The sequence below is a fragment of the Notamacropus eugenii genome, chromosome 4 (genome assembly GCF_028372415.1).
Source record: "Notamacropus eugenii isolate mMacEug1 chromosome 4, mMacEug1.pri_v2, whole genome shotgun sequence".
NCBI lineage: Eukaryota > Metazoa > Chordata > Mammalia > Diprotodontia > Macropodidae > Notamacropus > Notamacropus eugenii.
The window spans coordinates 348679175-348823353 of record NC_092875.1 but is presented as its reverse complement, the minus strand read 5'-3'; the positions used below and the strand labels follow the sequence as shown (position 1 = coordinate 348823353).

Below are 144179 nucleotides of genomic sequence, written 5' to 3'. Positions count from 1 at the left end.
CTTATGCCCTTGAAGCTACAAAGTCCTCCTCCTTCTGGAAGTTTCTCTCTCTATCTCTCATGTTTAATTTCTGTTTACATCTCTTCCCTTCCTTCTCATCCTACCTAATTAAAACTTTAAGGTGAATAGCGATCTCCTAAATGCAATAGTCTTTTCTTAGTTGTAATGCTAACAACTTTCTACAGCTTTGGACACTATGCATCTTTTACCCTTAACCAAGACTCTGTCCTAGGTTCCTCTGCTCATTTCCCCCCCACCTTTCTTTCTTGGTCAGACAGCTAATAAGTACCTAAGGATGGGAGTTCAAGTCTTATGACTCCAAGGCTAGCACTCAATCCAGTGTGGCACCTAGAGGCCTCAGAAAGTTTACATTCTATTGGGGGAATACAACATACACATAAATAAGTTAAAACAAAGTACAGTAGATCTTCGGTTCATGAATTTAATTAGTTCCAAGATTCTGTTCGTCATGTGATTTGTTTGTATTGTAAGGTGAATTTTCCCATAGGAAATAATGTAAAATTGTATGATTAGTACCCAAAAATATTCATATAAAATAATTATTTATAATTTTAAGTAAGTTTTTTGTCCCTAATGCACCTGAAATATAATAGCAATGATTAGTACACAATATAAACTGAAAATACAATAAATTAACATGCACTTTACCTTAGAAAAGAATCATGACTGGTGTAAGGGAAGGAGGAGGGAAGAGGAGGAAGGGTTATTGCTTGGAAGAAGATGCTCCTTCTATGAGAACATTGGGGGATTTCAATGTAGGGAGTGTTCTCTCTCTTGTGCTACTTTCACTAAAATTAAGACTAACACTACTGCCTTCACTTATTTTTTGTTTTTTAGAATCACTTTCATGTTTTAACTCACTGATTTTTTTTCTTTACATTCATTTGTGACTAGGAATCTATTTAACAACACTTATTTTTGACATTTTTTTCAGAAGGTAATGGAAATGTGACATTGCATTATCGTTAAGAGTCATCCCTCCACGAGCCATTCAAATCTAACCATAATGTTCATACTGCAAATTTTTGTTCCTCCTGCAAGACAAATTTTGAGAAAATTTTTTTCTTTGTCCAGTGAAGCATATATAAACCAGATTACTCATAAACTGAGGTTCTACTGTATTTTGCTGAGGGAGAGAGTTCCAATAACTGTGAAGAAACAATAGGGATCCACATAAAAGCTGGCATCTATCTGAGCTTCCACTAAATCAGTAAATCTACTCTGAAGCTGCCTCCTGACTCTAGGCATTGCATCTTCTGACTGTGGCCATTTCCTCCTGACTTCAGAATTTGATCTCTTCTAGAAATCTCAAATGGAAATTATTCAGACTCATAAGTTTGGACTCATTCTTGAGTCACCTTTTGCCCTCTGCTCTGGTTACAAACATTTTGGAAATCTTATTAATTCTACCTCCATTCAGCCTTTAATATTCTTTCCCTTCTTTCCATTGGTATGTCTCTCATTAACTCAAACCCTCTTCACTTCTCATATGGACTATTGTGATCATGTCTTCACTTGACTATCATTACATTTCTTCCAGTCTGCAATGCAACCTCCACAAAAGTGTCTCAATAACCTTCCTAAAGCTTCCTACCTTCTTAAAAATTACCAGACACTCATATTTGTCCCTAGGATGAAGTACAAACTCCTCAGCCTAGCATTTAAATCCCTCATTTAAAACCCAGATTCACTTTCCAGATTTATTCCATGTTATTCCACTTCATGCACCCTCCTTTTGAGCCAACCTGGTCTGTTAGCTATTCCCTAAAAGAATTTCCTTTTCCATTTCCTTTCTCTGTCTTTTTGTACAGGACCCCCTATGCCTAGAATGTGTTCCCTGTACTCCTCTGAATGCTTAGCTTCCTTAAAGATCTACTTCAGATACTGGCTTTTATGTGGATCCTTACTGATTCTCCTTGGTTATTGGAGTTCTCTCCCTCATCAAAATATTGTGTTTTAACATAATTATGTGCATATTGTATCCTCCCAATAGGATATAAATTCCTTGAAGCCCTAGGAGTCATAGTGAATTGAGTGTTTGACTTGGAGTCATCAAGACCTGAATTCAAAATCTGACTTAGATACTTCTTAGCTGTGTGACCCTAGGTAAGTCACTTAATCTCTATCTGCCTCAGTTTTCTTATCTGTAATGTAGGGATAATAAGAGAATCTATCTCACAGGGTTTTTCTGAGGACCAAATAAGACAGCATATGCAAAGTATTTTGTAAACCTTTAAGTTCTATATGTATGGATGCTAGTTATGCTACTTGTTATTGAGGGCAAGACATTATTTTTTGTTTATTTATTTATATCCATAACACCTAGTACAGTGCCTTGCATGTAATAGGTACTTCATAAGTGTTTGTTGAATTAAATTGTGCTAAGCAGATAAGAATACAAAATGATTCCCAAAGTGATCGTTGAGAGGTCTCCAGATATTCTGTGAATGGGTCTCTTTTGGTAGTTACACCTATAATGTGACAATGGTTAACACAATATAACAAAGTTTATATGTTACTCGCATATATTGTGCTTGTATGTATATTATCCAGATAGAAGATCAGCATTGTATCAGAATAACCTGAATTTGTGCCCTGTCTTTGACCCACATTGGCTTTAGGACACTGAGGGAATCACAATCTTTCAGTGTCCCTAGGCAACTGTTTAGGATTACATATTGCAAACAAGTTGCAGATCTACATCGGAAAGATTTTTTTATCCTACAATCTCTCCACAGCAATATAATTCCAGTTCTATACTCAATCAATCAATCAATTAATCATGTATGATATAAATTTTGTTTGCTTTTTTTTTTTAAAGCAAGCCACTTCACTGCTCACTAAAAGCAGTCCCAGTCTTCTCATTAATTCTGGTAAAGTTTCTTTTTGCATTTGTGGAGCGATTCTTGACCATTCTGAAGCATTCTACAGACTGAAAACGTTAAGACAACAAGTTGAAGTAAAACTTGGCTGTTTAACAAAGTTGCTCAGCCATTTCCGTCTTGTCTGACCCTTCAGGATCCTATTTAGGGTTTTCTTGGTAAAGAACCTGGAGTGGTTTGTCTTTTCCTTCTCCAGTTCATTTTGCAGATGAGGCAACTGAGTCAAACAGGGTTGAGTAAGATGCCCAGGGTCATGCAGCTAGTAAGTGTCTGAGGCCAGATTTAAAATCACATAGATGAGTCTTCCTGAGTCCAAGCTCTATCCACTCTAGGATTCCATGCACTGTGCCACCTAACTCTCTTAGAAAAGAGAGCCTCTCCCGTTTCTCTTAGTGAAAACTTGTTATAGTCTTTCTTTTTTAAATTCAGTGACTGTATTCACCTTGGGCATCAGTGGAGTCAGAATCTAAGTAATCAGTACATTTTAGCATTGGGTCATAGTACATCAACATGAAAATGAACATCCTGTTGTTACAAGAAGACTATGAATCCAAGGCATCAATAGCAGCGGTAGTAGCAATGACCAAAGAACCTTTTTGTCCTCTTTATAACACTTCTTAAACTGTGGGCTGCAATCCCATATGGGGTCTGTAACTGAATGTGGGATTCATGAAAAATGTAGGAACAGTAAAAGGTTTCTGAATGTGTAATGACCAAAAATTAATTCAAAATCAAACATGTAATGAATCCAAGGTGTTTCTGGCAGCAACAATGTTGCATTGTGGGATTTCACTGCAGCCTTGGTTCTGAACACACAACATGCTCACTTTACACTGCACATGCCGTCGTGCCACGCAATGCCAATGAACGTTGCCAGAAACACCTTGGCTCAGATTCAAGACTATTGTATGTTATGAATGACAGTGTTTTTACTGTACGTACAAAATTGTTAAATGAATTTTGGCTTGGGATTAGGACAGAATTTCCAACAATTTCTGAACTGGCCTTAAGCATACTTCTGCCATTTTGTACTACGTATCTATGCACAGTAGCATTCTCAGCATTGTAGATTATAAAATCAAAATATCCATAAACTCTGAAAAATGTTGAAGGTGCTCTGTGTCCTGAAGTATCAAATATTCCTCCAAGATTTAATTCTTTGTATAAAAATAAACAAGCACATTCACCTCACTAGCAAATTTGCTTTCATCTTTAATGGTATCTTTAATGTTACATACCTATATACCTGGGGATCACATAAAAATTTCCCAGGCCAAAAGGGGTCATGAGTAGAAAAAGTTTAAAAAGTCTGCTCTATATGTAGTGAGGAGAAATGAGAGCACTGGATTTAAAATCAGTTGATCTGGGTTCAAGTCCTTTTCAATCCCCAGTTTTCTCACTTATAAAATGAGAGGGCTATATTAATGGGTTCCTTCTAGCTCTAATTTCCAATTTCTTAATATCTCAATTTCAGTTCAGTTTCCCAGATGACAATTTTCTTTTCAAAGTCCATATTTATTTTACATTTCTTTCTGTTTGTTTCAGGAAAGTCTACCCATCATTAACTCTCAATAATATAGAAAAATATCTGCTTTACTGGAATTCTCTCAATTCAATTCAACTCCTCAACAAACAAGTATTAAGAAATCTACTATTTCAAAGCACTGGGCAGAATAATAACAATAATAGTACTTATAGTAATAACAAAAGTAATGCTAAATGACATCGTGGCTCATCTTGAGATTACAGACCCTCACCAGGATTTGGTCCAAACTAAATAAATACTTTCCAAATCATGTACTACCTTTCTACTGTAAATGGAAGTGCCACCATTGACACTGGTTTTTCTTTGGGCCCCCCCAAAACGAATTTCTTTATTCATCCCACAGTCTGATATATGCTATTTTTTGACTGTTGCTAAAACTGATCAACTCTTCTCATGACGAATCTGAACCAATTCCAAGGTCACCTTGTCCCAGCAAATAACAGGAGAAAAATGACAATAATCCATTCAGACAAGAAAATAGACTTGACACTAGGATTTACCTGTAGCTGAAAGTGTTTACTAATGAATTATTCTGAATGAATGAACATGAGGAAAGCATCTTCAACTTAACTGACATTTGAATGGTTTCTTTTTTTTATAGTCACTGACAAGTCCTAACTTGCTTAATATAATGCATTTTTATACTATTGCTAGATATGTTATTTGGTGATTAATGAATAACAGTTGTCAGGAGAACTTGAGCCCAAATATATTGTGATTTACAATGAAAAATAAAAAATAGCTGTCTGGATGCTTTATATAAAATCATCTTCAATTACTTTAATAGCATTAATAAACAGAGACAGTATAGCTCAAAGAGCCTACCAAGAAGTCAGAAAGACTTAGCTTTCAGTCTTATCTCTCACATAAACTGTGTGACCAGGGATATCTCATATAACCTCTCAGTGACTAAGGCAACTTTCTATGTCTATAAATCAAAGGTAATACATATACATATATATATATGTACATATATATATATTGACATTGGAAGAAGATATTTCCATACTGTATGTCCGTCATATTAATGAAATCAGAAGCCCAGATCTCTGCCCCTTTTCCCCACTTATCCCAAGGGAGAGAGTTACTAGAAAGAAAAAAAATAGATTTTAATTAAAAATTAAATTGTTTAAAAAATTTCTGCAGTACGTTAAATTTTACAAAATGCCTGGAAACTAACCTATCAATATTATTATGTCCCACTTTCAGATAAAGAAACTGAAGAACATAGAGGTTAAATGACATACCCAGGGTAAAAAAAACTAATAAATGCCAAAACTAGGAGCTCTTTTCACTGACCCATTCTGTCTTAATACTTTGTCTTAAGAAACTAATCATTTTGCATCTGGAAAGTAATATTTATAGCAGCTCTCTTTGTGATGGCAAAAACTGGAAATTGCAGGGTGCCTATCATTTGGGGAATGACTAAACAAATTGTGGCATATGTTCATGATGGAATATTACCCTGCTATAAGAAATGATGAATTTTAGAAAAGCATGGAAAGACCTCCATGAAATAATGAAGAGTGAAATGAGGAAAACCAAGAAAACTGTATACAGTATAGTATTGTTTTAAGAACAACCTTGTGCAACTAAATCATTCTGACTGTTACAAATACTCAGATTAACCTCAAAGATCCTATGAAGGAAGATATTGTTTGAATCCAGAAAGGAATATTGCTGTGGTGTAGAAAATGGTGAGCTGGTTAATTTAGAAAAAAACATAGGAAGACTTGGACTTGTGAAGGAAGATGCTATCTATCTTCAGAGAAACAAATGATAGGAGGAAATAAGCATGGTATAGTCTTACAAACGTGTATGAGGGTATATGTGTACATATGTGTGCGTCTATATATATATATATCTATGTGTGTATATAGATATGTGTGTATGTGTATAAGTATACACATACACACACACAAATATCCACACTTAATTGTAGCCTTCTTTAGAGCATGGGGGGGAGCCGGGGGGGAAATAAAGTAAAAAGTGCACAGAAGAGAGCAAAAGAAAACTAACAAGGAAGCAAAGAAAGCTGGTTGGCTTTGAAAGCAATGTGTAGTATTTATTATCTAGGATTTCTCAAAATGGAAATTTACTGTTTTATACTGAATCCTGTCTTATGGTCTGTTCTGTACATGGCAATGTTTGGGGTTTTTTTCTTTTCTCATTTTGTATATAATAAAATTTTTAAAATTACAAAAAGAAAAAAACAATTGAAAAAGAATGAAATCTTGAAGCTTGCTAGGTTGCTTAATATGTTCGAAACAGCCCAGTTGCATGACTGCATAAAGGCTGTCTCAGCACAGAGCTACTATATTAAATGAAAATCTTGAGTTGAAATTCAAAGAGGTGGTCATTCTGCTCCCAGTACATAAGATTATTCTGATGTAAATCAGAAGTTCCATTGGCCTTTAGACAACAAGAACAAAACTCTTCCAATTACTTTTGATGTGAGTTGAAAGTTTCAATCACAGTGTTGATGGACTGGTAAAATCTCCAATTGACGTCCAAATGGTCCCATATTCAGGCTAAATGGAAACTCTCAGGCCTGATTTGATCTAGGAGTCCCATGTAGGTAAAGCTGTAATCTATCTTCCTGCTTGGTCCACCCTGATTATTTATATCAAGAATCCATTTTTTTTTTTTTTTGTGCAAAGATTTGTAAGAAAAAGAGAATTGATACTCACACAGGCAAATGTCTTCTCGGGTAAAACTGAAAGTGGGAATATGAGGTCAGAGTGTCAGTTTATTTTAAGGAGGACTTAGCAGAAATATATGGTGACTTTTATATCCTAAAAGACAAAGCCTTAGAGATAAAAGATTCTGATGAAATAAAGAACCTTAAGGATCATAAATCTAGAGCTGGATAGGATCTGAGAAATAATCTAGCCCAATTCATTTATACTACAGATGAGGAAACTGAAGTTCCCAGAAATTAGATGACTTGCCCATAGTAGCAAAGTAATGTGATACAGCCCCAACCTGAATGCGCCTTCTGTGACCCTCATTTCAGCACTTGTTCCACTCTGTCATCCTGAAATCATCTAGTCTTCCTATTTTACAGAAGAAATTATTGAAACCAGAAGTCACTTGCAACTGTGATATGGACTCAGGTTTTCTTGGCTCCTAATCTAGTGTTCATTCCATGGTCCCAGAGTGCTCTCCTTGTAACTTAATGATATAACTAAAAAAAAAGATTTTACTTACGTTATGAAAAGTCCATCACTAGGAGGAAATGGGAATACAAGCAGAGGAAAGTCATACTCAATATAACTAAGAGTAGAACAAGTCCAAAAGAAAAGCACTTATTAAATTTACAAATTACACAAAAGCATTCTTCTTGTGTGTGTGTGTGTGTGTGCATGTGCATGTGTGTATGTGTGTGTGTGTGTGTGTGTGTAAAATCTTTTAATCTAGATTTCTGATTTTGAAAGGTATGCAATGAATAAGCTAAGTATTGTTGATTGTTGAAACATTCACGCCCTTTGTGTTTTGTTTTTTAAAAGGGAGCTAGAAGACACACAGACAACAGGAACATGATGTGGTCAATACCAGGCATAGAATCACAGAGTAAGAAGGGATGTTCGCAATCAGCTTTCCAATCACACTATTTCAAAAATAAGGGAATGGAAACCCAGGGAGTTTAAGTATCACTTAAGTTCTTAAGTAGTCACACAAGCCCATAGCTACAGAGGTGTTTTAGAACTAGAATCCAAGTTTCATGCAAACAAGTTCAGGGTTCTTTCTAACATACTTCATTGTCTCACTAGTTTTAACATTTCATAAAGTTAGCACAAAATCTTCCTGAGGCCTCAATAACTCAACACTACACTGTTATCTGTAGAACTGGACAAAAATACAAAAAATAGAATAAGTGGGGAAAGATAGGATGGAGGGAAATATAGTTAGTCTTTCATAACATGACTATTATGGAATTGTTTGCATAACTACACATGTATAACATATATTGAATTGCTTGCCTTCTCAATGAGGATGTGTGAGGAGGGAAGAAGGGAGAGAATTTGGAACTCAAAGTTTTAAAAAAAAATGTTAAAAATTGTTTTTACATGCAACTGGGAAATAAGATATAGAAATCTATATTACCCTACAAGAAAGTAAGGGGGAAGGGGATAAGAGGGAGGGATACAAGGGAAGGAAGGCTGGGGAAAGAGGTAATCAGAATGCATGCCATATTGGGGTGGGGAGAGGGGAGAGATGGGGAAAAAAATCTGGAACTCGAAATCTTGTGGAAATGAATGTTGAAAACTAAAAATAAATAATAAGAAGAAAAAGAACCGTACAAGAGTAGAATGAACTGACTCAGTGTTGAGTGGGTTCCCCTTTACTAAAGATCATCTTGTGAAGGTTGGGTGATTTCTTTTGAGGATGATATACACTGGAGTCCTATAGAGGTATACATTGAATTAGATCATCTTTGATATCAACTTTTTTTTAACTTATGTAATAAAACAAGCATTTCCTTACCACAGCATAATAAAACATGAAATTGCAAAGCTATTATGTACAACTTGCTATTCCTTTTAAATATATAATAAAGTTATCTATCAATTTTTTTCTTCTTCTCCTCCCCTCTGTCCTAAAGATGGCTACCATTAGAATCAAATAGGCATATGTATATATGTAAAATTATTCTATTCATCTATTTATCATTATTTCTCTGGATGCCGATCATGTCTTTCTTCATATTTCCCTTATACTTAATTTGGGTATGTGATACTCAGAATGACTTATTCACTCAAAGTCATTCTTAAAACAATATTGCTGTTACTGTATACAATGTTTGCTTGGTTCTGCTCATTTTATTTTTCACTATTTCACTCAAATCTTTCTATATTTTTCTAAGATCATTGAGCTTATCACTTCTTATAACACAATATTATTCCATCACAATCATATACCACAACTGGTCTGTGATACTATGCCAGTTGTGTTCAATTTAGATTTTCAGGTAACCTAAGGGGCAATCCGACAATTGTGTAGCATCAAATCTCTAATTTTGTTCTAGCTGTATCTTAAACGATCCATCTTCTTCAATGGACTCATCATCAGAACATTTATTGATGTCTACATCACATCATGAACAAGTTGTCCTGCAACTCACCTAAGTCTAATTTCAGTCAGAAGTTTGAATAGGAGAAATGCATTGTCATATCAGCTCTAAATTATGGTGAGAGATGCATGAGTGGTCAGAGGTGAGGATCCCTATATTTTCTTTAGGACTGAACACATATTAGATATAAGACAATTCAGATAGTTCAGAAAGACTCTTCTCCCTTGTATTTCATATAATACAGCATGCTTTTACAATCATATGCTAAAACAACAGGCCCTCTTGGAAGCAAATTCATATTATACCACATGTGCATAAATGAAACAGGTACAGGGGCAAGAGAAGCAAGCCCCCAAATCTTACAAATTTGTTAACACAGCAAAATAGTGCAGATAGGCTAGATAACTGAATACCCAAGTACTGCTAAAGTGGTTACTGAAGGTGTCTCTACATGTATTTTTGTAGAAAGTATTCCTCATAAATTAAAGCTAATACAGCCTTGTAAAATCTAACATGGACAGCTAGGTGGCACAGTGGAATGGAATGTTAGACCTGGAGTCAGGAAGACCTGAGTTCAAATCCAACATCAGACAATAACTAGCTGTGTGACCCTGAGCAAGTCACTCTACCCTGTTTGTCTCAGTTTCCTCATCTGTAAAATGATCTGGAGAAAGAAATGGCAACCCATGCCAGTATCTTTGCCAAAAAAAACCCAAATGGGGTCATGAAGAATTATACATGACTGAAACAACTAACAATAAAAAGAGTTAAATGTAACAATAAAAAACCGAAATTTGTATTTTTTCATTAATTCATGGAATATCAATAATAGCAAAAGGTTTGGATTTTTTGTTTTCTTTTGCTTTTAAGAAAAAGTTTCATTTGAATTTGTTGTTATATTTCTTGGGGGCATTAGAGATTCAGGAGAGAAATAAGATAGGTGCTAGATATATATGAAGACAGACAAAGCACCAGACATATGTAGAGAGAGACGTAGAAGAAGCATTAATTAAGTGCTTACTATGTACTAAGCATTACACTAAATGTTGGGGATGCAAATACAAGCAAACAAGAAAGACCTTATCCCCATGGAGCTTACGTTTTAATGGGAGAAAGAGAGGGACCAGGAAAGAGAGGGCACCCTTCAAGGGCAAGGCTACTGGCCTGTCAAGGATCTGGAAAAGTCCAGAGGGTGAATGAATTAAGTCAGGGGTGAAGTGAGCATAGTTGGAGACCCACATGAAATGGTGGTCAAGGCTTGGGACTCAACAACCTAAAGAGAAGAGCAGATGCCAGGGTGGAAGCATCTTCAGTGTAGGAAGCCTGCTGGAGAAGAGACAGAGAAGTCCAGACTGAGCCAGGCAGTGAAGTAGAAATGAGGCAGATCAGTATATAAAAGACAAATTAATTGCTTGGTAATGGGAGCATAGAAATACTTTTAATACTATATGGAGTTACTACCCGCAGAAAAAGTATATACTCTGATCAGTGAATTTCTTCAGAAAGTAATTTCCTGTCCACACAGTCTGTCTAGTGGGTTTTAAAGACCCCCCCAAAAAAAGACCCCAAATTGATGGACTCTCATTTTTCTGTAGAAGTAGCTACAGTTAAGGAAGGAGAGAAATAATGCTCATTTTATATCTATCTATCTACATACACATATACATGTATACATATATGTATATACACATGCATACATGTATATACATACATATACACATATATACATACGCATATATATGCCTTGCATTCCTAGTTTGCACATTTCTGAAGCCCTTTGAGATCCTCTGAGGGGAAAGGTAGAAGGTAAATTATTACTGCCACTGTTGTGATGCAAGGTTTTAATAAACAGATACAGCACATACCCAGAATTGATAAGTATCTCCGATTAATTCTATTTTTCTCATTGCACAGATACAGTAGAGAAATAAATGTCTGATGATGCATTGAGATAGAATTCTTTCAACAGCTTGTGACTCATCCCTCTTTTGCTATGATCCTTTACATATCATCAGTATTTTGACTGATAGATTTTTTTCATTTTTATTAGTGCTATTATCTAAACGACATTTGTCTTCACTTGTTGGAGGATGACTTATCATAACACACTTATGTGTGTCTGCAAATTGCAAAAACTGAAAGTCTGGAGCAATCAAGTTCTTTCTATCTTCTCTCTGAGCATAGGAGGAGTTCTAAGAAAACTAAGCCTTGGCACAGAGTTTATCAGCGCTCCATCGTCCCCACCCCCTCCAGTTCTTCCCTTGTCCGCAGTTGCGAACACAATGATGAAACATTCATACTTCTTCATAGTCCAGTTAATACCACCTACATATAATTGTACTTACCATGCACAGCACCTGTTACTAAAAAACCTTACCTCATCACCCTTTGGTGCATTTATTGTTTTTACTATTTTACAAATGAGAAAAGGAAGAAAAATGGCTATTATTTGAATTTCCTTGGTCCACCTGTCTCTTCTTTGCTGACACTGTGCAGACAGACAGATCTTAAAGTTTCTTTAGCTTGAAGGCCACAAAAACTCTCCATAGGCAGTGTGGCTCATAGAAAGACACTAACATTCCAGAGTGAGAGCACAGTGGGTACAGTCCCTGCACAGATGCTTACTAGCAATGTGTTCTTAGAAAATCACTTACACTTTTGTTTCCTCAACTGTAAAATGAGGGAGTTGGATTAGAAACCCTCTAAGATCCTTTTCAATTCTATGGTCTTTCAATCAAAATGTTGAAAACATAAGATAATATGCTTGTATTCTTAAGCCTCATTCTCTGATTCTGCCTTGGACATTACTGAAAGATCAAGAGATCTGCCTCTTCACTCTTATCCTTCTACTTGGCTTTGCCCAATTTTCTTGCCTGTAGTGCTTACTTAACCTTTTATGACCTAGATGACTGAGCTCAAGAATATGTAACCCACAGTTAGCATGGGTTACATACGGATGACTGGATGGCTTGGACACATCATTGATCTGTCAATTTCTCTCTCATCTGAAGTAGAACAATCCTGACTCAGATGCTTATTACCTGTGAGACCTTGAGCAAGTCATTTAATTTCCCTAGGCCCTAGTTTCTCAACTATAAAATTGAAAGTGGGGGAAAGCAGGGGAAGATGAATGTGATAGCCTATGAAGTTCTTTCTAGTTTTGAATATTTATTATCCTGTGAACCTACAGAGAAGTATTTACCTATATGTATGGGTCTTTTTTTTTTCCTCTTCACCCCCACTTGGTTGGAGAGATTCTAGCACTGTCACATTATATCACAAAAGAAGAAAAAAAAGTTCATCTCTTGAAGGGTCATGCCTACAAACTCCTAGATAATGCCATCCCATATTGTAGCACTTTCACTGAAACAATGACAATCTTCTAAGAGATAATTGGACTACAATAATGCAGTTTCTTGAATCCTTTGCCGAAGGAAAACCTGCAAAATCATCCCAAATGGAGAGGTCTACCTTTTCACGGTTTGTACTGCATTTGAAAAGATAAAACGACCACAGGGGTCAGTAGCTTTACTAGAGACTTTCATTTGCAGTCAAAATCCAACTCCTATTTCTGCTTTCCTACCTCCCAACCCCTGCTCAAACTTCAAACAGAGTTGTTTTTTCTATTTCTCTATAGCCATCTTAGTATCATTCATGCAAGGCAAGAGAGACAGGTGAGATCTGAACGTCCTGGATTTTCTCCCCCTCTTTGACAGACAGTAATGCTGTTCCGAAGGGCTGCCACTTTTCAGCCACGGAAAAGAATTCTCTCTGACCTGTGTGACTGTCAGAAATGGACACATCTGAATGGGCCTCTTGTAATCCAAGAACCACAATATCAAAGCCCTATTATTTACATACTTTAGATGAAAATCAGTCTTTGGGCTTGGGGAGGAAGCACTGCCAGACACCTCAGTTCACCTGGGACCACACAGTCAGGTAGGCTAATTATGGAATGCTGTTTTGAAAGCTGGGTTTAAATGGCATGTTTAAACTATAGATTTAATCTGACTAGTACTGATGAGAAGCAAGTCATTGTCTTCCACAAAAGCCCAAACAAAGAGACGGGACAACATTATGACTGAGCAGCTCTTCTTTCAGGGCCTCCATTGTGGAAACAGTGACTCTCCAATCCCCCAAGCCACAAACATCAAGATCGACTCACCTTTTCTGTGACTCACAGAAACATGAAAGCTTCATGCAAAGTGTTTTCTATGAAGAAACCTCTCCTTTAGAGTGCTATGTGCTTGCTTTAAACTGTGGCTGGAAGAATGCCCAAAAACTTTGCTCAAAAGGGTTTGTATTCCCAGCCAGTTGTAGAGCATTTCTTTAAGGATTTAGAGGGCTTGATTGAGAGAGTATAACCTCTACAATTGCACTACAAAACACACACACACACACTCAATGCAAGTAATTGCACACAGAAGCAAGTTTTCTTGGTGTCATGGATCTATCCATCATTATATCATGATTTTTCATTATTCATTATGCAGAGAGAAATTTAAGTGAGGGTTAAACATTTCACCTGTAGCTGGGAAGTGGGGGATGGGGAAACAGGTGATATTTTCAAAGTTTTGTGTTGAATATCATTAACTATCAAAGCATTAAGATAGCCTTAAATAGATAGAACTCTTTTAGACAGGCATAGTGAGGATATTATAAGAAAACACACATTGAGCTACTTGAAAACATGGAGTGTAGTCTTATGTAAATGTAATTAATTATTTGTGTGTGTGTGTGTGTGTGTGTGTGTGTGTGTGTTTTCCAGAATAATTAACAACTGTGGTAACTTGTAGAACAGTATCCAGGACCAATGACTTGGGACATAGTAATGACTAGCTTTTATAAGTAAACAGAAAGTATTTTCAATTAAATAAAAATCAGCAGATACTAAAGTCTAATAAATAGTCCATAAACAAAGGAAATATTAGTATTAATGAGTAATGTCAAGTAAATGCCCCCAAATCTCTGGTGCATTTATAAACATCGCTAAAGAAATGCATAGGGCAATAAGAAGACTTTTAATGACGTTCTGTTCTTATTTCTTGGTCCATTCCAGACAAACAAGTCTACATGGTGGTCCACATCTTAAGTGATCCATCTCTGACCTCTGTGCCTGCCTCCTTCTGAAGTCTAAATCATTCTCCCTCCTCCCATGCTTGGAATGCTCTCACTTCTCACCTCTGCCTTTTAAAACCCTTTGCTTCTTTCAAGAGTCAGCTCATGTACACTGTCTTTCCTGATCTCTTTTTAAGTACTCAATCCTGCCTCCACAAATTATCAAACATTCATTTCTCCATTTACACATTTTATCCTCTCCATCTCCAAGTAGGATGCAAGTTTCTTGAAGTCAGGGGTTGTTTTCTTTTTTGTCTTTGTATACACAGTATCTAGCACTGTGCCTGGAACATAATAGATGCTTGATAAATGTTTGTTAGATTAGATTCACTTGGACTGGATTGGCTTGGATTGGACTGGGTTGGATTGTATTACTTTTTTCATTACAATTCAAGATCTACTTTGCTAAGGCAACAGCTTGGAAGAGCTATTCCTGCTTCCACTCCATTTTGAGGATACTCCAGTTGCTGAGAGGGAAATATGTTCTTGATTATGAAGGAAATAAAGAAAAAGGACCTAGGTTTATATATTTTTTTGACATTTAAGAATCAGTGATACACCAAAATGATTTCTAGCTGAGACAAGCTCACTGCTCTTGGCCCAGAAGAAAAGGCAAGACTTCATGCAGTTGTTTGTATTTTTTGTGGACCCTCAAGGTTCCAGTTTAAATTTCAATGCTTGCCATGACCAGAATATTCACATAGAATTCCCTTCCCCCAGATGGGAACCACTGCTAATTGACTCAACATACTAGGGTGCTTTACAACGGCAAGGTGCCCCATTCATCAATAATGTCAGCTCCTTGACAAGCACTGGTCTAGGCTTTGGAGTTTTCTGCTTTGACCTAAGCCAACTCTAGTCTTTTCCATGAGGATCAAAATCCTGCCTGCCAGTGCAGAAAACTAAGTGGGTCTTCCATAAAGTGGCATTTAAATAATACCTTTATTTATCTGTACCTGGTCCATGACATGCTACTCAGATTATCAAACATTGTGTCAGCAGAGAAAGACCAACCAAGAAGCATTTGAATGATTCCTCTCTTCTAGAAAAGTCTCTGCTATTCTCTTAGGAGGACAGTAGCTTGAGATGCATGCTAAAACTACCCTGACTTTGGCATCATTCTCTTAACTCTCCTTCTAGTATGTCAAGGCAACTAGCTGGTTAGAGCATCGTACATGGAGTCAGGAAGATATAAATTGAATCTTGCTTCTAATACTTTCTAGCTATGTGTCCCAGGGAAAAACACTAAACAACAACGATAACAATAAAAGTACTATATGTGCCTCAGTTTCCCCATATGTAAAATAAGTATAACAATAATAAACCTGCCTCCCAGGGTTGTGGTGAGGATCAAATAAAATATTGGTAAAGTGCTTTGCAAACCTCACAGTGCTATACAAATGCTAGCTAGCTAGCCAGTCACCACTGTGTTAAAAATATTTTTGTTCCCACACAACCCCATACACTTGAACTTAGACTTCCTTAAAAAGAGGTAACTGTTGGGCTCACAAAAAATAATCACTATTAAGGAAATTTTCCTTCCCTTAATGAGTAGAAAGCAACAGAGAAATCAGATAAAGGCCTGTTGGAATGATACCAGGTGCCAAATTCAGTTCTCCAAATCCTCCCAGCACACCCTATTCGCCTGTTACATGGTGGATTTTGACATTTGGAAGAACTGACAGATTACTAGCAAGGAAAAACAACAATAATAACAGTCATGAAAAATTCAGGATTTTCAAAAAAAAGTCATAATTTTCTTTTATTAGGAATAAGGGAATCTAACTTTATTTTTTGGCCTTTCCTTCCCTTCTCAAAACCTGCGTTACTTTATCTAGAATGACAATCAGAGAATCATCTATAACATAAGTCAATCAAGAGCTTCCACTCCAAATCAAAGTCCTTAGGGGAAGCAATGGGCAGGAAGGAGGTGGTTCTAATTATTATTTTGTTTTATTTACTGAGAACTGAATTTCAACAACATTATTCTTTAGTCCTTGAGGAAGTAATACACTCTCACCCTTAAAACGCTGTAAGTAGTCGATAATCCATTATTACAGTAAGCCGTACACTCTCACAGTAATTATCTAATAACCCCTTATAAAAGACCGTAGCTTCCTAATCTGTTTATAATTATCATTTCAATGATCCCGTGCATTAATGTCTGACCTTCAGCAACTCTGACCTGATCTTAATTAGCTCTAATATCAAATCATCACTATATAAGAAACTAGCCATGACCAAATGAATGAACCCCAGGTACAGTTAATTTCTGGAGCAATTATCTTTTCATGTAGGGAGATTTAAATGATTATCTGCACAATTTCACACAGTTTTATGTAATTCTGCGACATTATAAATTCTGTTTTAAATCATATTTCAAAGGCATGGCTCCACAGTCTGGTTTCATATAGTATACTACGTACTAGCCTAGTATATCGTACCATTGCAGTCTAATATTAGATGATTTTGTGTCATTATTTTCAATTAAATAGGAATAACAAAAACATATTTTACAAAGTGATAGATTACCTCTTAAACATGTAAATATGTAGCATGGTAATCTGGGATTCCAGTTGGAATCATATAATTTAAAGGAAATACTATATTATTTTGAAATATTGAAAATAATTGATAACACTATATGGGCTAAGAAAAGATAAGAAAATCTGAAGTTAATATGCAGGCAGTATTTACCAAAGGCTGCAAAGTGCAAAGCATTTTTCATGCTAACAAAGCTAGAAGAAAAGTCTGTGTAAAAGGAATATTTGAACCTGATGGTATTGAACTTCATGATTTTGAACGTAGAAAATATATGGTCGTAGTAAAGCATCCCACTTCCTGAGTGACCTTTCTAAAACACACCTTCCCTATCACCCACTTCATTTTCCTCAGTTTTCTTTATGGTTTACTTAACAAAAAACAAAACAAACAAACAAAATATCCTCACATCAACTCTTTCCTTTGGATTTCTTGCAGGTCGCAGAAGAACTTGGGAGAATAGATTTAACTTAAAGTTAACTCTTAGAAAGAGATAGGTTTTAGGCCCAAACATTCATGTTTTGCAACAAAATAAAATGAAATAAATGGTTGGGGTTCAGTAGACATGCTTTGGAAAGAGTTATAGGGAAAACTTGCCCAAAGGAGTCCCTGGTTCCAAAGAGCTGGGGTGGAGTGCACAAATTGCTCAAAGAACTGTATTTCAACAAGAGTATTTACTGTTCTTCCTACCTTGAACACAATTTATCAAAGTTGTCCATTGAACCTTCCCGGTCAGGGCTCTTTCAAATGCTAACATTTCCTACCTATAAGCCAAAACATTTGTCCTACAGCCATCAAGTGCAGATAGCAGCCTGATGGGGGTGATTGATTTGAAAGGTAATTTGAATGGAGGATGCTGTGTACATCCTCTTAGTGATGCCCCTATGACAGCTGCATGGGCTTTCCATGATGTATCACCCACAGGAGCTGAGAGGAGTAAATATAACAGGGAGAACTCTGACTTCTTATCACATTTTTCTTTCTTTCTTGTCTTTTCTCCTTTTTAAATGAATCCCTTTGATAGCCAAGAATCAGATGATTTAGAGCTTTAGAGATAGAAGAAGGCTTAATTATTATTCAGTTTCCTCTTCTTTTGCACGAAAGGAAACTGAGTTTCAGGTAAGAGAAGTTATGCCTCTCCCAAGTCACTCATTTAGTAAGTGTCAGTGCCTGAATTTGGTGCAGATGTACTTCAGCTATTTGTAACAGTCAAAGGTAAACGCCTCTTTCTGTTTTGTTAATAAAGCCTGAGAACACAGGCTACTTTTAACAAATTGTGGTGACACTAGTAAAGATTTAACTTGGTTATACTCCTTAGGATTACTAGTTGAAATTACACATTTGAAAGGTGTTTTCAAAATTCATCAGTATGTGTGTTTTGAAAGATGGGTTTTTTTAACATTTCCTTGGCAGATAAAACCAGGGTTAGAAACTGTATTTGGAATTTAATTAGTAGAACTAACACTTGACTGAGAAAACTTCCTCTACCCCTGAAACTTAGAGTGATCAGAGACTTGCCCACAGAACTGAGAATTGGAGAAACTTATTGGGGGCCTTGTGTTGTGTATGCACCAAAGAACAGGTTCAGAGGCCGATTCTCCATCTACTATGCCATATTGGAAATGATGTCATTTATTAGATAACACTTCTATATGCCATCATGGTTTTCAAAATTCTGTCTTCGCAAAGTTGTTTTTTTACATCACTAGTGCAAGTAGCATCATCTCTATTTTAAATTGAGGCTCAGAAAACTTAACCCCAAATCACAGGGAGTCCTAGAATTGGGTCTGTTTTTAGCTCCCCCCAATCACCTCAGAGTTTTTCTACTACATCGCATTTAAGTCATAATTATACAAGCAAGATACATGCCAGATGGTTGCTGTCTCATTAATTGTGGTTTGCCTACTTGTGGGCAGCTAGGTGGCGCAATAGATAGAGCACTAGGCATGGAATCAGGAAGACCCACCTTCCTGAGTCCAAATCTGGCCTCAGATACTTACTAGGTGTATGACCCTGGGAAAGTCACTTCACCCTGTTGGCCTCAGTTTCCTCATCTGTAAAATGAGCTGGAGAAGGAAATGGCAAACCTCTCCAGTATCTCTGGCAAGAATCCCCAAGTGAATGTCACAAAGAGTTGGACATAACTGAAACAACTCAACTGTAATAACTACATGGACATCATGAATATGAAAATATGGTCTCTGGGGAATTAAATAGTCATCCTATGCCAGATTTGCCCAGTCTATATTAACAAAATCTTTGGCCAATAGTAATACATGATTAAACCACCACAACTTTCACAACCTCAGGCACTGGATACTCCTATCAAAGTTTAAGACATCTATACTATTGTGTATTTTTAATGTAATTCAATAGACAGAGTATTTTAATGGAAAAATAGCCAGTCTTGGAGTCAGCAAGACTTACGTTGAGTCCTGCTTCTGTAATATACTGGCAAGTCTCGGTGCCCCAGGAAATTCTCTAAAGACATAAAGTACAGAGCAGATGCTCTTCTGCAACTGTAGAGGAAATTTCCTCCCTGTGATCCCCCCATGTCAGAGAACTCACAATTCCAGTTACTTTCCTCAAAAAAAAATAAAAAGTAACTCCACTGTTCTAAACAAGTAATATCTCCTAGAGCAATGTTATTTCAAACCTTTAATAGTTTTTCATTGGTACTGGAATAAAAGCTGATTTTTGGAGGAAACAGACCTGAGTTCAAACTCCAGCTCTGTCACCTAATTTCTGTGTGACCTTGGACAAGTCACCTAACCCCTCTGAGCCTCAACCTTTATTTATAAAAGTTCCCTTTCAGCTCTAAGCCTAGAATCCTTCAATGTAGCATCATTGTTTTAAATTCAAACACAGAATGACAATCCTCCACAATCATGGAATCGTAGAATTGGAGAGTTGGAAAGGATGTCAGCAATTATTCGGTCCAAACCATATGCAATCACAATCTGAGACCATGCTGTCTTTCCACTCTTATCTAGCAAATACTCTTTTATGTCCTGCACTTTCCTTCCTAGACCCTGAGCAAGCACTACAGTTCTCCTTTTATTAGTTTTTTTCACACAATCCATTAGGTCTAGAATATCCTTCTTCCCCTCGTCCCCAAATAAAATGCTTCCTCCTACCTAAAAAATTCCTTGCTCTATCTCTTAGTAATGACCTCCCCTTCAGACCTCTCCTATTATTTTTCTCTGCACCTCTCTAACATACTTTTTCATGGAATATTTTGCTCTAGAGTCAACTGTCTCTGTGCTTTAATCCATAGAACACTGTAAGTTCTATGATAGCAGAGACCATGTCTTAGCTATACTTATCTAAATGTATCTATTATATGACACTGCGTAGAGCAGACACTACATAAATGCTTATTGAGTGAGTGAGTGAGTGAATGAATGAATGGTAAGTCTAAAAATAAAAAAAAAAAATCACAAAAATCTCTGATGGGGATAGATTTCTGAAAACTTGGAACATCCTAATCTAAAAGAATTAAACTTTTTGTTTGAAAATTATTAAATGACATAGGCTTCTCCATTTTTTTCTTCCTTTTCAAAACTTCTTTTAGGTCTTTAGGTCTGATACCTTTTTTATTTCCCTTTTTTTTCTTTTGAGTTGAAAGTTAAAAGCATTTAAGATGTGTTAAGCCTAGGTCTTCTCTCCTTCAAAGAAAACCCTTGGGCCTACATTCTTTTTTTTAATCACTGAAGCACCTAGAGGTAACTTTCTTGTCAAAAGCAGGGTTTGACTTTTGGTACTTTAATTTATTAGTTTTAATATATGATTTAATTAAAGACAATCTGACTGTAAAGGAAATCATTTGCTAACACTACATACCATTGTCATAAGTCCAGGAAACATGTATATAGGAAGTTCTTGTCTAGTGTTCTTGAGAGAGTTTAAAATGTGCCCATGTAGGTATACATTGGTGAGGCTGGGAAAAACCAGAAGGATTTGGCATAAACTTTGTACTACAAAATACTACAATTTCAAATTTCATTACTACTGCCGCAACTTTAGGAATGATCAATAAAAACCACCAATGGGTTTTGAAGAGGCCTAGATCTGTAGTTAGAACTAGGATCAAATACTGGCTCTTCCACTAACTAGCTGTATACTTTTTCTGGGCCTCACTTTCTTCATCTGTACAATGAGATGGTTGGAATAGATGCTCTAAGTAACATATAACTTTATGTGAACACAAAGAACTATTCCAATGATTTTATCATTTTATTTTGTGAGTTAAATTCTATTTAATTCAAAAAAATTTATTAAATTCTTATTACATATAAAATACATGCAAAATCTCTGACATAGTGACTGTAGGCCCCCAAGAAAGTCACTTATCCTCTCAGTGCCCCAGAAAAATCCCTCTGTTGGTTGGTATTTGGTTGTGTCTTCATGATCCCATTTGGGATTTTCTTAGCAAAGATGCTGGAGTGGTTTGCCATTTTCTTCCCTAGTTCATATTATAGATAAGGAAACTAAGGCCAACAGAGTTAAGTGTCTTGCCCAGGGTCACACAGTTAGTAAGTGTCTGAGGTCAGATTTAAATTCAGGAAGTTAAAGTCTTCCTGACTCCAGTTCTGGCACTCTATCTGCTATGCCACCTAGACATCCCCACCAAAAAAAAAAAAAAAATTCCTAAGTTTGCAAATTGCAGAGCAGTTATTCATTGTCAGTGAAAGGAATTTCCTCACAATTAGTTCCCTACATGTGTGAAACAAGTCCAAAACAAACAAAACAAAAAAAATCAGAAAACAAACAACTGCCCATAATACCAAACTATTATATTTGACATTGGAGAACATACAAAGGTCAATAGAACATGATCCCTGCCCTCATTGAACTGACAAGCTAATATAGCACCCATGTAAGTGACATTTAGACAGAAGAGAATATGAAAAATACACAAAGAAAGTGCTATGTGAGGTTAGAAAAATTAATATCTCTTCATTTATTTCTGAAAGTATTTTTCCCAACTTCTAGCTTTTTTTAATAGGAGTATTTCTCAGTTGGATAGTACCTTTTAGTTTACAAAATAATTTCATATAAAGTATACCATATCATAGGGCAGCTGGGTAGCACTATAGCACATAGAATGCAGGGTCTAAAGGCAGAAAGACTCATCTTTCTGAGTTCAAATCTGGCCTCAGGCACATATTACTGTGAGACCCTGGGCAAGTCACTTAGCACTGTTTGCCTCAGTTCCTTATTTACAATATGAGCTGCGGAAGGAAACGGCAAATCATTCCAGTATCTCTGCCAAAAAAACCCCAAATGTGGTCACTAAGAGTCTGAAAGGACTGAAATGACCAAACAACAGCAAATGTCATATCATCTTAACAACAGCTTCTACGAGGCAGCCAATGCAGGAATTTATTGATCCCTCTCCCCAACCATGTTACTGTACTGTTGAGTGAAGAGCCCTGGATCAACAGGGTGCAGACCTGAGTGTTAGTCTTCATGTGTCATTTCTCTTAACTCTTTCTGTGATTTTGTCTTTTCATTTCCAAAGTCAGGATCCTAGAATAATTGGTATCCCAGATCCACTAGGGATCCTCTAGATGTTATGATGTTCCAGATTTGACAAACAACATATTTATAAGCAACTTTCCTAAAGTCACAAGGTGATTAAGTGGTGAGGATGGCATTAGAATCCAGATCTTCTGACTACATCCCATGTTGTTGTATACTTTAAAATCATATTGGCTTTTGGATTTTGTACTAGACCTATGATGTCAATACTATATGGAACTCCCAGTTAGAAAACTTCCTCTAGCGGAGCAGATTACTATCAGCTCTGTAATTCAGAGTCAGAGCTGGGATTCCCCAACATTTTCTGCCTCTGCCCCATTAATTTCTAGAAAACCTTCCTAGAAAGGAAATAAATTCTGGAGTTTATCATATATACACCTAAGAAATAAAATAAAATTAAGAGGTTAAATTTTTCATAAAGAAAACTATTCAGCATACAATAACATTTTAGTATCCTATATACTTATTCTCTCTCCAATTCACAAAGATTTTCATTAAATAGGACTAATTTTGCTATATTTCAATGGAATTATATAGATATTTATAAGCATTTCCCATAACCCTTGATAAGTTTCTTGTACCTCCTGCATATCTGAGTAGTCCAGGAAGAGGTTAAAGTTACTTTAAAAAGGACACACACACACACACATACACACACACACACACACACATCAGAGACAGGATTTGAACTCAACTCTATCTGACTCAGAAGCTGGTTCCCTAATTACTACATCAAGTTGTCTGTCAAAAATCTGATGTACTATGAGAAAATCTCTTGTCCTTGTGACAGTCAACACCTCTGCCTTGAAACTGCTGCCCTCTCAATTAGAACAAACAACTCTAGAAGATTGTCAAAGGAGGCAGTGCTAATCTCCTAAAGAAAAAAGACAAGGCAGTTAGTGTAAATGTCATAAGGGTTTCCTAGCTAGAAAAATTGGCTCATGTCTCTAAGATGTCATTTGGTCACAAAAGTGGTAAAGCTTAATTTTCAAGGTCCAATGCTGTCTATTCTCTCTTTTCTCACAGCAAAGCATGGGAAGATCACAGATACTGTTTCTCTGATGCCTATCACCATCCAAAGGCAGCCTCTTACCAATACATGGGCAATTCAATTAACTAATTTTATTTTCCAACATGAAAACTCTTCATCTATCCAGATCACAACATGCATACATTCCCTCTCTTCCCTCTTCATAATTTTCTCTACCTTTCTCAAGTATGCTACCTTATGACTATGAAAGCCTTCTCATTCAGCAAGGCCAAGTTCAGGTCCAATTTCCCCATAAAATTTTTTTTAGCCTCTCTATCCCATTCTGACTTTCTCCTTTTCTTACACTGTACTATTCATTTTGCCATTTAATCACAGATTACCTTGTACCATTATCTGTTTCATGTATGTTTATCTTGTCTCCTCAATGAAATGGAAATTTTGAGAGCAGAAAATGAAGCCCGTGATCTCATTAAAACCATTTTTTTAGTCAACTGAGCCAACATAGTCACTCATATACTACTCTACTCATTAAAAACTGCTTCTTCATTTAACAAAAAAGGAAAGTAAAAACAGAGAAACTACTTATTCCAAGGTTCTACTTAAAACATGTATTTTGTTTATAATATTCCTGACTTGTATTCATTAAACACATGCTTAAAAAGCTTGAATGAAGGAGAACTCACTGCTTTTGGGTACAGACAACTGCAGCTTACAACAGCAATAATTATTAGGAAATGTTTCCTTATGTCAAACTAAAATCTTACTCCTCTCAGTTCCCTCTAGACCTAGCTTTATTCTCCAAAATCAATCAGAACAACTCTATTCCCTGTTAAACATAGTCATAGCACTATCATGAAAATGATGAATAATGGTAAAAATAAATCAGGTCTGAAATTTAATAAATATGAAGATTACATAAAAGGTAGATGCAAGATTTGAGACATATTTTGGACAGAAGGGAAGAAATTCATAATACAAAGGGACAGGGAGGAGCTAACAATGATTTCCAAATTGTGAACTTGGAATAGTCTAAGTGAGTGCTGAGCTTCATCTAGAAATAGTAAAGAATGTTGTATCTAATTCTGTGATAACATGTGTGCATATATGTATATAGACACATATATACATGCATACACATTCACACGCATATATATGTGTAAGTGTGGATATTTCATATATATATATATATAGGTGCAACCTCAATCATTTGCAATTAGCTTATTCTCCTAGTAATGAGTTTGTAGCTACAAAGAAGAGGGTTTGTCATTTTCTATGATGAATGCTCAGCTGTGGAATTAACATCCTTTCTAGGCTTAAAAGAACCCTGCATTGTGAAAATGTAGCATGTACACAACTAAGGGAAGACACCTAATAATGCAATACTTACGTAATAAAGGTGCTTGGTTTTCTGAGGCTTATCTATATTGACTTTATAAACATTTTCAACTACACTAAAAGGAGGCAATCTGTATGAAAACTAATTGACAAAGTTAGAGCCCCCATTAGAAATTAGAATAGCAGCCCTCTGGCCAATATTACTGTCTCCTAGGCATTGGAGGAAAGAAACTCAAACAATGTTCCCTCCCCTGAACTCATTCCTGGAGCATCATCATGAAGTACTAAATATCCTTTTGTCAAGCATCAAGCTTCTTTAACCCCAGAGAGTCTCAGGTAGCTCTGAATTTCATAAGCTGCTGAGGAACCCCAAATTTCTTCATTTTTGTAGAGCCTCGGTTCTTCTGCTCCTCATGTCCACCATAAGATCATGAGCACCATAAGAGCAGTAGGTTTTACCATGTCTACCTTACCATATCTATCTTAAAGCACTTTGCATTTTTTTGGGCCCATACCATGATTTCATTGGTACAGGGAAGTCCCTATGAAGAAACTGCCCTCTGCCAAGGCAACTTGACATCTGTTCTGTAATTTGTGTCCCCCATGCCCGGGGGAGAATAAGAAGTTAAGTGACTGGCCTAGTCATACAGCAAGTGTCCATCAGAGGTAAGCCTCTCACCCAGACATTTCTGAGTCTGAGGGCAGCTTTCTATCCACAACACCATGCTCCTTTGTATATAGAAGTGTTTGTTTCATAAATGTTTGTTTGAATCCATGGTGTGAATTTGGGTAAAGAACCTATTTTAATTCTTATTCTAGTCAATTTTTCATTTTCCTTTGACACAATTGATGACTTTCTTCTCATTCAAATCCTCCCTAAATTTTGTTTTCAAGGTATTGTCATAATATGTAATTATTTCCTTCCATATCAGCTTCTCATTCACTGCCATTTTCACTGGCCTTTTCTCATTTTCTGATTGTGAATATCACCCAATTGCTAATCTTTCTTGATTTCCTTTCCCTTGTTTTTGTGGTGAATTATTTCCCAGTATTGGATGAATTCACTCAGGACTCACTTAAGTTTATGCTTTTATTTGGTAGTGTAGATATAACTTAGGTCAACAGCTCAGTAGCTTTCAGAATATAGTTTAGATGCTACACTTAGCCCTTCTAAATTCCTAGACTGTGTTACCATTCAATCAATGTCCATAAACTTCCTACTTCACAGGAAGGTCATGAGGAAAATGAAAGATAAATATGAGTTGTTGGTATTACAATGATGAGACTTTTGTTTCTGCTTGGATTTAATAAACACCTCTGGCAGTTAAGAGAAACTAGAAACAGTCTTAATAGCAACTCAATGAAAAACAACACCATTCTCATTTATTTTTTAAGTAAATTGTTTCAATTAAAGAAGATTTACTTTTTCTATCTCCCATCTTCTCTCCAACCCAACTGTAAAATATATGTATAGTCAAGGAAAACAAATTCTTGCACTGGCCATGTCAAAAAAAAAAGTCTCTATGAGTATATACCCTCTCTAGAGGGTATCATATTTCATCATGAGTTCTCTGGAATCATGTTTATTTTCATTTAATAGGATACTTTTTTCTTTGTAATAGAAGGCAAAGTTTGATAGAGTAGATGAAGTATCTATAATCATTTTGCAAAAGAATATTTTTCCCTTTATATCACCTAGTTATGGGAATAGTTATTATTGATGGTCCAGGACATGTCACTGTGAAAAGAAATGCCAAGACCAACCTTGCTCCCTGTTAGGAATTCAGCAAACTCTGAGGACTGAAGAGAAGGAGAGAAGGTAAAAAAGGAAACTTGCGTATCTATGACGTGAAGATTAAGGTATATCTATAGACCCATATTTGTTGGAGACACTTAAAATTGTCATGTGATCTTTTTGTATCATTACAATGATCCATAGACTAAAGAAAACTACTGCTTTAAAACTTAATAAGGCACTTAAGAGGAATAGAATTCAAGATTTGAAAGAGAACTCAGTGACCATCTAGTTGAACCCATACCTTACAAAAATTTATACTTTAACCTACCCAGAAAGTAGCTTTCCAGTCTCTTCTTGAAGATTTATAGCGAGAAGGAATACACTCCCTCCTAAAGAAGTCAAATATACTTTTGGATTACTGTAATGGTTAAGAGGGTTTTCCTGACCTATAAAGCCTAAAAAAAAATGTTTTTTTTACTAACTTTCATTTGGTTCAACTACCTATTTTACAGACAAAGAAGCAGAGCCACCACCAGTTATTTCTAATTATTCAGATGAATAACTAATCACCTTAAAGTTCTGTGCAGGCTTCTTTCTGTTCAGTATGCTACCTGCTACTCAGCATTTTTCAATCACTTTACTTTAGCTCCATAACAGATGATACTGTGAACTCAGATACACTTGTTCTGTACCATAAGAGAGATTTTCCCCTTCTTTTTTTATCACATATATATATATATATATATATATATCACCATTGTTTCTTCTCTTATGCTTCTTATATAATACTAGAAATTTAAAACAAGTGAAAACTGAATAGATATTACAAAGGGAAAAGTGAAAATAATATTGAATAACTTTAAAAAGAAATGTTGTAGCTAAAATGAATTTCTAAGAAAAAAGAAAAAACCCTTTAGCTATTGAACTGAGTCAGAAAACCTTTGTTTCACCTCCAAATGGGCCTTATGAAACAGTTCTGTAGACCCTTAGAGATAGGAATACTATACATTTTCCTTGGGACAAGAGAGATGGCACAAAAATGCACGTAGATTGGCAAAGTGGCAAAAAAGAAATGAATATGAGCATAACACTTACCTTTCTGGGTAATGAAAACTAAAGGGTCTCTAGGAGATCATCAGCATAATACAATTAGCACTGCAAATCAGCATATATATGTGTGTGCGTGTGTGTGTGTGTGTGTGTGTGTGCCCTTCAACATTAAGAGCATTTTCTCCCTGAGTAAAAGACAGGCTAAGGGGAAAACCTGCAAATCTGGTGCAGTAACATTTGTGAACCACATCTGCATGCACTTCAGATGATGTCATCAGGAAGGTTAAAAAGAAACAAGTTCATCAGAAAACTAAACAATTAAGGAAAGGCATGTAAGCCAAATACAATGTCATGTTCAAAACATGCCTGCAATAATTATTATATCTTTTAAATGACATGTAAATCAGTAACTTAAGAGCATTCCAATTATTCTCAAAAAGTTAGTGATGTAATGATCAGGATTTGGTGACTTCAATGACCTAAAGACAGTATTCTGGATCACTCTGGATTCTTCAGACAGGATGCAACCACCAGGTCTATCTCTGAAAACTGAAAAAGAAAAACAAAAATGAAAAGAATACCTTCAGTAGGAGATGGCTAGGAAGTCTTATTATGGATAGAAATGAATGAGTAATATCTGGAAGAGAAGAAGACAGAATTCAAGTTGGGCTGATTCTTTTACTTCTCCTCTCTCCTGTACTCCTGGCACTCTCATTGAGTAGGAGATGATAAAATTTAAACCAAATAGCAGAGCATCAATGAACCTCATTTTCCTTAAAACATAGTTTAAATATTAAACAACAGCAACTTTTCCCTTCTGTCTCTAAGGGGTACAAGACACATGAAGGGAAGAAGGTCCTATGGACAAATACAGACAGTGAGGGAAAGTTAAAGAAGAGAGAGAGAGAGAGAGAGAGAGAGACAGAGACAGAGAGAGACAGAGACAGAGACAGAGACAGAGACAGAGAGAGAGACAGAGAGACAGAGAGAGAGAGAGAGACAGACAGACAGACAGACAGACAGACAGGTGGGGAGGGAAAGCAAAGAATGAGAGCAGAAGAAAACTCCTTTCATTTCCCCCTCCCAAAAAAACACATCAACATTGAAAGGACCCTCTTCCATACATTTTTACAAATACAATCACATACCCATTAGTCACAGTAGTACGTTCATTAAGTATCTATGATATAAAAATAATTTAAAATATTTCATCTAGTGTTCTTCTAAAGAGACTAAGCAGGTCATGAAATGACATCTCAATGATCTGATCTTTATACCATCTCTGTATATGGAATACATTTGCTTAGGATACTCATTTTCACATCTGAGTTGAAGAAACGAAGCGATTGAAAGGATGTTCATGCAGATTGCTAAGGTCCATCATGAACCACCTGTAGAAGCAAAAAGAGGCATCCTAACACCTGCCCAGAGAATTCTTCCTAGGTAACCTACATTCAACATGCTATGTAGCCTAAATATTTTCTAAGAAAAAACGAGCAATCTAATTCCTTCATAAATTTGTTTGCATTTAATATCTAATATGGTTGGCCTCTAAAATTTGAGATGATTTTACTGGTACACACTTTGAAGTAGCATTTTCAAAAACTATAAAAGGAAGTAGGTATGAAGATGGTTATAAAAGCTTGAAAAAAATTAAAATATTTCCCAAGGACTGTGATTTGTAGCAAATGAAGCCCACTTCATTCAAGTAAAGCAATGCTCATGGTGAAATAAAAGGGAGAAAAATTTTCTGAATTACAATATAGACATGGAACCTCTAATCATAGACCTTTCATTTACATTGTGATGATCAAAAGAAAAAAAGAGACTTCAAATGGTTCAACCAAAAAACAAATAAAATACTAGAAGTGAGAGGATTACTTACAGAAATGAAAACGTAGTTTCTCTCAAAGCTCTGAGCACTTAAGCACTGAGAGGCTTTGAGTCCTTCACCTTACTTCTGGCTTTCTCCAACTTCAACAATTTCTAAGAAATAAGTATTGTTTCTCCAGCACTCTGAATACACTAAATGACCCAGCCAGGTTGTAAACTGGCAAAAACAACCCCAAAACCCTCCGCAATAGCAACATACAGAAGGCCCCAAGTTTGGCTCTGCTGCTGAAATACTGTACATGGCTTCACCAAAGACTCAAAGAAACTCGTTTTAGCGCCTTGGCTGAGCTGCCTCAGTTTGGATCTTGGGGGCCCTTTTTGATGTTGGGACTGAGCAACCAACATGCCACAAGATTAAATATGCTCTCGTTTCCCAAGGTTTGCTTTAAACTTGAGGGTTTAACTCAATTTTTTAAGGGGGAGGGAATTAAAAATGGATTTAAGAAATCCATATTCATATAGATGTCAATCAGCTACCTTGGGTCTCATACAGAATGCTGCATGCTAGATTTAGGATTCTTCTTCAGGGTACTACTTATAAGAGCTGTGGTACTGCTTCCTGAGTGAGCTCAGAGCAGTTAAGTACTTAGCTCTAGCTCAGCCTCAGTCACAGCCACTTTGCTTTCATCAGAAATGAATACAATCTCTAATTCATGCACTGTCTGTAGTGTTTACTTTTATTTTAAAGTCAGATTGGATGTACTATATTAAAAACACTCTTTAATCATTTAGCTATAAGAATTCACTCAATAGATTTTTCCTCCCTTTTTAGTCTGACTTTCTGGACAGACTTCTTTTGATCTCCTTGACTGCTTCCTATATTGTAAGTCTAATCCTACATTTAAACATTTTCCCACATTTCATCAAACACGCTGATTTAAATTTTCCATAATCTAGATAGTCATATTAATCTACTCCTCCCGCTCTTAGTTGTAAGGCATGTCCTTTCCTTTTAAAAAATAAATAAAAATAAAAATGCCTAATGAAAGTGACTGCTACAATACCCTGGAAAATACTCCTCCATTTAGCATCACAAAAAGTGAACATTTAAGGATTCTGCTTCTAAATGCCATCCTAATTAAAGGAACAGTTCCTTTTAAATGTGCTTTTTTCACATGCAGAAGAGGCCTTATTCAAATGAAGGGGAAGACCTTTCACATACATGAGGCTATAATAGAGAGCTTAGCATAACTTCTCCCTGATTTTCAATGCAAATGGCAGAGGAGAAGTTAGTGTGTTGATGCAGATTAAGGTTTATCCTTCTCACACACCACAGAATTTTTCACGCTCTGGAAATATTTTGCTTATCAGTAAGGAGCAATGATCAACACCTCACACCCCCAATCCCAGAGAGACTCTGAAAGTGAGATCATCAATATTCAGATATAGTCAGATTCTCACGGTTCCAGACTATTAATTTGCTTCTAAACTGGAGGTTTACTGTACAATTCTTAATATAAACATTTTACTGCCACATCTCAAATATCAAATAGAGTGATTAAAAAGCAACTTACCAATGATACACTGACAAGAAACCATAGATATTTGGCTTTGGAATTTAAATGCTTTATAAGTGTCTTTTCTTATTAGCTTCTTTTAAATAATATGAAAGCTCTGTCTCTCATGCTTCAGATGAATTCAGAGGGTGGGGGAAGAAGAAAGTCTGTTCAGGAAAAGTAAACTCTTATACAAGCTTATGAAGAACATGAATTGTTGACTGGGGCTTCTTTTGTTAGTTTGATAGAAATTGCTTGCTCTAAGGCCTCCTAAGGTGTAATACAGCCTTCCCTGATTTTGAAGACTTCCCAATGCCCTCAGGAGCCCAGAAGCATGGGATGTGTTCATTTCCTCTTTTTTTTCCTTTCAAGCAAATACATTGTCTATCTTTATGAGGCTGAGGATTTTATACTCCAGTTGTGCACCAGAGAGCCCTTTTTTATTGGAAACAGGGCCAATACATTTCAAATCATGGAAAACTGGGAGTAACTATTAGGCAATAGTTATTAGCAAGAGATATTTGCAGGAAATGATTTAAACTGTCATGCATCCAAATTCAAATTCAAAAAGATTGGTCTTTTTTTTGGGGGGGGGGGGTGACACTACAGGCATGAAGGTCTGTATCACCATGGAGTTAATTAGCATGAACAAACATACTCAGGATCTCCAAGGGAAGAAATGAAGCAGAATTTAAAATAAAACAAATCCAATAAGTCTTAAGTGTTTTTTTTGCCTATTGTAATCAGAGTAACTCTCTAATCATCTGTTTGATATCTCATTGATATAGATATTCTTTGGTGCAGATCACAAACCACTTATGCCTGCCCAGTCTCTGTGATCCTTTACCATCCATGTCTTCCAATAAGTACCATGAGAGAATCTACACACGGTTCTGTGGGAGCCTTCCTTACTTTCTCTCGATATCACAAGTGTCCCAGAATACCACACTTACTATCCATTGGTTATCCTTTACTCTCACTGGATTAAGATTCAACCTCTGTTACTACCTATGTGACCTTGGGGAAGTGATTTACCTTCTCTGGGCTTCAGTTTCCTTATCAATAAAATGAAGGGCTTGGATTAGATGCAACCTAAAAATCTATGATCCTAAGATTCTGTGCAGAGCAGGAAATATAGCAGAAATTGAAGAGATAGTATCTGCCATTAAGAAGATTTACAATCTAATTGGGAAGACAAAATACATAGACAGTCAATGAAGAACATCTCTTACCGAGCAATGATTCATAGTATTTAGAACTGAGAGGGACTTGAAGATCATTTAGGTCAGTCACCTCATTCAAAACATGAGTAGACTGAGGTCTAGAAGGGTTAAATGACTTGTTTTGGTGACTTGTTAAGTAACAGGAATAGTAAAGGACTCAAACCAAGGTACTCTTCTTAATCTATAGTCAATATTCTTTGACTTATACCTAGTACATAGGTGGTAAGGATCATCTCTACCTGACCCCACCCTCACCCCCATCATGGAGCATGCTCAGACATCATCAGGGCAACTGAGCAAGTATACTGGGTGTTTTTGGGGGGGGGGGGGTGGGAGTAGAGGGACTTCAGGCCATCTGTGACTTATTGCTGAGGGACTTGTAACAATAGATGGTTAAGTATCCCCTTAATAGTTGTAGAGTTGGGAAAGCCTATGAATAAGTAGATGTATTTAGAAAGAAACCATGAGTTGACTCCAATCTGATGAGACCGGCAAACTTCTAAACTCTCAAATCATAGACACATCCAACTCAGGATAAGTTCTAGTTTGCCAAAGATCAGAACAGAAGAAACATGAAAAGGAGGCAGCCCAAGCCTAGGCTCAAGTTTGCATAAGTAGGACATGGGCTTTAGATGCTACATGCTCCCTACCCAATGGGGGTCAGGGAGAACAGGACACTCTTTGGTCTACCCTGCATGTGAAGTGACTCTGTATTCACATTTGGAAGTAATTGAAAGAGTGAGATAGACTGTTTCTCCTTTTTGTTCTTCACATTCATAGAGGCTTTAGCTCTTCTGACTCTGATGCCAATAATGGGACTCTTTATCACCTCACAGTAAAAGCTCTTCAAAATGAGTCATATGTGACTGTAAATAGCACACCTTCCATATCTTTACTTACTGCACACACACGCACACGCACACACACACACACACACACACACACACACACACACATTTGTCCAGATCAATGGTGAATGGGCATCCTTCAAGGATCTATGATTGAAAGGTAGGTGTTCCCTTTGCCAAAGCAGCATCAAAACCTTAGATGCACTTCAGTAAGGTGCCCTAGCTGAATCATTCATTGTTCTGCAGTCCACCTGGTGATGTCACTCTAACTTATCTAGGCTAGTCCTCATATGACCACCTTAAAGACCATGAAGAGTCCCAGGCTTAAAGTCTTTCCAACTTGGAAGGATTTACCAAAGCTTGGCTTTGCTGACCTATCCTTCAACAACTCAAGCAATAAACAGATATTTATTAAGAACTATATACCAGTCATGGGAAATATAAGTACAAAGAACAACTGAGAGTTATCACCCCTCTCTGATCAGGGCGTTAGAGTGTTATAAGTACAGGATATTTACGGGATAAATACAGATGGTATAGAGCCCCATTCTATTTCCCTACTTACTATGCCAGTGGGTATGTCCTCTCTTAGCCTTAATTTCCTTATATGTAAAAAGGAGATAAGAATGCTTTCACTAAGTGCCTCAGGAAGTTGTTAGAAAGAAAGTGCTTTGTATGCTATAAAGTGCTATAGAAAGTGAAGCTGTTGATATATTAATTAGCGGTAACAAGTTCAATCAATAAATCCATCAATCAACAAACATTGGTTAGGGGTATCCCACTTGCAAATACGGTGCTAACTAGTATGTACATAAAGACAAACAAAAAGTCATCCCTGCCCTCAAGTAGTTCCATCTTATCACTGTTTTGGGGAAGATTACAGGGATAGATAGGTAGGTAGATAGATAAACAGACAGACAGACAGACAGATAGATGGTAGTCAAATAAATAAATGTATCTATCTTGTATACACTTAGACATGTACATGTACACACACATTTGTATATGTCTATGCATATGTATCTGCATATATGCACTTATACATATATAAAAGTACATATATGTTATGTATGTAGACTTAAATACACATAAAATAACTAGCATTTATAACACTTTAAGGTTTATAAAGCACTTTAAATAAGTTAATCTCAATTGATCTTTCCAATAACCCTGTGAAGTAGGTATTATTTTATATTACTTTATATTCTACATTATATAAATAAGGGAACTGAGACTGAGAAAGGATTAGTGACTTGCCTAGGGTCATACAGTTAAGTGTATGAACTTAACTTATCCTAACTCCAAGTCTAACCCTCTATCCATAGTGCCATTTATATGGATAAGCATGAGGTAATTTTGTGTGGGAAGGAAGGCACTGCTAGCAGCTAGGAGTCAGGAAAGGCTTCATAGAACAAGTGGTACCTTAGCTGGATCTAAAAATAAGATTTCTAGAAGGCAGAAATGAGAAGAGTGTATTCCAAGCATGGGCCAGTGAAAAGGGATGGAATGTCTTCTATGAGGAGCAGTAAGATGAAGAATTGGGTTGGATTGGAGAGTTCAGGAAGGGGAATAATGTGTAATGAAGCTGGATAAATAGGTTAAAGTCAGATCTTTAAATGCCTTACAAAACAGTTTATATTTGATCCTAAATCATAGGTATGCATAGAGCTTTATTCAACTGTGCCAGCACATAACCCCTGCTCTATACACACCTATGTCCTATAGGTAATAAGGAGTTTCCTGAGTAGAGGAATGAAAAGCTTAATATGCTGTAGGCACTCAGAATACAAAGGCAAATATGGAACAGTCCTTGTTGCTTAAATTATATCAATCAAGAATAACTATATATCTATACAGATATATCTACACACACATACACACACACACATACACACACACACATGCAGAAAATATACAAATATATAAAACTATCTTAAGGTACTTTTGAAGCTCCTGATGAAGCTCATTATAATCAATTGTGGATGACGTTGAGTGACTAGACCCATTAATGAGAGTTCCCATTAATGATTTGAAGTCAACTTTCAAGGTGTCTAGTGGAGTATCCCAGGAATCTTTGTTTTGACCTGTGCTATTCAACATCTTTATTAACATTGTATGTGATTGAAGGAATAATAATAAAGTACTTAAAGAGTTTTTTAAGTTAAAAAAAATCTATAGTGTAGATAGCCAGACATTTACAAAAAAATAATCAGTGACTTGGATAAAGACATCAATAGTATGTTCATCAAATATATAGATGACACAAAGTTAAGAAGGATAACTAGTATATTGAATGACAGGGTCAGAATCCAAAGATGTCTTAACTGGTTGTATGTGCTCATCCTTTGTTACTGAAGAACACCATACCATCAGAGAAATAATGACATAACTTGCAATTGACTTTGTTTTGAGTGAGGGAGGGCTGCGCAAGTCACCAGCCTCCCTTCTCCTCCAGAGCTATCTGAATCCAGTGGTCAGATTTTCATCAGAATGACTGGAGATGACCCAGGATGAGGCAGTTGGGGTTAAATGACTTGCCCAAGGTCACACAGCTAGTGAGTGTCAAGTGTCTGAGATGAGATTTGAACTCAGGTCCTCCTGACTCCTGCATTGGTGCTCTATCCACTGCACCACCTAGCTGCCTCTTAACTGGTTAGAATATGATACTAAATTTAAGATGAAATTTAATAGAGAGGATTGTAAAATTTTAATTCATTTGTTCAAAAAATCACCTTCGTAAGTCCGAAATGGGAGCAGTTTGTCTAAAACAGTAGGTAATCTGAAAAAGAATTGGTGTTTTTAGTGAAAAGGATAGTCTCATTTTATGCTGTTGAATTGGATCACCTCCAAAGTACTATGTTCAGATCCAAGAGACATATTTCAGGGAAGTCAATGATGAACTGGAGAGTGTACAGGAAAAGATGACCAGCACAGTGAAGACCTCATGATCATATAATATGAAGATCATTTGAAAGAAATGGGAATGCTCAGCATGGAGAAGAGAAGAATTTGTGAGAATATGATAGCCATCTTCAAATGTTTAGAGTGCTACTGTAAGAAAAATGGATTAGACTTGCTATGCTTGAAGTGAGAGGCCAGAGTTAGAAACAATGAGAAAGAGCATTTTTGATGTAAGGAAAACATCCTATATTAGCAGAATTGGAGCTATCAGAGAGTGCAATGAGCTAGTTTGGTTTCTTCCTCACTAGAGGTCTTCCAGCAAAGACTGGATGAAAGGTGGATATGTTTTAGAGGGAATTCTTGTTCAAACACTAGTTTACGTACTATATGCTTTTTGATGTCCAAACAGAGAAACTGCAATAAAATGATTCTGTAATATGTCATCACTAGATGAAAAATGGCATTAAAAATGAGGGTTTTTTTATTTAAGAGAGAAGTTTGTGGGTAATGAAAGTGGTACTTATTTTCCTAAATACAGCAATCCTGCTTAGTTTCTCCTACTTAATGCTTGATCTAGATCACTCTCCATCTCTAATATTGGATCAGAATGTGTTGACTAGTGGACAACTTCAATAGCTTGTTAATCTAATTGTATATTCTAGTTGGACAATTTGAATTCTTCATCCATTTGGTTTTTCCTGTGTGAATGGTAAAGTCAAATTCTTCTTAGTAATTTTGAATCTTTTTAGGAGTCCCTGCTATGTTTCCAAATTTGGATACAGTCAACACATCATAATTTGAAAGCAGAGTACCACCATAGGTTTTTACCCTGATTTTAGTCATTGTCGGTATTGTCATTTCATGATGGGAAAGACAAAGAAAAGAGAATGCTTTATTTTTATTTATTTGTTTCAGCAAGACTATTCTAGCATCTGTATATAATGTAAATGAAAAGAGATTAAAGCTAGGCTTGATTTTGCAGTATGATACCCATGATATTTTGTACTAAGGTCAATTGAAAAGGAAAGATAAAACCAGGGAAACATTTCTGATGACTAGAGATTAGAAGAAAAGCTCTACTCTTCTGTCAGGTATTTATTTCTATGTTTTTTTTTTTTTTTATGGTACTATGTATTTGTGATTAAGTATATTTTACTTTGGAGATATGTCAAGATTCCATTAACCTATAGTCAATGTTATATTAACAGCAGAAGGGGTGGTTGATCTGCTAAAAATTTAATAGACTGGTGACAATATTTTAGTTCTTATTATGTATACTGAGCTAGTAAAAGAGCACTGGACAAAGAGTTAAGAGACTAGATTCCAGTATAAATTTTGCTATTATGTTACTTTGTATAGATCACTTCAAATTTGTTCATTTCAATATCTTTTGTCTCAATTTTTACCCAGCCATTAGTTATTGAATGGGCATTGCCTCAGACAAACTAAGGCCTACAAAAGGCCCAGAAAGGCCAAGGTCATCCACTGCATTCCAGGCCATGTCCAGTCATCTTGACTTTTGTCTTGTCACTGGAGGAGAGAGTGAGGTTGATGACTTCGCACAGCTCTGCCTCACTTAAATCAAATTTACATACAAATTAAGAAATCTTCTTTGTGAAGTCTTTGGGCCTCTTTGAGAACAAAAAGATGAAGAATAAGAAATATAAATTGCTTTTTCTTTTTCTCACAATGGTATTAAAAAGATTGAAATAAATGTGAAATTTAATTAATTTTTTTACCGAGTAAAAACACTAAACTTGATATACTGCTATGTATCTAATGTAATACTACATAATTTTATATCCTCATATATTATTGTATTAATTATTATTATTATCATTACATCCTACAGTAAAGTCCTATTTTGCTGCCTAATAGTTAACTGCAAGTGAAGGCTATACCAATGGAATGCTGATTCTAGCAGATCTTATCAAGCTAGAAAGCTCTCAAATATGAGCTCAGTGATGGATTATGTATGTCTGTTGCCTAATGTTCTACACAACTAAATTTGGAAAGGTTTAACACTAGTTTAGTTACAAGGTACTCTCACAGCAACTCTTGAAAACTACTAAGTTACACTTAGTTAATATATAAGTGTAACATGTAAGCTCTCTGAGGACCAAGATTGTTTCATTCTTATGTTTGTATCCCTAGTATCTTGCACAGTGACTCACCATAGTAGGTAATGCTTGTTTATTGATTCTTTGAAAGGAGTGTTCTGGCTAATGATTCTTAAGGTATTGAAATATTTTACATATGTACATATACACACATATATACCCCCATTACTATGCATATATCTACATGTACATATATATAACTACCATATGGTTAATTTTAAAATGTATAATATACATATAGTTAAATTATTTATATGAAATCTCAGAAAGCAGGGACTTTATAAGTTTTTTGGATGCAGGGAACATAATCTCTAGTATCTTTTCTGGCAGTGTATAGCAAATTAATTAGGGATCAAATCAAGATTATAGATTACAATAACTTCATGAATCTGTAATTTGTCAGTGTGGATATATTTCTTACTTTAAGGGGTCACCAGATCTTCAATGGGTTATCCTAAGAGACTAGCCGAATAGTTCCTAACAACTATTAGAAACCACCAATTGAATAGCACTCCCTAGTTTACAGCACTTCCTGGATCTCATTCTAGCGAAATTCCCAGAGTACAAACAGACAACAGCAGCAAAGACTATTTCTTCTCCTGGTTGCTGGCCTGGGGCCATCTCTAGCCAATCCTAAATTGTTGCTGATGCTTTGCTGCTCAGTTTCCATTTATTAAAGAAATAAGATCTCTGGCTAGGAAACTTGCCAAACAATCTTTCTACACTTTACCTTCTATTGTACTAAATTTCTCAATTATGCAATTTGTCTATCCTTTAGCATTTATCTTAAAAAAATGAAAAGAAAGCAGCTTTCACTTTGTTTTTATTCTATTTTGGTTTTCCAACTCTCAGGGATAAGGTAGTAATTTCTGAACTAAAAAATTTGTAGGAAAATAATTAAGCTCTAATGGGAGAATTATTTTTTTCAATATGTTCTAAAAATTATATTATTAAAAATATCCATAAGTATTGTATTATTTTAGCGAAATAATGCTAAAAAAAACATACACACAACACTGGGCAGGTGACTAATGAGAATGAATTATTTTGAACATAAATACTTCATAAATGTTTGATTTTTTTATCATTATTATTATCCGCCTGTGATCCTTGTTGTTAAGCGAGAACTGCCTGTTAGATTTCACATCCCCATTCCTTAATAGGATGCCTTCATTTTAGTTAATAATCTAAGCTGTTTTGAAATAGAGAAGCTGTGAAAACTAATTAAAATAAATTCTAATTAAAAAATATATTATTTCCTTATTCTGTGAGTAAAAGGAACAGTAGGTAGCCTATACATGAGAATATATCATACCAGAGAGTCCATTCCTATAGTTTCTTGGAGGCCTAACATAGAAATTTTTTTAAAATTCAGTATTGGTTTAAACACTTAAATTTTTTAATGATTTTCTTCTAACCCTCAAAGCAAGATAAAATCTATTCTCAATATACATTTTCTATTTAATTAATATTTTGCATTTGTGATGCAAATCAAACTTTCTAAGCTGGTGATTATAATTCAAAAATAGTTATCTACAATGAGCTATGGAAATATAGTAAATACACTATTGTAATATTTTGAAGATATATATTTTTATGCAGCATTTAATTATTAAAGTGTTATTTAATTATGCATATGTACCCATTCTTGGTTTATATTTTAAGTATTAGATTATATGTTAGATTTTTAAGAAGTCCCTTTTTACATATTTCCATTTGACTCACAAACTACACTACGAGTCAGCAGCAATAAGAGAAGTTCACCTCAGAACTGGAATTGCAATTTGTTTCTTAACAAGTACACTGTCTACCTGCTAAATTTCTTGAGATAAGAAAACTCATTCTACCATTCCAAATACACAGCATCCACTTCAAATTAAATAAAAATTGGATCAAATCAATACACATTTATTAATCTCCTACTACATGCCAAGCACTGTGTTATGCCCTAGGGATACAAAACAAAGAGAAAAAAGAAAGTCTCTGCCCTTGGGGAGTTTACAATCCAATGGAAGAGATGACATGCAAATAGATATACAAAGCAAGTTATACACAGGATAAATAAGAAATGATCACCAGACAGAAGACTCAGTAAAAGGGACCTTGTCAGACATGCATACAACTCCCTATAGTATTGTCATTTTTCAACTGCTCCCTGACATTTTCTTTAGCTTTTCCTTTAACAAAATGAGTAAAGCAAAGTAATTGGCTTTTTAAAGTCTTCTGGTGCTTATCCCTTGCTTTCCTCCTCAACTACACCCATTTCACAGATACTTCTTTTTCTTCTCTCAGCCAAGGTGAATGATTAGAGATATTCCATTCCTTTCTAGGTGATGGGGATGCCAAGTGTCTCTTGGGTGGCCTCTCTTTGATAGAAAGTTCTTTTTTAATTGAGGATTTAAACTGGCAATGAGATTTCACAATGACGTAAACAAATCCATTCAGACTCCAGTTTTTCATAGTAGTTACTAGGCAAACCCACAGCATATCTAAAATGTAGTACAATAAACTTAGTTCTGAATACAAAGGTTATGACAGTATGTATTAATGGCTAAACTAAATACATTTTTCCAAACAAGGAGAATTATTTAGCAATATTCAGCATACTTGCAAAGGTCAATACACAATTCATTTAGAAACAGAACTAATATATTATTTGTATGATAAAAGCAGTGCTGCCCAGAACAAAAAAGAACTGTTTAAAAAAAAAAAAACCACACAAACAAAACCAGACAATTTATTTTCTCCATAAATAAAACATCAACTAGTATGAAACAATGTAATAGGAGGAGAACAGAAAGGAATCCCAATCTCTGGATACACAGGCACAGACCAGCAATAGTGAAACAGGTTCCTCAGTATATGGAGACTGGGTACCAACTCTTTAGGTAGTGAAGGAGGGTTGTGACTGTGTTTTACACAGAACGAAACAAAACAATCTTGTCATACTCCAACCAAACTGGATGCACTCACAAGTAAGAAGAAAATGAGATGTGCCTCTAATTTAAATTTGATATCAATGCAATCAGGTACAGAAACTCAACTTCTGCTAAGGTCAAGAATCTCAGCTGGTTGACCTAAAGAGATGATGCACAGAATAACCTTTGTATTGACTCCCAGATTTAATGAATTGGAGCAGAACTAGCCAAGTTAACAAGCATTATCAAGTATTTACAGCGGGCCCTTTATTAAGCACTGGGTATACAAAGTAGGACAAAAAAAAACCCAGTCCCTTGCCCTCAAGGAGCTTACAATCTAATAAAGGAGCCAATATGCAAATAAGAATAAATACAAATTAGATTAACTTGGGAAACATATGTTAAAATTTTAAATTAACTCAGGAAGATTAATTCAGTTCAATTCAATTCGACAAGCATTGATTAAATGTCTGCTGTGTGCGAGGTACAGGAGCTACAAAGGCAAAAATGAAGAAAAAAAAGGAAAGAAAGAAGGCCTTTTCCTCAAATAAAGACCAATTACCAAATCTTAAAATGGTTATAATTTACAATGTGTGGAGAGGGAAATTATAGATATTTCAAAATATTAGTATAAAAGTGTAGGTATAAGATCTAATACTTTTACCCAGAGATAATATGTAAGGGTACTAGGGAATAAGTACTGAATAAAACATATAGATAAACCTTAATATGAACATACAAGTACATTTGCTCCATAGTCATATTAGTTATAATAAATAACATTAAAGAGTGCGTACTATGTTCCTTGCTAAGTGCTTTGCAATTATTATCTCATTTGATCCTCACAACAACTCCAGGAAGTAGGTGCTATTATAATCCACATTTTCCAGATAAGGAAATGAAGGGAAACAGAGGTTAAGTGACCTGGGGGAGTAACTGTCTGGGTATGGATTTGAACTGAGGTCTTACCTGCTTCCAAGCCTACTGTTCTACCTATGGAGACACTTAGCTGCCACTTATCATAAATTGGACTAAACTAGGCCAAGACTCAAAGAAGTTGCAATGCAGAGAAGTGGATGTTTTCATAAGAATCGAGATGGAATCTTTCAAGATTTAGTATTTTTCTAAAGCCACAACAAAAAGTTTGGAAGGGTTTCATAAATTTTTGATAGGCCAATAAAAATGTATACAGGCCCGTGGGTTGTTGCTGTTGCTGTACTTGTATTGTTGTGTTGTACTGGTCCATATCATCAGGTATAACAGCATAACTTATAGAAACCTGGAGTAAAATGTGAGTTAATTGAGAGTAGAGGTTGTATTCTTTTTTTCTTTCTCTTGTCATTCTCAGCACCTAGTTCAGGGCCTTATGAATTTTTTTAACCAAATCTGTTATTTCATTCGTATAAGGAACTTCTGGTGTAGAACCTCCTCTTACCAAGAAAGATCTATAATAGTGTTCCAACTTACCAATTTAGATAGTTGTTGCCTGAGGCCCGGAACGGTTGAGTGACTTATCCTGGATCATCCAGCCAGTATGTGTAGGAGCTGGGAATTAAACCCAGGTGTTTCTGGACTCCTAGACTAATTGACTACCACACACTAACTTGCACATGATAAGTTTTTAATGGGAAAGGGAAGGAAAGTGAAAGTGAAGAAGCATTTAATAGGGCATATTCTGTGCAGGGGCAGTAGGGGGTGCAGTAGATAGAGCTTGGAATCAACACATCTTCCTTTACAAGTTCAAATCAGGTCTCAGATTTTTACTAATTGTGTAAGTCATATAACCCTGTTTGCCTCAGTTTCTCATCTGTAAGATGAGTTGAAAAAGGAAATAGTAAACCTCTCCAGTATCTTTGCAAAAACAAAAACAAAATAACCAAAAACCCAAATGCTCCAGGAGGAGTCAGACACCGCAACAAAATGACCAAGCAGCCGCAAAGCTACGTGCTAAGAGTTTGACAAATATTATCTCATTTAATTATCACAACAATCTTAGAAGGGAGGTCATGCTATTATCTCCATTTTACAGATGAGGAAACTGAAGCAGACAAAGGTTAAATGATTGGCCGAGATTCACGTAACTAGATAAGTGTCTGAGTCCAAATTTGAACTCTCATCTTTTCCGCTCCAGCTTGCTAAATTGACTCTATTAGGAAAGCGTTTTGCTAATGTTAAAGTGCTATATAAACATGAAATAATATCATCTTAATTAGAGACTAGACTCTTATTACATTAATTCAAGTAATGAAGACAACAGGATATAGAGATACTTTTTGTATTTTTTTTTTTAAGTAAAGAAAATCAAGCACTCCCATCACATTTCTATTCCATGTAGAGGTATTTTCTGTCTTCCAACAGAATCCACTGGGTTATGAGCTGGAGAAAAATAAAATATTTTCTAATAGGCCATGCTGTTTGATAGCAAATTTCCTAATTGTAACATAGCCCATTACGTCAACAACTGTCCCAGAAATAAAATATTCTTCACAATAAGCCTAGACTGACCTACATGTAGGCTTAGGAGGTTCCTGCTTCCTAAGAACTGTCCAATTTTATCCATAATAGTTGAGGCTACAGTGACATTTGCTAGGCTGTTTTTTCCCTAGGGACATTCAAAAGGTAAGAGAATCAGGTTCCCTTCATTCTACCCAGGGTTTTGTATTGCATTTAGTAGGAGAAGGTGCACAGAGAATGGGAGATGCAATTTTACCACAAGTATACATGGAATGGTGAGTCAAGTATTAAGCCTTTAGATGGCCTAGAAGAGAAACAATGAGGCTAAACAGATGCAGTTCAGGCACCCCAAATCCTCTTCAAATATTGATGTTGAGAGAAAGGCAAGTCTGGCAGTACAAAAGAGGATGTGAGTCTCAGCACCATGGATTGACATTTAACTAGAGGTAAGGAATAATGGAGAGAGTAGTTGCAAGTCCTTCCTTACACGTACTTCTGCCAGTGTGACCCTGGATAAATCACTTAACCTCTCATTGTCCCCAGACAATTCTTTAAATCTTTATATTGCAGGACATTTGCTCATCTGAATTAATAGAGGGAATTTTCTCACCTGAAATTTCCTACACAAATAGAAACACATATCAGGGTGAAAAAAAATAAATGAAGGGTATTGGGAGTTCTTAATTCATGGTAAAGGGAGTGAAGGGAAATACGGAGGTGGCAGAGAAAGGAAGTATCTTATAGGACAGAGGAAATGTATTCTACCTCAAAAAGCCCCACCAATGGAAAGAGTGCTGGATTTTGAGTCAGATGGCATGGGTTTAAATTGTGAGGTTGGTATGACTTTGGGTGAGTCTCTAGGATGCAGTTTCCTCATCTGTAAAATGAAAGGTCAGATTAGATGACTTCTAAGATCCTTTATAGCTTTAAATATATTATGCTATGAGCCCAAGTTTCTGAAATACCATCTATTTATATGTATACCAACATGTTTCAAGAATTCTAAGAGCCTTAAGACAGCCAGTTCAATATGCCAGTAATATAGGATGGAAGAGATCATTATCTCCAGTGTACAGTTAGAGAAACTTATGTATAAATATCTTTTTTAAGCCCAAGGCAAACCTTTAAGAATCCAGACATCCACTGGAATTCTGATTATGCTCCACACGGAGCAACTGATAAATTCTTGACCTGCTTTGCCAACAATTTAATCTCTCAGAAGGTGAAGGAAGCAATGAGAACTGCTATTTTGGGCTTAATTTTAACCAACAGAGAACTGTCTGATGATGTAGACATGAGTGAGTTCTTGAAAGTTACCGCATTATGTTAGAGTTCGAAATTGTAGAGGAAGAGAATGCATAATCAGATATATACCCATATAAGTTGGAAATCGGATTTCAAAAAAGTCTAGACAACAGATAAGTATGAGCCTGGGCAAGGGAATATGGCTTAAGAGGGATTTTTGTTATCATTTCAGTTGTGTCTGGCTCTTTGTGAGCCCATTTGGCAAAGATACTGAAGTGGTTTCCCATTTCCTTCTTCATTTCATTTTATAGATGAGGAAATTGAGGCAAACAAGGTGAAGTGACTTGCCCAGGGTCACACAGCTAATAGGTATCTGAGGCCAGATTTAACTAAGAGAGATGAGTCTTCCTGACTCAAGAGGCAATCCTAAAATCCATAATAGAATACATTTATACAATTTCTTATTATGACAGAGAACTTCTAGGTATATTATATCTATAACATATATACCACTTCAAGGTTTGCAAAGTATTTTGCATACTCTTGCATTTGATCTTCACAACAGCTCTTAGAGGTAGGCGTTATTACTCCCATTTTATCAATGAAGAAGCAGGACTACACAGCTAGAGTTTAAGACACTTGCCTAGTGCCACACAGCTAGGAAGTATCTGAGGATGAATTTTTTAACTGAGATTTTACTGACTCCATGTGCAGCATTCTATCCATTCTGCCGCTTATCTAATTTCATCCTTACAACAACTCTGTGAGAAGGTAGCCTCCTAATCATTCTCCGCATTCTACAGATCAGGAAACAGAATCTCAAAGAGGTTGAGTGATTTAGTTGAAAAAGATGGAAATTAGAACAGGTAAAAGGAAAGTTTGAACTTAATTTCTTAGTCCAGTGTTCTTTTCACTATACCATAATGTTTTTTGATAAAGCAAGCACAAATGGTCTCAATGAGATTTGTGTTTGTCCTTCATTGCTGAAGAAGACCATTCCATCAGAGAAAGAATGACATGACTTGCACTTGACTTTGTTTTGAGTGAGGGAGGGCTGTGCATGTCACCAGCCTCACTTCTCCTCCACAGCCATCTGAATCCAGTGACCAGATATTCATCAAGATGACTGGAGATGACACAGGATGAGGCAATTGGGGTTAAGTGACTTGCCCAAGGTCACACAGCTAGTGAGTGTCAAGTGTCTGAGGTGAGATTTGAATTCAGGTCCTCCTGACTCCTGCACTGGTGCTCTATCCACTGCACCACCTAGCTGCCCTCTCAATGAGATTTAGAAAACTCAACAACAACCAAAAAAAACAAAACAAAAAAACACTGGGGGAGATATTTAACACATGAAGATGTAAACACTGGGAGTGTTGATATGTCTACACACATAGCATTCTGATGAATTCCAGTTTTGAAAGGACCTGTACAAAATAGAGAAGGGTGAAGGAAGGGTAAATATAACTAAGGATGAATATAAAGGAGTGGCATGAACGTATTAGCTATGCTAAAGCCCATAATGAACTGGAATTTATAGAATATTCTAAGCATAACATAAAATACTGTTAAAAGTCTAGTCAGAGCTGGAGGAAATGAGGATGAGACATCCATTGCTTGACACAGATGGTTTAATGTAAACAGATGACAAGGAGAGAGCAAATCCAATTTTGTTTTCATTTTCTCCATTAAAAAGAGAGATCTTCAGAGTAGAAAGGATAGATCAAACTTTGTTAAGAAAGACTTAAAGGTCAACCTAAGCAGGGACATAAAAGAAGAGCATGTAGCCAGTATAAATGAGCTCAGATCATCAGGCTTTAGGCTACTACACCTGAGGATACTGGAAGAACTTACATATATGAACATACAACCACTGTTGGTCAAATTTATGAAATCATAGAAAGGGGGAGACTGTGGCATACAGAAAAGAGTACCAACTTGGAATCTTGAGGAGCTGGATTCAAATCTTGCCTGCTTACTCTCTTACTACTAGGTAAATGAGAACATGGTTTAAATCTCCCTGAGTAGATTGGGGGGGAGAGGGGGCCTCTGAGGTCTCTTTTAACTCTAGATCTATAATCCTTTGACAAGGCTTAAGTCAATGTCTCAAAAAAAAATGATGGATATCAGTATACATAGGTCAGTGAGTTTGACATTGCCTCCCATCAAAATCCTAGGGCACATTATTAAGCAGGTGATTTGTGAGCACTTTGAAACAGAGGAGATATTCACTAGAAGAGTATGCTCACTAAGAGCAAATTACAGCAAACTAATGTAAGGGTAGGGTTTTATTGAGTCCATCAATTTAAATCACCCCTGCTCATCTTAACACAAGTGAGAATCTAGCTCAACTGAATAAATCATTTAGAGATATATGAACTACATGTGAACAAGGTCTAGACATCAACTAGGTGCTCAGGAAATATGTTTGAAATGGTTGGGAAACTTAGTAATGCTCTGTAGGACTTGTACAAAATCAGGAAGCTGTTTCTAGACGCTAAGTGTTTGGAGATCCCAGCCAAGCCCCTGAGGAGAAATTGGTTAGGAGTGGGGGTCAGATGGTAAAGAGAGTACCTACGCCCTGGCTTCAGTTTCCTCTCCTCTCCCACTGACCATAAAAGGAACCTGTATTCTCAGGAGGATTGAGGTTTTCATCAGTACCCTACAAATGTCCCTGGGACAGCAGGTTGTAACAGTCTCTGGATCAGGAGGCAAGGACAGACTGGATGCAATGGGGAAAGCCACGCTCAATATTTGTACTATTTACCTCAAAACATCATCATGGGGATCAACTTCATTCATTTGTTCACCTTCTGATCTCTCAAATCAGTTATTTTAATGGATTTTCTTGTATATATGAAGCAAATGTTATGTCTGAACCAAATAGGAAACACAGTATCTAGCAGCCACCTTGAGAATTGAGTCCAACTCCCTCACTTTAATGAAAGGAAGACCCAAAGAGGTAAATTTATGATAGATAGATATAGAACCCGGCTCCACAGTACAATGTTCTTTTTAGATAACCTACTCTTACTTTTCTTGATAACATGCACACTATTGTGCTAATACACCAACCTAGCATGCTTCTTTATAGTTCCCAAACTAAGGGATTATTTACTTAATAAGAGTATCTCATTTGATTAGATTTTACTATTATTTATGCTTACATCAGAGAGCCAGGCTTACATTCACTTTCGTGTCTTAGTGTTTGTGATCATGTTAGAAGGAACTAATCGAAAAATTAGTTATGAGAAAGGAAGGCTAAACAGAAACACAATTTTTCTATCTGCTCTTCCTGGGTGTGTGTGTGGTTGTATGTGTGTGTATGTATACATACACTCACATATAGTAATTTATGTGTTTTTTCAATGTGCAATGGTTAATATGTAGAAAATCTCATTTGCATATTATCATTCTTTTTGATAGTTAATTAATATTGTCCAAATACAAAAGAATGTTGAACCCAATTAATGAAACAATGAAATCTAGATGATACTTAAAGAATTTGGCTTTGATGAGTTACAAAGGCAGAGAAAGATAAAATAAGTCATTTTTTTAAGGAAAAAAATGCTATAAATATTTTGAATGGCTATATAGTCAAAGAAAATGTAATTTGTCCAAATGTTGATAGAATGATCTACTAGGGATAGTAAACTGATATCACAACTCAGTTATTGAAATCTGAACTATCACTCCCCTCAAATCTTTTAGTCCAGTAAATATCTAAGCAACTTTCAAATTCAAAGCATCGGTATAAATCTTGGATACTGCTTTTTTGGTTGTCTGCCTTTACTAGGAGTATCTATAATTATTTACTCTTTTCCCCAAATCCACCATCCTTAGGCATTATGTTATGATAACCCTTTCTGCCTCTGGCTAGGAATGCTGCCTCCAGAACATGTCATTCTATTGTGAATGCCAGAGGAAAAGAATAACTAGTGTATACTATATTTAAGGCAGTAAATTCATCTCTAAAGACCAAATGCTGATTAATGCCAAAAGAAGAGGAAATTAATGTTTTCATGAATTATCTTTCTGTTTACATCTCCACCAACAAAGCTCATTAAACTAATAGACTGTATCTTAGTGATAAAATATCAATGGACAATATGATTAAATTTTACATTTCTTAGTTTGTAAGAGGGAATTGAGCTCTATTAATTTCCTAGCATCACATATTATCAAAATATAGATATACTTAAATTAGGAATTAAAGTATAAATAAAGGATACTTAAGAAACTTACTAATTCTTATTCACTGTTGTGTGTTGTTATATACTGGACCTGATTCAGGCCTATCTGTTGCTTCAAATTTAAATTGGAGCAAAATGAGACCATAGCAGTTAACAAAAGATTTATTTAGCTGTAACAGAAAAATATTTTTCCGAAAGGGTACAGAAGTGATTTATTCTATTCCATTAATAAATACGTACATACATACACATAATATGTAGACAGCTGTTTGCTTGCTCTCTGATGATTAGAATGGGAACTTCTAACTCCCATTGGAAAGGAAGCATCAACATAGGCTATTTGTTGTCTTTTTATATTCTTCAGCATTTGGCACAATGCTTGGTACATGATAAGCACTTAATAAATGTTTGTTGAATGACTAAGTCAAGTGTTGCTTTCCTATCGATAGTATTGATCCCTAATAAGAAACTATACTTAGGTCAACAGAAAACTAGGTCATTGACTTAAGCAGTAGTTTCAGTTAAGTCTCAGAGACAGTTTCCATACATTTAAAGAGAAAAAGATCTTAGCCTACATAGCAAATATTGATTTTACCATGTGGCATTAATTAGTATTTGTTCTTTAGGTATAACATGCATTCTTACATGACCGTTTCAAATATCATCCAATAATTTGGTCCATTCCCCCCCCCCCCTCCAATTTTGTATATTTGTCAGGGACCTTGATTCCTGTACCTCTCTCCATCTCCCACTCCCTCTGCCTCTCCCTCTTCTTCCCTCCTCTCTTCCTCTCTCTCTTTCTGTCTCTTTCTCTGTCTCTGTCTCTGTCCCTCTGTCTCTATCTCTGTCTCTCTCCATGTCTCTGTCTCTGTCTCTCTGTCTCTCTGTCTGTCTCTCTCTTTCTCTCTCTCTCTTTCTCTCTCTCGCTCTCTTGTTACACCACATATGAGTCATCTTAAAAAGTCTTATATATCAAAGCAACTGATCTTTCAGCCCAACATGCCATATAGATATAGACTAAATTTCTGTGAAAACACCTGTACATTGCATCCTTAATTACCAGTCTCCTGCCTCTCCTTCTGTTATTGCTGATAGCACAAATATCCTTTCTTTTCCACATCCTGCTTCACATCATTTTAAACACACGTATGTACTTAATAGAATTTATTTATAAGCAAAACAGGAATATACATGGAACAGAGGCTTTCCTGACTTCCTTGATATCACACCACACAAAAATTTAGAAATAATATACCAATATTATTATAATTATGTAATTTAACATTTATAAACAGAAGTTTTAACGTGGTATGCTGATTAGGCTATAAATTTATCCATTTTTGTCTTTGTATCACTAACACCTAATTCAATACCTGATACATAGAAGACACTTAATTGATGTAGCCTTTGTAGCTTACCTTCACATAGGTTACCTAATAATTTAATTGCATTTTAAGTTATTTCTACAACTTCGTATACTGGATATATTCTAGAAAGTACATTGATTTTTTGTAAATACTGTAACAGAAATCATTATTTTTAATAGAAGTTTCAGAATATGACTACTATAGTGAATTGACATGAATTAATAACATATTTAGAGTAGTGAACAGGTTGGCAAAAGAAAGACACTGAGTCCACTGAATAGGGCAGGATGGTAGGAAAAGAGAACATGTGTGTGCATGTGGAAAGGCAGGTCAGTTAAGGCAGAGACGCACATAGTGTGCTGTGGTTTTAGCTAGCAACTAAACGCTAATATCTGCAAGCCTAAAGAACAATGATCTCATTAATTTATTAAGGTGGTTTTTTATGTGTCTATCTTAAAAGTTAAACACTTGAATTAAGGAAAATATTCTGCATAATTCTTTGGTTCTTGTATACTAAAGTATTTCAAAATTGTATGACCCCTTTGAATTTTATAAAAGGAACCTAAATAGTCAATATTTTCTTGTGTTAATATGTATAACACTATGAATATTTTTTTAACTAAGAAATGTTCATCCCTCATTTGGAAGTACAATAAAACTAAATTCAGTAATAATACTTGTCTGTCTGTATCTCACAGGGGGTATTGAGAGGACAGTGTTTTGTAAATCTTAAAGAATCAAATATATATTTGTGTTTAATGACAGTATTATAGTCTTTTTCTTCTATGAAAGCAGAAAGGATTTGGTTGATAATAGCCAGAGTAAAGGCATATATCTGAAAATTAGAAGTATTCATGACTTCAGTACTATGGAAACTCATTCAACTGATATAATGACTTCTCTAGGCTTTAGTTCAGGGGTGGGATACCTGTGGCCTTGAGGCCACATGTGGCTCTCTAGGTCCTCAAGTATGACCTTTTGACTGACTCTAAACTTCACAGAACAAATCCCCTTAATAAAAGAACCGTTCTGTAAAACTTGAACTCAGCCCAAAGGCCGCACCCAAGGACCTAGAAGGCCATATGTGACCTAGAGGCTGTAGGTTCCCCACTCCTGCTAATATATTATTTCATGAGAACAAAAAATTAATGGCCTGTTGTCCAACAATCTGACAATTCCTTCCCCAGACTTCCATAGTCTGGCCCTCAGGTAACTTGTATATAGTCTATCACCGGATTTCTGTTCAAAGCCTTTTGGGTGTGGAAGGACATACAGAGCTAGTGTTTCCCTGGGAGAGCCTTTGAGAACCAGTGTCACCTCTCAGTATTATACTATTGGAGTAGGACTTTAATGGAGGATTTATCACAGTATGTGAGCTATATAGATCAGTAAAAAGATATTTAGTCTTCATTGTGTGCAGACCTTAAATGAAGTATAATCAAGATTGGGACCAGAGTGTATGAAAGGTGAAAAATACAGTCATCATCCCCTAAAATGGCTAAAGATACTTACAAAGCATATACCTCAGTAGGACACAGCTGCCCTCTTCCTTATTGTAGATCTTCTGTCTCCACAGTTTCTCTCTCCGTTCTTTCCATTTTCAGCTGGACTAATGGTATGAAGATATTTTTCTCCTCTATTCAAGTCAAGCTCTAGATAAAGACCTTTTCCTAGGTTGTATGGGCAAGGATGGAGATCAATGACTGGAGATGAGAAGCTATTTTTCATTTTTGGAAAATTATTACCATGATTATAGACTGATAGATACAACATGAAAAGAACATTAAACCTGGAGGTAGCAGAGACCTGGCTTCAAATCCCACCTGCATGGGATGATCATTATCTCTGAGATTCACTTTACTCATCTGCAGAATGGGAATAAGTGTACTTACTCTACAGGATTTTCTAAAGCTCAAATTTTGTAAAAATGTGTGTAAGATACTACATACATGATGACTGTTAGGATTACAATATAGTCTCATCTTCCTAAAGGGCTAATTTCTAAAAAAGCTAATAATCAAGACAAAGCATAGGTACAATTATCCTTAAAAATCCCTTAAATTGCCCATAGAGTATATTGTCTTTGATTACATCTGGAAAAAGGTTAGGGTCACCGAAAAAAAGGGTCTACATCAGAAAGAAGATCAATGAGATCACTGCTACTGAAACAATCGAAAGCAAATTTTTTTTTTTACAATAGGCAGTTAAGAGGAGCTAGAATTTTTACTTAAGTAGAAGAAAACAAAATAATAACTAAACGACATTTATGTAGTGCTTACTCTGTGCTAAGCACTTTACAATTGTTGTCTTATTTGATTCTCACAACACCCCTAGGAATTAGGTATTGCTATTATCCCCATTTTACTTATGAGGATACTAAGGCAGACAAAGGTTAAGTGACTTGCCCAGGGTCAAACAGCTTGGAAGTGTCTGAGACAAGATTTGAACTTGTGTTGCTGACTCCAGGCCTAAAGATCTATCAGCTGAACCACCAAGCTGCCTCTTAGGTAAAGATTTAACTGGCAGGTAACCTGTTGCTTAAGGGCAGGTTGAAGTTCTTGAAAGGGCACAACATGGTTATACTAGTTGATGGTCTTATGATAATAGATTTTGAACTAGATAGTGCCTTAAAGGTCATAAATCCAAACTGTTCATTTTAACCTCAGAAAGGTTAAATGACATGCCTGGTGTCGTTCACTTACTGGCTGGTTAATATCTGAAGTGGGATTAGGACTTTAAGTCATCTTTAAGATGTCTTAATGACATCTTTAAGTCATACTGCCTCCTCACTGTTTTTTACTCTGCTTCACCATGAGGCAAGAGAGGACATAAGGAAAGAAAAAGGAATGTGAAACAAGGGCCTCCTAGTTGAACATGGATACCAGAAAGGCAAGTGAAGCCTGGCATCATTAGCTCTACAACACTAAGCAGGAAAATGGGCTGCCTATTGGTATGATGAATAAAAGATTCCAGAATCATGCTTAGCACAGAGATGCTTACATTATAAGAAGGATGATGGCGCTGAGATTGATTGGAGAATGGCAAGTTTTGTCTCCCATCTGAACCTCAAGTTCATTCCAGTACATTCAGACATTGAGTGGAATGGTGAGTGAATCACCAGCTATACTAAGATTGTTATTTCTCTCTGACCAGAGGTGTACAGTTAAATTTGCATAAGCTAAATGCATACACGATACAACTCTGTTGTACCTATTTTTGGATGACCATAGTACAGTCAAGTAATATTTTACAACAACCCAAAAGATATATTTTCAAGAGCATAGGGCTAATCAAAAAGTCTATTGGGTCTTCAAAATCTACATTATAATCCATCTTTGAAATTTGGGAGCTTGTTTATATATAGTCAATGTATTCCCATCCCTCTCCATTCTCTATAGTTTCACCGCTGGGTACCATCTCGTATGATCAGTCCTCAAAGACTCTGGTGTACAAGCCCAGGATGCCTAAATATGAATTAGTAATGATCCTGAAAACCATGCAGTAAGTGTGAATGATACCTTCCACCCCATAAAAGCTGCATGGGCTACAAGCATCTCACCAAGAAGTAATGTACAAGAAGTAGTGCAAGCCTAACACTGTTGACCACCCTCTCCTCTGAGAAAGGCTCTTCTCTGAGTTACTTCTTCATCCTAGTCATCTTCTACCTCATTACGTCTGCTTCTTCACCTTTGAAACTAGATATAAGGAAAGCATTCGCAGGAGGAGCTAATTCATTCCAAACTTCTACCTTGTAACCAAGCTTCTTCACCCCAGCTATCTTTGTCATATAGGTACCTTCACCTTCTACCTCTTGCTCTGGGATTTATAGTCATATCAATACTCCAACTGCTTCTAGAAAGTGTATGTTAGTTAACTATGATGTTTCATTCATCAGCATTATGATTTTTCATGCAAAAACACACTTTCTTGGTCACTGCTCCCTTATACCTATTCTAGTTTCGAATGTAAGATCAGAAGTGCGGTGAGGATAAGGGTAGATAGTCTCACTTTGGCATTTGTATCTCAACTGCTTAGCATACTGATAAATAATTTTTAAAATTTATTCATTAATTTATTACTTTCTTCTCTCCTCATTAACTCTAACTTTTATCTGAAGCACATATATCTGAACACAAAACAGAATTTGAGCCTAAGTTCATTTAACATATACTCAATTTTCTCTTATACTCTTGACACAAAGGCCAGTGCTTATTTTCATGGTAGCCTCATAGGCACACGGGAAAAAAAAAGCCTGGTCTGCTTCCAGAAATTAGCCAGAGGTACTCTGCTTTTTTGCCCTTGTCAAGAGTCTTGACTGAGTTTCTGGCTGTCACTTCACCTACCTAGAACTGGACATCTGAATTAAAAAAACAAGGTCAAAGATGAAAACACCAGCTTTCAGAACACCTTCTACTCTTGGTTAGCCTAATGTAGAGCTGTTTTTATACAAGAGAAGGAGTAAAGATTTCATTTGTTCCAGAATGAGTGAAATTCCAGAATTAGATCATTGTAATGATTTGCTTCTTGTGGAGCTTTGAAAAAGAAGCTATTTAAAGGTAATTCATTCTATACCATGTTGAGCAGAGAGAACCATGGTTTGTTTCCAATTTACAAAGTTAACTTGCTCTGGCCTTCTCTCAGGTCCAGTTAAATTCTTTCATCCATTCATTCAATACAATTTTCTGTTTTAGACAACACTAAGAAATATATTAATCAGTCTAAATCCATCATCACTACTAGAACAATAACTTAAAACATTTGCCTTACCATTCATAAATTGGTAATATCATCTTCAGATATGGAAGAAGGTCCATTCATTTTTCACTTCCAAGAAATAGGTTTTCAGTACTATTATCTATTTTCCTCTGGATCCAGAGATGTAGAGGATTTTTATTGTTGGTAGCTATGAATGTGTGGTTTTTAAATGACCATTCTTATTTCACTCTCAACTGCTTAAAATTGTATTTAAAATGAACCATAGCTCTGTTGCCATATACTAAAGAGGATAAAATAACAATTAGATAATTATAGTTATGTAATCAATTTGATTGCAAGAGTTGGTTAAGTTGAGGCATTTCATCCTAATATGTGTCATGAAATACTTACATTGAGTATAACCAAACCCTCTGGGGGTTTTGATATATACTCATGCATAATCCACGCTCTTGAATTCCTTAGAACTGTACACCTACATGTTTTGTATTTTCTTAAATATACTTACAGCATTTTATATGTTATCTTTTCCAGAGGTGTCAGGCATCAATCCAGTCCTTTCAATCCACAGTTGTTAGTACTCAGTCTTGAGTTCTGAGCTACTGGTTTTTTATGCCACTGAATATGCTTCACTTAAAATAGATTACCCTTTTCTCTCTCCCCTCCCCCATTTTTATATAAGAACATCTGCTTTGCTCATTAAATGTGGCATCTCTAAAAATGCTTCCTATGACAAAATATCCTTTGGTCCACCACCATAGCCAGCCTAGCCATACGGGATTTTTACAAGGGCTAGTGAGATAGTACAATGGAAACTGTTTGGCATTCACGAGGGGAAATGTGCTACATAAATATTATTTTCATAGCTATATTATTCTTTCTCATCTTAATGTGAGAAACATCTCTCTTGATTCAGGGAGGAAAAGTGGACTTCTTTGGGTTATATTTTCCTCCATCTCTGATGTGTTGCATTTTCCCAAATGAAGTAGCATATACTGACATAAGCATCGAAGGTTCTAGAAAAATTATCCACATTTCAGAACTCACATGTTCCAAAACTTTTTCACCTTTCATTTTGCACTGAATCTGACTAAAGGACCTATCAAGAGACTTAGCAAATCATCGTGTCTTACTGTAAAGTAATTTACTGTCGCATTTGCAGGCAGGCAAGAGCAGGCTCAAAACCCATTACAGCCAAAGATAACAACATTAACTTAATCCTGACAGGCAAAATACTCCAGTCAATACAGTTGCAGGTATGGTATGTTGAAATATCCGACCGCAAACAATCCTGGGAAAGGTCAACGCCGCAGTTTTAATAACACAAGTGTTTCAATCTGGTGCTTTAGACACAAAGATTATCACCAATGTTTGAGTCAGACAAAGTCATATTGAATCCCTCCTTTGAAGTTTTTGCTACATTGAGCTTTCCTCAGTCGAGAGAAGTGCAATTACTATATCCCAGAGCCTTTGTTAAAGCCTGAGTAGAAAACATATAAAATACAAGCTTCATAAACATTAGTGAGTCATTTGCATGCATTTTTATGTTTTGCAATCTTTATGTCCTTGCTACTGTTTTTGGAAGATGAGGCAAGAAAATAGGGAAAAAATGTTTTGAGTTCAAACTGAATTTTGTTCCCAGTACTGGGACTTCCCTGACAACAGACCATATTTGGAGGTATTTCTGCTTTGTGCTAATATTCTGACTAACAAGATTGTTACTTGCCAGAAAGTACAAAAGCAGCATAGAAAAAAACACTTGTATTTCTCTTCTGGAAGAGTCACATAAAACTTTGGAAGCATGCCCAACTAGAGAGAACAAAAGAAAATTGTAGGAGTAGTAAATAGCCTGTTAGCGACTGAAAGTGAAAAAAAGGAGAGAGAAAGGAAAACCTTGGAGACACTTTTCTTTAAGCCTTCCTCCCAAAAAATGAATTTGAGGTAAACCACTAATGTAGTCAATTAAGTGCACATTTCAGTTAATTAAAATCCGTCATTACTGATTTTGATGTTCAGAGTGGACCCCTGCTGTCAGAATGCCATGGCTTTTTTATACCTCATTAATGTGAGTAAGATTTCCACACTGACTCAACCCCACACCTCAGCCTAGTGCCACTAACCACAAACAAAGGCCACAGATGTATTTACAACAGAGTTAACCACACTACCTACCGCAAATCACATGCTACATATCGAGTCTCTCCGCACAGAGTTAATTTCATTAATCCTGACAAGAAACTTTCTTCCATTCACCTGGAACAATAATAGTCTATCCTCATGAAAAGTTATCTCAGTGCTTCTAACTTGTGAGACAAGGGAGTTATTTACCTTTTTAGAAGTCACATTTGTTTCAGTACAGTTCTTCCTTCTTTTGCAGGCTAGTTTTATTAATAGGCAATGAGTATTTGTTGAGCACTGACTACTATGTGGTCAGGACTGTATCAGTGATAAATTCAAGGAGAGTAGTTTGGAAAATATTAGAGAACAGGGATGATTCAACTCAAATGATTTTTCATTGTTCATGGTATAAAAAAAGCAATAAACTTTATCTAGAATAAGATCAGCTTTTTCAATGACTTAGAACATCTTCAAAATGAAAACACCATATAAAATGAAAGGTGTAATTTTCCAAAAAACAAATGTTTACATGTCTATTACTACAGTTTATATTGTATCAGTGCTCTCTATAGCTTGAACTAATATAGCCTTTAATGTTTTCAAAGCCCTTTAGTCATAAAAATTCTGTTTAGGGGGGACAATGTTATCTCTGCTTAGCAGATTAAGAAAACAAGGCTAAGAAAGGAAAATGACTGGTCCATGGTCACTAGGTTTGTCATTATTGTCATTGGTACTTGAACTCAGGTGTTCTGACTCCAATCAACTCCCATCTAGTAGGCTATCTAGTGGATAGTGTACTGAACTAGGAGTTGCGAAGACTTAAAGTTCATCCTACCTCACATACTTTAATTTTATTAGCTGTTTGACACTGGGTAAGTCACTAAATTTCTCTCATTCATACTTTTCTCATAGGCAAAGTAGAGATAATAACCTACCTCACAGGACTGAGAGCTCAAAAGAGATCAGGTATGTAAAGCGCTATACAAATCTTAAGGTATTATATGAATGTTAGCTATTATATTCTTTCTCTTAAAAATGACCAAATTGTCTCTTCTCACTTATTAATCATTAACAAAAAGTTAATATAAAGAAAAATAGGAAGTAGTATGCTATAAAACTGAATTTCTGTTTTATAGTTTATTTTTTAAGATGTATATGTGAAAGTGAGTATTTTAACCTCTACTGACTGAAGACCAGAGATGTTACTTTTCACCCCTCCCCCAGTGTTCTCCAGTACCCTTAAAGTGGGTTGGAAACTATTTAGTCCAGGGGTAGGGAACCTGTTACCTTGAGGCCACATGTGGCCCTTTAGATCCCCAAGTGCAGCCCTTGGATCCAAATCCAAAAAGATTTGTTCTGTGAAGTTTGGATTCAGGCAAAGGATTTCATTTGAGGGCCTAGAGGCTCACATGTGGCCTTGAGGTTGCAGGTTGTCCACCCCTGATTAATCTCTGCCATGGCCCAGTTCCCACTGTGTACCCTCAACTTCAGAAGGTCTCCAGCATCACAGTTCCATTTAACCACTTAGCAGAAAGATTAGATTTTATAAAGGAATATTTATTTCTAAGGTATAAAAGCAAACACACCACTCCCCAGGAACACCTGGGTGAGGTAGGGTTAGGGGGAAGATAGGGCTAATCTCTCCTATATCAGTCTAGAGAAAAAAAAAATTAGGTTCATAGATTAACTTGGTTCTTATATATGAACAGTTCGAGTAAGTTCCAGGACCAAAACTCCCCTGGGCTATAGTGTCAAGTACTCTAGCTTCTCAAGGCTTCCTCAGTGGGTTGGCAGAAATATCTGGTCCCATCTCACTGAATCTTGCTCTACAGTGGCTTTTATGTCTGTTTCCTTTTCCCCCTTCCAGTGGTCACCAATTTAAATCCTCGTTATTTCTTTCTGAGATCACTGGACGAAACCTCTTAGGTTAGTCTTCCAGTTTCCAACATCTCTCCTTTCTAATCCATCCTCCACTCAGGAGCCAAGTTGATAGACAATGTCATGCCTGCCTGTGTCAATTCCCTACTCAATAAGTTTCAGTAGCTCCCTATTGCCTCTAGGATAAAAATTCGAACTCATCTACTTAACAATCAACATCCTTCACAATCTCATGCCAAATATTTTACCAAACTACTTTCCTATTACTCCTGTATAGCACTCTATATTCAAGGCAAACTAGTCTACCTGTTCCTTTTCCATCAGATTCCTTCCCCTCCTTCTGTAGTGTTGCACAGCTCAGACTTGATGCAAGGAATGCTCTCACTCTATCACCTTCTCATTCCTCACCTTTGCCTCCTGGAATTTGTAACTACCGCCATCACTCAGTTCAGGTTCCCGTGCTCAAGTCAGTTTGAGCTAGCTCCAGCACACCCTTGGTTCTGATTCATCCTGCTTTGCTCTAAGAATGTAACATGGTCAGGGAATTTCTGTTTTCACCTTGGCAGACGTGGAAGGAGAGAAAGACTGACCAGGGTTATAGGGTATCTAGATGGTTGATTAGATCACAGAATCATATAATAATAGAATTGGAAAGGACCTTGTAGATCGTCTCTCCCCTCCTCCTCTCTTGACAAGTTAAGGAAAGTGAGATCCAAACAGTAAAGTGATTTGCCCCAAATCACAGGATATTTAGTAGCAGATCCACATCTAGAACCCAGACCTTAGGTATGACATTTGGCTTCTGTGGCCTCTGTTTCCTCATCTATAAAAGGTAGGAGTTAGATTATATGACCTCTAAAATCTCTTTCAACTCTAAATCTTGAATTCTTAGATTGCCTGACCCTGGAATCCAGTAGTATTTCTGCTACAGGAAATTGTTTATAGCTCGATTTAAAAAAAAAAAAGTTTCAGTTATATCTGATGCAAATTACCATGTGCCAAAGGTGAGAGAAGATGAATTAGATTAAAGGGCAAATGTGCAAATGTTCCCTGTGACTAGCGTAAGGGAATATATGGGCTAAAGCAATCATGTGCTTTTGCCTGTAAGACATTTCTGTTTCTAATTCTAGTTTTCCTTGACCAAAGATTTAAAAACAAAACTGTAATGTATGTGTGCATATAAGCATATACATATACACAATACACATATTTATTTTGTCACTCTCTTACATTTGTTTTTTGTCCCATTACACTGAAGGAAGTGAATGACTGCACTTTAATAAAGAGTCTGGTTGTGTGATGTTATTGGGAGGTAACCAACACCTGCTTCTGGTTCTATGGAGTTAAGAATTATAGCCTCAGAAATAATTAGCATGCTTCTGTGATGTGACTCAATTTTCTCAAGAAAGTTGATGTTCTTCAGGGAGAGGCAGCCTGCAAGGGCAAATCAACCATGCGTCATTAACCAAATGCATGCCATCAGATCAGCTGCCAGCAATGATACAGCAGAAGAAAGGAATAGGGAGGTGTCTGTCTGTCTCAGTTTTCTTACCAAGCATGGTCCAGCACTTGTCTTTGGATATGTTTGATCTCTAGAACTTAAATCAAATCAGGGCAAACCGGAAACTTAACTGCCTCATGTAAGGGAACAAGTGTCCCAAGACAAAATATATCCAGACAGTCAAGTCACTTCCTTCATGGAAATCTCATTCCCTGAATTAGTCTTATTTGTTTCTCCAACCTATAAATCATCAAACCAGGGAGCAAAAAGGACCTAACCAACTGATAGAAAAGACAGGCTTTGTCACTAGAAAGCAGCTGGTCCGTTGGACAGCAATCTTAACTGTCCTTTGGCCTCCTTGTCTTGGACGTTGAAATGTGGAATAAATGCTAGCAAAGACTGATACCTTAGTTTCTCTATGGCAGATTAAAGCACTACCCCCCGTTCTCCCTTTTCTTTTTAGAAGATGGAGCAACATAGTCTTGGTGGCTGCTTTCCCTCTGACTCCATTAGCTTTGTGAGCTTAGGGGAGACCCTTCTCCTTTTGGAGCTTCAGCTCCCTTCTCAGTAAATCTGTGCTAATCATACTTGCATGGCCTGCTTCACAGAACTTTGTGAGGAAAGCTCTTTGTAAACCTGAAAATGCTATAGAAATGTGAGCTATCAGGATTATTCACTCACTCGCCTAGTAAATAATAGGGATGTTCTTGGACTTACAGGTTTGTGGAACAAATAAAATCATATTATTTAGTGACTTCAATTTCCCTGAAGAAAAGGTCACTTAAGCTTTCTGTAGCAAGGAGATAACCAGCTCCTTCACCTGAAAAACTCTAATTGCCTCACTGGGAAAAGTCCTGAGATCTTATCTGAAAAATCTTTGAACTGGGGAGGGGAGCCACGAATGCTAGAGAAGTCCCACTGGTGAGCCTTCAGGGAAGAGGATAATGCTAAGTGAAACCCGTTACCTTACATGTTATCATAGGGAAGGTACAAGGCCCTGGCTAAGCTATCTGACCCTGGGCAAGTCACTTAACCTCTATTTGCCTGGAAGTCAGATAGGTAGCTCAGTGGATAGAGACCTAACCTGAAGTCAGGAAGACTCTTGAGTTCAGATCTACCCTCAGACACTTACTAGCTGTGTGATCTCCTGGGGGCAAGTCCTTTAACCACTGTTTGCCTGATCTACTGGAGATGAAAATAGCAAAAGACTCCATTATCTCCATTAAGAAAACCCTATGTGAGGTTATGGAGATTTGAAAATGACTGAATAACAACAATATGGGGATTGCTAAGTTTTCAGCGTGAGCGTGGAAATTGGCAAACATTACAAATCGGGATTTGATTTTTTTTTGATTGTCCAGGCTTAACAATATGACAGAGAAAATAATAATGCAAATTAAACTTAAAAATATCTCATGCATTTCTGGTGAAGTGGTTGTTAAACATTTAGGGCCTTCAAACAACTGCTTAGAGGTTTTTGACAAGGGCTATAACTTTAGATAATACTAAAAATTCACACTTTCCTTAAATTCCCAGGATTTTTTTAGTCTGAAGAAAAGAATACTGAATCATGGGTAATAGGAATTGAAACAGCTTTGAGTTTTCATTTATTTTATTTAGAAAGTTAGGCTTGTAGGGAGCATAAAAATGTTTGCAGTAGTAGAGGCCAGGTAACAACTCCAGATAGCTGAATTTTCCCCAGCCCCCATATGGGAGACCAGAACACTCTTCTCTGCACTTATGGAGGATGCATGGCCCCCAAATGAACCTCCCCAGACCCCTATTCCATTCCCCTTCAGGGGTTCATTCTTCGGACATTCTCCTGAATAATCCATGTTGCTCTTGGATGGCCCTTAAGTCACTTAACTGTGTTTGCCTCAGTTTTCTCATCTGTAAAATGACCTGGAGAAAGACATAGCAAACCACTCCAGGATCTTTGCCAAGAAAATTCTAAATGGGGTCATGAAGAATCAGAAACAACTGAACAACAAGCAGTAGCATTTACACCTCTCCGACCCTCAGTTCCTCTACTTGTAAAACAAGGGACTATAAGGTTTCTGAATCCCCTTCCAGCTTCAGATCCAGGGACTACAACTAATCTTTTGAAGCACCTGGGCTCTTTAAGGTCCCTCCAGTATAGAGTTTATGACACTAAAATGATGACCAAAAGAGGAAGTAAACTGGAGGGCAGGGCTTTGGCCTCCAGGGTATCTATCTACTGAAAGAGGAGGCTTAGCATAGTTTTTCCCTCCCCATTTACCACCAGTTACTACTGCAAATTTTGGGGGGATACAGGTACCGCTGTCCATTTTTAGACTCTGGAACCCTCCATCATACCTTCTCACCCCAAGAAACTCATCACTCATTATGCTACTAACCTCCCTTCCTAACCTCATAGATTCCCAAAGTGGGCAATACTGTCCCTCCAACTCCCAACAACCCAGGGCAGTTAATAGCCTTCAGTGAAGCAAATTTCAAAAATAGAAAAAAAACAAAAACAAAACCCAACCCTTAAAAGATTAAAGAAAGCAGATTTCCAAGGGGACGCTGAATAATTTTTTTGGAGAAGGTAGTGGTAGGCCAAATAAGTTTGGGAACATTTGCACAGCTCCCTTTTGCGGGTTGAGAGTCCCCCATTAGATTATCAGCTACTTGAGGGTAGGAACTGTCCTCATTTTTATTTGTATTTGTGCTTCCAGGGCTCACCAGTGCTACACATATTAGGCACATAATAAATGTTTGACTGATAGAGTGGTCTCCATTAGTAAAAGTAAACTTGGCAAAGTTGTTATCAGTGTTGTAGGACAGGGTGATGATGCCTGCCTTTTCAGTTTTCTATTGTCTTTCTTTTTAGAAGTAATTTATTTGTTTATCTTTTAAAATTCTGTTTGATTAAAGTAACCTGAGGTCTGTCTGAAGCTAAATAGAGCTATTAATTAACAAACGAGCATTGTGTATCAATGAAACATCAGATGGGAAGGTGATGGCTTCTTCCTGAAGGAAAGGAGAAAAAAAATTAGTTACTAAGGAGAAACTTTCTATGTTTGGGAAAATCAGACTTTGGGTTTAAAATTACAGGAAGTAAAGGGACTGAATTGAGTGGAATTGTGTTGGACTGGGTCTTTCTTTTGCTTCTTCATGGGGCTTTAGAGAATTAGGGATGTGAAAACTGATCTGAATAAATGTTAGAAAATATAGTCAAGAAAGAGAGCACAGAAATGCTAGAAATAAATGGAATCTTGCGCTCTTGAAAGGGAAGCCACTGCTCTTTCAACCAACTCAGGATATTTAGGGTATTTTTTTTTTCCTGTTCTGAAAAGTCTCTAAGGAGAAGAAAGAACCTAGAATGTTAAACTAAGCTACGAGTGAAAACAAGTTTAAATTCTGGATGATTGATTAAGGTTAAGATTACATTTGGGAAATTGCACAGTGCATTTAATGGCCCCAAGCTCCTCCTGGAAACAAAGATCCATCATTTTAACAATACTCTCCCAATGATGCTACAATGGTGTGCAAATTTACTGGAACAAAGTAAAATTATAAGATTTCTTGATTTATACAATATACTTTTCAACTTCTTATGTCTTCAAAAACTTTTAATACCCTGTTTTTTGCTACAATTTTGTTTTACATAATTTGGCATTGAGTTCGCAAGATATTCCAATATATTGTTTAATTCTTTATCAGAAAGCCATATTTCACTGACTATGAAGCATAACTTTGAGAATCCATTTTTCCAAGTCTAACCTTCATATATGTCTGTAGGTGTTCAATGGGTTTTTAATTAGGTAAGTTCCCAGGCCACCGAAGGATTAGTTATCTCTCTCCTTTAGATAACTTTCTTAACCTTTCATGATGTTTGGCATAGCATGAGTTTGTGACTGCATATTACATCTTCATGTATGAATTTCTGTAATTCCAGAACAATTATATTTTCTAGTATATCATTATATTTATTGAAATTGTCATTTTCTCAGTGGGGACAAATCTTCTAGGCCCCCTGGAATAAAAAAAAAAACAAAAAACCTTTAATGAAAATTCCCAGATCTTAAATGTTTATCTGGGTACTCTCAGATGGCACTTTTGATATAGTCCTGAATTAAAAAGTGAATGTCATTAGTAAAAATACTATTCCCCAAATTCCAGTTCTCTAGTCTTTGTATTGTATTGTCAGAAGCATTTTCCCCCAGCAATAGTTAACAGTGGTTTTCCCCAAAACTTATTGATTTTCTTGTTGTTTTTCAACTTCAAAAAGTCTACACCGCAATATTTTAAAATCAAGAATATCACCTTAGTGATCAGGTCTCTCTCAAGGTTTTTGGCTTGCTTTTTTTGACAATCTTTTTTTTCCCCCAGCAATATCTAGTCAGTTTTCACAGGGCAGTTTTTTGTTTTGTTTTTCTTTTTTGTTTGTTTGTTTGTTTTTTGTTTTGTTTAGAGGGTGCTCTTTCAAAGTTACATTTGTATGTTTCTTTTCTATAATGTCCATTCTTAAAAATCTCAAAATGAAAAGCACAATAAAAGAGACATGAAATCCACAACTAGCTTAATCTGATCTCATGCAGTTAAGATCGGGCATTTTGAGTCAGCATTTAGGGTCAGGAGAACCAAAATGATTACAATCACAACTGAAAGCCATACTGAAATTACTCTTTGGCTTAAGTAATTTGCATCTATGTATGGCTGTGAAACACAGGACACCAGTCTCCAACAAATGAAAGTTGTTGGTCATCTAAAGAACAGTGTATGGTGACTGTAAGGAGGTTACAACACATTACTAATAGTCCACTGTATAGGAGAAACAGCATTAAAGATATTATCAAAGAAATGTATGAATGGAAATAGAGGCAGTTGAGTTACATAGAAAGAGGAACTGATGAATGACCAGTGGATAGGCCAATGAACTCTATTAGTGCACATGCAATGTCAAGGAAGCTAGCCTGATTCTACTTGGTGGAGTTCCTATTGAGGGTTTTTGGGAAAATACAGACAAGAATCTCAAAGGAGGAGAAAGCAGAGATGGGTTGTTATTTGCACATTGATGAAACACAGAACTATTAAAATACTGGAGAAAATAACATATGTTAAAATAAGCTGATAAATATACTGAGATTTAAAAATAGCAGTTTACAGTGAGTTAACTGTCAAATTTATGTTATTTTACTTAAAATCAATTTTTATTTGTTTAATGAGCACTTTCTAAGTTTGTAAAATTTTCTGCTTAGAAAAACATATTTAATTCCACAATTTCATCAAGAATTTAAATTATTACTATCTACCACCATGGGTGACAAAGTGTAGAAGTAGCAAGGGTCATGCTTAAGAGCTGAATTAATTGATTCAGCAATGATTTTAAAATAAACAAGGGGGAAGAAACCTCAGAATTTTCATGAATTCCTATAGACTCCCTCTTAAGAATCATTATGTTATGGAGAATAATGTTTCTGATGGTGAAAAGAACAGGACCACCCTCTTGTGAAGGTGGACTTTTCCCCCAAGAAGCTAATATGAGCAACTCAAAATGGAGTGCAGATACCCCAGAAGACCCCCACTCACCCTCATCCTGGATCTCTTCAGATTATGACACTGTAAATTTCTGACTACAAAGATACATGTAGCACCTTTATCTTTGGGAAACTAGAGATCCTCCAGCTGACCTTAATCCTTTATAGAGAGACCACTTGTTGATTTGAAAATAAGAGGAATCTTGAGGTAAAGAAACCACTTTATCTTAGAGTTTGTGACAGTGAATAAGAAGAACTCTGGACCTTTTCTGAAATTCATACCTCTTAAGTCTGAGACAGTTTTAAAAAATGTCAAGCCCCTCCCCCCCCAAAAAAACCAGAATGTGCAGCATCCCCAATCCTAAAATTCTACAGGGGAAGTCAATCAGGAAGGATGGGAAATTTTCAAAAGCAAAACTCAGAGCAAATAAGGATAATTAGAAGATAAAGATGTGGTCTTAAGAGATCACTCTGTATGCACAGGCAACTAATAAACAAATTTTCTCTATTTCTATCTATATCTCTATATCTCTCTATATGCATGCATATGTGCAGGGGACAAGGCCATCTAATGGAGAATAAATACAAATGCATGACAGGGTCTTGTAAGAACAGTGTCAGATGTTCCAATATTTATCATGAGCTGAAAGGCAACAAATTAGAGTATTTGGGAATGGTTGAAACAAAGACATATTGGCTAGCTAAGGGAAAGCCCAAGCTTCTTAGTTGTAATTTTGCTTCTGTTTTCTCTGTCAAGGAAAATGATCTTTGTCCTGGAAAGAAAAGAATGAAAAGACGAATAGAGAGTTGATGGCCAAGACAGGGACATAGTAAGAGAATACCTAATCATCTTTGAGAAATACAAGACATCAAGTCTAAATGAACACCATTCTCAGACACTGAGTTACTTGATGATTGTCATTGCCAATGATCTTCAAAAAAAACATGGTTAATGAGAGAAGTACTTCATAACAGAAGAAGAAATGTTCTAATTTTCAAGAAAGAGAAGGGAATGAGTTTTGCAAAATCATAGGTCAGTGACTTGACTTGACTTCTTTGCAAAATTCTGTAACTTTGGTAAACAAAAGATTAGTAAATGCTTAGAAAAGGAAACAGTGATCCCAAATAGCAAACATGGTTTCACTAAGAATAGGTCATTACTGACTAACCTCATGTTCTTTTGCTAAATGGTTTCTAGCCTATTAATAGGGGGATACTGTAACTATAGTTTGTTAGAGTTTAGCTAAGTACTTGGGAAAATCTTCCATGATATACTTTTTCAAGAGATTCAGAGATGTGTGCTGAGCAAAAGAACAACTGGGTATATTTGGAATCTGATGAATGACTGGAACTGAAGAATAGTCACTAGAGGTCTAATGTTAAGTTAGAAGGTCTCTAATTGATGAGACTCAGGCATCTATGCAGTTTAATAGTAAACCCATAGTACATACCACATAAGGTAGGTGAGAGGTATAAGTGAGATAATATATGTAAATTATTTTGCAAATCTTAAAATGTCTATATAATGTGAGTTCTAATATTAATTTTTAATTTTATTTAACTTTAAATATCTGTATTTGTCGGTAATGTTTAAATTATTTTAATTTAAACAATATATTTTATATTTATGTGTATTATCATATATTTATATCAATATAAGTATGTGCATTATTTATATTATTAATAATAATTAAAGGGATAAAGAGATATGTGGCATGCTTTTAAAATTTGCATGTGACAAAGCTGAGACATACAATTATGATAAAATCAAGGTTTATAAAGATCTTGATTGACTACAACATTGGGTTGAATCTGATAAAATTAATTTATTGGCACAAATCTAATGTCTTACATTTGGGCTCGAGAAGTCATCATCAAGACAAGGAGATGTATATGCTTTCTTTCATTAGAGAAGTGGAGACCTATGGTTTGGAATATTGTATATGCTCTGTGATGAAGTTGACTTGTTTCACTTGTCTGCTTTTTCTTTATCAAAATGGAGGTTTATCAAGGTTTATCAACGGCAGGTGAAATAGAGAAGGTTATAGCCAGAAGTGATTGTGAAATAACAATAATACAAAAACTCATCAACTGATCTATTAAAAATGCTTTTGGCAACCTAGTGTGGCAGGTGAATGAAATGACAGAGGAGACAAAGATTCAAGCTTCCGAGGAGGTCAGTTTATTAACCAATGCATGTCAACTGCCAAATAAATCTTTATCCGTAGATACGTTAAAAACAATTAATCAAATAAGATCAATTAAAAGGAAACAACTAACCAGGATACAGCATTAGGTAGTCTGATTTCCAATTGGAGGAAAGATTAGGGCCTTTCCAAGTGGGAAGGGGGAGAGTAAACAGGTGCAATTCCCCCAAATGAGAAAAAGATGGGTCCCACTCCCCTACCCTCTGTGAACTATTAAAGAAACATGGAAACAGTGGCTGATTAATCATAATGGGGCTAATTTTCAGAAGATATATGGGTTGCTTGAGATATATAATTGTGAGAAAACTCCATCAGTCTTTGGATCTGCATAACATAACACAAGTTAAGGGTCTCTAAGTAGCAGGTACAGGTGGTCCAACTTCCCAGCCATACAGGACTAGGTTCAAACAATGCAATTCCCATAACTGAATAAAGTTTGCTCACAAGACAGAAATTAGACCACACTCATAATTGAATAGAAAAGGAATTGAGCTAGCTTCAGAATTGAGTCACAAGTTGGAGTCAGCGTTGTTCACTCAATTTCCACTACCACTTGTTCTAATCACCTCAGTTCCCTCAATCACCTCATTTGCCTTTGGAAGAATACCATGCTAGCTATTGGTTTAATAAGATAATGAAATAAGAAAAAAAATCTTTGTAATGAAAGATGGAAGAGACCTAAGTAAATAGTGAATTCTTCTGAAAAAAGATCATAACTCACATTTGAATAGTATTCTCTCTCTCTCTCTCTCTCTCTCTCTCTCTCTCTCTCTCTCTCTCTCTCTCTCTCTCTCTCTCTCTCTCTCTCTCTCTCTGTATATATATATATATATATATATATATATATATATATATATATATATACACACACACACACACACAGATACATATATTTCCCATTTGCTCTTCATGATAGCCCTTTGAGGTAGGTTCTACAAATATTTTTTACTCCTATTTTACAGATAAAGAAGCTATGTCTCTGAGATATAAATTGACTTGGCAGCTAGGTAGTACAATGCCTGGAGCTAGGAAGATCTGAGTTTAAATCCTGCCTCAGATACCTATTAACTGTATGATCCTGGGTAAGAAACTTAACCTCTGCCTGCTTTAGTTTTTTCATCTGGAAAAATGGGAATAATAATAGCACCTAAGTCCCAAGATTGGTGTGAGGATCAAACGAAACAGTGTTAATAAAGTGCTTGGCAAACATTAAAGCTCTATAAATACTATTGTTGTTGCTGTCCTATTATTGGCAGCTAATGAAGTCGAGGCAATTAAGTTCCATAGTTCTCCATATTATTATTTTTTCCTCATAAGAGCTGACAGTAATTGGTTACAATGAAGAGAGAACATTTTTTGTTGTGGTCATTTTTCAGTTATATCTGACTCTCTGGGACTCCATTAGGGGTTTTCTTGGCAGAAATACTGGAGAGGTTTGCCACTTCTTTCTCCAGCTCATTTTACAGATGAGGAACTTAGGCAAACAGGGTTAAAAGACTTGCCCAGAGTCACACAACTAGTATGTGTCTGAAACTGGATTTGAACTCACAAAGATGAATCTTTTCAGTTCTAAGTCCAGTGCTTTGTCCGCCATGCCACCTAGCTGTTTAAGAAGAGAGGACACTGAAAGATTTCAAAATTTTCCTAATGAATGGTAGATTTGACGGGGCAGAGAATAATGAATGATCTGAAAGACTTAGAAGAAGTTGAAAAGCTAGATATGGAGTGATGATAACCAAGATGAAATGTTAAGAAGAGAGCTAAATTGACATATCCACAAAATAAGATGTTACATAAGGTATAAATAAGAATTACACAATTGTATACCTCAAAATAAGATATTAACCAAGGAACAAATGCATCTGGAAACTTGTAAGCATCATAACTGAATTAGAATGTGCTTTATTTTTTTTCCTTTTTCAGTTTTTGAAAAGGGAATTATCTTTAGTAGCTCAGATCTAATCTTTCAGGGGAAGGAGTGTGGGTGTACAATTTCTTCATATGTGGTTTTTGTCACACATAGCTGTTGGTTGATTCCAGGGAGGTAGCAGGTTCTCTCTTCATCGTGTTCTTCAAGAAAAAGCTGGATGATCACTTATAAGTTATGCTGCAGAGGGGATTTGAAAAAAAAACACATACTTTGGAGTAGACTGCCTTTCAGATGCCTTTCAGCTCTGAAATTCTGTGATTCCGTGAAGCTCCATTTTCAGGAGTGGGGGCATCTAAGTCATCCTTGACTTGACCAAAGAAGGAAAAAGGCCTTAGTATTTGAGTTTCTTCATCAAAGCAGTTCTTCTCCCTGAGCTTTCTTTGTGCTATAAACCAGCCTGTTGAGACTTTTCTTGAGGACCTGAAAAATTTTGGACCTCGGACTTTTGACCCATCTTTCTTTGTCCCTTTTTTTATGACTCAAAGTCTAAATTGTACCAGTTTATCCATTGATGATCCTTTTCAACTGTACCTCTATGTGGCTCATGTGCCTGTAGGAAGCCCTTGCTGGTCCTTCTAAAGATTGGACCATATACTGTAGCATGAATTAAATGTCCATAAATGAAACCTTTCTTTGAAAAAGAAAAAGGAAAATCTCCAGAGATAAAGACCCTCCTAAGAAAATACTTCATGAAATTAAACTAGCTAAAAACCTTATTCAATTTCTATCCTTTTCTAAATGTTAGTTCTATCTCTTGAACAATATTTATGGTTGTAACTTAAGAGAGTTTAGAAGTCAAACACCAGATGGAAGGGATACGACTTCTTTTCAGAAGAGAGAAAAAAATGTAGACTCAGAAGGCACAAGGTGGGATTTTACAAGTGGACTGTGTTTGTCTTCTTTTTAATTTCCCTTATGGGGATATCAAAGTATTAGAAACTGGGAAATTTAGCTAACTGAATGCTCAAGAACGAGTTAGAGACAATATTAGGGGCATCCAAATCATTATTCAGATCCTGATATGACTGATGAAGGATCCATGGACATGGCCACTATTTTGGGGGCCTGTGAGCAAATGAAATGCCAGCTTGAAATGCTCAGGTGTTGAAAGAAGAGGGAGAGGTGAAGCTCTCAACTCACTGGTGTTTAAAATGGACCTCAAGGCTATGGAAAGAAAAGTATACTAATGCATTGTTGGTGGTGCTACAAATTAGCCTAACCACTCTGGAATAGAATTTGGAATTATTCTAAATTTTAAAATGTAAGTAAAATGTTCATACCCTTAGACTCAAGATTTTAGTGCTAGGCTATAAAACAGTTCAAAGGCAGAAAAATAGTTCAAAGACAGACAAAAATAGACAAAATAGTTCAAAGACACACAAAAAAATCACATCTTCCATTAATAATGGAACTTCTGTTTTAGCAATGAACTAGAAACAAAATAGATATTCATTAATCCCCATGAATTTAGTGATCATCTCTACGCAGATGATTCTCAAATGCATATATGCAGCTATAGTCTGTCTCTTGAGCTCCAGTTTTGCATATCCAGCTACTTATTCAACATTTCAAATGGGATAACCCATAGACATCTTATACTCAACATAATCCCAACTGAATTGATTACATTTCACTCAGGATCTATATTTCCTTTCAAAAGTCCCCCATTTCTGTCAAAGGCTATCCTTGTCATCTAGATCAAAAACCTTGACTCCTCATTTTCTAAAATCCAAATAGCCAATCAATTACTAGCTCTTATCATATATATATGTATACATATATGTATATGTGTGTGCATTGACTCTGACCAAAAAAAAAAAAGGAGAAAAAAGAAAGAAAAAGAAAAGTAGCATCTTATGAGTGTTATCTAGTAAAAAAAACATTAAAATAAAGTTAGAGGACGTAGCTCAACTCTGTCACTAATGTTTTATGTGACCTTGAAGAAGAAAATTTGATTTACTAGGTCTCAGTTTTCTCATCTGTAAAAGTTAAAAGTCTCCTCCAGGTACAATATTATAAGATAATATTAAGAATTTACATGTTTCTTTTATTGAATCTTTGAGTGGATTCTTAAATCCATAGCCTAAAGAACTAAGAACAGGGGCAGCTAGATGGCAAAGTAGATAGAGCATTAATCCTAGAGTAAGAAGAACCTGAATTCAAATCCAGCCTCACATAAGTAGTAGCCATGTCACCTTGGATAAGTCATTTAACCCTAATATTGTCACACACACACAAAAAGAACCAAGCACAAAGGATCAGAGATGTTTTTTGAGACTTTAGGAGGTTTAGTGTACAGAGGAATAAAGGTACTAAGCGGCCAAAATCAATAAAGGACACAAGTATTTTAGGAGTTTTTGTTATTTTTAAAAGTTGTTTAAAGTTCTGTAATTGCTGTTTATTTCAGGTTTACTTAAGAATAACTAAATTATACTATTCATTTATTTATTTTAGCACGGGAAGGACTTTTTTTTAAATTAATTTACTTTTAGTTTTCAGCATTTACTTCCATAACATTTTGAGTTTTATATTTTCCCCCCTCTCTTTCCTTTCTCCTTCCCAAGAAGGCATGCAGTCTCATCTAGGCTCTTCTTATTCATATTAAATCATGATTCTTTTGGATTGTCTTAGATCCTTGCATTTCTGAGAAGAGCCGAGTCTCTCAAAGTCAGTCAATGTGGCTGTTACTGTGTACAGTGTTCTCTGGGTTCTGCTCACTTCACTCAATAGCAGTTCATAGAAGTCTTTCCAGGTTTTCTGAAGTCCATCTGTTCATCATTTCTTATAGTACAATAGTTCTACATTGCATTAATATACTACAACTTGTCCAGCCATTCCCTTACTGATGGACATCCCCTCAATTTCCAATTCTTTGCCACCACAAAAAAGAGATTCTATAAATAATTTTTGTAGATGTGGGTCCTTTTCTCCTTTTTATGATCTCTTTGGGAGGACTTGGGAATACTTGGACATCAATTTGAATGGGCTCCCAAAGAGAGACACCATCTTGAATCTAGTTAAAAAGAATATCTTATTCAATCACGATTTTATAACCACAACTCACTCCCACCACTAGGTGTCAGAGTTCTGAAGTTGCAGTGAAAGTTTCTGAGACAAAGGAATAAAATCTAGAACTTCATTCACACCATGTACACACATATGCACATATAACCTTATGTTTATATATGCCTATCCACAGGCATGCATGTGTGTAGTCTTACAAATGTGTGTATGTGTGTATATCTAGCTCTTTATCTATCTAAATACGGTGCTCAATAGTTCAACTTAGGGAGAAAAAAAACCAGGGAAATCGGGGCACCATCTCTCACAAGTCATTGTGTTCCAGGTAGGTTTAGAGGAGTTTTATTTGTTTCACCCATTTTCTGTTTATGCTCTCAGGTCAACACATCTTTACTTCTGTAATTCTTCTGCAGCAGCCCCCTAGTCATAAGATCCTAGATTCAGAGCTGGAAAGGGATATTAGTCTAAGCCTCCTTATTTTACAGATGAGGAAACTGAGACCCAGGGATATTTGACTTGTCAAAGTTCATGCAGGCTATAAACCCATATGGATTAGATAGGATTTGAACTCTGGTCCTTTGACTCAAGAGGCAGTGCTTTTTTTCATTATATAGTTGTTCTTAAACATTTTGGTTCTTAAGGCCCCTTTACTCTCTTAAAAGTTATTGAGGAACTCCTCTCCCAAGAACTTTCTTTTATGTGGGTTATATCTATCAATATTTTGTTGTTGTTCAGTCATGGTTTTGGTCATTTCAGTCATGACCCCATTTTGGAATTCTTAGCAAAGATATTAGAATAGTTTGCCATTTCCTTCTCCATTTTATAGATGAGGAAACTGAGGTGAACAAAGTTAATTGACTTTCCCAGATGGTAAGTATCTGAGGTCAGATTTGAACTCAAGAGGATGAGTCCTCCTGATGCCAAGCCCAGCATTCTCTCTTTACTGCCTGTCTGCCTATAAATGTTTACCATCTTGGAAATTAAAACATGTTAATATGATTATGAAAATAGTTTTCATCTTGAAAAATCCATGAAAGCATCCCAGGAACTCTCAGGAGTTCCTGATCCATACTTAGAGAACCATTGCTCTTCATGCTGCCTCCCAGCCCTGATTTCCTGCTATGTCCTCAGCGCATCCAATGGAATCCCTTCTTCCTTCATCTTCCACACTCCAGCCTCTGCTTCACTTCAGATTAACTCCTAAAGCTGAACTAAGTTGTTACCATTCCTCTGGGATGCATTAAAAACAAAAGTAATTATGAGTTAGGTGACCAGAATTCTAATCTTCATTCTACCACGTAGCTTGTATTTAGGCAGCTTGGTATGGTCAGGAATGCCTAGGTCCAAGTCTCTCATCTGACACCTTCTGGCTGTGTTACCTTGAGCAAATCACAATCTATCAAAATCCCCAGCAATTCTCGAAATCTACAGAGTAAATTTCAGAGCAACTACTGAGCTATATTGAGGAAAAATGTTTCCTCACCAAGAGTTCTATGGGATAGGGAACAGACATGTGATTTTATCTGCTTAAGAAACTTCCAGATAAGAAAACTTCCAGACCCCCCTCTACCAATCAATGCGGGCCCATGCTTTTTACTCATTGGGAGTTTGTTATAAAGTCACAGGTCCAGAAAAAACAATGAATGAAAGAATGAACAAATGAGTTTTTGGTTGGGAAATGAGAGGCTTGATTTTGTTATATTTTACAATAGCTTATTAAAACACCTAGAAAAAGAGATCGATATATTTACTTATTTTACCCTCAAGAAAACAATCTGCTTTTCTCAGAACTCCAACAGATTACACCAAATTGGGGCACTGGCAACATAGTAGAACATGAATATTGCATGGTTATTATAAAGTGGTTTTTACAAATCATACAAACTACAACCCAGGTTCTTTTGCTGAAGTGTACACATTTCAGCGAGTTGTAGAGTTGTCGTTGTGTAGATACTGCCTTACTGATGACACTAGCCAGTAGACCAAGTAACAGAATCCATTGGTACAGAGTAGAGGACCTCTCCCAACTTGAGGTTTCATTATTTAGCTGAATAGATACAGGTCAGAAGTGAAAAACAGAGATGAACCAGGGCCATGCACTGACAAGTCTTTCATTAAAGAAGCACTTCCCTTGTGGTTTGTGTCACCAAGGGAAAATGGAATAAACCCTTGAGCATATTCACATTTTTAAAAGAAAAAATACTGTCTTTTTATAAGAGCAGATTATTTTCTTAAGAAAAAAATAAATAATGGCTAATCACTAACATTTGTAGTTTTAAAAATGCAAAACATTTCCTATATGTTACTCATTGGAGCCATTATTTCTATGTGATTTAATTTTAATAAATTACTTGTAAAACACATAAAGATTCACATATTCCTCCCTCTCCCCTCAAAAAAACACCTCATTCAATCATAGCCATTGCTTATTCAATCCAGGATTATCAGTTAAAATTTTGCTTTTAAGTTTAGAATGTAAGGCAAAGTGATGAGGAGTCAGAGAACCTGGGATGTGATCCACTTGATATGTTCTAAGTGCAAAGATCTGGGTTTCACCTGAAGTTTTTGATGATTAGGAGCTAGCGATCACTCTTTCTTCTCCACTCCCCCACACAGGGTGGAAATTGGGTCTCTGACCTCATCCAAATGTTTTCCTTGCCTGGAATTCCTTGACATGAGTTCAGTAATAGGACTATCTGAACTTCCTCTTGGAGCTATCATGTTTGACTCAATGGATGGTATTTGAGTTCTTCTAGGTTCCTGTAAACTTTGTGTTTACTTGTAAGCTCTAACCAAGATAACTCCCATCTTAATCTTACACTTATGCTGATCTCCTCTCCACTATACTTGCCTATCAAAAAGACTTATCTCAAATTCTATTTATTCCAAGAAGTCCTCTAGGAGTACCCCAGAAAAAATAACAACAATGATGACTGATCTTTACATGATGTCTAAAGTATGGAAGTCACTTTACATAAGACTATTTCATTTGATTTTCACAATAACCTAGTGAAGTAAGCATCATTGTTATCTTCTATTTTATAGTAGTGGTGTAGTGGACAGAGTACAGGACCTGGAGTCAGGAAGACTCCTCCTGAGTTCAAACCCAGCTTCAGATACGTGCTAGCTGTGTGACCTATGGAAGTCACCTAACCCTGTTTGCCTCACTTTCCTCATCTGTAAAATGAGTCAGAGAAGGAAATGGCAAACTACTCCAGTATCTTTGCCAAGGAAACCCGAAATGGGGTCATGAAGAGTCAGCCACAACTGAAAAAGACTAAGCACCAATAATCACTATTTTACAATTAGAAGGAACAGAGGTTCAGAGATGGTTAAGTGAATTTCCCATGATCCCAGAGCAAGTCCATGTAGGGAGGCAGAATATGAACCTAGGTCCCTCCCTTTGTGCTGCATCATGTTGTCTCAAAGAAGTAACCTCCTCCTTCTTTGATACCTTATAATATCCATTCATTATGTCCCATTTATCTACCATTTGATATTCGCTTTGTTTTGTCATTATTTGTAAATGTGTCTCATCTCCCCAAACCCATTGTGAGTTTCACACACATAAAGCATTCAATAAATATTTTCTGAACGAATGAACGGTTCCTTAAAACATATAAGATTTGGGGTGTAGTATTTTTATGTTTCCCATATGTAATTTGATACATCTTTCTTGTCCTGGATCCAGGAATGGCTTCAGCTTTAACAAAAGAGGAAGAAAAACAGAACCGTTTCATGGTGGGTATGGTAAACAGGCTCCTGAGGTTATCAGCTGCGGAACAAAGAAGCTTGTCATTGACTTGGAGAGTTCTCAGAGAAATTGCCGTTATGAATTTTGCTCTCCAGCACAGAGGAAACTTTTCATTCCATATGTGGGAGATTGAAGTTCCACGAAGATAAAAGTGGACAATGCTTCTTTAGCAGACAATTTGTCACCTAGCCTTTAAGTTTTAGTAGCCCGGAGAGAGATCCAACAACTAAATAGTGAAAGGAAAGTGAATGATTAGCTGGCAGACCTTCAGGCTACTAAAAGATAGTTTTAGTAGCCTGTCATGAAAATCTGTGGCCCCAGGCTCTGGGGCTACTTTTTATTTCCAAGCCAGTTATTGATTTTGGTATGAAGAAAATAATTTGGTATTGTTGCTTAAGGTGTCACAGGAAAAAAAAAATCTGCCACATGTTTCATTTGCTAACAGATTTTAGTTCAAATTTACCTTTTGATTATGGCAGGGACTCAAGCTACTAGATGAAAGCATTTACTACTTAAAGGTACTACCATCTTTATGAAACATGGCATACTAATCGAAAACACAAGTAAACTGAAAATTAAATTTAAAAGCCTATAATTTAGTATCTTCCTTGCCAGGAATGATGACTTTCATTTACGCAGGGAATCCGGAGCTGTCCAGGGTCAGTATGATGTGTGCCATTTTCAGGCCTATTTCGAAGGCTGATGGACTTGATTAATTTCTTGGAACTAAGCTTTGTCTTCTCCAGCTCACTGAACAACTTCATTTCAACTGATGAGTTCAAACAGGGGTCAGAACAATCCTCATTTCTGACAATCCCACAAAATGGGAATTAATTTTATGAGTTAGTACCACTGCGTTTAAAACTAAGCAGAAAATAGTCAGCTAAGTTAACATAAGCAGCCAGGAGAAAATTTGTTTGCAGGAGCCCCAGTATGATAGCCCTGCTTGATTAGAAATATGGAAAATATTTGCTTAACTAGGTAAAGTGGCCAAAGAGCCATGGGTTCAAAAGATTGGAAGCCAACCAGGAAGGTCCTTACCTTTAGTAAATAATAGAAGCTTTTTAGTCAAAACTCTTGTTCTTCAGACAAATTTCTTTTGAAAGGAGGAGAAGGGATGGGGAATTGAAAGAGAAGGGAAAGGAAATGAGAAGAGGAAGAGAGGAAAGGGTAAGAAGAAAGGGAAGGGGAGGGAAGAGAAATGGAAAGGAAAGGAAAGGAAAGGAAAGGAAAGGAAAGGAAAGGAAAGGAAAGGAAAGGAAAGGAAAGGAAAGGAAAGGAAAGGAAAGGAAAGGAAAGGAAAGGAAAGGAAAGGAAAGGAAAGGAAAGGAAAGGAGAAGAGGGGAGGAAGAGGAAAATGAAAAACAAAATAATTCAGGGTACACAGGAAGATAGAATATGTAGTGGCAGGAAAAAATGATGAGGTATGTATGTTTTAAGACAAAGAATAATACAAGTTTTTCCCTTTATAAAACTGAGATTAAAAAAAGTACAAATAAGGAAGTTAAATACATTACTGTTGCCCTACTATCTTAAATATTTTTTCAAGTTTAGCACCAACTACTGTTAGCCACAGGATTTTAAGATCTTGTAAGATTATTTAGATACAAAAATCTCATGGACTTGATGTGATCATAAAGATCTCAGAAATCATGCAATGGAATTTCATTTTGAAGAAGAGAGAGCTGAAGCAGGTAAATGCCAAAGGATTTTTAAATTATCATACACCTAATTAGAGGTTGGGCCAAAATTAAAACACAGAACACCATACTTCCCCTTCATTCTTCCTTCCTTTAAACCATAATGATTCCTAGTACAGTAGAAATTGTTGCCTCTGAATGTAGCTCAAAGGTCAGTAATCAACTGATCCAAAACACTGAATAAGCACATATTAGATGCTATATACTAAACACTGGAAATAAAAAGACAAAAATGAAACAGTACCTTACCTTAAAGAGTTTACATTCTATCAGGAAATACATTATGTAATGGCTTGAACTTAGCAGGCCTTTAAGAAATGTTGTGAGGAAGCTGAAACCCAGAGAGGTTAAGTGTTTTACCCAAGGTCATACATGTGGGTAGAGGCAGTGTTGACCTAGAAGCCAGGCCTTCTGAATCCCAATACATGACATCATTTTGCCAGATCCCAGATTATACTCATGCTCAAGGACATGCATTTTTGTATGCTCCTCAACTCTGGATTTGTGCTTCAACGCGACCCCTTCATACTGATCCTTAAACAAATAAAAGATTGAAAAAGTTTCCATTTTTCCCTCTTTTAAGTTTCCGGTTTTAACTGTCAATATATTTTCCCAGTTGGTGATGATGACTTCATGGTATTTGAAGCATAAATCAGACATTAAGTTTATTTAAACTTTCAAGGGTCCTGGTGATTATCTTCATCTTATCATAAGTCTCATGCAGCAGGGGATGTTCAATAAATGTTAGTTGGTGTTGACAATGACAATATCAAAGTAATCCATGTTCTTAGATCCACAAAACATAGTTGGACAGTTTAACTTGTAAAGCTCCCTGATGCTCATTAGTTCAGAAATACTGCCATCCCAAAATCATTACTTGTGCTAGATGTACATAAAAATAGAAAATAGTTTAAAGGGAAAAAAATCTTAGTGTTCTTTTGTATAGGGGAAGGACTGGATTTAATCACTATCTCTCTTATCTATTCTTTAAATAAAAGTTTGGAATTCAGTTATACTTTGAAATCTCTTGTTTAGTATTTAGTATTTGCATTTGGGGGAATGGGAGGTCACAGATACTACTCCCCCGTAGGCTACCATGTGCTGCCAGACCCACTACATCCAGTCTCCCCGTCATTTTGTTGATAACAGGACTACAAGTGATGGTATGGCATACCAGGAAGTGATGTAGCCTGTCATTTTCAGTTCGACTATATATTGGTCCTGATGCAGAAATAGTGGTAACTTGCATAGTCATTAGATAGATACTGTATATAGTTTATCATTTTGGGCCTGTAAAGTTCATCAATATCAAATGTATGTGTATACACACACACACACACACATATACATATATATGTGTGTGTATGTATATGTATGTGTGTATATATGTGTGTATATGTATATGTATGTATATACGTATGCATATATGTGTATATATATACATATATATGTATATATGTGTATATATATATACATATATACACGTATATAGGTATATGTATATGTACAACTGAAATCACAGAATTTCAGACTTGGAAAGGATCTCAAAAGCCATATAGTCAAACTTATACCAGAACAAGAATCCCTTCAACAATGTACTCAACAAGTGACTACTTAAAGACCTTTAGTATTGAGTGGACATGCACAGTAGGGGTAAGAAGAGGAACACACCACCTCCCAAGACAACCTGTCCAACTTTTGGATAATTCTATTAGAAAGATTTGCCTTACATAAAATTCAAATATGTCCATAAGCAGTTTCTATCCATTATTTCAAATTTAGTTTTTTGGGTCAAGGAGGACAAATGTAACTCTTGTTTCACATTATACCCCTTCAAAATAGGGAGACAATTAACTCTACTCCCCAATTCTTTTGTTCCCAGGCTAAACACTCCCAGTTTTTTCAACTAATCCTCATATGGAATGATCTCATATGGCATTTCAACATCTTGAACACAGGTCTTCTTTAGAAATTCTCCAACATATTAAGGTCCTTCTTATCATAGCACTTCTCTGGGCTCACCCTCTCAGCCTCCAGTACTGTCAGACTGGATCTGCAGAGGGTGAATAACTGTTTCTCCTTTCAGGATTCTGTGATCAGGAAACCTCAAGGGACTGGGGTATTCTGGAACCATCAATTATGAGGTTCAATGTGGTATGTTTCCCAATATCAGTGGGGAAGAAGAGGAAGAAGAAGAGGAAGAAGAAGAGGAAGAAGAAGAAGAAGAAGAAGAGGAAGAAGAAGGAGGAGGAGGAGGAGGAGGAGGAGGAGGAGGAATGGGAATAAAGGAAGTAAGAAAAAGAAAGAGAACGAAAAAAGAAAATGGAGGAAGAAAAGAGTTTACTGGAAAAGTATAGGGAGAGAACAATAGTTACAAAACAATTCCCCCAAACTCATCCTCTTATCAGCTTGGAGATCAATCCAGCTTTGGTACTCAGCACCTTTTCAGCACCCTCAGTTGCCTCTCCCCTATAATTGGAGGACAAAGGGTGGAACAATAAATTCATCCCAATATTTTCCCTTTAGAGAAGGCCCCAAATTTTCCAGTTAACTTAATTTTCCATCAACTATTCTGCTTGGTTTCAACCACACAAACAGCACATGCCCTTGTTTTGTTACCCTCTGCACTCCTCCACCCCAACTTTTCAGCCTGTATTTGTGTCTTGTCTTGACTTTAAGATTGTAAGCTCCCTGAGGGCAATAACTGTCTTTCTTTTCATTAAAAAAAAAATTATCCCTGTTACTTAGCACACTGCCTCTCAAAAAGTAGGCACTTAATAAATGTTTATTGAGATTGACCAGATCAGAGGTACAAACTTCTTTTGCAAAAACATACAAGGTCCCTGGGTGGAATGAGCCCAAGCTTAAAGTATCATGTTAGTATGCACAAATGTAGAGAACGCACAGGACCAAAGAGTAGCTCAGAACTCCTTACCTTGGGAATTCTTTACTCTTTCTGTGGATCCTCTGCAAAATACAGTAAATGAAGGATAAGGTAATCCCTTGCTCAACTGAGCTGGTTCCTTACAGGGAGCTATCTCTGTTGATGGGTAAAGCAGGTTCTTTGGCTGTTGTAATGGCCCCTTGTGGTGCCAGTGCAATATTCACAGCACCTATGGCTGCCATGAATATCTCAGCACAATTTTGAATCACAAAACACAACAGACTCTCCACATGGGAGGCAGAACCAAAACATTTATTTAGATACCAGAAAGCCGAATCCATCATAGTAACAAAAATTTATACACAGTTACAATGCAGAGAACAACATCATTCCCAAGCCTTCTCCCTGCTAGGCGTCCCACAAACCAGTTCCCTTAAACCAAATCACAAATAAGCTCTTTCACTTATGCTAGCCAGAAGCCTTCATCCTTCCTAGCTCTGACTGCTTTCATAACTAACTTCCTCTCAGCTGTGCTCTAGCTCTGCCTCTTCTTGTTCCACCCATTTAGCAAGCTCCTCCTACCACAGGCTCCATGTGACTCAGACTCATGTGACATGGGCCTATTGATGAATGAGAAAGATCTCCCCATTTAAATTACCCTTATACCCCTAACTATATTTGGCTTCTATTGCTGCTGGCTCTAGAATCTGGGTTGTCAATGGAACTTTGCATGGCTTTAATGAATTCTTAAAAATCACTTGGGCACTCTCAGCTTAGAATGAGACTCTGAACATTTGGAAAGGAAAAATCAGGAAAGAAGAAAGACAGCTGAAAAAGATGAGCCCCATGTTCAGTGTCACAAGGCAGTCAAAGTGATAGATAAGGCAGCCTCTCCTTCCCCACACCTGGCAACTTATTCCTATCTCCTTCATTCAAAGGTTGTACTAGAAAACAACAACAACCAAAAAGGGAGATCAACCATTCAAACTTTTTGTATGTTCACTTAGCCACAGCTCAGTCTTTCTTAAATCATCAGTCATCCCAATTTCTCAGCCAACTAGAAGACTCTCCATTACTCTACAGTAACCAGTCACTCAATCAGTCATTCATGGAAGAAAGAAGGATCACCAAGCCTCCACATGTCAGAGATTATTGAACATGCTCTAAGGTGGAAGTAGAGGGGTTAGGGAAGGTCCTTCTCTTCCACATGCTTGGAAGTCAACTCATCTCAGGCTTCTTGTTTGCTGCTTGCCTAGAAAGCTGGCTGTGCATCCCCCATCTAGGGATAAATGTAGTATGGAGAATTAGAAACAATATTCCAAGTGTAATATGACTAGGACTTATTGGTTTTAACCCCACAAATATTATGTATGCCTAAGACCTAGATATTTTGCAGTCTAAGATTACATTAGCTTTTTAAACTGCTAAATCTTACTGTTGACATTTACAGAGTATGTAGTCCATTGAAACCCTTCCATCATTTTGTGCCAAGTGCTGTCTAGCCATCAATCCCTCATCTTGCACTTGTGAAGTTGCTTTTTGAACACAGCATAAGACTTTAGTTTTATCCCTACCAAATTTCATCTTTATTTGACTCAGCCTAACATTCTAGTCTCTTAAGACTTTACGGATCCTGACTGACATCTAATATGTTACCACTAGCACTGTGTCAACTGAAAATTTAGTAGAAATGTGAATTATGCCATTATATAACCTATTGATAAAAAACATAAAGTGCATGAGGTCTAGTGCAGACCTGAGATTCTCCATCAGAGTCCTACATCCAAAGTGATGTACAGAGTTTGGGCTGAGCCATTCCAGAAGAGCACAATATACTAAATTGTACCATTGTTTAACATACATTTGATGATTTTTTTCCTCAAGAATAGAATGAGAATTTGTCAAACACTTTGCCAAAAATCTAGTTAAACTATATCTACAATATTTTGCCAATTTATCAGGCTAGTAATCTTTATCAAAAAAGAAAATGAGATTAGTCTGGAATGATCCATTTTTGACTGAAATCATGCTAGCTCTTTGTTATCATTGCTTCCTTTTTCTAGATGCTCACTAAAATTTAATAATAACTTCTGATATTTTACTGTAATCAAAATCAAGCCCACATTTTGCAGACTCTGCATTTTCCTTTTTTCTTTTTCTTGAAAATTGGAATGCTACACAGATCAGAGATACAGGTTCAGAAGGGACCTTAAAGGTTATCTGATCTCAACCAATCACTTTAGAGATGAAGCAACTGAGTCCTGGAGGTGAAGCCACTTGCCTACGGTCACAAGTGAGAAGTGTCGGAGCTCCAATTTGGATCAAGGACTTCTGACTCCAGATCCAGCACCCTTTTTGATGCACCACACTGAAAAGCATTTCATCACCTCTGGTACCCAGACCCTGTAATGCTAAAATGCTGAAGAGCCCTCCTGGTCTTTCAAATACAGAGGATTCAATTCCTTTAACTACAAAGGAAAAGAAGAAATGCAAAGGGCAAGCACTGAAGTTGATTTGTTGGGGCCAACTGGCCTCATTGGGACAAAGGTCCCAATGCCTCTCCTTTTATCTTGTGGTTGCCATGAAAAAAGCATTCATGGAATGAAGGAAAAAGAGACAGGTGCATCAAATTTCAGACAGCTGTGTACCTGAGAACTGAATGGGGACTTCAGGCTCACCTAGCCCTTTCATTTTACAAATGTGGAAACTGAGACCCAAAGAAGCGTAGAACTGAGATCACCCAGCAAATGACTGTCAGGTTTGGCTGTAGAATTCAAGTCCTGTAACTACAAATCCACTATGCTTTTACTATATCAACTCTTACTAGAGCTTATTCCTTTAGCTTTTTTAATGGCCTTTTAACGTTTGCAAAATGCCTCTAGCTACATTAATTTTTTTCTTCCTAAATAACCCACAATCTTCATAAAATACTTACAATGCCTAAGATACATGCTTTTGACCTCATACAACAGGGAAACTACTTACTGGAAAATGCCAAAAGACAGTCTCTCACATTATTGCAAATCACAGCAACTAATATCCGATTTGGATAAGAATTTCTTTTACCACAACTTGGGTGGTGGACACTTCCCTCTCTCCCTAGAACTGAAACTTCACCAACAGCTTGCAGATGCTGGGGGTCATTGTCTTGGTTAGAGGAAGGCTAGATGTTGCCTCAATAAATCAAGACTGTAAGACAGCAAGAGCTAGAAGTGTCATCTGTAATCCTCACACACCATCATGTGGAAATGGAGATGAAGGGGTCAACAAAGATCATCTTCTTTGCTGGGTTTTATTTTTGTTTTGTTTTGGTTTGGTTTGGGTTTTTTTGGTGTGTGTGTGTTTTTAGGGGAATGGAGTAGGGAGGGTTGTGAGTGTGGGGAGGGAATTAGGAAGAGAAATTTCAGTTGTGTGTCAATTCAGCAGCAATGGTGGAAAGTCCCTTGCCATTCAACAGACCTTGACATGCTCTTCCCTTACTTTTTGAGAGATTAGCACTGCCCTATTTCTCAATGCATCTAGGTAGCTCAGTGTATAGAGCACTGAGCCTCTAGTCAGGAAGACCTGAGTTCAAATCCAAACTAAGACACTCCCTAGTTGTGTGACCCTGGGTAAGATAATTTTACCTCTGTTTGCTTTATAGCAAGTTAGGTAGCTCAGTGAATAGATCCCTGACTGGGAGTCAGGAAGACTGAGTTCAAATATGGCCTCAGACTACCTGTGGAATCCTGGGAAAGTCACTTTAACCTCTGTTTACTTTAATCTATTGCAGAAGGAAATGGAAAACCACTCCAGTATCCTTGCCAGGAAAACCCCACACAGGTTCATGAAGAGTTAAACACAATGGGACAATAACAATTTTTCAATGACTGTTGCTTGCACTACTTACCTAACATGATTCTTTTGGGGAAAAAGTGGTTTTAAAATAATATATAAGTATGAGCTAGGAGTAGTTCAGTACTTTGAAATTGGTATTTTCAGAATTGACATTTTTTTCCAAGGATTATATTGTTTTGTTCAGACCTGGTAATGAGTGCCATTCACTCATATGTTGGGGGAAAATGTGGCAACATTTTTATCCACTTGGAAAGGGGAGATGTGAAATATCAGATTTATAATTTTCAAGCCTTTTGGCAGTCTTAACATCTAAAGTTTGGGGAGACTCAAAGAGATATGAAAGACTAAGGTGTTTCAGGTCCTGGGGTCAGACTCTTTCAGGGGCTCCCTTCCTTCAGAGTTATAAATTTCCAGGCTATTAGTAGCCAAGAAATTAAAAGGGGAAGAAAAGTGAATCTCTCCCTAACCAAATGAGTTACTGGATGGTAGGGAGCTGGCAAAAGAAAAAAAAAACTTTAGTAGTGATAAGAACACAGAAAGGATTGTATAGGTTAAAGCAACATAAATCACAGAAGCAAATGTTTCAGCAGGGACGTTCTGTGTGCTCATACAGGTGTGTAGATAAATGAAGACTGAATAATCATTGAGAGATCAAAATCACTGCATCTAGAAAAGATGGAGGGAAAATCATAAAGTGCTACCCTAAGAAATGGCTCAATTTGGTCTTTTCTCCTCATAGCTCACAAACATATGGTACAAGTTGGGAGAGGGTAGAACAAAAGTTGTTGTTTTATTTAATTTCTATTTGGCAATAAAATTTTAATATCAAGGAAGCTTCGACAAGCTGGGGCCTAGAAAGACATTCTGAATTTCATGTACTGTAACATACTGCTAGTTATACTATGTATATTAGCGATAAATTATTTTCTGTGCTATTTTCATTTTGCTTCCATCTAATTTATAGTGTCAATCTATAGCCAGCTATAGATTTATTTGCACACCTATAAAATAAATATAAGATACCATGTGCACTGCAAAAGACATTGATGTTCTGAAAGTTTCAGTCATTTCTTCATTTACTCAAAACCGCCCTTTCCAGTAATTTTATTAATTCTTCCTTACATCAGTCCTTGTATGGGAGATCTCCAAGGGGCAATTAGCTTATACTTCTGACATGGCAAGCAAAATTCTTTTGCTTTCTCAAATCTGTGCTAATGTTCCAAGGAGATAATGGAGATAATTCCCTTTTGGATGAGCTCTTGACCTTATTTAGTCATTAAAGATACTATGAAACTTTTCTTACAAAAAAGAATGCACTGAAAACATTTCAGCTACCCCAAACTGTAGTTACCGTGGGAAACTGTGTACTGACTGATAATCTTAAAGAACTGAAAATCTACCATCCAAGAAAAGGATTTTTTTCCCCCAAAACAGTTAAATAATTCTCTATTTCTTCACTACCTGGCAAGGAGATCTGGAGTGCAATATCTAGCAAAGTACTCTAAGATCCTTTAGTCAAAGTTAAGAGAAAAATTCATTGAAATGCATGGTTTTTATCTGAATTTAGATCACTTAGGATCTAGGTCAGAAGAGATCAATAAGTTCAGACCTATGAAGCCTAATGCCTCTAATAAAGTAAATAATTAGATATCAAATATGCGGTATTTAAGTAAAGTAAAAAACTTAACTCTGATGCTTACTCTGGGTGACCCTGGGCAAGTTATTGACCATCCTTGGGTTTCAAGTTTCCTTCTCTGTGAAATGAGATTTGGATGAGATGTCTTCTGAGTTTCCTTTCAGTTCAATATCTATCTTTAGATTAGTTTAGAAAGAAAAAAGCAAAGGAAGGAAGGGAAGGGAAGAAGAAAGGGAGAAACCATGATTAAAAAAAAAATCTTGCCAAGTGCCATGCCAAAACATCATTCATTGGCACTAGGTGCAACATAAAGTGTATCAATAGAAGGGGATCATACCTTCAGGAGGTTAGTAAAAGTTGGAGTTAGTAAAGGTTAGTTATGTTAATTTCATTAATTTTTTGGCTGCTAAGCCTAAATAATGCTCATGTCCAGTTCCTTTTCCATACTGCTGTTCTCATTTTCATTCTCAGAATGAAGTATGTTTGCTATGCTTAATTTCAAGCCTAGGGAGGAGAATGCTTTTGATATTAACAGAAACAACAGGGATTTTACCATTTTCCGTTCTGTTATTTCCAGGACACAACTAGAAGCTGGAAATGCCCCAGGTATGTACTTCTGCAGTGCTCAGGGGCCCAAAGTAAGCACCAAGCATTAATAGAGGCAAGATGCCAGAGCAGCCTAAGGTCACAGCAATTCAAAATACAGTAAAATCTTATTAGTCCATATTAATGAGAACTGTGGAAGTTTATCCTTAAACAATATGAAGAATGGGTTTTCCAAGCAATTTAATAATGCCTCTTTAGGCCAAGAGGCAGGCATTTAATCTGCATAAAGGAACAAATTGTGTTTATTGACTTTTAACACAAATTATTTGTTTGCAAATTGAGGCTACTTATTACAAATGAGTCTTATCTCTACATTAAATAGGCCCTGCAGAAGCTCTGCTCTGAAATACTTTATACACCCCTGAGTTCAAATTGCTAGCACTACTTGGAAGCTCTAAAATTATCCTTTTTTTGGGAAAAAAAATCCCATCATTGGAACATTTTTCTTACTAAAAAGCATGCATTATGAACTTTAGTAGTATGTTGGGACTGAGCTACTCTGCTACATCTTTGGGGGGTGGGGTGGAAAGTAATTTAGATTTTCACTTTTTCCCAAGTTTGTGGATGGTAGAGAGAAAGAAGGATAATGTTATTTTTTATTTGAGTGGAATTGGACAAGAATAAAGGAGGAAAAATGCAAATCAGCTAGAATAACTTTTAAAGTATATATTTGCAAAGATAGAATCTCAAAATTTCATTTCTTGCCAAGATTCAACCTTTAGCTTTCCATCTTGGAACATCTTTGAATTTTGCTAAGAGTACTCCCTTGGGGATATATTACTATTCTACTAAATAAAAGGACAGCTATGTGTCACAATGAATAGTGCACTGGACCTGGAATCTGGAAGACCTGAATTCAAATCTAGCCTCAGACACTTATTTGTTGTGTGACTGGGCAAGTCACTTAATACTGTTTGCCTCAGTTTCTTCATCTGTAAAATGAGCTGGAGAAAGAGAAATGGCAAATCACTTAAGTATCTTTGCTAAGAAAACCCCAAATAGGGTCACGAAGAGATGGTCACGACTGAACAGCAGCTACTATATGCACAGATAAACACACATGGGACAAAAATGGCAATCTCTTTTGTTTTGCCTTTTTTTCACAAATGGACAGGATCTAGGCTGAATTTGGATCATCGTTATGATTCAGTTAGCTGGAGGGGATGAATTGCCACTACTGAAAGATAAAGCAGCTGAACAAAATAGGGATTTCAGTGAACTTTTTTATAATTAGAATTAGTGTATCCAAATGTAATTGTCCTTTATGTTTGTTTCTATATCTGTTTTCCTTATATTGGACATACCAGTGTTAACTCACTATCTTTGATAGGAGTAGTTCTCAAAACTTGGTTATGACCTCATGGTTAACCTCAGTAGCTTTAATTCTATTTCTTTTTTAAATGAATCCCCTTTAAGATTTCACTATTGGCTATAATAGAAATGTGGAAGATGTGGAAATTAATTGATTCATTTATTTATTGAGCACTTTATGTATGTCTAGTATGCTGACCTTTAGATGACATGACATATTTAAAAGGAAAGACTAGTTGGGGTGATAATGCATACCCTGTAAAACCTACAAATAACAACCAAATTTAATAGATTAGTGTCAGACAGCATGGAATCGAGGGGAAAGCAAAACAAAACAAACAAACAAAAACCTGCCTCTGTTGTTGGAGGATCTGAGTTTCAGCTCTGAGACTTGTTACCTGTATGACCCTGAGACAATCACTTAACTTCCTTAGGTAGGTTTTACTTTCCTCCTCTGGAAAATGAGAGTGTTGACCTCTGTGGTCCCTTCTAGTGTTGAAGTTAAAAAAAAAAAAAAAATTAAGATCACTGTGTCCTGGAATAGGTAGGATTTGAATTGGGCCTGGAAGAATGGCTAAGAGTCTAGGTGTTACAGTAGTGAGGAGTCTGGAGAGGTAGAATGGGAAAATCTTAGAATTCCCAAATGAGGAACTCTTATTATGTAGGCAATAGGGAGCTATCAGAGGGTTTTAGGAAAAGATGACACGATGATGCAAAGAGGAAAATTAATCTGGAAGTGTACTGGACTGATAGATGGAAGGGAATGGACCATGTCTACAGACTAGCTAGGAGGCTATTACTCTCATCCAGGTGTGAGGTGTAAGGGAATTAGGGAAAGATCTGCAGGGCTTAAACCCTCTTCTCTTTAAAGTGGGAGGGGAAAGTGTGAGAAAGATTAGGGAAAGGACGCAAGTGTATTGAACCCCATACCACTTTGCAATAAGTCAAAAGAAAAGAAAAAAAAAAAAAAAGAAAAACCTAGAAACATCTTATAGTCAGCAAAATAAATCAGCATTTTTAATTTCTTTTTTTTTTTTTTTTTACTATTTGCCCCCTCCAGTTTCACCTCCCTAAGTGAATGCTTATATTACTTGTGCCTGGGGCCATTTCTGTCAGTGGGTGACATTCAAATTATTCTAGCCTGGAGCATATTTTATTTACATAATTGCTCTTTGGGCAAATTTCTCCATTTTTCTGCAAAACCCTACCCCTTTTATTGACACCCTCCCAAGACTCCTACTCCTATGCCATGGTTGAGTCTCCCTGAAAAATAATTACTAGCTTTGATATACAAGAAACCATTACCCACTGATTTAGATAATGAAATAATATAAAATGCAGCAAGATGTCCTATGATTCTGACACACTTCCTGCTGTCTCTAACATCATTTAATGATTTTTTGATTTTCATCTTAAAGTCACCAATACTTCAAATCCCAACCACAGCAGAACATGAATGCTGGGAAGAAAAGAAAAAGAAGGCATTTTATCTTTACATATTTTCTGTATTGAAATGAGCAAAAGAGAAACTGACTTCAAAGCCAATAAGCCAATCATTCCCATGTAGCATCTCTGACTTTAAATAGAGTAAAAACTACTCTGTCAGAGATTCAACTTGATACCTATTGAATTTGGGAAAATGGGTCCATGAAACTGAGTTTGGTACCATCACACTATTAGACTGCCTCTTTTTTGTAAAGAAACATCTCATTTATCCATTAATCTTTCCGTTGCTACTTGCTGCAATGAAGACCGTGTGTCAAGAACAGCTGAGTGCAGTAAATGCCATCAATAAACTGTTAACCTGATTTAGTATTGTATATACAATTTAGTAGTTATAAAAGTCATTTGAAGTTTTGAAAGTAATTTTAATCAATCAATCTTCCCATTGCATTCTATTTTGGAAGTTTTTTTTTTAAGTCAAAACATTTTTATTCGATTCATTAGAAATATCTAGAAACAACTACTACAACTTTAGGCATTAAAAAACAACATTTTTTCCCCAAGTAATGAGAAAAAAAGGGAAGATAGAAAGGTAGAGAGAGGGATAGAACTACCAGGGATGTCCACCATTCTTTGTATCTGTAGGACTGGGATTATTCTGTCATGGGTATTCACATTACTTTGCTCCCATGGTTGGGCATATACTTGTTTTTCCTTATTGGCTCCTATGCCAGAGTGGCTGAATGAAGAATGAGAACTTTCACGTAAAAATGGCATCTTGTGAGGTAAATTGAAGGTCATTAACAAAACTTGGAAAAGGCCTTTGCCAATTCACCTTCCTTGAGCCTACCAACCACAGAAATATATTCTTCTTTTGTTCCTGCACAAATACATTCAATATGCATTTATTAATCACCTACTGTGTGCCTGGCTCAATGATAGGTTCTGGAGACATAAAGGAAAAAAATGCAATGGTCCCATACCTCAAAGAGTTTACATGCAGCCAGAGGACCACTCTCTTTTGTGTGCCTTCAGGAACGAGGAGGCACTGCTACACCTGTGGGAAAATGATGGGAAAATTCACGTGATCTTTGAAGAGATACCCATTTCTGCTGTTTATGCTCAGTACTGATGGATTAAAATCCAGTCTGCAAGAGAAAGAGAACAAGCTTTGATTAGCTAAGCCTCTTTAAATCTCGGTAAACAGAGGGAATCACTCTAACTCGGGTTGCTCCTCGCCCATTATCACCTCATTAAATTACCCGGTGTGATAGCTTTGCTACCTGGAAAGCTTAACAAGGCGACAAACTGCATTGTTTACACAGGTTAGACATTCCTTTAAAGACTTTTTTTTTTTTTTATGTTGTTTCCCCAGGGCAGATGGCTGTGTCCTCACCTTCACTGTTTTAGTGATAAGGATTAGGACCCTGGAGTAAATAGGTAACTACAGAGGGTTTGGAGTCCTGGAGAATTGGAATAATGAAATCTCCCCAAAGCAAACTAGAATAAATGGCCACAAGCTATGCTTTTAACCCAAACAAAAAGTGTAGCGGGGTAGGGAGAAGGTTAATATCCCCTTCCCAATAGCAACCTCCCCCTTCTTTAATATAAGGAGATGCTGCTAGCGTCAAGAAAAGTTTCAGGGTTATCCTCACTTGTGCCAGTATTTCCTTTCTGGTCAGATACACATTTCCAGTGCAGACCCTATTATTTCCATGATGATTTACCAGCAGTTTGTCCTGAGCACTGTGTACAATTGCAAGGGATGAAGGAAGGAAGGAAGGAAGGAAGGAAGGAAGGAAGGAAGGAAGGAAGGAAGGAAGGAAGGGAGGGAGGGAGGGAGGGAGGGAGGAAGGAAGGAAGGAAAGGCGGGAGGGAGGGAGCAAAAAGGAAATAAGCATTCGTTATACAACATGCTGAGCACTTTCTAAATATTATCTCATGTGATGCTCTCAACACCCCTGGGAGGGAGGCGCCATGATCATTTCCATTTTCCTATTTGAGACAGACTGAGGATAAGTGACTTGCCCAGGGTGACACAATGCTAAGTGTCTGAGACCGAATTTTTGCTCAGGACTTCCTGGTTCCAGGCTCAGCACTCTATCCATAGCTCCACCTTGTTGCTTCTATGGAAGAGAAAGGGGAATAGAAAAATAGATGAGATAGACTCATTGGTTCTTTCAAGGCTCAGACCAGAAGCCTCCTCCTCCTTCCTAGATCTGACTAGTTGGGAGGACTCAATAGCGCCTCATATTGCAATGTATAGAATTATTTGTTTTCTTGTTCATTGGTTTTGCCTGTTCTAATTCTCCCAGAATCTAAGCCCCTTGAAGGCAAAAGTGATTTTTTTCCCCTTCTGTCTTCATTGTCTCCCATCCCCCTTCTGCAATTGGCAGTGCTTATTGGATTGGACTTCAGTATATTGAAAAATAGGGCCAGATACCAGCTGGGATATAGTCTTTGCATGCACACAGCAAGCCTCCCCTATTGGTCAAGTGTACTCCGAAGTCTGAACACCAGGTGGGAGCCGAGGCACAGTACAGGCATTTCAGGGATAATTAAAAATGAAATTGCAATGACATCTGTCCCTGCCTCCCCCACACATTGATTTTATCAAGTAGTTTATGTAAAACACAGACAAACAAGTTCTACAAGCAGAGAGTAAGACATAAAAAGGGCTCAGGTGAACTCCGTGCAGATATAAGCACTGATCCTTATAAATGTCCTATATAATTAGAGTTTACAGCTGTTTACCCCGCTAACAGTAGGACTTGGAAGGGTGGGCCAATCTCAGGATGGGCACCTCTTTTCATGCCTCAAGACACATTCTCTATTTAAATAGAAAGAAAGAAAGCAAAGAAAATCTTTCCACCTCTTTATGAAGAACCAAAGAAACTTGGGGTGTATTCCTCTTTTTTTTTTTTTTAATTCAATAACCAAGAGCCTACTAAATAACTCTTTAACCAAGAGTCGTGTTTTAAGACCCACTAGGAAATACTACTAAAGTACAGCCAGGTAATAATGAACTTCAAGGAGCCATTTTTCAAGAGTTTGGTTGGATAATTGTATTTCAGAGATTTATTCTTTGTAATAAGTCTGCTCAATGCCTAGAATGGGTCCTTGGATGAATAATAAGCATAATGAGGACTTTGTGTTTAATGATCTTTCAGCTATGAATCTCAAAGCATTACTAAGGTTTATAACAGATTCTTCTTTTTCTACTTCTTAGACACTAACATTTATAGCTCATTTCCTCCTTAAAATCTTGAGGTTGACATATTCAGGTGGGAAACAAAGAACCATCAACCTAAGTATCCTAGAGTCCTCAGAGTTTGCAACCCTTGTTTTTGTTTTTTTTTCCTTTGATCCAGCTTAACCAGAGTGCAAGGTACAATCTCTGTATTGAATTCCTGTAAAATCTCCTTCCTCACCATTGGTACAGGGAAAATTACAAGATATTTTTGTTATCAGTTATTCATTAGGAAGAACATATATGTGTATATATACATATATATGCAATATCTTTACTATTCTGATCACAAATTATAGTTCTTTCAATTCTGTTAGAAGCTAATCTGTTTTTATTGTTTTTAATTCACTTTATAGTTTTTAATATCTACAGGATAAATTCAGTATAAATATATAGTTTGGAAAGCAATATTGTGCAACTAATCTGCTTCCCCTATACTGAGTCAATGATCTACTATATCCCAGGCACTGTGCTAAGTGCCAGCACCATAAAGGCAAAACAATTGCTGCTTCAGAGAGCTCACTCAAAGCCTACAAAAGGGTCAGACAACAGCAAAAGAACAAGTTTCATAAGCATTTCACAGAATGGAAGCTAGTTTCCCTGAACCTTTCCTCTTCCTTTCCCACTTCTGCAGGGTGCTGTGTAGACAACAGAAACTTAATAAAACTGGATGAATTTAGTTGCATTCCATTTCTTGCCATCTTGGTGACTGTGCTATGGTTTAAGAACTCTTAACCCTTGCTCTTTCACTTCTCCCATTTTTAGATCAATGGTTTCTCACAAACTGACTTCAAGACTTTTTTTTCTATCCCCCCCCTCCCCCCACCTCCTGGCTGAATCACAGAACCATAAATCTGGGATTTCTGGACTTTCTGGAGTTTCATTCTGATATAGACACTGATATCTCCTGACTTACCTCCATTTCATTCCCTCCCCTGCCCCCAAAAAAGAATTGCTCAAGGCCGATAGAGTCAACAGAAGGATTATCAAGCTATTGGAACACAAAGCACCATTTAAGGCTAAGGCTGAAGGTGAAGATTGTACTTCACTTACCTATACAGACCCAATCTCTGGAAGAAATATCTATTAAGGTCACAGGATGTATTTTTGCATAAAGGGAAGATCTTTCTCATCCATTAATAGGCCCATGTGAACTGCCTGAGTCACATAAATCTGTATTGGGAGGAGCTTGTTGAATGGGTGGAACAGAAAGGGGTAAAGCAGAACTGAGAGGAAGTGAGAGACTAGTCAGATCTGAGCACATTATGTTTTATTTCTTCTGTCTGCTGTCCTTCATGCTCAAAAAGGACCGAAATGGCATCACTATGTCGGAGTCAAGGTACCACAAGTTAGACTGTGGCTATTTTATGTTTTATTTATTTGTTTTTTCTTTCTTCTAATTACTGATTTAAAAGCAAATGTGATTTCAATTAACCCTGAAACTTCCATTTAGACTAACTAAAATGAGTTCTAATTCTTAGATCTACTAATATCTCTAGGAACAAAGTCATTTAATAATATATCTATGAAGAATTGGCCCTAGTGAGATGTAGTGAATAAGGAAGGGAAACTTTATTTAGGATTAGAATCCATGCCCCTTTCTTCAAAATGAAACCTCCCTAAAAAGAATGGTGAGACACTGAGCATTTTTTCTGAGAAGTCTTATACTCCCTGCCAACTTTAAAATTTCCTATTTCCTTCCAGAATTATTTTGATACTAGAATGGGGAAAAATAATTTAATTGACGTTAGGCAAAATGGCAAGATTTTCATTTCTCTATTAATTTATCCCAGAGGTTTTCAGACATATGGGCAATACTTTTCCCCCCACTATATTTTTTACAAGTGGAGCCAAGAAAAACAGGTTTTCATGTAATTAACTAAGCATCATTTAGATCGTATTAGTAACTACAGGTAGCACCAACATTTATCAAATGAGGCTTTTTACATTTAGCAATATTATTAGCAGCCTCATACAACATCCTTTTGTGACGTCACAGATGTTTATTTTAAGCTTGATTTTGCTCATTAAAAGAAGCATTTTATCTGGAAAAAATTCTCTTTTGATGGTATCCTTCATGTGTACTCTCAATATATTGTTTCAATTTATTGGACTTTGTTTTTATGTGTAGCTAATGTATTTATAAAAATTTTAAATAGCACTTTTTCCTTTCCATGAACTTGTGAATCTCCATGATAAATATAATGGATTATATTTTCTAGATTTTGAATTTTTACTTTGTTTTTCTGTATTTCTCCTACTTAAACTGTCTTTCTTGTCTTTTCTTCTATTAGTTTCAGTTGCTGCAGTGGATTTTCTCTTCAAACTGGTTAAATCAGATATCTTTTACAAAGGGATGTTATTTTATTTTTAAAATAGACATTTAAGACAAATTTAGTTTAAAAAAATTCATTCAATTATCTGTAACTATTTTCTAGTTGCTTAAATTCTTTAAAGTTTCAGTTATTCTGGAAATCAGCTTAGTCTGTCCTACTGACCAAAATGAAGAAAGTTGGGAAGTGTAACAGACATTATGGTACTATTAACTTCCACAAAAAGATTGTTTAACTTGGAGTTTACTCCCTTTACATTCAAATGCAGCAAGCATCAGTATGACACAACTCAGCTTTGTCAGAGTTTACTCTGATTGACAGTGATGATGGCAGATGGTGCCTACATTGAGATTCGATATGCACCAACTCAAATTTGACCCCATATGCACATACCATTTTAAATAAGTACTGTGCTGTATTAGCTGTCAGAGCAAATTCACTACATTAGTCTTACTTTTGTTGATTTTTATTTGACCTTTTTTCATTGAAAAAATCATGAGTTGCACTTGAAATTTCCAATTATTTTTTATTTTGGTCATTGTTTCATGCTCTTCCAGAGAGGGTTTCCAGCCAAGCACATTCCAAAGGGGGATACCTCTCAGTTTGAAAAACTTTGCATTAAGTTATGGTTCCTACCCTCATGGAGCTTGTGTAAATAGGGAACATAAGTCACATAAAAGGAATTCCTAATATACACATTATTATTTTCACTTTAATTCAATTCAGGAATAATTTCTTAAATGCTTAGGTGGCAGGCATTGAACTAATTCCTCAACCTCTGCCCTTAAGGGTTTTATATCCTACAGAAGGGAAATTGCATGTCTACAGATAAGTGAAATAAAAATATTTATTTTTAAAATAGGGAGTAATTTTGGGGGTAGAGGTGTGAGATAACCAATACATAACAATAAACTGAAAAGAGTTTGTTTAGGTTTTTTTTTTTGTTTTTTGTTTTTTTTTTTTTTTTGATATTTGATGTGATACTAGATCTGAGCCCAAAGTTTGGCAACTGATTGGATGTGGGAAGTAAAGGAGGGTGAAGAGTTGAGGATGACTCCTAGGTTGTAAAACCTGGCGATTGGAAGAATTGTGGAGCCCTCAATAATCATATGAAATATAGAAGGAAGTTTGGATTGGGGAAGGAAGATGAGTTCTGTTTTGGGTGTGATTAGTTTGAGATGACTATAGAACAATGAAGTTGGGATAACCAGTGGGAAATAGGACATGTCAGACTGGTGAGACATGAAGGCTAGTTATATAGATGAGGAAATTATTTGCCTAGAGGACCCAATCATTGCAGAAATGTATTAAAGTTGCAAGTTAAAGATCTACATGAGGTTCAAGGGAAAAGTTTGTTTCATTCTTTTTGCGAGAATGCATCAGTTCCCATGATTCAAACCTCTCCCATCATAAAAAAAGAAGCATAAGTAAAGTACAAAAATATCAGTCTTGGAGTCAGAAGACTCAGGCTTCAATTCCCAGCTCTGATACCTATTAGCTGCACAACTTCCCTGTGCCTAATTCTTCATTTGTAAAAAGGGAACAATAATAATTACAATAATATGTACCCTGCCTATCAAAACACAAGAACCCTAATTTAGATTGAATCTTATCAAGAATACTGTACTAGTCTCCTCCCTGAATCTAGTTTCTTCCCTCTCAAATCCATTCTCCACATAGCTGCCAAGTGGAGATCTGGAAAACATAGGTCTAACCCTGTCACTCTTTTGCTCAAAAAATTTCTGTGGCTCCCTATTGTCTCAAGAATAAACATCACCTTCTTGGGCTTCAGTGGGCTATAAAACAAAGTCAAAAATGTCCTTGTGAGGATGGAGGGAAAAGTAGAGGGGGGAGGGGAAGGAGAGAGGATAAATTACATGTAAAACAATAAGTGATTTCAAAATATTTTTAAAACATGAAGCATTTTGGAAAGGGGTTGCTTTTTATTTTTCAAATTACTTTTGGAACTCCTCTTTGGTAGTTTCCATCACAGTATTGTTTGTTTTTCTTAACTTTGTTTCCTCTGTTCAAGGAGTGATTTTCCTGGGATGGGAGAACCAACGGCCAATACTCTGCAAAATCTTCTTGTTGGAGGTGTCATTAATGATGTATCTTGAAGGAAGCCAGAAGTTCCAAGATGTAGAGATGAGGAAGGTTTTTTTTTTTTCTAATAATGGAGAACAGGTATTAAGGAGAATGATGGCATTAGATATATTAGATAGCAAACAGAAAATAGGCTACTTGGGCTATAACCTGGCATGTGTGTGGGGAGTCCTTTATCATGTTGGATGGAAATGTTTAATAAGACTTAAAAGAATAGAGATCATAACTATCAGTGGACTCCAAGTCTCTGTCCTGTCTCTCAACGTTCTTTCATCTGGTGAACTCATGGACTTAATTATCCATCCTAAGCATGTGTGTTCATCCTTCATTGCTGAAGAAGACCATGCCATCAGAGAAATAATGACATGACTTGCACTTGACTTTGTTTTGAGTGAGGGAGGGCTGTGCAGGTCACCAGCCTCACTTTTCTCCTCCAGAGCCATCTAAATCCAGTGACCAGATATTCATCAGGATGATTGGAGAAGACCCAGGATGAGGCAAGTGGGGTTAAGTGACTTGTCCAAGATCACACAGCTAGTGAGTGTCAAGTGTCTGAGGTGAGATTTGAACTCAGGTCCTCCTGACTCCTGCACTGGTACTCTATCCACTGTACCACCTAGCTGCCCTTCCACCCTATGCAGATGACTCCCAGATCTATATACTCACCCCAGTCCCTCTTCTGAGTTTTAATCTCACTTATCATCTAGGACCACCTGGGCATGTCAAAATATGTGTCTGATAGACATCCTAAGCTCAGCACATCCAAAATGGAATTCACTCTCTTTACCTCAAGGTCACAACCTTGTCTGAACTTCCGAATTTCTGTTAACATCATCACTATTCTTCCAGTCTCCCAGATTTGCAACCTCAAGCATTATCCTTGATTCTTCTGTTTGCCTCATCCTGCATATGTTATCAGTTGCTCAATTCTACAAAATCTTTCACCTCCATTCACTTTTCACTACTCACAAAGCCAATGACTTACTTCAGACCTGCATCCCTCATCACCTCTTACCTGGGATTATTATAATGGCTGCTTTAGTTGTCTTAGATAACTTCTCTCCACTCTTCAATTCATTCTCCACACAACTGTCAAAGGGGATTTGCATAGGTGGAGATCAATGATAATCCTCTGCTCAATAAACTCCATTCGCTATTTATTTCTTCTGAAGCAAAACATAAATCCCTCTTTTTTGGCTTTTAATTCTTTTTTTTACAAGCTTTCTCCAGGCTTCTTTTCCAGTTTAATTTTCTCCTATTCCCCCACACACACTTTCTAGCTCAACCAAATCGTTTTCTCCCTGGGTTCCTTACCCTTGGTCCTCTATCTCCTGTGTCTGTGTCTTTACACTGGCTGTCACCTATGCTGTCTCTCTCCTTCCCTCTGCTTCATGGAATCCTTTTATTTATTCAAGACTCAGCTTAGGTACTGCCTTCTATATCCTATAGAAGGTGTATAGAAAGGTATACAACAGAAAGAGTCTTTCCTGATCCCCTGCAACTGTTTGTGCCTCCTCCCCTAAACAATCTTATAATTATTATATACGTATTCTGTAAATGTGTAGATCTATGTAGGTATGCATATAATTAGGTATATATGCATATATACGTAAGAATGTCTAACATTTATCAGTCTATCCATATGTATGGCTATATGTATCACTACATCTGTGTACCTTTATGAATATTCATACTTATATACAGATACTGCTTCTCCCCAACAGAATGTAAGCTTCTTGATAGTGGGAATTGTTTTGCTTTTCTATCTGTATCACCAGTACAGTGCCTGGCATGGGGTAGGTGCAGACATAGTAAATGTCTGTTGAATAATTGATTGAATAAAAATAGACTGAAGACTTTGAACTTGAATTCAGCAATCGAATTAAATCAATGGATGAAGTCAATGTTTATCTCGGACTCCTCCAGACAAGACACAAGAGTATAAAGCTATTGAAAAACAAATTAAAGTTTTGTATGTTAAGAGACTGACTAGAATCCTGAAGTAAAAACTTAAAAAGAAAGATCACATTTAAGGCAATTAGCACATTTACAAATTCAGTTTTAATGTATACCTATGTAATGGTAAAATGGATGACAATGAATCTAGAAAGTGGCAAATCACATTCATCAGAAAAAATGATATATTAATATTTTACTTGCTAGAATTGCTTCAGGGCAAATAATGCCGACCACTTAAATACAAAATGAGTGTACATAAATTGGATTGAAGATATGAAGATATTACTATGCACAATAGCCTATGGATGAACTGAATTTGAATCATGGGAGTTCTGCAACACTGACAAACATAGCAGAATAACAAAAACAACTTTTATTAATGGTGATACCGGTTAAATAGAAGAGCTCACATTCCTAGAACCAGGGAGAAACCTCAGGAAAACACTTTAGTAATGGTGACCTATATAGGAACCTTGAAGGTTCTCTCTCATTTGGTGTGTCCAAAACAAAGTTCAAAATTATTCAAGATTCCTAGAAAATTATAACGCCTGAAAAAATCTTGTTTGACAGCCCTCTAATCCTAAACATCAGGCAAGTGATTAAATAAGATGTGTACCCAAGATATTAACTACCGTGATGGAGTAAATGAAACACATATTTCAATTTGAGAAGAGTTTCTTTGCAGATGGAAAAAGTTTTCCAGATCTTGAAGTTTTGAATGATGTTGTGCTACAAGCTTCTGAATCCCAGAGCCTTCTGAATGAGTTCTGCAATGATCCAAAGAATTTGGCCTAGGCAGCCAAAGAGAACAAACAAGGTGTATAATAAATGCATATTAGGATCTAGACAATGATATGCAGCTCCATAGCTTATCTATCAGCACATCACATAAAACTTGTAGAGAAACTACAGACTAAAGAAAAAAAAGATTTGGACCCACAATCAAACAGGAGAAGCAGAAAGGCATGGATTGCCTTTGGGAAATTATAAAGGTTCTTTAATAACTCCAAATTCCTCCCAGCAACAAAATATTTTTAATACTAATTTTTTACTAGTGTTTTGTTACAACAGGACACAAAACACTATAGTCTGTACAGAATTAAAAGTCAGTATTACTCGGAGGACAATGCAAAAGTGCATGTTGGACATGAACAAGCTGCAACACACAGCAGAGAATTACAATGAAAAAATGGAGTAAAGGATTTCCTCAAAGAAATATATGATCAAAAAAGGTGGTTAGTCAGATGGCAAGGCAGAGTGGTGGCTGGTTGACAGCCTTATGTAGCTCATCTGATGTCTCTAAATGTCAGGAGAAAACAAATATGGCCCCTGGCACAATGGGTCGATCTCTTGGGGGCAAATGTCTAGCAGAAATTAGATAAAAAGCACCACACTAATGGGCTTGCATGGATGGATTGTGATCTATATATTTGGAATTAACATCCAAATCTACAAGATCAAAAATCCATTTGAATATTTGTTTATTACCTTCACTTTAACTTTTACAATAACCTCCTAATTAGTCTCCTTGCATCCAGTCTCTCCTCTCTACAGTACATCCTCCCCAGACTCCATATTCCTAAAGCACAGGTATGATGACTATGCTCTTTCCTTATTCCAGAAGCTTCAATGGTTCCCCAGTATTCCTAGGAGAAACAAATTCCTCCATTTCACATCCAAAAGCCTTCTAGAATACCTTTCAATCAATCAAGATCACTGTACCTCACATATACTGTGCTCCAGCCAGATTGGACTATGAGGAAAACTGTGGGCAGCTAGGTGGTACAGTGGATACAACACCAGTGCAGGAGTCAGGAGGACCTGAGTTCAAATCTCACCTCGGACACTTGACACTCCCTAACTATGTGAATTTGGGCAAGTCACTTAATCCCAATTGTTTCATCCTAGGTCATCTCCAGTCATCTTGATGAATATCTGGATTCAGATGGCTCTGGAGGAGAAGTAAGGCTGGTGACCTGCACAGCCCTCCCTCACTCAAAACAAAGTGAAGTGCAAGTCATGTCATCATTTCTCTGATGGCACGGTCTTTGGCCACGAAGGGCAAACACACACTATGAAGAGACAGCACCAGACTGAAAGCCAGGAAAACCTGAGTTCAAATTTGGCCTCAGACACTTACTAGCTATGCAACCTTGGGCAAGTCACTGGACCTCTGTTTGCCTCTGTTTCCTCATTTGTAAAATGAAGATGATAATAGCACCTGCCTCCTAAGGTTATTGTAAAGATCAAATGAGATTAAAAATTGTAAATCACTTAGCACAGTGCCTGGCACATAGGAAGTGCTATGTAAATAGCTACTATTATAATTACAACTGGGCAGCTGGGTGATGCAGTGGATAGAGTGCCAGACTTGGAATCAAAAAGTATCTTCTTCCTGAATTCAAATCTAGCCTCAGATACTTCCTAGCTTTGTGACCCTGGGCAAATCACTTAACTTTGCCTCACTTTCCTCATCTATAAAATGAACTGGAGAAGGAAATGGCAAACCACTTCAATATCTTTGCCAAGGAAACCCCAAATCAGGTTACAAAGAGTCAGCTGTGACTGAACAACAACAAATAATTACAATTACAATTTTTCTTACTATTTTTTCTCTTGTTTTCATGCATTTACACAAGCTGTCCCCTATTCTTGAAAATATAGAAATACACATTAGAATGTAATTCTCGGATTAAAATATAAATTCTAATTTGTGGAATATATAAATATTCTATATTAGACTAGAATGTAAAACTTCCTTTTCTTTGCTTCTTGGAATGTATATCTCCTTTCAAAATTCATTTCATGTTCCTTTTCCTAGAAATGGCCTTTGTAGGCCTTTCCTAATTATTCATTCTCCTTCCATCTCCACCAAGAAAAATGCTTTTTATTTGTGGGGGTATATATTTAATTTTACTTCTCTATTTATGCCTTGTCTCCCCCAAGTAAAATGTAAGGTCCCTGTGGATAAGGAATGTGAAACACCTACCTTTTGCCTCTCTTTCCTACCAAAGTGTTGCATTTAAGTACGTGTTGTTACCTTCAAAGTAGTTACCTTCAGATGCTAATTATTGTTTCTGACACTAATGTTTCTGTCCAAAATACTTTTGGAATCCTACTTGAAATTCCAAACTTGCAATTTATGTATTGCACTCAAATTTTTGTTTTTCTTTACAATTAAAAATATCTTTTTCTTCTATATCTCCTTCATTTATGAATACATTCCTTATAACAAATTTGACCTCAAACGCTTGTAACAAAGATTTTTTAAGTGGTTCATCAAAATTTATCAACATGACAAATATGACAATATATTCAATTTTCCATACCCATAGCTCCCCACCTCTGAAAAGGGAGAGGAATGAATTTTATTTTTCAGGGTCAAGATTTATCATTATAGCTGGATAATATTCTTTTTAAAGAATTTTTTGCTGACATTTCCATTTTAATTTTTGTAATAATTATGTATATTGTTTTCCTGATTCTGATTACTTCCTTCAGCACTAATTCACCTGTCTTTTTTATCTTTGAATTCATCATAAGCATTATTTTCCATTGTGCAGTAATATTAGTCTATTACCATATCCCAAAATTTGCTTATCCATTTCATAATCAAGGGATATTTTAAATTTGTTTTACTTTTCTTTCCCTCCCCCTACTTTGGAGATAGATGAGACAGAGAGAGGAGATAGGGATAGGGCGGGAAATGGAAGAAAAAAAAGAAAAATCGAAGAAAAAAAGGAGGTCAGTGAGACATTTTTTTTTTTTCTGCAGAGAAGAGACAGTATTAAGTACACAAAGAAACACAAATAGAAGAGCATTGACAGTCATGGTATGAATTTATTAGAAAACTTAAAAAAAAAAGCAATTTGTACATAATAGAGATCTGAAGTTTAATCTACAATAGCTTTTCTTTTTTTACTATGCATATAGAAATGGCTACTTAATTCTGTTTTTCTGAAGTTCAGAATAATATTTAATTAAAAAAGAAAGAAAATATTAAAAATATTTTGTTTTGTTTTTTTCCCTGAGCAATACTATATAAAAACTAGAGTAAGAGAGACAGGAAAATAGTAATTTTTATTGATGAAATTCATGTTTTTCATTTAAGGCTGTTTCAGAACTGTTGTCAGAAGTCCAAGTGAGACTATGAGAGCGAACAGCTTTATCAGACTTTGAAGCATCAGTCTTTTGTCCCCTACCCCTGTCTCTGCACCTCCCCAAAAGAAAGTGTTGTGATTTGTTTTTTACTTACAAACGACCCAGAAACCTTGTCCCCATTGTGAGAGTGATGAATTCCAATAAATAGAGTGATATACTGAAAATCAGAATGCTTCCAGAATTATAGAATTCCCCAAATGGACAGAGAACACTGTGGTGTGGCCTTATACCCTGCCATGCATGATGAAAGGGTAAGGAATTTATCCAAGAGATGGAGATAAACATATGTCAGTGTTCTGAAGACTCACATCAATTAAAATACATTGAAACTCTATGAATTAAAAGCAAATGTACTCTGGGAAAAATGGTCAATTCAACAAGAGTACATGTAATGACAAAGGTATATTTATGGAGATGACAGGTGTTGCAATGGATAGAATACTTGACCTGGTATCAGAAAGAATGAATTATAATTTGGCCTCAGACACTTATTAGCTGTATGACCCTGGGCAAATCACTTAAGTTGTATTTCCCTCAGTTTCCTCAACTGTAAAATGGTGGTAATAAAATAATAACACTTACCTCTCAGGATTATGAGGATCAAATTACCATTTTCCAATATCCTATATCTAGTCTTTGTATTGTCTTGCTCCTGACAAGCATTCTAAATATTTTCTTTCCTTTTTTAATTAAATTTTATTCTGAACTTCAGAAAAACAATAAAGTGGGAATTTCTATATTCAGATATAGTCTATATTCTATATTCAGAGTAGATAGTACAGATAAAACATCAGATCTCTATTTTGTACAACTTACTTTTATTTTCAAATTTTCTCATATTTGTGAAATGCTTAGTAGAGTACCTGGCACATAGTAGGCTCTATATAAATGCTAATTTCCTTTCCTTTCCTTGATACAATGTGGCTTCATGATGATAAATTAAAGAATATGTATAAAAATACTGCAAACTCAATGCAAAATTATATTAAACAAATGATTACAGAAAAAAGAACATACTGAATATGGAAAAAAAATTTATTTTAAAAAGGAGTAAGGTTTTTGGGGTACGTCAACAAATTGAATTATATTAAAATCAATTTGATTACTTTAGTGATACCTTCAACTCACATTTTAACATCCCTTCTGCATGCAAAGCATTGTGCTATGGTTGTGGGAGAGGTCCAGGTCCTATCTTCATGTAAATCACTCTTTAGAAGTTATGGTAACACCTCCTAATTGTCCTTCTCTTTTCTGTTATTTCACATGTGGTATGCTTCTCTCTCCAATCAGGCTATTTGCCCATTAGGGTAGGATGATGTGTCATTCCACAGCTCACAATTGCTTGGTAAGCAACTGTGCAACTAATCAATACATTATATAAATAATAAAAGAAAATATGGCATTTTATTATTGATTGGTTAGCTGCATAATGAGACCAGATATGTTTGCAACAAAGTTGCAGATCTTGTGGAGTTCATAATTGTCCAGCCTACAAAGAAAGCGACTGAGGCAGAGCTCTGAGTCAATGGCACTTTATTAACCCTATCTCTGGGGCCTTATTCTGATAAAGTTTGATACCTGAACACGCTAAGGGGTCTACACAAAGTGTAGAATCCCATTGGTTGACACACCTTGCTTTGAGGGCCAAAAATGATATGTCAACCAAAAATGGTATATCAGCAGGGCATTCTTGGATTGAGAAAAGCATGGAGCATCTCCACTGACTAGGTAGTCATAAAATGATCACCTGCTCACAAGACAGAGTGATCTGGAGGTGCAAAAATAAGTCGTGGGACTTTCCATGTAATTGAGTTACCTCTGCCATGCTGGGATTGGTCACTGTAACAAGGAAAAACAAGTGTGAAGGACCTCTCATTAGCTTCCTATGATTAAGCAAATGAACTTACAATGTTCAGTTCACAGCTCTGGGTTCTAATGTACAGAACTTATAAAGACTACCCCTATGGAATCGTATCAAACTGATTAATACTAATGGGAATAGAGTAGGGGTCCAAATGAATAATTTCCCATAGTCTAATGACTGAGAAGCTCTGAGTTGATTATCCTAAATTCATGGGGGACAGCAGGATTGAGGGAATTGTTGACTTTTACAGAGAAGTTTCCTCTGTGTTATTTGTCCTCCCCTAAAGGATACACCCAAAGTAGTTCATTTCTTCAGTGGACACTGAGACCCATTTCCTCCTTATTCTTTGGATATTAATGGGCTATCATATAGAAGAGGGATTATGGGATAACAACAACAACAGCAATGTTATTATCACTTTAAATTTATAAAATGCTCTCCCTAGGACTCAGAGGTCATCTAGGTCAACCTCATCATTTTCAGATGAGAAAACTGAGACTGAGGGAAACTAAGTGACTTGTCTAAGGTCACTTTGTTACTGAGCATCAAAAGTGGAATTTGAACATAGGTCTTCTGACATTAGAAGAAGAAATTCTTCTTACCATTGTATCACTGTATCTTTTTTAAAGTCTACTTGGCTTGAGAGAGGAAAATGAAAAAAAAATGGATGGAAGTCATATAGAGGGAAATTAAGATTTTGTCAGGGAAAAAGAAGGAATAATCTATTTCTAAGTAGATCTATCCACAAGTAAAATGAGATTCCTCAGAATGTAAAAGACTTCCTTATTGTAGACCTTTAAATAGAGTTTGGATGACCATATAGGCATAGGTCCCATTCAGAAGGGAATTATTGTTGGGGTATGGGGAATACTGCTAAGGTCCTTTTCAGCTTTGAAATCCTGGAATTCTAATGTTTGTCCTATGAAATTCAGGTATCTGCTACAGTTTGGACATTGGACTTAATGCATTTCTTTTTAATTCTGTTGCCTGTCTCATGGATCCAGGCCACAGGATCATAGGATATAGATTACAAGCTATGAGACCTTAGAAGCTATTGAAACAACCCTCCCATTTTACAGATGAAGAAACTGAGACACAGAGGTTAAATAACTTGCCCAGATTCATACACCTGAGTATCAGAGGAGAGATTTGAACCTAGGTCTTCTGACTTTAAGTGTAGCTCACTCTTCACTAAATCATGCTGAATTTCCTTGCTCCCACCCTTCTCCCTACCCCTCTTGCCCTCTGCCTTTCTCTGAGAGTGGAATTCATCTTTATTTTATGACTCTCTCTGCTTGAATCATTTCTCTAAAGATATGAAGGGAGGTCTGAATGGATCTCACAGCATTCTCTCTAGTTCCTGGGAGAGCTACTCATTGGAAAAATGCATCAAGAGTAGCCTTACATAGCTGCCTGCCTGCTAGCTTTTATTAATGCAGCTGATGTACTTATCATGTAAAAGAAACTTCAAATTGAGCACTGAAAGCGTATGTTTAATTACATCTTTAAAATAAAAGTTAATTGTTATTCAATTGTCCATTTCTAATGATTTTTCTCTAGGACAATTAACATACATATGCCCACATGAGTATTTTTTAAACTGTCATTTCAGCACCTTCTGGTTCATGTGTTCAAGAAATAATTGAATCTCTGTCAATTATAATTCTAGTAAATTATAGAAAAGATCCATTCTTAGAAACAGGAATGAGAACTTAGAGCTGGCATAGCCAGAAGTTGCTCAGTCACTGAATTTCAGCTTCTCTCTTTATGGCCTCATAATAGGAGTATAGTAGATTACTGAATATATAGTATTATAGAAGGCTAATTTAGGCCAAATACTAGGTATGGGCAGAGCTAATCTTTTTCACAGGCATTTTTAATTTAATGTTCTCAGTCAGGATTCAAATTCAAACAGTTCCTTTATGTACACCAGACTCCAGTGTGGGGTAGGGGGGAGAGTCAGCCTGAATTCAGACCCCAGCTCAGGCACAGGCGACCGTGTGACCTTATGTATTGATGATGTATTTTTGCTTATTGTTAATATAATTTTGCTTCTTAATGGGAAGATCTTTCCCATCGATTAATAAGCCCGTGTGACCTGCTTAAGTCACATGGAAGCCTGAGTCACATGAGTCTAAATGATATGGAACAGGAAGGGTAGAACAGGAAGAGGCAGGGCAAGAGCAGAGCTGAGAGGAAGTTAGACAGCATGCAGAGCTGGGACGGCAACGACTAGTGGGAGTGGGTGAGCTTGTTTGTGATTGTGGGAAGCCTAGTAGGAGGATTGCTTGGGAATGGTATCTTTCTCTGCATTGTTGTTGGGCTTGAATTTCTCTGTTACTATTGACCCTCTCTGGGGGTTTCTTGGCAAAGATACTGGAGTGATTTGCCATTTCCTTAACTCTGTCTATACTGTCCAAGCTCCTTCACAATCTATGTCTTCTTCCACTCCAGGTCAGGTCTGGGGCTGATTTTCCCATATTTCGCTCTGAGAAACAATGTAGTAATTGCAGGGGTCACCTCCTACAATACAGTTGTCACTGACTGAGGAATCCAGGAACTGACAAACTCCCAAGGTCCAGTTATTGCTATGAGTTTTTCAGTCACTTGTCAGGGAAGGAAACAGAACAGGAGAGGCAGCAGAGGGCTGAGGTCCTGGCTCCAAGTCACTTGAGCCACACAAGCCCACACTTTAGCTGCCATGGGTGAGCAGCCACTTAGAGGTGCTAGTCTCAATGGGGAAAGGCACTTCTTCTGCTCAGTGGGACATCCCAGAGAGATGATATTCCACACCACACCTCTCAGAATGAGGAAAAAGAGAGAGCAGTCAAGTTGTCACAAAGACTACTGAGTGAGTGGCTTTGCCTGACACAATGGCCAATCCTCATAATGAAACAAGTGTGAAGTAAGGGAATGCCAGTCAGGGTGATGTGTAACTGGGGTTCTGAGTGACCAGGGACCACTGTGGTAGCTGTGGAGTCAATAAGGAATCCAGAAATGATTAGTAATTAGATTACCACTGATTAGATTAGCACCTTGGCCAATGTGATGAAATTATAGAAAACACAGTGTAGGGCTGCAGGACAGCTCTGCATGAAATATTCTCTATCATAAGTTTTAAATGGAGGGCATGGAGGTAAGAGTCCTCCTTCATGTTCTGGTGTCACAAAAAAGGCAATGTACATCAGAAAGGATCATAAACACTAAAGCTCCAACCAATGGAAATACTTCATGGTGACAATCATTAAAAAGGGCAGACCATGAATGTGCATCAATTGGATTGAAGACATCAATACTTTCATTAAGTGCCTGCAATGTATCATAACAAAATGAGAAATAGATCTCAACAGCTGTAGGCAAGAACTTTATATCAATGATACCCTCAGTTGCAAGTCACACAGCAACATGTTGCTATTGCAGTACAAGACAATCATAAAAATAGCTCCATACCAAAGCGTGGGTGAAAGGAAATGAGATGAAATAAAGAAGCTACACAGATTGGAAGAGAGAAAAAGTGAATACTGTGAGGTCATTAAAAATCTTCATTTAATGCACACTTCAAAAATCATAACAAATGACAAAATGGATGGCAAAATAGAACTTGATGTCTCAAATAATTTTGAAAAGGTGATAGACATACTTAAATTGGAATCCGAAAAATCCTCTTTTAAGCTTAATGTCATTAATCTAATTAGCAGTCAAATATATCGAAAGAAATAATTTATAAAATCTAACATTCACTAAAGCCATTCTGAAAGAAAATTCAGGATTTGACAGAAAATTTAAAAACATTTAAAGATGTGCAAAACAGTGTAACAGGAGTTGTTGCTATAGTAAGAAATGTAGAGTTATCAAGGAATACTCCTAATGACATAGCAAACTCTACTATAGAAGAAATTAATTGAGAGAGCTATTGAAGATCTACAGAAAAATATCAGAAGAGTAAAGTATTAAAATACTAATGTCAAATTTTCCCTTTAAAGGCAAAGTGTGAAAACAAGTCTAGAAAACAGTATTGTGTCAGAAATTCTATATTTGTTTAATCAGCAATTGAAAACAAGAATCAAAAGGTTAAAGTCATATAAGGAGTCAAAACAGCACAAAGAAAATAAATCAACAATTCAACATCAAGCAAAAGCTTCATTAAAGAGACTTGAGAAGCAGAAATGTCAAAGACAAGAGAGAATCTGCCAAGAAGGAAGACTTGGGAAATTTCTGTTCATCTACGGGGATGCAAGAAATCCCATACAATGAAAATTTAATTTGAATCAAATGAGAAACAGAAAGTTTTCTCACCACTAATTTAATGAATGACAGAATAGTTACATCAAAGGAAATAACTTGAACTCTAGTTTCTCTGCAAAACTGTAAAGAACTGGGTCTGAGATAAGACCCATAACTATTTGTTCCTGTATTTCACAGTGAGATGTGGAGCCAAAATGACGAAGTAGCTGGAAGTTCAGTGAGATTCTACCTTCCACCCAAGCTCTTCCAAAAGAGAACCAGAAAAGATACGAGACCAAACACTGATGGGAAAATCCAAGAAAAATTCACAGTGAGTCATTTTTCCCATTTGGGTTAGCATAGGGGGACAGTCAAAGAGGTCTGTAGACAATGAGCATGGAATCATAGAGCACTTCAGCATAGGGAGAGGCTATGGACCAAAGCAAGAGGAGATGCCAGACCCATAAAGGACAAGGCATCAAAACCTCATGTAAGGTGTAGGAACAGATGCCAATTGGCAACATTTTCTCCCACTACCTAGCTCCAGGTCACAGATCTAAGGTAGGCTGAGGAGGGTACCTATGCCCAGAAGTGGAGTTCCAGGGTAAGGAGAATCATAAGTCCTAATCATTCTGGGAAAAAGCAAGTTCAAAAGTAAGAAACAGTTGTGTAGCTCACATACCAGTAACGTAGAAGTGTCTGCTAGTGCAGTGTAATGAAGATACTTTCCGTGAGTATAGAGAAGATGAATTTATATCCTAATAGTTTTAATAAACTACCAAAAGCAGGCATTTTATGTACCTATGCAATAATCCATAGAGCATTGGACATAAACCAAAAGTAGCAGGATAGTGATAGTAATAGATAATTTCCATCTAAACAATATTGATTTCTATGTGAACTATATTGACAGAGATGAGGTTAAAACACTGCGATTGATATTAACAATGCTTAAAATTAACATAGCACTTCAAGATTTCCAAAGTACTTAGTATGTGTTATCTCATACAATCCTTACAACCACCCTGTGAAGTAGATAAGTCAACTATAGACAAGACAATCATGAATGAAGTTATTTCCAAGACACCTATGTGGTTAGAATTGGAGGTAGGGAAGCTTGAATTATTATAAAATTTCAGATAAAGCAACTCAATAAAATAAATAGGCTGAGTGACTTGATTAGCATCCTGTAGTAAACCAGTTGCAGATTTTCTTAATCACAGTTTTTTTTCACAGCCTATCAGTCTAGACAGCTATGCTTAGGAACATTTGTCTTTGAGCATTACCCAGAAGGCTATGATGTGTATTGATCAATGGAATCCTAGAGTCTAAAGGTAGCTTAGAGGTCATCTAGTCAAATCTCTCACCTAACAAAAGACTCACTTCTACATTATCATTGACAAATGACCACCTAGACTTTATTTGAAAATATCTATTGACAGGGCATTCACTATCTCATGATAAGTCACACTTCTTTGGTGGACAATTCTTATGTTAAGTTGAAATCTGTCTCCCTATCAATTTTAGCCATTGATTATACTTTTGAATGAAAGAGTAACATAGAATAAATCAACTCCATCTTTTACATTACATATCATAAAATACAAACCTCTTATTTATCCTTCTTTTGAGTTTCTCTAGGCTAAATTTTCTTTATAACCATTTTCTTTAATACTTAATATGATACAATTTCTAGACCCCCTCATCATTCTGCTCACTATCTTCTGGAAAATTTTTTAAAATGTGGTCCCCAGGACTGAAGCCACAAGTTCAATTGTAATCTTGGAGCTCAAATTTCCAAAGAGAAACTCATTAAAAATGATTGTTACTTGGATGAAGCTGGATTTCAAGAGAAGATTGGGGATGAGAAGGAATTTTGACACTCTGAAGTGCCACGGGGTAAGTTGTAAAAGTTTAAAAGAAACCTATGTTCAATGAATGTAAAAGGAAAAAAAAAAAAGAAAAAGAAAGAATGCAACACCCCTTAGAACCCAAATCATCAGAGCTTCAGGGTCTCCATATTATATCCTTTCAGTATCTCCTTTATCACATGACAGAAAACATGGTGGTATCTCTCTTTAATATCAATAGGTGGGGAGTGGAAGAAGTTGATTATATCAAATTCCTCTTGGCTCGATTTATGATTTCCTTTGAAACCTCCTTGACTTATTTTATCCCCTGATTGAAAGGGCTGGCACTTAATTTCATTATATAAGTGACATTTTTTGTTTGTTTGTATTTTAAAGGCTAAAGTATCTGAGTGTATGTCGGTGTTAATGTGTTACAAGTCATATTTTTTAAACATCATGTATGAGTGTCTCTACAATTAAATCAACAATTTAGTTGTTCAGTCATTTTGCAGTCGTATTTGATTTTTCATGACTCTGGGGTTTTCTTGGCAGAGATACTGGAGTGGTTTAACATTTTCTTCTCCAGCTCATTTTACAGATGAGGAAACTGATGCAAACAGGATTAAGGACGTGGCCAGGTTAACATAGCTAGTAAATGTTTGAAGCCAGATTTGAATTCCGGAAGACGAGTCTTCCAGACTCCAGACCCCACTGTATCACGTAGCTGCCCTTAAATCAACAATAATGCATTTTAATTCTGAGTATACTCCAGGCATTAAAATGTGGTGATTTTAACTTTCAGAATAATTACAAAATGCCTCATTATCATAGAAGAATCAATACATATTCATGTATTGATGCCCAAGTGGAAAGAGAGATCAGAGTTAGGCAGACCCAGACCCAAGTCCTGTTTCTGACTTATATTAGCTTTCTGAGGTGGTTAGGTGGCTCAGTGTATGGCACACTGGACCTAGAATCAGGAAGACCTGAATTCAAATGTGGCCTCATACACTTACTAGCCTGGGCAAATCATTTAACCTCTGTTTGCCTTAATCTGCCAGAGAAGGAAATGGCAAACCATTCCAATATCTTTGCCAAGGAAGCTACATGGACATATTGGCATGCTATGGTCCATAGGGATCACAAAATATCAAACATGACTAAACAACAAGTAGTGACCCTGGACAAGTCACTTAATAGTTCAGACAACTTTCTAAATTCATAAGTTGCCAAATAACTGATAATCTACTTTTGTAGTTAGAGTCCTTCCTAGAGAATTTTCCCTATATGAATGAAATCCCAGATTCTATAAATAAAAACCTAATAATTATCATTTGGGGGCATAGTCTCCATACTGCTTCTTTCCCTCATTTCCTTCACCTACAATCCCTAAAGAAATACTTTCTGAGGCTCAGTCCTTCAGCTGTGTGTGTGTGTGTGTGTGTGTGTGTGTGCGTGCTTGTGCACACTGCTTTTTATACACCATGCTTTTAATGTGCTTAGATTATGTATATTCTTATTGAGAATCAAAAGTCATCTGCTTCTGGGCAGAAAACAAATGGAAGACAATCACTCACCCTGCCCAAAGTCCACCTTTACAACTGAGAGAGAGCCTCTCCTGAAACAGATTAGCAGGACCTAATGGGCCAAAAATGCATCCAAGCCTTTCCTCAGCAGCCTTTCAAAAAGCCTTTGCTGGCTCTAATTTGAGGTGCTTCCTCCACCTCTCTAGTCCCCTCCACAAGATTATCTTTTTTATGGGTTAATTAAATCAAATCAGAGGAGAGAAACAAAATAAGTACCATGTCCTGAGCTGAAAAGGAACACGGAAGATGTTTATCCCCAAAGCAGCTCCCGACTCTCCAGGGACAGCCTGGGTTAACCAGCAGCATTTGAATGTCATCAAATGAGTCGGTTTCAGCTGCCACATATTTTGTAAAACATTCTGGGTAATTTCAGCTGGCCAGACTTGATGCCCTTGGAGTTCTTCTGCATCTGCACTTTGGTTCCCTCCTAGTGAGAGCTTTTTAAAGCTCAGACAGTACAAGGTTTCCACTTAGTTTCTTAGAGAAAAACGATTCTGTTCTTCAACTAGATAAAATATTAAGGGTAAGGGTAGGGAAGGGGAGGCTTTCTGCTAGCAATAAAATATGCCTGCTTTGAAAAACCTATTCAACATAAATTGCAATTATTGTAACTGTTAGAGGCCTTCCATACAACCTGAGTCAGAAGGCAGAATTGAAGAACACATCTAGGATTGGTGGGATGGCATAAAAATCCATGAATACCTTAATGAGGTTTCTAGATGTTTGGCGAAAGTTTCCATTCAGGCATATTTTGGAAGTACATAGGTTCAAATATCTTAATTTTCCCCCCTGTTCTAGTCACAATTCTCACTGCTCATGACTCTATAATACAAACGACTCATTCATTCTACAGATTGAACAAAACTCAGCAAATTGGCTCCTCAGATTCTGTTCTCCTTGAATTGTCTCACCCAAGACACTCTAAAGAATTGCCTTGTAGGCTATAACTGTGAATAGCACGCTCTGATCTGTTCCTGTGACTTCACGATATTTGAACTTTCTGTTTCCCTGGGCACTGCAAAAACCTTTTGCTCCTGTTATTCTTGAAATAAAAAAGCAGTGTTCTTTATGAATTTTTAACATAGCATACTTTTTCCCCCCCACCAGGGCTTTCAGGCAAGTCACGTCAGAATCAGGGACACTCACATTTTGAAGCTCAAAGCCCAACTGCTTCTATTTGTAAACAAGTATGAACAACATGAGCACATTAGTGTCACTTCCCTGCAAATTCAGTGTGAAGAAATTACAAATGTAGGGACCATATAATACTTTGGCAAAGCTGTGCTGGGATACATTATTCATGGTCATTTTTTTTTTTTTTGGATGCTGATATTTTGTAAAGTTTTCCACCCTCCAAAGTAAAACTGTGATGCTGGATGCCAAAGAGGGAACACCCAAATCTCTGATATCTTTAGTGTTATTACTAAAAGAATCATCTACCAAAAAGAAAAAAAAGACAAAAACTCTAAGCTTTGGCCTATCTTGGACTTACATCAGTGTGATCATTACAAATGGAGCCACTCTCTCAGGTCCTGTGGTGTCACCACCACTACCCATAAAGACTTATGTGTGAGAGTGGGGTGGGGGGAGAAATACTATATGTCAAAAAGGGCTTATAAAATCAGTTCTAGGCCTTTAACCTTCAACAGAACACTGACAAAGTGAGGGGTCTAAGGACACTGACATTTATGGCAAAGCAGGAAAATAGATGTCTATTGAAGGGTCGGAATCTCTGATCACAGTTCATAGCCCCCTTTCAGCAATGGAGTTAACATTACCTTGCTGATGTCAGGCACAGCAGTGATCACTGCCAGGAGACAAGCTGATGGTCCCAAGTCTCCTGCGCTGATGATGGCTGTTTGGCTGATAGGATCAACATAATTCAATCACTGTCAGTATTCATTCTGCTTTGCCTCTCCCTTCAAGTTGCCAACCCACAATGCCTCCCCTCTCTTTCTGCTTTTTCAAAAGCAACAGCTAGTAAACAAAACCTGAGACCTTCAAGTAAAGTGATTGGTGAATCAACTTCAAACAGGCCTTGTCAATACCCTCCATGCTGGTTCAAAACAGCCTGCATATTGAGATTTGCAGATAGTGCCTTTCAACATTTTTAATGCTCTTTCTCAATCAATGCCTACATCTTTCCCTCATTATTATGTAAGCAATAATAATATAGATAAATAGGATAAAACCCCAAATATTTTCTGTGTACTTAGTACTTTGATTGTATATGAACTAAAAAAAGCGTAAACTCTATCCCTGAGTAGCATATAGGAATTAGCAAAGATAAGATAGACACCTTGGTCTTGTTTCTCTAGGCAAGGGAATAATAGATTGTGGAGTGGTCTCCCTGTGTGCTCTACTCCACTGACTATGAATAAACTGACCCCAAACAGCTTGGGATGTGGAAGGTAAATGGAGTCAATGTTGGGGGGAAAGCATATTTTATTTCCTCAGTTAGTGCAATTTCTTTTCAACTGGGCAGGCAAACAACGCTGTACTCTATTTTCATCTCTAGGATTTGGCATTGTAGAACAGAGGAGAGAGCCCTGGAGTTAGAGTCAGAAGACCTGAGTCTGAAACCTAGCTCTGTTGTATGACCTCATTCAAATCATATCCATTGTTTCCTCACTTCTAAAAGGAGGTGATTGTATAGATGGTCTCTTAAGTTTCCTTCAGGATCTAACATTTAATGATTCTTATAAAATGTCATCAATAGTGATTGAGTCACAGGTTCTCATTATTTGAATACAAACACTAGAAAAGCTCATATAACTTGCTGTTTAGTGTTTGTGTGATTGTCATTTGCATCAATGAGATGGGTCTTTCATAAATGACCTCCTTTTCAATGGCAAGTGTTTTAAAGGCAGGAACTCAAAATCAGTTCCCATAGCAGCACCACAATTGAATGAGCATTAAATATTTTTAGTGATGACTACTTATCAACAATTATAGATGGCTTTATATCTTATGAATCAATCCATGCAAAGGCATTAGTTAGGAATCTGTTAAGCGACGGGGAAACAAAAACAAAATAATCCCTGTCTGTAATTCTACTGAGGAATACATGTTTCCGGACAAGTCAACTTAGAATGTATATAAAATAATTACAAAATGATTTTGGGGTTGGGAATAGGGCAACCAATCAAGAGAATCAGGAAAGGTATCTTACAGAACGTAGAATGTGAGCTGAGCCTTGAAGGTAGGTAGGGGTTCCAAGAAGTGCAGAAAAGGCAAGAGAGAACATTCTTAGCATGGGGGGCATGTTTGTCCAAAGGCATAGAAACAGGGTGTGGATTGCCATTCATGTACAAGGGCATGGCAAGAAGGCCACTTCAAATGGAATGGAATGTTTGTCAGGGAGACTAATGCGTAATCAACCTGGAGAGATCATGAAGGTCTTTAAATGCCAAATGGACGAGTTTGTATTTTTATGCTCCTCTAGTTATAACTGTTAATTATTATCATTAGGTAGAAAAATTGCTCCTTGCAAAATTCCTCTGGGTAAAATTAATATTGATATTGCCCATTCTGCAAATGAGGACACAGAGATACAAATATCAATTACTTTGCTTCAGCCATACCTAGTAGTAGCACCTAATTAGATTGAATGACTTCTGATTCTCAGCGTTACTTCTTAGTTGACTAAGTCATTTTGCTTCTTGTAACATCTCTTTCTTTGGTAGCTCTGATCCAAGATTTGTTAGTCTTTTTTTTCCTTCTTGAGGAGTCAGAAGGAGAAATCTGCTTTCCCAGAGAGTTATAGGGACATTTATTTTTTAAATAATTTGTTAGCATCATTCTTATTCATTTACTCTCAATAAAATATAAGGCAATTCATTTGGTTCAGCCCCCAACTAAAATATTTGTGTTTATTTATTTTCACTGGGAAAACTGTATTCACCAACTTTTGCTGTATTCACCACCTTTTTTTAATTGTCTCCATGCTGTACCAACACCAGGAAATTAGCTGCATGGTAGAATAGATTCTTCTCATTCCTAGTTATTCTTTGCCCTCTCCTTACAAAAGAAGGACCTTGAAACCTCTCCCTGAATTATTCAAATGTTTCTGTCTGGACTATTCTTATAGCCAGCAAATTTATTTTTAAAAGGCTATGTTGTATTTGATTTTTTTTTTAAATAAAAGTGTTACATGCAGTTATTGCATATATTTGGAAATGAATTTCCCCTTCCTCATCCACCTGACCTACTGACTTCCATCTAAGCAATAGATTTATTTGCCTGGGCTTTCAAGGAAAAAAAAGTAGCAGATTTCCTACTTTCTGACACTAGGTGAGTTTAAGATAAACTGGACCTTAGAAAAGACAGGTGGGCAGGGATCTCTAGGTATTTGAAGTGACATTGGCAAAAGATATGCTGATCAAGGCTTTTGAAGTTGGGCCATCCAGTCACATACCAAGATGCTGTATTTCAGAGTGGGTGAAATATCCAGGTATATGGCTTACTACACAGTCACGCACATGAGGCACACTGTAGACAAACTGAATGAATTTTTTTCCAAAATTCAGCAGGTTTATAGGCTACTCTGGGATTCTGAAAGGGAACTTGAGAAGCCAAGTATTTTACCTACCACTCTGCAGTCACACTGCTTAAGTTGAAACCTATTTAATCTATTTAGGAGGATGAGCCAAAAGGTTTGAGGCATGTCATGGATTTTTATGCCTGACCCATTATGAATCAGTCTCAGCTTCCATGCCCTCATAGGAGGCATCCACTAGAGGTGTATGCATAGGCTATTCCTAAGAGGAGATGATCCTTAAGCATTAACTTTCACTACATGCATGGGGGAGAAAAGAGCAAAGTGACATAGCTAGCCCCCTAGAGTTCTTGGAAGAATTACTGCCATAGAATTCTCATCTATGGGGCAGCTAGGTGGTACAGTGGATAGAGTGCTTGGCCTGGAGTCAGGAAAACTCATTTTTCCTGAGTTCAAATCTGGCCTTAGATGCTTCCTAGTTGTGTGACCCCAGGCAAATCATTTGATCCTGTTTGTCTCTGTTCCTCATCTATAAAATGAACTGGAGAAGGAAATGACAAATCATTCCAATATCTTTGTTAAAAAAAAAAAAACAAAACAAAACAAAACCAATACCTGAATGGGGTCCTGAAGAGTAAAACATGACTGAAATGACTGAAGAATAACTCAGCTAGCACATTATTCCTCAGTATCAACAACCATTGGAACAATGATTGGTAGTGAATTTTTCTCTCCAGGAGTGAAATTAAACATTTTTCTGGGTTTTTTTTTTTTTTGGGGGGGGGGTTAACATAAGGTTTATTATTGTAGAAGAAGAGAAAATGAATAATAGTAGCTGACCATTCCAGGAAACTACCTGGGGACCCAGTATCGTGGCAATTTGCCCTACTGTTTTGTGGGAGGTATCTGGTCCTGTCTGGGTTTGGGTTATTTGCCTGTTCTCTGAGTGCTACACATCCTCTAGCGGGAATAGGGGGAGTCCTCTACTCCTCAAAAACACACCCTAACATATGTGAATTTGGGATATAATCTTTTCTATGAGCCAAAATCAAAATCGAGTGATACCTTGAACACGGGGTTGCTTCATGACCTTACATTGCTTTAAGAGACTTGGCAATCATTTAGAAAAACCCTGGGAAATGCCAACTTTTCACAGAAGTGATGTTAACTTAATGTAGAAGACCTCATTTTGATTTCATTTCCTCTGTGGATTTTATCATAACATTACAGATAACATTGAGTTTTTAAATAGCCAGCTTAATACCACAAAGTCATCCATTAATGTGAACTGAGAATAATTAAAAATGATCCCCATATAGAGCTGTATATCTTTGTTTCAAGATGGGCAGCTACTGGTTTGGAAATTTATCTAAGCCACATGACTCCTACTGATGTCTACATTATATGAAACATTAATTCATGATTTTCTTAATATCTTATTGATTTCTCCTCTACAAAGGCCAGAGGTTAAAAAACTCCATAAAAATGTCCTTGCAATTTATTGCTGTCCCTTTAAAACATTACAGTAACCTTACAGCTATTCACGCTTTTTCCCCATTGTCTTTTTAGTTAAGGTTGTCATTCAAAATGACAAATATTCTTTTCCTTTGAACTTTAAATGAACTTGTTTGTAAACCCAATGTCAAGAGAAATGCAAAAAAAAAATAAAGTAAAATCTTTAATGAATTGTGATTACAAAGTTACTATAAAATGATTAGGTATAGCATTCAAAGATTCAAATGGTAATATTAAATAGCCATTACAGTGGACATTAAATGACAGGTTTTTTTTTTACGTAGTACCTTTCTTTCAAAGACTTAAAAGGTCTTTACAATCCATTATCTCACAAATTCCTCACACACGCACAAAGTAGATAGCAAATCATTATCTCCATTTATTTTACATTCTGTCCTAGGAATAAAGGCAAAAAATGAAGGCAGATGAGAGTAAATTATTTGCACAAGATTACGTTGCTGATTAATGCTGGAACTCAAGTGTTCGAGCTCATGTTTCAATTGGTAACCTTGCTGGTCACACTGTCTACTAATGTACTAGACTTCATACTAAAAAGCACAACTAGAGATGCCAAATATCCTCTGTTTGATTTGTATTTCAACCCAAAGGGAAATTATCAGAAAACTTATGAGTATGAAATTCAGAAAACAAGAGTTTAAAAATGGAGGCCATTTTGTTACTTCAGGCAAAACATTTGTTACTCTCTATGCTGTAATGAACAGGTGAATAACTAAATGTCTTTTTAATTACATTATTTAGCTTGAATAGGCACAGACTTCGAAATTTTAATTAGCCTGACTAGAAAAGCAAATAATCTCATATTATCATTCTCCTCTAGCATTCATATAAAACAGGGGCTGGGAGATGTGTGAGGGAGTGAACTACACATTACTGTTGACAGAACTTATTTTTTCATCACTAGTAAACAGAGCTTGCTCATTTGTTGGCAAGGAATATAAATATAAACCAGCGAGATTTCCCTCCTCCCCCAATCTTTAAGTCACTCTGTAGTCAGGCAAATATAGGAGAAGTTTTGGAGATAAGAAGATGGAAGTTTTAAAAATACAATATTTCATAAGGCCAGTTTCTTTGGGAAGGATGTAGTTTGTTCTAGTTTGAAATAGGTATTTGGACATAGTCTTAGAGATTTTACTGGAAGAATGAGGGGTCAGAAGATTGGTCCAAGTTCACATATCTGCTTTGTATCTAAAGTAAGATTTGACCTGAGGTCTTCCAAGCACTGAAGACATTTGTTTATTTTTGTAACATACCCATTGATGTTACTCCAACTCTCATTCATATTCATAACTTGGGCCCCCCAGAAGATAACTGTCACTTTAGATTCTAGGAGTAATACAGGTTGTACTGGTAATATTGTATAGTCCATGAATCTTAATTAGTGTGATTCCCATTAATAATCAATCAGTAGACACAGTGGATAGAATGCTAGGCCTGCAGTCAGGAAGACCTGAGTTAAAAAAAACAAACACTTTCTGGCTGTGTGACCCTGGGCAAGTCACTTCACCCTGTTGACCTCAGTTTTCTCATCTGTGAAATGAGTTTGAGAAGGAAATGACAAACCACTCTAGTATTTTGCAAGAAAATCCCAAATGTGATCATGAAGAGTCAAACACAACTGAAACAACTGAACACACACACACACAACACAATTAGCCCTTAGAAAAGAAGTATACTATCTTAAAAACAGTTATCTATATAACATTCTATCCAAAAATGTAGAGTACATTATCCCAGCAATATGTAGTACCCAAGGAAAGGTAGGCTCAAACTTAGAGTAACATAGGAGAGAGAGAGAGAGAGAGAGAGAGAGAGAGAGAGAGAGAGAGAGAGAGAGAGAGAGAGAGAGAGAGAGAGAGAGAGAGAGAGAGAGAGAGAGATGCATTGTTGAATGCACAAGTGGCGAAGGCAGCTCATGGCTCCTGGTGTTCAGTCATTTATCTCTTTCTAGAATGCTCATGAAGTTCCTTTTTCCCAGTTTCTATTCCTCTTCATAGCTGACTCTCTTTTCTGCTGTCAAGAATCCTCTTCCTCAAAGCTGTTCCCTCCTTTTGAATATAAAACTGTCCTCAGTTGTGTATTATATTTTCTTGAACTGCTGAGCAGATTTGACAAATTGCTGCTAGATATAATGTCTGATAGAAGGAAAAATAAATTACTTCTCCTTCCTTCAGGAATCTTCTCCACAAATCACTCCTGAGTCTATATTCCATGCAACTGAATTTCCACATCTAGGTCCAAACTAGTTAAAATCCTGCTGTCATATCTATCTTTTTGGTCTAATGATGTTTCTATTTTTAATTTTATAAGAGAACTTCTTTATTATATAATAAAGGAACTATGGTATAGACACACTGTCAGCCTCTAGAGTGTCTCCTCATTCACACATTGTGATAGTGAAATATCAATTCTCTTATACACATGTATCTGTTATAGCTCACTTGTATAATTTACTTATTATTCTTATATGTATAAATATTTAAATACTGAACTATTCAAATAGATCTATGGGTATCATCAATCTAGATATTCCCTCTGACCTGTAAATCATGTACACAAGCTTTCCTCATAGAGATCCACCACCAGTATTCTACCAGGGATGTCAAATATCTGTGACTCATAGAATACAACAATCTCCAACGAATTAATTTTGTGGAAACCCCAAAGAAAACTGCAGAGGTATATATGGTGGACATAATATGTAAATTATTGCATAAAACCAATGATACATTGCACACAAGAAGTGGAGAAAAATGTATCATCTGGGAAATGTATTGGTAGAAAAGGAGAAGGGCCAGTCATTTATTAAAAGCAATAAAATCCATCTGGAGGCAAAAAATTCAAGAATCTCAAGGGAACTGATGAAAAAAAAAGTGGGGAGGAAGTATGGAAGCACCAGATCTCAAACTATACTTAAAAGTAATTCTCAAAATAATTGTACTATTAAAAACATAGAGCAATCATTAAAACAGACTCAGTATACAATATACAGAAGCAAACTAATCTAGTAGTCTGGTACTGGAAAAAACCTGAATAATCTGGTTACTGGAATAAGGATTCACTACTTGAAAAATAATACCTGCTGGGAAAACTGGACATCTATATGGCAGAAATTGGGTTTAGATCAACTCCTCACACCTTATATCAAGATAAGCTCCAAGTGGATATGTGATCTAGATATAAAAGGTTACATCATAAACAAATTAGAGAAACAAGGAAGGAATAACATTTCTGATTTATGGATAGGTTAAGAAACCAAATGGACAATTCTGATTACATAAAATTTTTAAAAAGTTTTTGCATATACAGATTGAATACACCAAGGTCTACAATGAAGACAGTTTATTAGAGAAAAAAAAACTTATCAGTTTGCTCAGGTATAAAATCTTGCTTCCAAGATATAAAGAATTTATTCACATTTATATGAATAAGAGCCATTCCCCAATTGAAAAATGACATAGGAATATGAATAAATGATTTGCAAAGGAAAAAATCCCCAAGCTATCTGTAGTCATAAGAAAAAAAAAAGTTCCAAATCACTGATAATTACAGAAATACAAACTAAAACAACTCAGACATTCTACCTCACACTCATCTAATTGGCAAAGCACACACACACTCACACACACACACACACGCATGCACAAATGGTCAATTCTGAAAGGGGTATAGAAAAGCAAGAACACTGTTCATATGTTAGTAGAGCTGTAAATTGGTCCTAATTTTATTTTTATATGTCAAATCTATAGATTTGGCCATTGTGACAAGCAATTTAGAATTATGTGTCCCAAAGTTACTAAATAGTAACTTTTAAACCAGTAATATTACCACTAGGATACCCTATTAGTACCCTAAAGAGATCTTAGAACAAGAAAAAAGGTCCTGAATATACACAAAATATGCTTAACAGCTTTTTATTGACAAAGGACTGGAAATGAAGAGATTCCCACCAATTAAGGAATGACTTAGGGAATTATGATATGTGAATGTAATTAAATACTATTATGCTCAATACAATGCATATTTTTGTTAAAGTAGGTTTTTAAAATATGTGATTCTTGTTTTCCACGTATTCCTATAAATGTCCAGTGGAGGATCCCCTCTGTGTTAGCTGCCTGCCTCTGGGCTTTAAAACTTTTGATGAATGTTAGTTAGCAAATAGGTGCTGCCCCCCTCATCCTTTGAGCTCTTAAAAAATACATGTGTTTGACAAGCATTAACACACATGATGATTTTCATATTCAAAGAAGAACTGAAAAAGAAGGAAAGTATGATTCTCTATAATATAAAGTTTATATTTAAAATGGAAAATGGGGATTTTTCCTAATAATCATATCTTCTTTTTTTTACCCGCCCTCTTCTTCTCACTCATTGAAAAAAAAAAAAAAGAAATAATAGAACTTTTGTTTCATAAATGCAGCCAAGCAAGACAAAGAAGCAAAATAAACAAAATCTTAATCAGTGTTTTTAAGTCTTTCAGGGTTCATTTTTACAACATTGATGTTAAGGTATAAAATGCTCTCCTGGTTCTGCTCCATTCATATGAACTCTACCTCAGTTCATATGAATCTTCCCTGGACTTTCTTCATTTCAAGGAGTTTATGTTCTAATATGGAAGATAGCCTGTAAAGGAGTAGGTACATCAAAAATAACTGTACATACAATGTATATGGAAAATAACTTTAGAAGAGAAGGCTTTGGGTGCTGGAACAAACAAAAAAGGCATCCTGCAGAAGGCAGAATCTGAATGTAATTTTGAAGAAAGATAAGAATTCTGGGAAGCAAAAGTATGAATGGAAGTCTGGATATCATTGCCACTTCAATTTTGTATGAGGTGATGGACTCCACCCTCTATTGCAGCTTCTCCTTCTGTCTCCTGGTGTTCTAAAACAGGTAGAGGACTCAATACCATTTTTATCTCCTCCTCCTTGCCCAGTTCTCAGGCAGGAATTTGGCCCTAACAGAAGCCAGTTATATGCTGAAGACTGAATTAATCTCAAGCCACCTGGGAGGCATCCAACATACACCCTTAGAAATTGTACTGACCCACCTATTAGTCTGCTGAGAGCACTAGTTGCAGACCTCTTGGAGAATCTCTTTAGGACTAACTGGGTACTGAGCTGATCTATCCTATCTATCTGAAGGCCCCGTAAAGACCAGTATCTTTAGTCCTTTTGGAATACCCTGAGACTTAAACTGCCTACTGTAAGCCCAAACGTAGTCGGTTATGCAGCTTGGCAAGAAAATAAAGGTATTAGATGAGCTTCATTGTTGGAAAGCCATTAGTTGCTAGTGTGGTGTTAATGAAATGATGATTCATTATATCCACAAGAAAGAGGAAAATATTTATGGTATTGTAGATTTCATGTGTTATAATAATGAATATTGCCTGAAATCAATGTGTGTTTTTTTTTTTGAGATGTTAGCACAAAAGGTCACAGAATTCTCAGGAAGTACTATTGAGAAAAAAATATTTTTCATGTCCTATTTTATTTTATATGTTGCATTTTATGGGTTATTCCATTGTTACTGTGTTAGGAAAAGTGCATTTTATCAGAATTATTGTTTTACTATAAAGAATTGTATGCAGGAAAGTGTATTTCAGCAATATCCAGAAAAAGATTGCAGTGTTTGGTAGCATGGAAATCTAAACTTCTATTTCCTATAGGTTCAATGTACAAACATTCATTTTTTTTACTTTCTTGCTGTTTTCTAGAAATGTTGCTCCCTGTAAAAGTTGAGGTTGACTACATACAATGAAAAATTAGTGGCTTAACCAAAATGTGTGCCTTGAGAAAAAGCCTAATTGTATGTGAAATACTTTTAAATGAAAATATCTTATCTTTTCTTAGCATATATTAAAACTTCTAACATAAAAAATGACAGAAGTACAAAGTAGCACTTCATGCAGCAGATAGAGTGTTGGGCCTGGAGTCAGGTAGACTCCTCTCTATGAGTTCAAATTTGGCCTCAGACACTGTGTGACCCTAGACAAGTCATTTGAGGCTATTTGCCTCAGTTTCCTCATCTGTAAAATGAGCTGGAGAAGGAAATGGCAAACCACTCCAGTATCTCTGCTAAGAATACCCCAAATGGGATCACAAAGTATCAAACATAACTGAAAATAATTGAACAACAAAATAGAAGATGCTTTCACTCTTGTTGTTGTATATATCACATGACATTTTAAAATACACTTGGGTTTTTTTGAGAATAGTCATTGATGATTTTGCAAAATAAGAAATTATGACATTCATCACTTGATGTACCATAATGCTTAGTGTTGATAGTTTTCATTATGGTATTTTTACATCCTAAATTACCTTTCTCCTCAGTACTTGGTTACCATTTAGAGTAGAGTAACTAAGATAAATTCTAAATTAAAGAAAATCAATTGAATCTTACTTGTATCTGATGACTATATACATTTGGTAATTTCATTATTTTTAAAAACTAAATGAGCATTGTAATTTATTTATTTATTTTTGTGGTTAGAGGTCATACATAAATTAAGTTCTAAATTTCAATCAGTTAGGTTTTATATATATCTGGTACAGATTTTCCTCAAACCATAATTCCTTCCTTCTATCAATATCCATAGTATTTTTTTAACCTCCTGAAACTTGTCATATTCTGCCGTTTATTGTAGTGCAAAAGTGTAGAAATATGTATTTGCTTTATTCTTACTGCTACATCATAAAATGCTAAGTAACAGGGACTTTGCTACTCCCTTTTAATTACTTTTGTGCCTCGGCAGTACATTGAACATAGAAGAGGCATCTAGGGTTACAGCAGATAGAGTGGTGGACCTGGAGTTAGAAATATCTGAATTCAAATCCTGCCTAAGATACTAGCCATGTGATCCTGAGGAGGTAATTTAATCTCTTTCTGTTTCTTCATCTGTCAAATGGGGTTAATAACAGCACTTATTCATTGGAGTTGTTATGAGGATCAAATTTGTAAAGTGTTTTGTAAGCTATAAATGTAGCACTATGTGAATGTTAGCTATTGATGATGATTGTGATGTTTAAAAAGCTCAAAAGAGACATAGTTTCTGGGTGATCATCTTATTCATAATGCTAGCATATTATTAATAAAAAATATGGTCACTTGACCATCTCTCTTAGATCAAAGAGATATCATGGAACTCACTCAATGCTTATATGCCCTTGGAAGAGTGGGTGTTCCACGGGGGTGGGAATCAACTCTGATTGATTAACAAGTAAAGAGAGAGAATGAATATTATAATGAGAGGTGGACTCTTCTAGTGAGGCACTAAGGGATGTGACTTCGATCATGTGATTTACTTCCAAATCGCCTGCCCTTCCCCCAGCCTTGGGAAATCTAATTAAAGAATTTATCTCCAACCAAACCTAAATATAACACAATCGGCTTCCCCACCTGGGTGGAGTCTGAATAAGATTTGAGGAGAAAGCCAATCCAATCTTATTATCAGCAATGTCTTTCAGACACTGAGGCCAATAAGGTCTCAGAGATGGATAAATCCTGTGTCTATGCCATTTTGACAATTAGCTATTTAGTAATCATTTCTCTCAAGATGATCATGACAATGACTCTGATGATGGTGATGACATTAAAAACATTGGCTTCGTGGAACGATGTTGAATCAAGGCATATAAGCAATACCCCCCGATGGACAGTTCTGTGGTCTATGTACCCTTGTTTATTCCCTGCCCCTTGTATATTCCAAAGCCATTTCTATCAAAAACGGCTTCTCCATAATGAAGAACAGAATATGAACTTAGACAACTCACCTCATCACACAAACATGGCCTCTCTGGCTTTGAGCTGTCCTTTAACTTTCCCATCACTGTCTTGTCATATGCAAAAAGTTTAATGATACTTTCCCCCTGTATACAAAAGAAATGCTTGGAAGATTGATTAGATGGTCTTCTAGCACTTCTAGCACCTCTGGATAAAGCTTCTGGGAAAGCAGAACATTTAATAGTTACAAGCAGAATAATACCTCAGCAATCTAGAGTTTAAAAGAAATGGCTTGGTATGTTTTCAGATGAGAAAGTTTTAGAATTCCTAATTTATTGATCAGGAGAAAAATGTTCAGGTAGAAGCATTGGTAAATCCCTTAATCATGTAAGTGAGGCAGTTCAATTCAAATATGAAAACAAAACAAAATAGCTGTGTGTTTTGATTATTAGTTTCAAGTAACTTCAGCGATTAACTCAGAGTTTTGGTCCATTTGCTACCTGAAACTCCTTCTACTAACATTGTCCAAGGTCCTGTGGTTCTGTAACAAAACTGGGATTACAAATCTTTTGATTCCAAGTCTACTGTTCTTTTTACCACACTATATTGACCAAGAAGGCTAACTGCAATTCTCAGAATCAGATTTTATTTGAATTCTATCAAATAGGTCATCACAAAGCCTGCAGACATGTGCCATGTCTACCTAGAAATATCTTTTCAAAATCTGGAGTTGCAAATTAATCAAACCTTTACATACATCCAATAAATGCATTAACATATTTTTAATGGCATTTTGTATGTTTAAAGTTGTTGCTAGGTATCCTTGTAATCCATTGACTTCATTTTTTTTTTTCAAATTGTACTTTTTGACTTTTTAAATTGAAGGCAACTCTCTTTTTCCTTATTACTTTTGTGTTGTCTCTAAACATTTAACTCTTTTTAAAAATTAAGATTTCTGGAACAATATTCAGGAGACTTTCACAAATTCCCTTGTTTTCTGTTTTCTAATAGAAATTCTGTATGACTCATTCAAATTCAGAGAACTGCGTGTTCACCAGTACAAGTATTTTTGGTTCATCAGGGACAACACTAAGCACGTATCAAATTCATTCTACTCCTTTCTTCCCCAAAGTGTTTAATGGGATAGCACTACAACATATGTAGTAAATTCCCATTTCCCTTTTCATAATTCCTGCATCTGTCATTTTCTTTAATGCCAGCTTTTTATGCCCTCCTCATTGGTATTTAGCATACCTAGAAAAAAGACCTTCACAAATTATAAAAAAAATATTGTTTGGTTAACTATTCAAACTGAGTACTAACTACTACATTCCTTGATATAGTATATCAGCCACACAAACATAAACTATATACTGACGCTACCTTTGTTTTTTCAGACTTTTCACAATGGGAGCTATTCAGGCTTTTGATGACATTTCATGCCCTCTATTCTTTCCTGAATTTGTCTCAGCTGTAAATATTGCCAATGTTGATTAAATTTCCCAAATTAAAAGAGTCTCTTAGGGTCTGAGCCTGTAGTATGCACTCAATGAACAGGCAAACTTCCTCTCAGTCAATAAAAACGTAATGCGTATAGTGCCTGACTTACATCAGTCCCAAAAGAGTATCCAGATGCCATGGCCTACTGCTGTCTCAAAGGGATCTAGATTGGGTGATCCCAATTTTCTCAGTCAGGACAATGGGATTTGGAGGATAGAAAAGGCATCATTCCCAGACTTGAAAGTCAATATATTCACATTCTATGTAAGATACTACTGTATGTGTATATGTAGCATATATGTACATAAGCTTATGTTAAATAATTAAATGGACAAATTTTAAGGGAGGTAGCCTAATAGAGCGGGAAAACATTAGAGGGATTCAAGGGCCTTATTATACTACCTTATTATGTGATCCTGGACAGGTCATTTACTTTTCTGTATCTCAGTTTCCTTATCTACACACACACACACACACACACACACACACACACACACACACACACACACACACACATACACACACACGCTGAACTAGATAATATTCTTTACAGCTCTAATGTGTGTTTGTCCTTCATTGCTGAAGAAAACCATGCTGTCAGAGAAGTAATGGCATACACTTGACTTTGTTTTGAGTGGGGGAGGTCTATGCAGGTCACCAGCCTCATCTGAATCCAGTGACCAGATATTCATCAAGATGACTGGAGATGACCCAGGATTAGGCAATTGGGGTTAAGTGACTTGCCCAAGGTCACACAGCTAGTGAGTGTCAAGTGTCTATGAATAATTGTATATATCAGTGATGCTAATGGTATGTATCAAGCAGGAGTTGGGGAGATTGAAAAAATTCAGGTTTAAGATGAAAAAAAAATCAAACTGGAAGTTGAAATAGTTCCTTTCACTATATCCAAGCTAAGAAAACTATCTGGTTAGAGGAAGGACAAAGGAATTTTGCTTGGATTTGGCTTTATTTGAATATTTTAAGTGTTAACTATGTGTAGAAAGTGATTTTATACCTTTTCTCCAATGGTACAAAATATCAGAACAGCAGGCTTTCCATAGAAATAATTATATAATATAGTTTACAAAAACAGTTTTCCTTGACATAATGCCTTAAGGTAAGTCAGTATCATTGTGTCGTTATTTTACAGATGTGGAAACTAAACTAGAGAGTTTAAGTGGACTCCCCAAGGTCACCTGACCAGTCAGGGTTAGGGTTTGAACATAAGTCTACTGACTCTGGGGTCTGATCTTTCTATTTAGACCACAGGCTTCTAAGGCAGAATTCTGCTATGAGAAGAGACACAGAATAAGAAATGTCACACTTGCCAAGGGTCATCCCAAAAGGATGGATAACATAGCATTAGCAGGAAGTGGTTCTTCAGTCAGTGTTTCTTCCCACGGAGGTAGTAAGAGACTAGTTGCTCCATTTTCCCTTTCTTCCCATTCATTTTAAATGTCTCTTGAATATAAATCTGTGGCCATTACGGTTTGATATTTCCAAAAATCCTAGTTGAGAGAGAATGATCTAGAACTGGGATGGGGATCCTGTGGCCTTCTAAGTCCTTTTGACTGAAACCAAGTTTTATAAAACAAATACTTTTATTAAGGGGATTTCTTCCATGAAGTTTGGATTCAGTGAAAGGGCTGCACTTGAGGACCTGGAGGGCCACATGTGGCCTCCAGACCACAGGTTCCCCACCCCTGGTCTGTAGACTCTACACTCTGCAATCTGCTCTGATTCATTCATTTCCTGGAAGGCTTCAGTTACCTTGAGGTCTGAATCCTGTGGTTTGGTCATTGTGACCTAGATAAATAGATGTAAGAAAATGCTAGATGCTGTTTAGAAAGCAAATTGTTCCAACTGCCTCACTGCTCAGAAAAACTGTGCTGCAGCTTTGGGAACAAACTAATCACTGGCAGTAGACAGACTCTGGGTCCGCAGAGGAATAACGAGACACAGTCTTGCTATAACAAGTATTTGACAGGTTGCCTTATTGCTGTTTCTGCGTGTTATTTATAAGAGACTATGCAGTTCATTTCACGAATTTGTAAGAAACTCCATACTGATGGTCTACCTGGCCCAATAATCTCCCTCTGATAATGACACCCAGGGACATTTTGTGACCAAGCACAGCTGTTGCCCTTGCTGACACCATTTATAATCGTTTCTATGTGCCTTAAGAGTCCTAACTTTTTACTTTGTGCTACACTTTTTTATTATCTATTACTATGGGGTTACATGTTGAAATTATGACACCAATTTCGGTTTCCAGGGTTTAAGAAAAAGTACAAAGTTAAAATAAAGCAAGGAAAGGAAGAGTAGGGAGCAACTCTAAGCAAACCCATTTTCCAAGCTTCCTTCTGATGGAATATAAGCTCCATGAGGGCAGAACTCTGGTTTAACTAAACTTTGTACAGTGCTCTAAACACGATGGACATTTGGTAACCATTGAATAAATGAATGAAGACCACACTTCCTTGACTATCTTCTCTATCAAAAGAAAAATCAGGACTCTGTATGCCTCCATTCCTTAAAAAAGTGGCAAAAGCTTGCCTTTGTTCTATTACTGATAAAAAAGAGGCTGTGTTTGCACATACCTGCTCATTTTCACATGGTATCTGCCATTGAAAAATGTACAGGTTAAGGTAAACTGGGTGATGTATGGCCAGAATATGATTGTTGTCCTCGCTTTTTAAATGAGGTATTACAAATAGGATATGTTCTCTGGCTACTGCACTGAAAAGACTAACAATGACATCCATTTTCCCCCATGCCTGCATATGAATTGGGAAAGGGCCTAGAATATTCTATAGTTGTGGTTTCTTTTTGCTTTGAACCATAAATGAGTGAAGAAATTCCCTCTACCCATGCAGATCAGCATCCGCTCAGCAGTATATAGTCCCAGTTTCCTGGGACACAGAGAAGTTAAGTGACCAACCCAGAGTGATTCAGCCCATATGTGTTAGAGACAAAACTTGAACCTTGCTCTACTTAAGGTCTTCCTGGTGCCAGTTCACTTCACAGTGCTACTTGTCATGATAACTTATATCTGGGAAGAATTTTTTTCTTAATAGGGAACTGTGCGACTTTGAATATTGATAATGTGTGTTAAATGTTTTCCTGAGAAGCAACAACCACAAAATCTTAGTGCTTACAAATCTTTCGTTTATTCTCATGACTCATTTTCACTTTATTGGACTAGTTGAATTAGTTACTAGAATTAATGTATTTGAAATTATATTCATCAGCTCATATTAATATCAAAATTAGATGTTAAATTAAATCTGAAGTAAACATTAAAAAATAGAAGCTATTTATATCATAGGAAGTTTTATTTTCCCTTAATGAATGACCTTTAAAAAAATACTACCTTGTAACCTAATCCTTATCCCTATCCAAACTAATCTGAAGCCATTAGATGAGGCTATTCACTCTAATATTACAAAAGAAAAAAAAGGAAAACATGCAGGTTAAAAAGCTCATCTGAGGTCATATATCAAGAGACCTATCTAGAAGTTGAAAGTGGGAGGCTTCCTGATTGCTGGCTACATACACCCAGCAGTATTATTATTTTTTTAAAATACCAGTGGTATATTTCTAAACTATTTCTTAAATTAATGACTTATGGAAAGAAAAAATAAATTTACTCAATGCTTACTATGTGCTAAGCATAGGGATACAAAAAAAAAAAAAACAACAACATAGTCCCTGCTCTCAAGTAGATCACCTCCTAATTGGAAAAGACAACATATGTGAAAGAGTTCAGCTGAAAGGTGGATGGAAAACCCTAGAGGTTCTAAAGATGCAATTACAAGGCAGATGGCAAGGCTTTGAAGACCTTAGAAGCATTGAGTTATCTGCTCCATTAGAATGGGGGGGAGAGTGGGCCTAACTTCAGGGTGGAGAAGTGATTCTGAATTCTCATAAAGGTATGGATGAGGAAGGAGAAAGGGTCAGTGTCTGCTTAAGAGAGGAAAATGGGAAGGGAAAATTGTCAAAAAGATTGGGGAGACATATGGGATGGGTAAGGAGAAAAGTCACACCAGCTGGGGACTCTAGGGACTCCACTGGGTCTGGATGAACTATGATGGAGGAGGGGGAAATTGGATCATTTTTATGAGTGTCCTCTCATGAAGAGTTATTCAGTAGCAGAGATTCTTTTAGATCACAGGTTCATTTTGAAGCTAGCATGTTAGAGGAAGCATGTAATGGAAAGATGACTGGCTCTGTATCCTGAAGACTTGGATTTAAAATCTGACTTTGATAGTTAACAATCATGTGATTTTGGCCATGCCATTTTCATTTTTCTGAGTGGCAGTTATAAAATGAAGAGGTGGACTGATGTCTTCTAGGGTCCCTTCCCAATTATAACCCTAGACTACAATCCTATGGCATTCCCATCTTATGAAACGCAAAGGAGCCTTTTGGTACTTCACAAATACCCAAAGTCTTGGTTTCATTTATTCTGAAAGTGTTTTACAAAGCCCATCGTCTCATCTGATGGGGTAGCCATCTTTACTGCATAAAGTAAGACCTCTAGTTCAAATCTGTTCCTTTAGTTTACCAGGGTAAAATTCTCTACTCTATGGATATCACTTAGAAATAAGTCCTACAATCATAGAAGTGAATAGAACTTGAGTTCTTCCTGTTCAGCTCCTTTAATTTACATATGTAGAAACTGAGGTGCCAAGAAGTGGAGTCACACAGTTAATTCATGATTGTGCCAGGGCTAGACCCCACAAACTAGATTTGTTGTTTTAAGGAACTCACTTAATCTCTCTGAGTCTCAGTTTCTTTATTTAATAAAAAGGAAAAAAAGGGCTTGAATTAAAGATCTCCAAAGTCCCCTTCAGCACTCTGATTCCATGATCTATGGTCTGTATGTAGTTTGTTTCTATTGCATTTAGTGGAATAATTTGCAAACATATTAACTTTCAGCTTTCTAATGTTTTCCATCTTGCATAATGGACTTACATTTTAAAGTTACATAAAATCAATCGAGTTTTTATTCAGAGATTCCACATTATGTCAACAAGGACCAAATCTGGAAGGAAGAGAAGTAGAAAGAATTGAGTTGATTCTCATTAAAGTTATTTCAGTTATAAAGCTGAATAGGAAAAATTGCAGGCAAAATTGTGAAGCCATTGAAATTGCATTATCTATGCATCAGCTTCACCTTTTGGAAATGCTTTTTACCTCTTTCATCATCCCCTCCCCTGGGACCCTGAAGTTCCTAACACCCAATTCCCCAGGGTTTCTTATCTTGGCCCCTATCCCCAAGCAATGACTTCTGCTCTGGGCTATTCTCTTCCTTTACTAAAGTACCCTGTAATATTTTTAGGCTTCATTTTTTACAAACATATTAACCAGGGTATTTAAAAAAAAATAAATATTCTATGCCAAAGAAGGCAACTTTAATGAGAAAGATTTGTCTTTTCCAGATGGTAAGATGATTGGGACAGGCCATTAGATGTTCTTCTCATAGCCCCTAAGTCCCACCACAGAGATGGATGCCTTCTCTGCTTTCACAAAGGGGACAATTCTTTTTATTATAATTATACTTGTTTTCAATGTTCTACAATCACTTCCATATATCTTAGATTTTTCCCCTCCCTCCCTCTCCTTCCTCCCTGCCTCCCTACTCCCTCTCTGAGATGGCATACAGTTTTTTATAGGTTCTACACATACATTCCTATTAAATACATTTTCACCTTAGTCATGTTGCATAGAAGAATTAAAACGAATGGGAGAAATCGTAAAACAAAACAAAACATAATACAAAAGAAAATGATCTGCTTCATTCTGTGATAAAATTCCATAGTTCTTTCTCTGGATGTGGAAGGCATTTTGCCTTAAGAGACCATTGGGAATGTTTTAAGTTCTTGCATTGCAATGAAGTACTAAGTCTACCAGAAAAATTCCTCGTACTCTGTGGCTGCCGCTGTGTACAAAGTTCTCCTGGTTCTGTTCCTTTCACTCAGCATCAGTTCATTTAAGTTTTTCTGGGCCTCTCTGAAGTCTTCCTATTCATCATTTCTTATAGCACAATAGTATTCCATTACATTCATACACCACAATTTATTCAGCCATTCCTCAATTGATGGGCATCCAAAGGGACAATTCTGCCTAAAGAAAGCCATTGTGGAGTAGTAGATAGAATGCAGGGTCTGGACTGAGAAAGGCCTAGGTTCAGACTTCACCTTTGATACTAGCTGTGTGACCGTAAGCAATTCACTCAGTCTTTCTGAAATCCAAGTACTTCTATTAGGCTTATCTACTAAGTTATAGATATGTTGCTATATGTTACAAAAACCATAAATCCCTGAAATAATTCTTCTATGGATTTAAAAAAAATAAAGTTGAATGATGAATGGATACTACAGTATCTCTAATGTGACATTTGTTCACCTTTACTCCAAATATTTTTTCGCATCTATTATAATTCCTCTAAATTCCTATTGACATTTTTTCAGGACTACCACTAATATGACTTATTAAGTACACTGATTGCAAAATATATTTTTTTAAAAACTTTCACAGATAGACTCAATTTAATATTACAATCCTAGCTTGGCAGATAAACCTCTAAGAAATGATTTTCAACTTCACCCCCAGACTGCTCTGAGTACAGTCAGAAGGTTCGTGTCTCACTCTTTTCATCACAGCCTTGTCAGATCTCAATAGGACAGTTTTCTTGGCTTCCCTTTTCTTCATGAGAAAGATATGCTCTTTAACCTGGAGTTTTTGTGCCTAGGGAGGATTGTCCCTCATACTTATAAATGGCCATGTAGTGTATTTTCCACAGCTCCTACTCCAAGTACTAGGAAATTATGTTGTGCAGTAGAATGTAAGCTGCTTGAGACCAGAGACTGTCATGTTTTTTTCTTTGTATCTCCAGGGGCATACGGTAATCATTTTTAAAACACTTGTTGAATTAAAGTGAATTGAGTAATCATAAGAAGTTTCCTCATCTGAAGAGGAAGGGGATTGATTTGGTCCAGGGACGGGGAATCTGCAGCCTTGAGGCCACATGTGACCCCCTAGGTCCTCAGGTGTGGCCCTTTGACTGAATCCTAACTTCAATCCAAACAATCTTGTTCTGTGAAGTTTGATTTTAGTCAAAGGGCCTCATTTGAGTACCTAGAGAGCCACATGCGGCCTTGAGGCCACAGGTCCCCCATCACTGGCTGGTCTCAGGTCCCTTTCAATAATATATGGTCTTTCTCAATATTTCTTTTAAGCTAAAGACTTGAATGCAAATGAAAGTTTGAAATAGGTCACATAACCAAACATGCAGAAAATCCTTTTTAAATGCTGCTAAATAATAAACATGGGTAGGGATAAGACCTAGCCCTATGATTTCTTTGGTATAGGGAGTTTTCAGATGAGAAAATTCCCTCCACCAATTCAAGTCAGCACCTTCTCTGCAACCTAGAGTCTTAGAGAGTTGCCTGAAGGGCTGAGAGAATAAAAGCTTTGCCCAGGATCACAGCCACCGTATGCTAGGTGGAGGGCTAAACTTGAATCTTTTCAGTTGTGAAGCCAATTCCTTATTTTCTATGCTGTGCTACCTATAGTTGAGACATTTCCTGATTTCCTCCTATTCTCCATGCTCTCATTGCTAGTGTTTTACCCTCAAAATTACTTTATATTCACTTTGGTTATACACACACAAATATATGTGTATATATGTATATAGACATGTACACACGCATATAAATGCATTTAAGTGTGAGTGCACTGTCCCACTTAGGAAATGAGTTTCTTGATGACTGGTATTATTTAATTTGCATATTTAATAATGATGATGATTAACATGTATATAGAGCTTACTATATGTCAGGCACTGTGCTATAAACATTTTGTAATTATTATTTCATTTGATCCTTACAACAACCTTGGAAGGTAGGTACTATTATTATCCTCATTTTAAAGAGAAAGAAACTGAGAATAGAAATTAATTGACTTGCCTGGGGTCACACAGCTAGTAAGTGTCTGAGGCTGGGTTTGAACTCAGGTCTTCCTCACTCTATCTACTCTATCCACTGAGAGTCATCTAACTGCCCTTCCCTTCACCATAGGCATTTAATAAATGCTCGGAGAATGAAATGAAATGAAATGCATGAGAGACAATCTGCCTCAACTGGCTCTATACTGTCAAACTAGATTGAGTTTAGGAGATAATACAGTAGTACTTACACTTATCTGTTTCTATTATGTCACTAGAGCAAAGAAGGAGGGCAGTTTTCATTTTAGAAGTTAGGCTGACACCAATGTAAAAGTCTACCAAGGAGGTGCCCATAGGGGCTCACAGAAGTCAGCATAACTTATCATCCTAAAGTCCTACTCCCTAGTAGTACCATTTCCAAAGAGTCCTTAGCTATGTAGTCTTTTACTATCTGAATATTTATTTCACCTCCTAAATGAAATCCAATTTGAAGCTATTAATATTAATGCACTGAGATAATTCTGATGATGAATTAATAAAACACTTGGCCTCTCAATATGCTGTTTGCTCTTACCATTTAATGATGCTCTTAACTGGAAAGAGGAAGAGATAGAAGAGACTCCACCAGGAGCCTGAAAATTAGAAACCACTTCATTGTTTTTAGCTTGCTGCTTTAATGACAATCGATAGAATTGATTTTGGAGTAGAAAAGTATTTACTAAATCTTTACCATGTGCTACAATCTCTATTTAGATTCCTTGAGCATCATCAGCATGTAGCATTTCTTTAAGGTCCTCAGTTTGCCTATGAATGAAGTGCTAAATGAATTTCTATACATTTTCCTTACTGTAATTTTGATTTTTATTTTTTTAAAAAGTCACTTAGTTTATATTATTCTACTTTTCATAAGGTAGTGAGAGGACATTGTTCTCAGTGAAGACAAGTGTTCATATACTGTATATATGTGTGTACACATATGTATATATCTCTTTATCTCTTTCTATACACACTCATTTGTATGTATATATCTGCATGAAAGTAAGTTTTAAAAGTAGAATTCATATATATTCCCTCATTGCCAATTCAGTTTATTTTTCTATTTAACAAGCATTTAAGATGTGCCTGCTATTTGAAAAATAATCTGGAGCCAATAGATTTTCATTTAAATAAATATAATTCACCTTACACACTTTGCCAAATTAGTCGTCTAAAGGCCAATTTGATTTTAATTGCTTTACTTGAATTTTGTACTAACTCAAAACTGAATGCACATCCATAAAATTAATTTGCATTTAGCCATTTTTTTTTCAGGTGAAGGATACAAACTACTCTTGGTCGCTTGTGAAATATGTACACCATTGTGGACAAAATGTAATCAACTCATCTGTACCCTAATTACATCTTTGTTATATTTTTCATCACAGGTGCAAATGAAGCTCAGCCATCTAACCCACTAATTGAGATCAGCCACTGTTGTTTCAAGAGATGGACTGCACCAAAATTTGAATAAACTTCAAAACCAGAGCATCTGTTTATCTGAAATGAACAGGGCACTCAAGCCACACAGACCCAAACCAGCCGATCTATTTTTCAACTTACAAAATAGACATTTTTAATAAACATTAAAATTTTAGGAGACCAGGAAAGGATCAGGCTGAAATCTATTCCAGGCAAACCTAATTTGTTCATTGTCATTTACAGAGAGCTCCGTTCTATTTATTCTTCTATTAAATGGAAATGAGTTGTTACATGAGCAACAACAGCAGCATGGGAAACGTGCCACAAGCTCCCATTTGTCTCACAATATTTAAAGGGCATCTGTTTAAGAATTAGAAGGCTTGGTAGATTTTTCTCTGGTGCAAAAGAAAGGGAGGAAGCTAGCACCACTTTTTAATTGTTGGTAAACATATGATTTTGAGGAATGCAAATGTGAATGACAAGTGGAAGTAGAGGATTTCACAGAAAAGTGCCACAGCTGATACCCCACCTTTCTTGGCTGTTCTTTCCTTGGAGATGTGAAAATAATCCTTCTGAAATCATAAGACATCCTAACTTTAAAAGGACTATTAGTGTGGCTCTTATACAATCAACAAAATTATTCCAGGCTCTGGAGCAGCTCATTCAAAGGTAGCAGTGTAATAAATGAAGTGACGATTCTCCCCTGGGGCAGGTAACAGAAAACAAAACAAAACAAAACAAAAAAACTATTTCTATTTTCTTGATATCTGAAAGCAAAAACTGAAAGAATGATTGTAAAGAAGTCCTTAGTACCTTAACATATTTAGAATATACTTTTGAATCTAGCACTGTGTCCAATGACCTAGTTACAAACTTAGACATAATGCACTGCTTTAAAAAGGCTTACATCATGCGAAAACATAACTCATCATCAGTGGTATATTTTTATCTACTAGACAGAAGCAGTAATGATTTTATATTCCCAACTGCACAATTGCCAACTGACACCCGCAACCGGGAAGGGTTCTCACACACGGGCCAATTTGATCTCAATTATCTGTAGGCATACAACTCACCTGACCAGCATACAATCCCGTCATGCAGGAGATAGCTAATAGTGATCTCTTTGCATTCTCAGTTCCAAAAAGAAAATGTTCCAGACAAATAGAAATCACCCATGAACTTTGTGGATCAACCTCTTGCATTTAAAAACAAATAAAAAATAAAATAAAATAAAGAAAACGTGGCTCTAGAGACTCCTCCTCACTGGCCTTTTACCCCTATGATTGAACACATAATTCAAGGAAATAGAAATCCTTTCCACTAGCTTACATGATCAAGTGAACTACTTTGGTCACATCAGCTGAGTATCTGGTGAACAGCTGCCACTACCAACTCAGCACACATATGGCACAGATGCCACTGTTGCTCATTTTTGCTATAAACAGGCCACAGTTCAGACATAGAGTTGACATTTATATACAGAGCTCCAGCAAAGTGTGCTGTCATGCCTTTGTGCCACTCCCATAAATACTGAGTGTGTGTGCATGCAAGATATCCCTTGATCTATACTGTCCATAGGAACCTCAACTATGTGCATCAGATTTATGCCTTACACAAGATTTGTGTGTATATGCATGCATACATGTATTAAAGACAGAGACAAACTGGCATGATCAATATCATTATATATACATGTGCATATATAAATTTTGTTAGCATTATTTTAGTTAAAACATTGGGTTATGCTTTATAAAGCTACTTGGCTGTATGAAAGAATTAGTGTGTCATAAATTTCAGAAACATAAGAAATATAAGTAAAGGGGAAACGAATCAAACAAAAAAAAAGAAAAAAGAAAAAAAAGGAGGTAAGGACACGACAGCATATCATTTCTATCATTGGTATATATAAAATGCTTCCCCTACACTTTTAAGGTGATGAAAAGGACAACTAGATCGTGTCTAAATCAGCAGAGTTTGATATGATGTCAAAGCCTTTGGCTAAACATAGATTGACTTAATTCTTTCAATAATGAACTTTGGTCCAGAGCACTTAACAACCACAAGAGGGAGAAACCCAATATAACAGAGAAAATCTCCTCATTCAGGTTATCTTGACTCTGCTGCAGGCAAAACATAGAAATATTTTTTTTAATCGAGATTCTCTGCAGCAGCCCTTTCCAAATGCCAGTATCCATCACTGATGACTGGATCAATAGCTCTGTTTTGGCCTCAGTCTCCTACGAGAGATGGCATGCCATCAGTGACAGACAAATATCACAGTTAAGCAAAGTATCCAGCCAGACCTAGTAACATTTTTATTGATTTTTGTTGTGCAAATAATGTCTTTTTGGGCTGAATAAATGGCTTTGAGCCAAACAGTCATTGTTTATGATTCCAAAATGCAATAAAGGGACAGGAAATATATTATAGCCAATGTCTCAAGGCACACAACATAATCATCCTTTGGTGGTGAAAAACTATCCAACTGAAACCATGAGTGCATATTTATCCATGCTTAAAGGTACCTGTAGGACTTGCAAATCTTACACAAAATGTCCTGTTAGGAAACAGATGGTGTTGCCCTTTAACCTATTGAATAACTACTAGAAAACCAAGCCAAAAATAAGCACTATATTTCTTCAATCAATACAAAGAAAGCACTTTATTATATTCCCTTCAAATGAAATATCAAAGTTGCCAAAAGTGCATTAGTTTAGTTTGAAAGAAAACACATCAAAAAGTACCCTGACTTTATCAAATGCTATAAAATCAAAAAATATTTTATTAAAAAAACTACCCTTGTTCAAAATCTTTGTGAACAAGTCTCACTTAGTAGCTCACTGAAAACACAGGTACCAATGGTTTGCACAATAATTAAATTTGGGTAGGTTTTTTTTAATGATAATTTGAGTGTCCTCATCTTGAACCTGGGCAGGCCTCATTTTAAAAGCACCATTAAATGGTGCTCTAAATTAGTTTCTCTTATGATTACCTCTATTTGTTCCTTGTTCTCTTATAGAAATCCTTCCCAAATGAATGCATTACAAGATACCTAACGCCCACTTTACTTTGGAAATAGAATCCATTCCACAATGTTATCGTAATAAATTTCTCATATATTGAAGGATGTGCAACCTCAAATATTAAGAATTTTGTGTAGGTTGAGGTGCCATGAACTAGATTTTACTGGTGATTTATTTTAGTGTGTCTACAAAATCATTCCTTCCCCAGTTCTTGTGGAAATGAGCATGTCCTTCAAAATCAGAGATCGGTCAACTTTTTGTGTTCAAATGAATTGAAAAATTAATTGAATAATATGATCCCTATCCAATTCCTCATGAGTCTCTCACTTTAAGCCCAAGGATGTATATATTTCTCTTTTTGTGCCTAGGATCTGTTTCTAGAAATTAAGGAATATAATTTCAAAATTTTAATTTTTATTTATTAATTTTAAAAAGTTAATTAAAAAAATTGTTTTAGACCTGTGATTTTGACAATGTATTGAACTTCCAGTATAGAGAGTCCCTCGGACCTGTGATTTCTTAACTGTAGGGAAATCTCAGTGTAGAAACACTATCCATCTTCTGTAATTTATAGTCATAAAAAGTTGGATGTTTCACCAAAAGTTTTAGTAACCTGCCTAAGGTAACACAGACCATATGTTTTCAAGGGAGGTCTTGAACAAAGGGCTTACTGACTTTAAAGTCTCCTATCTATCCATTGTACCATGCTTCCTCCAAACTACCAAAACCAAAATAAAAAACAAACAAACCAAAAAACCCTTCACTTTAAGTAACTAGGGTAATGTCATATGGTATAATAATAATTAGAGATTATTTAGTGTTCTGTTTTGCACACTATTCTTTTTTTCTCCATGGGGAAAAAGATGGAAAATGTGAAAATGAGTGACACCCCCACAAAGAATTAGAAACTGAGGAGGTACTTATCAATGGGAGAATGGCTCAACAAGTTACAATTTATGAATGTAATGGAATATTGTTAAACTATAAGAAATGAAAAAGGGGATGGTTTCAGAAAATCCTAGAAAGACTTGTATGAACTGATGCAAAATGAAATGAACTGATCCACGAGAAAAATTTTCATCATAATAGCAATTCTTTAAGATAATTAAGTATGAAAGACTTAGTAATTCTGATCGATACAATGACCCTCCACAATTCCAAAGAACTTATGAATGAAACACATAATCCACTTCCAGATAGAAAACTGAGTTCATTACAGTATAGTACAGACAGAAGCATATCTTTTTCTCTTTCTTTGTCTTGCCTTTAAAAAAAAATATGTCTAATGTGGAAATTTGTTTTGCATTGTTATACGTATTTGAAATGGGCTTTGTTTTTCTTGCCTTCTCTGCAGGTAGGAGAAAATTTGTAACTGGAAGAAAAAGTAAAAGCCTATGTGTTTCCACCAAGTTTGGAAACTTTAACTAGGCTTGTGTCTTTGTCATCCCTGAAATACTAAAAGTTCTGCTTGTTCACTCAATTTTGTTCTTGAGGTTTCTGGAGTAGAGTTCTACAAAGCCCCTGCTCTGGAAATCATATCAAGTTTAGGACCTTTCCATTGCCCTAGGGTTCTTTCTTTAGGCCAAATTCTCCCTTTCCTTGAGTTAGGGTTTCCACCAATGCCTTTTCCTTCATCACAGAGACAAAAGTTATCCCCTCCTGCGATCAGTTTTGGCTGAAGTTCCCTTTCTTTTGGGGATAAAGAGAAGAAAGAAAGTACTTTTATTTACTATTCAGTGAAAATTGAAGATTGCTACTGCTAATGAAACAGAACTAGTTGAGGCCTTTTCCTTGAAGGAGAAGGAGGTTTTTTTTTTTTTTTTTGTTTGTTTTTTGATAACCTCATTGTATTAAGGTCCTTTTCTACCACAATCAGTTAAAGCCTCCCAACCTCTTTTTTCTCTTCCTCCTCCTTCTCCTCCTCCCCCTCTTCTTCCTCTTCTAATTTCCCTCTTTTTCTTCCCCCTCCTTTTCACTTTATTCCTTCAGGGAATTTCTTTCCCATTTTGCTTTTTATCTCCTAAATTGTCTACTTTCATTCATCCCTTAGGAGATTTCTTTCATTTTCAACTCTTAGGGGATATGGATCATCTTGTCACTTTCTAAGGGGATGAGTAGGATATTCTACTCCATTATCTTGTCCTTCAGCAGATAAGATACACAACATACAAAATTCAAGTATTCTAGTATTTGATAAACAAAGGATCTCAGCTACTGGAATAACAACTAAATATTTGACCAAAGTGTTGGGAAAATTGGAAAGCAGTGTAGAAGAAATTAGGTTTAGGCCAGTAACTCATGCTTTATAGAAAGATAAACTTTAAATGGATATGTGACTTAGATATAAAAAGTCACATCATGAACAAATTAGAGAAACATGAAAAAAATGCTTCCTATCAGATCTACAAATAAGGAAATTGATCATGAAAAAACAAGGGATAATGAGGATCACTGAAGATAAAATGGATGATTTTGATTAGATCTTTTTTTTTTTTTTTGCATAAACAAATCCAATAAAACTAAGGGTAAAAGGGAAGCAATTTACTAGAAAAATCTTTGCTGCAAGTTCCCCTGAAAAAAGTCTTATTTCCAGGGTGTATATGAAACTGATTCAAAT

At 36.4% G+C, this 144179-nt stretch overlaps 2 long non-coding RNA genes across 3 annotated transcripts; one reads left to right on the top strand and one right to left on the bottom strand.

Annotated features, from left to right (window-relative positions):
- Positions 1-28246: 28246 nt before the first annotated feature.
- LOC140501575 (uncharacterized) lies at positions 28247-94923 on the bottom strand. The gene is made up of 3 exons (XR_011966244.1): positions 94845-94923; positions 91525-91689; positions 28247-28389 (listed from the first exon to the last, which is right to left on the bottom strand). It is a non-coding gene; the product is annotated as an uncharacterized lncRNA (long non-coding RNA).
- A 64-nt stretch (positions 94924-94987) lies between these two features.
- On the top strand, positions 94988-138724 carry LOC140501574 (uncharacterized). 2 transcript variants are annotated; one of them, XR_011966242.1, is made up of 3 exons: positions 94988-95130; positions 110634-110766; positions 138503-138724. It is a non-coding gene; the product is annotated as an uncharacterized lncRNA (long non-coding RNA). The 2 variants fall into 2 exon arrangements; XR_011966243.1 differs by having other exon boundaries at positions 110634-112334.
- Positions 138725-144179: the final 5455 nt, after the last annotated feature.